Source organism: Plectropomus leopardus, chromosome 19, assembly GCF_026936395.1.
Source record: "Plectropomus leopardus strain MGB_pleo_1.0 chromosome 19, ASM2693639v1, whole genome shotgun sequence".
NCBI lineage: Eukaryota > Metazoa > Chordata > Actinopteri > Perciformes > Serranidae > Plectropomus > Plectropomus leopardus.
Window position 1 is genome coordinate 21,418,624 of NC_142194.1, and position 144,179 is coordinate 21,562,802.

Genomic DNA, 144,179 nt, shown 5'->3' on the forward strand with positions numbered 1-144,179 from the left:
ATCCAATATGCCGATATATAACAACTCATTTAGGCACTAAGCGATATAGAAACCGAAAGATATATACACTCTTTTCCCCCCACCTAATTTTAGTGATCATCAGGTCTGTTGGAATTAATATCGTTTTATGCATATTTTTATTGTCATAGCCCACCACCAGATGGAGACATAAAATACAATGCTTTACAATGTATTACAATTTGTCACTTATTGTGTAACATATCAAAAATCCTTCCACTTAGGGTTGATGTTTTGCACATGCTCACTTAATCAAAAAAATTCTCATTCAGAAATCAGCATGTTGTCTGATTCAGATATTTCACTTTAAAGCAAATATCGTCCGATACTTATGATGCATGTCCCTGCTTGTCGTGCACGCTGGGCAAAAAGAGGGAGGCTAATAATTCTTTAACCCTTAGGGCCCGCTTGAAGTCTACACACACTCATATCGCCCTTCACACAAAATGCGCTTTTCAAAGTCAAGCTTAAAAAAAATTATATTTTATTTTCTGTTTTCATTGACTTTTAGTTTGTTTTTTTTTTAACCAATATCGGTCCTAATAATTGATATCAAATATGCATTTTCAGAATTTAAACCCTTTAACTGCAATTTTTTTGTGGTAATGCCACTCTAATTTTAGATGGGAAAAACACATATATATGTATATATATATTCAATATACTGAATGTTAAGTATAATTTTTATTATTGTCACAGCCTGGGATATGTCTGTGATTAGGAACAATGTTGATTGTGACAGTGCACCAAGTGGAAATAGCATGTATTTTCTCCATATGCCACACATGGTAAAAGGTGGAAAATAATAAATATTACAAAGTCCAGACAAAAGTCCGCAATGACAACCAGAAATAATGCAATGCATGGTCTTTATGCTTTGATGGCTATGGGATCAAAGACTGCAGTTTGAGTGGGTTTCTATGGTGCATTTTTTTGCACTTCGCAGTGTGACATACACTCAAACTATATGTGTATGACTTATTGTGCGAGCTGAGCTGGAAATTCCAATATTAAACAAAAATACACAATCTTGCCAAAATTTAGGCCATATGTATTAACACAGCCAAAATTAGAGGGGGGGGGGTTAAACCTCATATGGCGGGAAAGTGTCACACACCTAATTTCCTGCATGCTGGTGAATTTTTATGCACCAACTCTTGCCTTTTTAAAATTATTTTAGTTTATTTTTTTAACTAAAAAAAAAGTCTACTATGTAACGTGCACATGTATTTTACAGAATTTTTATTTTCTAATATTGCATCCTTTGTATCCTCATCACTTTTTGTTTTTGTTTTTTGCATTTTTCTTTGCTTCTGAGTCTTGAGCTGCTGTAATGTGTGAATTTCCCCAGCGTGGGTTTAATGCAGTCTTATCTTATCTCATCTATCTTAAATGCTTTGAGTCAGCTACTTTTGTGGTTTTATGAGGGGAGGTGCCACTTTTGTTGCTTACATGACCTTGTTATTGTGTGAAAAAATAGTTCAATCAAATTATTTGAATATCGCCGTAAGAGCCCTGTGATCACACACAGAGATAAGGACCTTGGACAGCGCCTCAAGTCTTTCAGCAACATGGACAGCAGCCTGGCCCACAGAATGATCCGCTTTTCACCTGAAGAAACTGATAATCTGGTGGCTCTAATATTTGAATGAGCATTGATTGTTGCTTTTGCTTGCTTTCACTGCATCCAGACAGTTTAAATAACGATGAAGGTCTTTTGAGGTGGCTTTTTAAGCACAAATTAATCAACACAAGCCACTCGTGTTACAGGTCTATACAGTCGAGGTTTTGGATGTTCTGCAGGAAGGAAATTAACTGACAGTTTTATAATTTTCAGCTCAACACAGACAGTCTTCTTTCCTCTCTCGCATTTGACAAAAAAAAACAACTGTGCTTCAAGAACTTCACATATCCACTAAATTATTGCAGTTCGCCTTAGGTATTTGAGAAAGCATCAGTGTTTTTAAATACTATTAATTTTAATTTAGAGACCAAGTCAGTTATAATTTCTGTTGTATAGACCTCTTTTTGATGAGGTCTGGTACTGGGTCACAGATTTTGGTGTTACACTTGGGACTCCTGCACAGTGAAAAGATGCAAAAAAGCAACGTGAATGAGAGTGAGAGTGAATGCTAAATTCTACACACAGAAACTTTAACCAATTGCAGTTCTACTTATTTTATTATTTAATAATTGAACTCCATTCATGTAACTAATTACTCCCGAATACTGTAAACTGTTTAGCTCAGTTTCCCAGGATTTCAGTGTTGCAATCACAACAGTTAATTCAAATTGAGCCAATACCTATGAAATCTGCCTGACCTTGCAATTTTGTCCAATCACCAGAACTTCTCCGCAAATTTGGCGATTCAAAACAGTTAAAATCTTACTCCATTGTAGAGCTGCATGCAGCGTATTGATTCATTCAGCCTCTCTCTCTATGTTTATTATGAGACTGCTGCTGCTGGAGTGTGAGAAACTCTGAATGCTCATAATAACATACTTCAAATCTGGGATAGCATCACAACTATTTGTGCAACTTTCACTTGGCCCCACAGTTTCATTGCAAAAAATCTGTTTTCTTTTCTTGAAAAGCTGCCGTGAAATCAGAGATTTAGGGCAACAACAATCCCCCGAAATAGCCCGCAGAATCCTGAGAGGACTTAGCTGTACTTATGAAAAGTCATACAATATAGTAGGAAACAAGTTTCCAAACTTTGACCCCCAGAAAATTTGGTCCCCCCCCCCAATGTTGACTCCATGGCTACAGTCCTGGTAGAGACATTGTTTTTCAACTGGATATCTTTTGGGGAAAAATTGTCGCTTTTTTGGCCAGTAAAAAAAACAGTTAAACACTATGTCTGTTGTTTCAAGGATTTTCTCTTCTTATCATTAGTTTGTCTTTTGGTTTGCATACTTTTGAACTAAGGAGCAGAGGTCTCAGGAGCATCACTGCATCGCAGAGAGTCCCCAGGGATCAGGTGGGCATTAAATCTCCCGGAGCCACATCTCTGTTAAAAAGAGCTCTTTTTTTCTGAAATGAGTCCCCTGCTTTGTGCCAGCCGGTGCCTATTGTCACACATTAAGCTACTTGTGATTTCTGAAACAATGGCAACCTACTACTGAAAATGAACAAAGTGGAAAAAAGGGGGAGAAAAGGGGCTCCCACGCTTTTCCTCGACGGCAAAACCGAGTGGTGATGTACGTATTCCGGCTTTTATCAGAATATTTCACAACAAAGGCTACCTCCCTCTCTCTCTCTCTCTTTCTCTCTCCCCCTCTCTCTCTCTCCTCAGCCCTCGCAGTCTCACTCCCTCCCCGTATTTTCCTCCTCCTCTCCTTTTGCGCACCAGGCTCTCCCACCCTCGGCTCTTCTACTCGCTCACTGCGCTCTCATCCTCGGTGCGGCTTGTGTCTCTGCCTACTCCCGTGCGTAAGAGCGCACCGATGGATGTGTAATGCGCTCCTGAAAAAAAAACTGCAAATGCCTTTCTGAAAAAGAGATGCGCAGCAAAGAGCGCGCGCTGGAGAGCTTCGATTAAGTCATTTTTTTTTATTATTCCGCGCGTTTTTCTTTCTGGATGATGACATGTTGATAAAGATGCTCGTCGGCGCGGGTGACGGTGCGTCGCTATTTGGATGTGTGCTCCTGGACTTTTCAGTGTATCATGACCGCGCGCCCTTCTCCCTCTCTCCAAGTCTTTTCGTTTGCGCTTGAAGTTGAACGGGGAAGGCACGATGAGAGGGAAATACTTTCTCCTCGGCTTCTTGTTGCTCAAACTTATGGCTCTGGTGTGCAAGGCTGACGGCGAGCCGGGGCTGCTCGGCGGATTCGTTATGATCGCCACCTCCAATGGCTCCAGGGAGGAGGAGAGCGTGTCCGAGGAGACCCCGCACACGGAGGACAAATGCCGGGGCTACTACGACGTGATGGGGCAATGGGACCCGCCGTTCATCTGCAAAACGGGCAATTATCTATACTGCTGCGGCACCTGTGGCTTCCGCTTCTGCTGCTCCTACAAGCACTCGCGGCTGGACCAGAGCACCTGCAAGAACTACGACACTCCAGTGTGGATGAAGACTGGGCAGACGCCGTACAAAAAAATGAACAAGATGCACGACAGCACCAAAGACAAGACGAACTTAATTGTTTACATCATTTGTGGAGTAGTGGCCATTATGGCTCTCGTGGGGATTTTCACCAAATTGGGGCTGGAGAAGGCGCACCGGCCTCAGAGGGAGAACATGTCCAGGTGAGTCTCTCTCTCTCTCTCTCCTCTCAGTGTTTACACGCAGTGATCTGGAGCGCGCAACTTGTTCCATCATCTGTGCACACAATGGGAATCAGCGCTTCTAATGCATTGGGCATATTAGGTTTCCCACACAGAACTGCGGTTCCTTGGCAACTGTGTCATCTTCTGTGTTGTGGAGAGAGCTGCATATGCTCCCTCCACTCCACTCAATCCATCCATTGTGGCATTACATTGGGACTCTGCTCTCATCAGGCGGGGGCGGCTTCTTTCACTCTACTCTGTGTGCGTGTGTGTTCGTGTGTTTGTGTGTGTGCGTGGCTGGAGATAAAATGCTTTTAAACACCTTCATAGTGTCAGCTAACAGGCAGGAGTGTTTGTGCAATCTCTCCCATTCATCAGCACATTTTTGCACTTGGCTGCACCTTCATGAAAAGATTCAGGGTAGCCCAACTGAATAATTAAATTAACCATGTTATGCACATGTCTGCATCCATCACCGCCTCTCTCTCCTCCTCCCCTCTTTCTGTGTATGTCTGACAGGGCCGTCGCCAGCGTGCTGCAGGGCGGGTGTCCAGGTGAGCAGTTTCGCGGGGAGGAGGCCCTCGGGATGCATTCGCAGCACTTTGTTTCCAGGGCCACAAACCTCCGTGAGTGTTGCTTATTAACTGTCTAACTCAGAGCAGTGTATAGAAGTGTGGGTGGGGTGTGTGTCAGCAAAAAATGATGCTTAAATGTGTCCAGCTTGGCCTCATGAAGTCATCTGGAGTGATGTAAGGAGTCACTCATCCCAGCTGGGCTCAACTCATATCAGGCTGATGGTGCGTAGTCAGAAAATCCTCAAAGATACACACACACACACACATCCCTGCAGGCCTGTTCCTGTTTTGTTTCAAATGACAGCATTGGGTTTTGTTTTATCTCGCCACGGCCAGATATCCATCCATTTCATAACACGCTCGAAAGAGAATATCTGCCTGCCTTTTCTCTGCAGCTTTTCAAAACCGTTATTCACTGTTTTATTTTGGTTTGTGCCCACATGATATAATGAGAGAGAGAAAAGGGGAAGTGGGAGTGTGTGTGTGAGGAAGTAAGTGCTGGTGATGGTGTTTGTGTAGGGGGCTGCGAGTTTGAAGGGTGGTGGTGGTGGTGGAATACAGAGCGTATGAATGCCATCTATTTCTGTTGCGTCCCGTGGGCTGCTACAGTACCCAGCTTCTTTGTGTTTTAAGATCAAACAGATGAATCCACACAAAAACACACACTCAAATACGAGACCCGAGCGTACGATGCACACGGCATTATAACTCAAAGTTGCATCACGTTCCTTGTGCCAAAACAAAAAGCAGATCTGAGATGAGTTTGTTTCAACGGCTGAACACGCTGCTCTCGTTAGAGGACCGTTACTATCGAGCTATACATGAATGGCAGCCTGTACGATTCCATCTGACTGCAGCTGAAAGCTCAGTCGAAATGGCACATCAAACAGGCTGCATCTCGCCTTTCTGACTGTGTTTCATTCCTCTGGTGCACAGCAAAGAGAAAAGAAATCCATTTCAGCCAGTGTTTTAATCTGGTGTTTGGTTTGAAAGTCCTAGTTTCAGGAAAAGTGAAAAGAATTGTTGGATGAGGTTATTTTGCAGTTTTCTAGAGATGTTACAATATCAATTTTTCCTTCATGATATTAAATCCCCTTCCTGAATTTGCGCAACAAACTATACAAGTGATCGGATGCCAGCGCATAAAAAAAGTAGAAAAAAAGGTTATGGAAGGAGCGCACTGGAGCACACGTTGGAAAGCTGTAACCATAAAAAAGCAGAGGTGATCTGCAGAAAGTTTATGGCTGTTCGGGACCAACAAAACCAGTTGTGTTTTAGGGAATCATTGCTCCGTTTCCATTCCATTTTCAGACTCAAAATGTATACCTTTTATAGTGATCTGTTGGTGTGTTTCCATCAGCTTTTTAGGCGACAAACAGATGTTTTGTAGTGACCTGCTCTAAATGCAGGTGGTTTGTAGCAACTGATCAGGTTTTTTCCACTGGCTTTTCAGGGTCCAAATGTGGGTGTTTTGCATCGTCCTGTGTTTTTTAAACGTTTTTTTCCATCTGGTTTGAAGCCTTCAAGCACAGGTCTTTTGTAGCGACCTCTTGGTGCATTTCCATCGGCTTTATAGGCTTCATACAGGGTGTTTTGTAACAGCCTGTCTTTGTTCTGGCAGTCGTTTTTGGCTCCAAAAGTCTTTGTCTTGTAACGACCCATCAGGTTTTTTCAGGGAGCTTTTAGGCTCCAAACATGGGTGTTTTCTAGTAACCTGTTGATGTGTTTTTACAAAACACATAGGTGTTTTGTAGCAACCTGTTGGTTTGTTTCAACTGGCTTTTTAGTTTTTAGGTTCCAAACTTGGGTGTTTTGTAGTGGCCTATCAATGTTTTCTTTTGGCAGCTTTCTAGGTTCCAAACAGTGGTGTTTTGTAGCAACTATTTAGGCTCTAAACAAGGGATATGATCATACTGAAGCACCTGTTGGAAACCTACAATGGTAAAAAAGTGGAAAATCATCTTTACAGTTTTCCAATGCAAATAAAGAACAACAATGTCTTGCAAGTTACAGGTATGCTTCCTAATTTGGTGAAAATGTAGCATTTCGTAATTTTTCCCTGCAGGTTAATGTTTGGATGTTTTACACACACAATAAAGCTTAAACCATGACCCATGAGCACGACATTTAGAGATTTCAGGGCGCTCCTTTCCTGAGTGGTATAACAGACAGGAAGACGGGAGGTGTTCATGTATGGTGGTGGTGGGGGAGGGGGTTGAGTAACTATGTCTATTTGCGAGAACGAGATAAATATGTAATCCTACAACAGCTCAGCTGGCTAACGACAAGGTGACATAACCCTACTCAGCATGAAGCACTACGCCCACAGGCACCATCAACATCATGATGAGAGCACATCTCATGGAAAAGGGGAAAGAAAGGTTGCATTCATTAATATGGTTTGGTATCACAGAGAAATGCGGGGGAGGGGGGGGGGATCTGTGCTCCTATGAAAAGAGATGAATAACAGTAGGTGTTTCAGTGGGTGTAGGGGTCCGCTTGAGTCTTTTTTTCCCGTCCCCACTGTGGGAGAGATGAGATAGCGTAGCGGCCTTTCACCTGCAAGCCCAGGAGGACGCTGCTGTGAAATAGCGATTATTATTTGCAATGTGGAACTGGCTCCCCCGAACCTTTTAATCCTCGGGGTTATGGGTAATCATGTGGAATGTTATTAACCTCTGTGATCTGGTGGGATCCTCCCTGACTGCCACCTGATTGGTTTATGGGTCCCTCCGCCGTAAAGGGAGACGATTCATCACGGGGGCCACAGTTGGAGGGGAGAGGAATTAGATATGGATTTGCTGGATGTGGACATGTTATTCTTGTTATAAGTGATTAACGGAAGATAAATTGACTGAAAAGGGCAAGATGATTTTTTATTGAGAGCGCTGCTGTGGTTGTAAAGGACAGATGAGGAAAAGTGAAGAGAGAAGGTGAATGTTAGATGAGTGCTTGGGTTAAAAGGGCCACCGTATGTGTGCACAAAGGGAGTTTGCTGTGCTGGAAAATCTATTTTTAGTACTAACTACATATTGATTATAGCTTATGGCTAGATTGCCCAATTACTGGCATTAATGCATCTGGTCTGGCGGGTTTCTGACTGCTTATATAGGAGGAGAAAATTCCTCTGGGTCTTGTGTGAATGTCAGCTACATATTTGTCTGATGACCACCGCTGCTTTATCATTCATATGGTCTCCCTGGCAAACACTCAATGCATTTGTCAACAGAGGTGGAGAAAAACAAGCAAACTCCTATTCCCAATTCATGCTTTGCTGCACCCTGATCATTTGTAATTATTATCACATGCACCAAAGGAGTGCCAAAGTAGGGCTGGGCAATATATTATTATATCAGTATGGTGATATGAGATGGATATCTGGATATCTTGTGCAATATTGTCCAGACCAACGAAACTGTTGTGCTTTAGGGAGTCCTAGCTACGTTTCCATTAGCTTATTAGGCTCCAAACATAGGTGTTTCTCTCCGTTTTTTGTTCCTATCCACTTTTAGTCTGCAAATGTCTGTAGGTGTTTTGTAGTGAAGCATTTGCATTTTTCCCATTGGCTTTCTAAGCTCCAAACATGGGTGTTTTGTAACGACTTGTTGGTGAGTTTTACACAGACTCAAAACATAGGTGTTTCATCAGCTTTTTAGACTCTAAACATGGGTGTTTGTAATGTCCTGGCAGTACGTTTCCATCGACTTCTTAGGCTCAAAATGTGGGTGTTTTGTAGCAACCTGTTGATTTATCTCCATTGGCTTTTTAGGCTCCAAACGAGGGCGTTTTGTGGCATCTGTTTCTTGTTTCACCAAATGTTTTTTGAATCGACCGGTCAGTTTTTTCCATCCGCTTTCTAAGCACTACACATAGGTGTTTTGCTGCAACCGGTCAGTGTTTTTCTATCCACTTTTTAGGCTCCAAACGTGGGTGTTGTGTAGCGACCGATCAGTTCTTTCCTGTCAACTTTTTAGGCTCCAAATGTGGGTGTTTTGTAGTGACCAGTTGTTTTTCAGTTGTTTTTCTTCCAGTGTTTCCTCTAGAATTTTTTTCAGCAGCGGGGGCAGGCTCTCCGGGGAGCTGTGGCGGCGTAAACATATGACGCTTTTTAAAGGCTGAATGTAAAAATAAAAAATAATAACAAAAATTCAACAATAAAATAATAAAAACAATAAATAATAATTTCTTGATGGGGCTGTAATCAGTAGCAAAGTTTGCACCCAGGCTCAGAACAATGGATTTTTCTTGTTTTTTTGTAGAACAGCTCTAAGGCTCTGTTGTACGGAAATTCCCCAAGAGGTGGCCCGTTGATGCTCAGCAGCATACATGCTGCAAGGTGATCCCCCTGCAGCCTGTTTCTCAAGTCAGTCTTCACCTACAAATAGAAACAATAATTTATTTATTTATTTATTTATTTTTTTCAACCCATTTAGGGTCCCAGCCTGATAGCCTGTGTTTCCCTTTATGTTTTTCTCCTCTCCTCTCATCTCTCTCTCCTGCACCATCACTTTGCTCTCCTGCTCCTTCACTCGGCACTCCCCCTCCTGTACTCTGCTCTCCTTCACTTTGTTCCACTGCTCCTCCCTGTCTGTTACTTGTCTTATACGATCATATAAAACATTAACGTTAGATAATTTACACTCACGTCACATTTGATTACAAGTGTGAACATATTTTTTTACCTAACCATCATAATTTGAGTCAGTAAAAAGGCTAATGATACCTGACTAGCGCCATCCTCATCAGGTGTCTTTCTCTTCTTTGAAAAATATTTGAACAAGCTCATCTGAAAATGCAGTCAGCAGTTACATCATGGCGTGTATATCGCTTAATGCTATCAATTAGTTTACTCACATTAGCGACACTGAGTTGAGTTGGCACCGGGCCCAATTAACTTAAGCTACGTAACCTTAGCTGGCCATCAATATTTTGCGAATGTTTATTTAACTAATAAAATCTATTATAAGTTTTCTTAAGCTAATAAGTCTACCTTTTCTCCGGTAAGTTGCACGCTATTTTCAAGCCGACACTCCTCTGACTCTCCGACCTGATGCCTGGAGTAGCTAATTAACGTCGGCACCAGTTAGTTGTGTTGGGGGGTGGGAGGGGGCGGTGGTATCTACCCCAAAGAGTAGATACGGAGCAAGATAGTTATCTGCCTCAGCACTCGCGACACCCAACGCAGTGCAGGACTGTGCTGTGATGTGGTGGTGGTGTATTTGCAATTTAAAAAAAAAAAAAAAAAACGACATTTGAAGGAGCGACGGGTAGGATTTAGCGGCGGGTGTCGGGCCGCCACTCCTAAATGAGTGTAGAGGAAACACTGTTCTTCTATCTGCTTTTACAAGATCCAACAGTGCTTTTAGCGATAAGTCATTTTTTTCTCCATCGGCTTTATAAGCTCCAACTCTGTCTCCAACTCTCTCCAGCTTTGTCACAACCTTACTGTGTTTTACCATAAACTTTTTAGGCTCGCATCGTGGGTGTCTGCAGCGATCCATCGGCAGGGATTGTGCCATAAAATGGGGTATTTTAAACCAAAACATGATATTTTCCGTATCATTACCTTTAACCATGTAGTCACTGTATCCAAATTATTGATGAATATTTATCTTTAGCGTTATTTTTATCGTTGCAATATTGATATCAAGGAAGCTTAAATCATTAAAACAAAAGCCCAAGGTTGTATTTGTTATGTTTATAGGCCCCTGTGCATACCCACGAGGCCCCCTCCTGCAACCTACTGCATACTAAGAACAAACACTTTGGTTGCTTTGTGAACCAGAACCAGCCAGAACCACCGGTCCCCGGGTGGTCCGGCCTGCTGGCAGCCTTTCATGTCATCTCCAAACCAAGAGACTTTGTTTGCATCCTTAAAAGGCTGAAAAATCCCACTTCTCCTCACTTCCAGCATCAAAGAACTGAAGAGACAAAGAAGGGAGGGACAAAGAAAGCCAGATCAGTTGGATGGAGAAGGAATGGCACAACGTTTAAAGATCTTAGTATAAGGATACTCAGCTTGCTTTGCTTGAGGGCCACTTTTGCAGATTGACAGGAGACTAGGGGCCAGTTGCAGTTGCCCTATACGTTTCTAGGATTATAGGACATTTCAAAGACATCAAGACATTTCTGGGATTTCACAATGTTTCAACGACTTATGGACGGGTCTGGGATTTCAGGACATTTCTAGGTTTTTAGGACATTTCTCAGATTTTCGAACATTTTTTTAGGATTTTAGGACATTTCTCAGACTTGAGGAAATTTCTGTGATTTTGTGACAGTTCTGGGATTTTAGGACCTTTCTAGGATTTTAGGACAGTTCTGGGGTTTTTGGATATTTCTGGGATTTTAGGACATTTGTTGGATTTTATGACCTTTGTGGGATTTTAGGACATTGTTAGGATTCTAGGGCATTTCTGATTTTAGAAGATTTCTAAGATTTTAGGACTTTGTAGGATTTTAGGACATTAGGGGCTTAGCTAGGGCCTCTGTTGGGGTCCTCCACTGGCCCATTTTGTTTTGATAAACAAGCTCCATTTCTTTTTGCTGTTTTATGCACTTTGGCATCTTAGGTATACTAAAAGTAGCGCCTACAAAAACAATTTCCAGTGTGAATCACTTTATTTTTTATTGTGAATTAGAAAATGGTTGGGAAGCCACCTGGTATTCTATCAGGGGCCAGATTTGGCCATGGGCCATAAGCTAAGTATAACCGTCTTAGTGGCAACATCCAGACTGATGGAAGCAACCATCTCTGAAAATATCTGAAATGCCGTGACATCTTTGAGCCATTACTGCTGAATTCAGGGCAACTTTCGCTCCAGTTTTTGAGCACCAGAAGTCCCGAGAGTCTCTTAAGTGTAACTGACAAGCAGCAGCAGCAGCTAATCTCTTTGTTGCCACACTCGCTTGTATAATCAAATGAAGAAGTTAGTGGCAGAATTTTATTGGAAAACAGTATCTATCCCTGTGAATTATTACACTGAACAATTCCTCCAGACCAATACTGTATTTCTCAGTCCTGTAACTGTCTTTTTTGGTATCACACTAAAGAGCTTGAGGTGGGCTGCTCTATTAGTTTTATTAAGACAAAACCACACACAGCCACACACACATTACTCTGTATTCACAACTCAATTCACCGTTTGCAGGCTTAATTACCTCTGCAGCAGTTATAATCTTTCCCTAAACATTCAGAGATGGGAAGGATGAAAATTTAATAGGTAATTGCTTCAGAGATTGCACAGGCACGAGGAAAGGCCCTGTCTGCAAAATACTCCTGCTCTGCCTGGTGACTGTGCAAGTGTGTGTGTGAAGGTGTGTGTGTTGGCCTGTCAAAAGGAGCTGTGCATATCCTTCGTTAAAAGTAGGTGACTGTGTGACCTTGTCTTCCCAGCTGTCATCTGAGGCTTCAGTGTGTCACATCTGATTGCAGAGTGTCAGAGCGGAAAGAGGAGCTCCAGCTCATGAACCCACACACACACACACACACACACACACACACACACACACACACACACACACAGTGTAGAAACAGGCAAAGAGAGAGGCTGCCAGTGAGAAAATGACAGAGCTGGAGGTAGTTATCTGGGAGGCGTCACTCCGGCAGCCGCTCCGTTTGAAGCTCAGCTTCTGTCCTCGTGTTCAAACGACGAGAGAAAGCAGGTGAAGTCGAAGTTCCATCCTTGAGTTTGTCTTTCAGAGCACGTCGGAGCGACAGCAACGCTTGTGCTATATCTACAGCTAGTTTTCTTTCATCCAGATTGTTGAGCAAAAATGTTTGTTTTGTTCCATTTGTTTATTGATTTCATGCAGTACTAAAATGAATTCAATGTCCATTTTCATACACACACTTGAAGAATTTCACTGCTGGAAAGATGATCTTTTCATTTACCTGGGATGTCTATGCAGCGGAAATACTTTTGAAATTGGTGCTACGTGACCAAAGAAAACAGAGAAAAGGGTTGAAAACCTACAACTACCAGAATGCTCAGCGCTGCACCAGACCAATAAATACTGCCCACTGGCAGGTAACGTAATGGAAGTTGCATGCAACAAAGAGAGATGTCTCTCTCCACACAACCACCACAACTGAGTTATTTTCTGAGACACCTGTCAATCAAGACAAACATGCCACTAAAAGATCCTTTGCTCATAATGAACATTAACTTTCTTAATTGCCACCGAACACACTGGAACACATTTAAGAAGCTGCCGAAGATAGATTTCAGACTCAAAAAGTCAGAGGAACCTGACCAACCCAGATCCCAAAATCCAAGATGACTGCTCTAAGCATCAGAAGTGAAAGCTGTAGTCAGTACATCTAGGATTTTAATGATGTTGCGATTGCAACAATTAATGCAATATCAGCCTATCCTCGTGAATTTTTCCTGGCCTTAAAATTTTGCCCAATAACTGCAACTTTGCCACAAAGTTGACTTTTTAAAACTGGTGAAATCTCATGTCATTGTAGAGCTAGATGCAGCGTATTGATTCATTCAGCCTCTCATTTATCATGAGACTACTGCTGTAGGACAGAGGCATACAGTGACAGGACTAACTGTTAGTATCACATGGCTAATGGTACCTAACGGTGTTTAACAGAGTTGAGACGTTTTGTTTGGTGTGAGATTAATGGCTTGCCGTTAGATGGCAACCACTGCTGCTGGGACTCTGCCCAAGTTGAAGAAATGATGAGAAGCGATGACAGTATTCCTACAGCTTAAAGAAATTTAGATTTAAGACTTTTTTTGACAGCAACTTTAAATGAAATTTAAGAGGAATTTAATAATAACTCAATCGGGATATATATTTACTTCAACATAATACATGTTATGTATGACAATTCTGGTCAAGTTAAAAGGTTTAAAGATTTACCTAAAATGTTGAAACATTGTAATACTTTCTAGTATTACATTATTAATAGTAGTATTTCTAGTGGAATACGTGGAAAACAATGGACATAGTATCCATTCTAGTATCCAAGCATCCATTCCTTGAAAGAAGCTTGTTAATTGTTCATTTTTCATTTGATTAGATGTTGTAAATGTATAAGAGTGTATTGTATCCTGATCTGCGTGATGTTAAATTCACGACGTTCTTTTTTTTTTTTTTTGTAGCACTTTTATTCATGGTAATTTCCTGTTTGTTTTTTCCGATTTGAGGTAACTTTTTTTGGAAGTTTTAACGAATATATTGCAAATTTTTCGGTGATTTGTTGTTGTGTTGCTCATTGCTTTATTTCCATCTTTCTGAAAAAAATTGCACCATTTTGTTCGGGTTTCAAAGGGTTAAGAGACTAAAATAAATACACTTGTCTGCACTATTTGACATTATTCACTTTTTCCTTCATCAACATCTGTCTGCTCATAACACTGTACATTAAAGGTTTTTTAGTTCGTCTCAATAGCCTCTGACAAATACATTAAATGTTATTTATCTTCTTTGAATTAAAATAAAAAACGGATCATGACCTTATTTATATGTTCCATCCTAACAAACAACATGTTTATTTTCAAGTGACAAAACCCTTTACAGTCCATCAGAAATGTGACCCTTCAGAAAAGTGTCACCCATTATAAAATTAGTCTCTTGAAGATCTTTGACACACTCTATTGACTACATCCCTTTCCTTGCCTACATTTCCCACAATGCAACTCACTTCACTGTTGCCGAGGCAACAGCTGCCTACTGTTTACATGTACTGCAGCTTTATGATGTAATTGTGTTCTAGAACACGACGTGTCATAAAGTGGTTCTGTGCTTTGGTTTTGAAAAGCATTCTAAGGGAAGATTTTTGGTTAAAGCTCACTGTTGCAGGTTGATAGCACATTTCATCAGGATTTGTGTTCACTGCAGCATTGGTGTCCATCTCTCCAACACAACACTACAGTTTTTTTACTGTATTTATCTGGTAAACAGGGACATTTTTCCCCATCAGTATTTAAGTTGGTTATCCCTTGAACACTGACAATACAGCTTGTTGCTGTATTTCTCTGTCCCAGGGACTTTTTTTTTTAACACCAACATCATTCAAAAGAGCAAAATTTTTCTGTAAGATATGGAGTGCAACCTGGAGCAGGTTATGAACCAGGCCTTCAACCATGATGAGCCATGTGAGAGCCTACAGGCACTCACCCAACTGCTTAGGGCCATGCACCTCCGTATTAGTAATATAAAGAGGCAGGTCAGGTGCACAGGTTGGGGAGACAGATTCCAGGCACTGAAGGCAGAGGAAAAAGCTGCCTATGACAATTGTGTTTCCCTCCAGAGAGAAGTTAGGACACTAACTGATAAGGTGAAAAACCAGGAAACACTTGATGCTTTATACAAAGAAACAAAAGCATCAAATGATGAAATGATCCATCGCTGTCAGAGTCTGAAACGGGAACTTCAGGACCTCAGGGAAAGGCAAGACAACTTAAATGTGACGGACGAAGACTATACATTTGCAAGAGACGAAAATGAAAAACTCATGAGCGAAATGCGGAAACTGCAAGAAGAACTGCAAGAAGAACTGCAAAATGAGTCACTTTTAGAACACAAGTCAACTGCGATGAAACAAGAGGTAGAGGAAGAAAAGAAGCGCCACGATCACCTGAAAAATGAAATCCATCAGCTCCAGGAGAGACATCGGCATTTGCAAGGTCTGAGTCACTGCTACTATGTTGCTAAAGCTGAAAAAGAAGCTGTTTGCCGGAAAAACGAAGCTTTGCAACTGGAAATTCTGAAGCGCCGCGAAGCGCTCCAGAATGAAACAGTCACTCAGACAATGTACGAGGAAATGAAAGTATCAACAGATGAAGTGCATCTGCAAAATGCCAACCTGCAAAGAGAAGTCCTCCAACTCAAGGAGAGACACGAACATGTCCGACCTCTGGTTGAATCTTCCAATGTCGCAAAGGCCGAGAAAGAGGAGGCTTGCCGGCGAAATGAGGCTTTGCGACAGGAGATTCAGAATTTGAAGACAGAGGTCGAGAATAAAGAATCTTTGCAGGGAGACATTGATGCAATCAGTGCTTCAGCAGATGAGATAAGCCATCAAAATGACACCTTGCAGCAGGAACTCCAAGATCTCAACAAAAAATCTGATGATTTAAAGATCTGGGAGACTGCGCACAGGCAAACATTGGTGCGCTTAGAAAACCTGAGGACACAAAACAGAGATCTGACACAACAAATTAACACCGCGAATGACCAGCTCCAGACCAGTAGACAATTCAAGCTAAATTTTCTTCTACTGGAGGCTGAAGAGAAAGCCCTGCGAGCACAAAACAGGCACTTGAGTGAAACCTGTTTTGAGGTCCACAGGAAGCTTCTCAGTGAGGAAGACTGGAGGCAAAAGTGCAACCTGCTGAGGGAACAGATTGATACCTTGAACCTCCTAAACAACGAAGCTACTCAGGAAATCCAGTCTTTGAATGACAACCTCAGAACTCAGGTTACTCTCAAGGACTGGTACAAATCCCTGATGGCAGAGAAAAACGTTCTTACCAACCAGAACAACGCTCTGCAGAGACAATGCCAGGAACTGAAGAAGAAGTTCTTTAAAGAACAGGCTCTTAAAGAACAAATCAACAAGGTCACTCACGAAAATGAAGCCCTGAGCCAGGATATTGGCACTCTTCATCTCCAGGTTCAGGAGCTTCACAACACCCTCCAAGGTGAAAGAGTGTTGGCCGACACGTATAATTCCCTGAAAGCGGTGAAAAAGACTATGACCAGGCAGAATAACGCCCTTCAAAAAGAACTCCAGGAACTTAACAAACAATTGGAGAGAGAACAAACTCTAGAGGGCAAGTGTGCGGTGAGAAGGGCAAAGATTGATGGCATCAGACATCAACAGACTGCCCTACAAGACCAAATCACGTCCCTCAGAGTTTTGGACACAGAGTGACACCTCTAACTAGGGTTTTCTCCGGGTGCTCGGGTTTCATCCCACACCAAAAACCTTAATTTGACTATTCTTTTTAAAACATTAGTAGTTATTTGTTAATTTATATTTTGGGTTTTCTCCGGGTGCTCCGGTTTCATCCCACACCAAAAACCTTAATTTGGCTGTTTCTTTCTAAAACGTTATTAATTAATTATTAATTTTTATTTTGGGTTTTCTCCGGGTGCTCCGGTTTCATCCCACACCAAAAACCTTTATTTGGCTATTTCTTTCTAAAACGTTATTAATTAATTATTAATTTTTATTTTGGGTTTTCTCCGGGTGATCCGGTTTCCACCCATCTTAATAAAAACAAATAAATAAATAAATAAATAATTATAATTGGAATACATAAATGTGCAATATATTGAGTCTAGTTCATTTCATCTCTGGTTTGGTTGAAATGAGGGTAGGAACATCTTGCCACAGTTATTTGGCGCCACACGAGCTCTTTCATCATTCCTACCATATAAAAAATAAACTGAAATCAGGCTACAGTGAGCAACAAGGCAAAAAGTCTCAGAAAGTGTCTCCTCCTGCTCTCCAGGGCCTAATTCCTGCACCCTCTCTCTACCTAATTATCTTAATGTGAGGCCCCTCAGCAGCCCAGGGACGCCATTAGATTCCTGTTTATTAGGCTCTGGGGCCACACAGCCGGCAGGCATCGACCAACGGCAGACATCCACTCAGTTTAGACACAGAGGGAGGCCGGCCAGAGAGGTGTCAGCACAGCCTGGGAGACAGAAAAAAAGCAAAACGAGAAGAGAGAAATAGGAAAACGTGAGAAGAAAGTTGATTTTTCCTTCTGTAATTCCGCAAAAGTCGACCCCGAGCTGCTGCCGTTACTGAGCATTAGCTTCTTTGTGGAAATAAATTGGAACAAGCACTCATTTTGTGGAAATTTAAAGAAATCAAAGTGTTTTTGACGTGCAGAGAGAGCAGCCACACGTCCTTTTCTGTCCACAGTGTTTTGCATCACCCAGCGTGTAATTTCCCATCTTGTCATTGTGGTGCTATAATAAGAGAAGCAATAGGGACAGTGAATATCTTAACATCTAATCAGCCGAACCCCACCTCCTCCCCCACCGAATATTAATCACTTCATTTACTCCCAGGAAGTCTTGCATTTGACAGGTAATTACGTCTGTGACTGTGTGTGTTTGTGCACGTTAGCCCGAGTCTGTTACATCATACATGCACATAACCTGTGGTGTGTTTCAGAGAAATCCAGAGTGTGATGAGCAACATAACATCCATGTGTCTTCATCTATTTTAGAGTCATTGAGGGACTGTTTTTTATGCATCAGAGAGGGGTGAAGCTCAAAATCTTTCTCCTTAAGCCTCCCCGAGTGACTTGAGGAAAGTGCATGCTGGATGCATTATTTTTGGCCAATTTTAAATAAGACACAAGAGGAAGTGATTTCAGTGTTTGGGTTTTTTTTTTTTTTTTGTTTTTAAGGAAGCATTCATCCCACATAATGTGTTCAAGGACAATAATAATAATTTCTTTTTTCACTGTTTCTGGCTATGATAAATAGTGTCATTTAAGAAAAATAAATGTGTACATGTATATATATATATATATATATATATATATATATATATATATATATGCCCTCCTAACCCGCGGCATGTGTTCTTTAAAATTCCGCCAAAATATTTGGTGAAAAAAAATCACCAAACATTTTTAAAGAAAACATTTCATTTAAAATAACATTAAATCTGCAAAATGATTTGAGAAAAAAAAAATTCTGTTGTTTTCTTTAAAAAATAAAACCAGTATGTTTTTTTGTTGCTTTTTTTTTTTTTTTAATAAATTGGTAAAATTAATACAAATGACAACCATATAAAGTTTATGTTCCTCCCTTGAGCCACAATTTAAAAAATCCCTCACCAGTGCTTAAAAAATATTTGACATTTCTCCCCCTTTTTGCACCACAACAGCCCTTCTCATAAATAATAAAGAGGCCCTTAAATTTGACTATCTGTTGTGATACAGCAGTCACAGGCAGTCATGGGATAAGCAGACAGACTTCCCATCTGTATGTTTGAACAGGTGGTTATCACCGCTGGTTTCTAATTAACTGCTACACTGACTCTCCTTAATCGACTATTCAAATTAATGAGTCAAGGCTTTTGCAAATATTGGGATTATTTTCTGTATGAATATGAATTCACACAAAAAGTTAATTATTAACAAAGATATCTCTAAACACAGCTCTCAAGTTGAGGGGTTTTGTTTGTAATTCTGGATGCGTTACAGTTTTGAGAGGCACTCGATGCATGCATGCTTATATGCGCCATCGCAGGAAAAACAGCTACGTTCTTTTTAACAATAACAAGCTCACTGTCTATACATCGAAGCAGGCTGAATCTCAGCATTGTGAAGCTATTGAGGCCCCGTAGCATGTAGCCGTGTTACGATGTGTGAAATCCTCTGTAATCTGCAGCTATTGTCACGCAGTTTTCCTTTTATTCTGTTTCTAATGGCAAAATGGAGCTCTAATCTCCCGTGTCGCTGACAGTAATAGTGTATACATTCCTGCCACTTCCCAACAGTGTTCCAGCGGGGCTCTAATAGTATTCACAGCTCTCCTCTCATGGGGTATGACAGTGATTCCCAACGAGGAGTACTTGTACCCAACGGGGCAGTATGTGGAAAGATTGTGGAGTAGTTCAACAACTGTGAGTTTAAAGTTATGTTTTGATTTTGAAATGTACATCCACGTGCTCACAGAGCTTTCTGTAACACCTGAACACAACAGGCTGTGATTAAGGGTAAAACTAGATAGCAAGCAAGCAGATAAGTCTAAATAGATGTAAATAGAAGTAGTAAATTAAGGCTAAAAGTAGCCTAATGGATAAAACTTACTCGTATTGCAAACACATGCATATGGACAGCGACACATGTCCATATATATTCTCTGAGGTCTGCGGTTCACGCGGCCCGGAGGCAGGCAGCAGATTTGCTTGGCAAGCCGTCTGATGCCACCAGCAATGTAAAGTCACAGGCAGGGAGAGCTCATGGTGGGGGCGCATTTGTGAACCTCCCCGCCTCCCCCCGTCCCCGTGTGCACCATCCGTGCCACCCCTCCACACACCCATCACCACCTCTTCCTTGCTCTCTCGCCTGCGGGCCTCAGTATGGCCTGGCTCGCTTGCCACCCTGCCCCGAGGAGGTAGGGACACATTGGCAGCCTTCCCGCCGCTCACCCTCATACATATGGACACACACAAACACCGAGCACACACACACTGGTGGACAGGCTCACAGCCCCCGTCCCTACCAACCCCCCATCCTGCTGGGCGCTGGCCCATGGATAGGGGACATGTGGCTGGGCAAAATGCGTCACGATGCTGGGCTCTCGCTCCGACAGATCCTGTGCCTGTCTGCGAATTACCAGCCTGGAACGACTCACAAATACAGAGAAGGAGTTTTGTTTTCCACCCTTCTGATTGCAGCAATCGCCCTTCTCTCAGCTCCGCTCGGCTTCTGGCCACAGTTGCCTTTTTTCTTGGCATTTCTTGTCTCTTATGGCGATAGTTTGTTCTTCCTTCTACTCCTGGTTTTGGTTTTGCGTGGTTTCTAGACAACATTCTCACAATTTTTCTCCAGAGAGAAGCAGGAGTGTGTTTCTATTTACAATCATTTACAGTGGATGTATGCAACAGCCTTAGGGACTGTTTGTTATTTATGACAGGGGAGGGGAGGGGATGGTGCGAAAAGGAGGAAGCATATCAAATAATTCTAAGCACTGGGGAGGTACTTTTTTTTTATGCTTAGAGGATGGGCATACAAATTTAATGTTTATGTTCCTATTTGTTTCATAGCTGATTTTTAAAGAAAACATGCCTGATTTTAATTTTTTAACAAAATATGTCTTCCAAAACCAGCGGGCCTGTGGGTTTGGAGTGCATGGTTTTTTATTTCATTCAATGTTTTGGCAGTTTTTTTTTCTTTATATCTTTTTAGCCATTTTTTCTGGCAAGTTCTCTTTTGTTGCTTATTTTTTTTCAGAAGGCATGTTTCATTTCTTTAATTCAATTTTTAATTTGATTTCTTTAATTCAATTTTCAATTTGATTTCTTTAATTCAATTTTCAATTTATTGTGTTATTTGTATTATGTTTCTAATTTTTGGCGATTTAAAAAAAGGGGTTTTTTTCCCCTCTTAAAATGTTTGCCAGTTTTTAATGAAAACCTTTTTATTTTTTTGCAGATTAAAATTTTTTTTTCGAAGGCATATTTTCTTCAAAAATTGCCCAAAATACACCGTTTAGCACAGCCAGATATTGTAAAAACCATTTGGTTGTTGGAGTCGGTCCTTGAACACATCATGTGGAATGACTAGTTCTGTCAAAAGAAAACATAACTAGATCTGAGCTTACAAATGTGATATTTCATCAAATTAACTTTATTCTAAATCTTATGTAAGATTTGGCCAAAAATTAAGTGTTTGCATGAACTAACCAGCATGCACAACAATAGTGAAAAACTGCAGATTTTTTTCAACTCCAGGACTTCGTCTTCAACTTTTAACTTTTTAACATTAAAAGGTCAGTGTTTAAACTCTAACAATTATTTTTTTTCTGGTGGAGGAAGGGTCATGCCTTTTCCCCAATGAAAAATATACAGAGTTTCAGCTTCCTCCTCTGATAAATAAAGAACAGTCCCTGTTAGGGCAGCAATAAATATGCATATATTTTGTGCTGTGAGATTGGGAATGAGTCAACAACTGAACAACAAATCTCCTTCCTTGGAGAATTTAAACCAGGAGATAAACTGTTTTTTTGGTTGTTTTCTTCAGGATGCTGTTTTTATTTATTTTTCACACATAAAAGCTGACCCTGTCAGTAGAAGCTTTTCACAGTCAGAACCACCTCAGTGTCAAAGGAGAGGGTCAAGGAGAACACACCAATTGAATACATAGTATTATCACTTTTCAACTACTCACTTCAAAAAAGACAGCTCCACTGAAAAACCGAACGTGGCTTTGAAAAGTTTGTAGTTGGTTCTGAAAGCAGGAAGACAGCTGCCCTTAATGTGAATTAACAACAGTTACAGTGGATTGCAATAGTGACCCAGTTTCATACAGTGCCGTTTAAAGAATCTCTTGTGACAAAATTTGCTTATTTGCTTCCTTGTTGAGAGTTGAATACAAAACATCCTCTGATGTTAAATATGAAACGATGGCTGGCAGACGGTTTGCTTTACACAACACAAGACTGGGTAAAGGGGGGAATAGCTGCTCGACAAACCAAAATCAAAAATGACCTGCCTCTCACCCGGTAAGAAACGTTAACGTCCCACAAGAAAATTTTCTGCTATTATTTTTTTAATTTTTTTTAATTTTTGATATTTCCTCCGAAACCATTACTCCACTTTATACCAAACTTTCTGTGGATCATAATTGGACTTATTAAAAGTAATCAAAAGCTTGGTAATACGTCATTGTGTTTTGAATATATTGACCCATGAACTTTAGGGGGGCGTGGCTCCGCACATAAATAGACCTAACTTTATAGCTGTATTACCAATCAGCAAAGCTAAAAACTCAAATCCACCACTAGGGGGCACCACAAATGAAAGAAATGTGCGAAGCATGACACAAATCAGATGTTTTCAAATGTTAAACTGTTTGTCCAATCATTACATAACTATCAGGATATGTTTAAAAATAATGCTGTACGACGTCTGTTTAATGATTTTGATATTGCTCGATAGGAAGCGCAATTAGTTGCAATCAAATAAGTTGGCCTTTTGCAAAATTTGGCCAGAAGTCATTGACCGTTTATGCATAATCACCAAACTCGGTGGATAATTCTAACTAAGCCATTGAAGTATGTCCTCAAAATGTTTCTGCAATCGACCGGCAGGAAGTGACAGTGGTGCCAAAGAAGAATGTGACCTTAAACCGATTTGGGCATAAATGAATGAGCCTCTGTCAAGGTTTTGATCCAACCTAATTTTCACATAGGGATGCACAATAATATCGGCACGTCATTGGTATCGCCTGATATAGGCTTTAAAATTAAATATTGGAATCAGCTAACATGCTGATGTTTGCCAATATCACAAACTGATTTTACTGATAAAATGAACATGTACAATACATAAATCTTAGTTGAAGTATTTTTCTTATTTCTCACAATGAATGGGTATTAAACTGAAAAGTATTGTATTTCATGTCTTCATCTGCTAGCGGGCCATTATGATAAGAGTGTGCATAGTATGATGTTAATTCCACTACAGAAGAGTCTGATATATCTGTATCGGTATAGCCCAAATGAAGCACAAAATCTGCAAAAAAAAAAATCAATACTGTGAAGCCCTACTTTCATGTTTTAAACATCCATGTGAGCCTGAACCCCAGAATCAGTGCTTGTGGCTATATCTTACATTTAAATTTTTAAAGCCAAACAACTGAACTCCTTCCTTGCGAAATAGGCACTCTTTTTGGTTTGCTGAACCTGTTGACTCAGTATGGAAATCTGAAATTGCTTTCCTGCCCTTTCATTGGCCGCTGTGTTTGGTTTCATGCATATATGCAAATGCACCATTTCAGTATCATCTCATCAGATCCCAGCAGCAGCAGCAGCACGTCACTGTGTCTGTGCACAAAGCAACTTAATGAGCTCCACAATCCCAACGGGCCGCACCTTATTGGAAAATCAGAGAGCACATTAATTTAGGTGGCTGTCCAGTAATGTATAATACACTCCGCCTGTGATGACGCATTCAGCTTTTAGTCAGCTCTATTATTGTATATGCACATTTAATACTTCCCTTGAGTGTTTCCTCGCAGCCCATAATCATACAACTCTCTGCACATATGATAAACATCTCCAATCACACAAGAAAGACACTTTTCGCCATTGCATCGAGGGCTGCAGCGAGCAGAGGAATAATTCTAGAGAAGCAGAAGAGACAGGCATCCAGAGGGAGAGGTACCTTTAGATGTCACTGTCAACCTCAGCAGCAGGCAGCGATTGAATCAGTCCCCCTCAGGAATCCTGGGAAATGGAAGCGGAGGGGATGTGAAAGTGTCTTTTTTTCCCTCCTCCCATTCTGAGGCTGACGGAGAGTAGTCGTACACACTGAAAGATAGAGAAAGTGACGGGACAAAAAATGAGACAGATAGAGAGTGGAGGAGCAGAGATGAGAGGAGAGAGATTGTGGAGAAGGAAATCCACAGAGGGGAGAGTGTCTGGCGAAAGACGAAGATCTATACGGAAACCATCGATCTTTCAGGCCTCTCCTGATATGAGAGAGCAGATAGCGTTCACACGCCGCTCCCTGCTGCGAGCACACAATGGTAAAATTCTGTTGTGTTGACTTTGAGAGCTTTCACATTCATTTAATCCCAAACTGGTCAAAAGCTCCAGCGTCTCAATTTTCTGTAGCATCTGTGAGACAGTTACATGTCAAGTGTGAACAAACAGTATTGATGTGAATGTGGCAGGTGCATCAGTCTCGCATAGTTTACCAGTCGAAGATGAGAGGGATTGATTTCTTGTTTCTGTGGGGAGACAATGAGGAGGCAGCTGATGGAAAACTGAAAAGGGACAGAGACAATGGAGGTCTGGAGTGTGTCTATTGTACGTTTGTATGAATGTATGAATTATTTGTATGAACAAGTAACTGGTGCAAACAGCTTAGTTGTAAGAAATTCCTAATTAATTTTTCCTCAAATTTGTTTTTAGGGTGAATCTGGTTTGTTACTCCCTAGATCTCATTTGTTAAGCTCCAGCTTGCATTCTTGATATTAATAACACTATATTAACCAAGCTTTTGCTCATACATTGTAGGGGTAGACGTTAACAATAAATTTATCTTAATGTAATACAGAGCCATAATTAGCAATATCAGTACTGATACCACTATTTTTATGCCTTCTTGCCAACGATAGCTGAAGCCGGAGTCATTCTGTTTTTGGGTTGTCCTCTGTCCATGCCATTCTTATGATCTCAAAAACATCTATTCCTTTAAATTTGGCACAAAAATTAACTTGGATTCAATGGTGATCTAATTAGATTTTGGTGGTCAAAGGTCAGGAGTCAAAGTCACCATGACCTTGTCTGTCTCATTCTTGTTAAGACAATATCTCAAAAACATCTTGGAATTTTTTCAAATTTGGCAAAAACATTCACTTGGACTCCACAATAACTTGATTGGATTTTGGTGGTCGAAGGTCAAGATCACTGTGACCTCACAATATGCTCATTATGACAAAAAAGCACAGCGGAGCTCTTCATGAGTTCCTTTTTATTCCCTTAAAAGCAGTGTTAGCTGTTAGTGGATAATTGATTTGTTGATCTGATCAGGGCTGATCAGATTGGTGGATGAGAGGAGCAGCTGCTGCATAAGCGAGTGAAATCAAACTTTTAGACCCAGCAAATAACTATTAAGTTTTGCTTTTTCAATGCACCTGGCATTCTGCTGCTCTATCTGTGCCCAGAGTACGCCCTGTGTTCAAACAGCGCTCCGAACAAACGGTCCCACTCCATAAATATAAAATTAATACGTTGTTGCAAATGTTTTAATCATGGCGGGCCGCCACAAATAAATAAATTAGTGTTGTTAAGGCGCACTAATTTGTTAGATATATGAACCGTTGTATGAGGATATGTTGCGTACGTCTATGCCTTACTTTTGGTTTTAACTTCCAAGTAAGGTATAGGTCATCTACCGAAACTGGTAATTTATAGGACGGGCAATACTTTTGACAGACACCAGACATATTGTGATGTTTTAAACACGTCTGATGTCACTAAATTTTACTGCCCAACAGACTCTGTGGTAGTGTTGGGGTCTCAGCATTACTTTTGGGAGTATGATGTCATCAAAAACATTAGAAAAGTAGCCAAGTCAAGTCTCAAATCTATATTAAATATATCACATTTTAGATCTCTAAATGGTGACTATTAAAATAACATGACATCTGAGTCCTTGAACGCCCAGACAGTTGCAGATGCAGATGCAGTTTTATTAATTTTTTATACCTCTGGGACTTTGAGTGTTAAAAATTGATTGAAGTATTTAGGCGTTAAACTCTCAAGTCCTTACTTGCGTGAATGTTTGTATGCTAAATGTGTGTTTATGCATATGCGTGCTGTACAAAAATGTGAAATTTTGCATGCAAGGCCCTGAGTGCAAACATTTCACTCGGCAGCCCTTCATGTTCTTTCAGTATCATATTGAATTCTATCTTGTTGTATCCGACTCGTTTAGTCCAGCCGTATGTTTGTATTGATTTTAATCTGCAGCCGTAATACAGCCCGACTGTCAGCCTCCTCTCCGCCTATCCCATACGTCTCCTCCTCTCTGATTGTGTACATTGTTCCACTGAGCTCTGCCCTGAGATCAACAGTTAAAAGCCATAAAAGATGTATAATTCATTCCACGCAGCACTGCCTGTGCAACAGATGAGATTTATGTATGACTGCCTCCCCCTGACCCACCATATCCATCTCCAGGTAACTCGCTAAATTATAATGCATCCCACACGTTACGGGTCCTTTAGTGAATGTGAAAACAAGCTATTTTATTCTCTGTGAAAATGTTCAGTTCAAATGAAGCCTATGTGCAGCCTGGTTTAGTTCAGGAATTCAAAGTTAATAAAATGCAAAGTTTAATTAGCTACATGTGACATTTAGCATTTCAAAATTTAATATCTTCCTTGGAATAAATATGACAAGTATTTTACCTGAGATGGATCTACGTTTAACCAAACACATCAATAAGTCCTCATTCTCAAAGTATTTTCTCTTCTTACATTTAAAGTATTAAGATAATTTGTGATAATATGAACAAGTACGTACACCAAGCAGCCAAACAGGGTTATGTGAAACAAAAAATAAACACTTTTCTTAGCCCACTTACGCCACAGACTACATCACTGCAATACCAGAACAACACTTCTTTTTCATTCTTTAAGTCCTACAAGTGCACTTCCATTAGCTTCAGCTTAAAGCTTTTGGCATGATGTTATATATGTTGCCATTTATATCTAAGACTTTTTTACAAGATTGTCATTTTAAAATGATTTAGCCAGAAACATCAAAAAGTAAACTGGAGGCGGCCTTTGTAAACCACTCATTGAGCTGCATTGTCCTGAAAACACAACATTTCAATGCCCCTTAAGTTAGAAAAATGTCCCATTGGAAGGCCAACCCCTGTCTCGGACAGACCGTTATCCCCAAAACATACGCCCATTGCTCTAAAGTCTCTCAGAAAACACACACTCCCTGTAGTAAATTTGCCTTTCCCAGCAGCATTTGAGCCACTGATCTCGGATGTTTTCACCAACATTTTGTGATGTTTCCCAGTAGTGTTTGAGCTACCAGTCTCATGTGTTTTTACCAACCTTTGGCAACGTTCCCCAGCAGTATCTGAGTTACCTCTTGCATGTTTTCATCAATCCTTCGCAATGTTTTTTAGCTCCATGATCCACAGATCCGAGGTATTCATACCGACACTTAGCAGCGTTTCCTAGCAGCATTTGAGCTGCTGAACTTGGGTGTTTTCACTGACTCTTTGTAATGTTTCCAAGTGGTCTTTTAGCCAAAAATCCTGTCCTGGATGTTTTTACCGACCGTTTGCAAAGTTTCCCAGTTGCGTTCGAGCCATCTATCTCAGATGTTAAACGACCCTTCATGGCATTTCACAGCAGCATCTGAGTCACTTATCTTGGATGTTTTTACCACCATTTGAGGCACCAATCTTGGATGTTTTGACTGACCCTTTGCAGGGCTTCCCAGCAACATTTGGCAAACATTTGGCAAACATTATGTCAACCTATGTCTAAATATCTGTTGCAGCATGTCTTGTCAATTTCCACAATTACTATCATGTTTCCAATCAACTCTACTGCTTTCTAAAATATTTTTTTTCCCTTTTTAAAAACTGAATTTTCTGTGAGACTCTCACTCCTACGTCTTCGCAGTGCTATAAAAGCTTTTATGTTGTAAAGCAATCTCAGAGTGCAATCTACGGCCTGACTGAAGCTGCCAATCTCCTGAGTGCCTATCTGCTTGCTTATGTCTTGTTTGCGTTAATGGTTTATTGCTGCTAAAATGTGACACTTTTAATCTATCTGCCAATAGCTCAGTTTACAGCTTTCATTCAAGCCAGTGTTTAGAAAGAAGATTATCATCATTATCTTCACAGACACATGTTTACATCTGCAACCTGCCAGACACGTATCAATTTCAACCCTGAGCAGAAAACCAAACACATGCTGAAGTATCCTTAACCGGCTCCGACGCCACAGCTGCAGAAACCCTTGAGTGAAGGTTTTAATATCAAGTGGTGTACATCTGATTAAATTTGCAACACATCTTAACATTTCATGGAATACTATTGGTTTGAATATCAAAATACTGTCATGAAGCTGCAGCACAAGCTTGCTTTGCCAAACCACCCTTCTCTAAGCATTAGCCCAAATTTATTATTGTTTTCTGGTTTCTAACTGACATCTCAGGTTTATCCATCACCATGTCCACACTCCTACACTGTCTGCCCATCTGTGGTTGATGGAATTCCAAGACTTCTTCATCCGCAAGCATGGCCACGGTTGCAACATTTGTTTACTGCAGTGCTTATTTATTTTCTGGGAAGATTTGCGAACAGCAGGCGCAGGGCACACAGGTTGTCAGAGGGTAATAAGCAGGGGAGAGAGAAAGGAAGGAGGAAACAAGAGAGCGATGCTAGCTAAACCGTGTTTTTATGGAGGATAATTTTCCTCCCCAGAAGGCAGTGATTGGCATTAATTACCGAACAGGTGCTAACAGCGATGAATCTCATAATTAACCGGTTTGGATTTAGTTCATTTGGGAAGACGTGACTATAAGGCGGCGGCTGCAGGAGTGTGTGTGAGCATGTGTTTGGTGTGTGTGTTTGTGCAAAAGAGAAAACAGAAGTGAGAGATAATGTCAGAGAGACTGTATACAGTATGTACAGTAAGTATGTGTGTGTTTCTGTTTGTGTTGAATCTGCAGGGTGAGATCATTTTCCGTCACAGCTATTGTGGTCTCTATCTCACAGCTTGGACAAAGTTATCAGCTATCACAGACTTTAGTAGTTTGTACTTGACTAAAATGTGTGTGAAGTGCCCAGCAAAGATTGGTCAGACTGTAATGTTGTGCCTCTGCAAATGGTCCTGATCAGAAGCCAAAAACTGTAACGCAATCATGAGGCAGATGGCCAGTGACGTTTTCATGCACAATGATGGTGATTGTATTATGATACAGTGTTTTATCATATGTGTCTGTCTTTTTTAAAACTTTTTTAAAAAAACATTCTGTGTCCCCTTTCTAATTTTGAACGTTTTTGCGCGTTCATGTATGCAGAGCAGGTGGAGCTTTCCATTAGGTTATTTTTCCTCTGTGGTTTGAGGAGTTTTAGTCCCAGAGTGGAAAATAAATCTGTTGATCATTAAGAGCTGATCAGATCAGATTGATGGATGAGAGGAGCAGCTGCTACAGAGGGAGTGCAAGTAAACTTTTAGACCCAGCAAAATGCTAGGTATAGTAAACTTAACCATTAAGTTTCACTTAAGTTTCACTTTCACTATACCTAGCATTCCTCTACTCCATCTGTGCCCAGAGTGTGGTGCAATGCATAACTGAATGGTACATACTGCATATTCCAACAGCCTTCCCATGGAAATTTACAAGTTATAATCTTTGAACCCTGACCTAAGAGCTAGAAGTATTTATCTAAACTGTCCTTGTGGAAGAAGTTTTCTTTGAGGGCTTTTTATGTAGCATAAAGAGAAAAAAAAGTCCATAGTGTGGAAGTTGTGATGCATAAATGTTTGAGTGCAGGATTGTGTATTTCAAGATGCTTGGACCCACAGGAAAGATGTCCAGGTCACAGAAGTTGGCACAACTTTAACTTTGGAATTATTTCTGAACCATAGCAGGATGTCTCAATTGGACGTTCTTACCCCACATGCAAAATCTTCTTTGTAATGATCCAGTTAAATCAGAATAATTTGGTTTACTTAAGTTGTTAACACTTAGAAAGAACAAGTTGATATCACTAAATAGTTTCAGAGTTGCAACAACTTCACAAAATTAAGTGCACGCAGGTAAATTTTAATCAAACTTCACAGTATGATATAAAGTCAACATAACATTTAGTGTACAACGTTCATTCAGCATTTAAATGTTTGCTCGGTAGGGTTAGAAAATTGTTAGTAAAAGTTAGTAAAATTTGCTGTTAGATGCGATCATTTAAAAGCAATCTTTGCTCTAATGTGTAGTTTCCGAGACTTATTTCTGAGTGGAATGGAATCATAAAATCATCTCGGCATGGGTTATTAAAGATGTTGGATATGCAAATATTATACTGTGGAAATGGATCTTTCCACATCATCCCAAACATGCTAGAATGAGTTGATATCTGTGCAGGCCAGTGAAGCTACAGCAGGAGATCTGTGACACTCCAGGTGTTGTTTAGTTTGTGTGTTATCAAGCTGGAGGGGTCCGTCCAAGTGTAAATCAGCTATAGCGAAGAAGGAGTGAACCTGGTCAGTGACAATAGTCAGACACGGCTGCATGATAACATTTGAGTCAAATTCTGAATCGCGATCCAGATTCTGATTCAGGCTCTTTCATCCGCCAGCACTTTGGATTTTATTTAATGATGCAACATTTTTTACACTCATCAGCAGTCCGAATGTAATGTGGCTTTGTCCAAAATTGACTGATCCGATTATACAACAAGTTTACAGGCTGTTAATTTCCTTTTTTCTGCAACTACGAATAATGGCTACGCATGTACAAGCTTGCATTTCTCCAGCAGAGTTTTTGACCGAATGCTGTTGAAATTAAGTGTCGGCAAAAACTCGTTCAAACTTTAAAACTTGTAAAATTTATGGAAAACAAAGTGTCAAATACTCGTATTGAACAGACAAATCTGATTCACCTGACATGATTCTGAGTCGGGTACAGCCTTAGTTTTTGTAATCATAGTTTTTGCTTAATGAAATAAACACTGGCTCCAAGCATTTGTCTTGATTGAGCTACAACAGCATCATTTCACATTAATCAGTGCTCTCTGAGACGACCTCCTTTACACAAAATTTGTGCCTGGACGTGATTCGTCTGTCTACATATCATTTTGGATGATGGCAGAAACAAAATTCAGTAAGTGATGCAAGAAATGCTGGTCTTTTCATGCATCAACGTAATACTTAAATGACTTGTTAGAGTGCACGGTCTGTATCGAGGCAGAGATTGTTCCTTATAAACTGACACCTCGCTGTATGTGTAGCCAAGCATTTGTCCCCTCGGTGCATCTCGCTCTGGGCTCTGGGTTAGTTTTTGTAGTTTTGCAATGCTCCTGGCAGTGCAGGCAGCGCCCAGCGGGGTAGGGTGTGAGGCTGGGGGGGGGGGTCGTCCATATGGGGATTTCCTTGTGACCCACTTCTTCCCCCCCATGCTGTCGCACAGAAACCATCTTCTGCCTCCCCACTCTGCAGCATTTGTCAGGCAGAAGGAGTCGTCTTTGTCTGCTCGCACTATTTCCCTCACACTCCTCCTGTTGCCAAGACACGGAGCAGTGCAGGAGAGCCGACAGTTACCACCGACACTCTGCAAGACCATTGCCTCTGCACGGACCCTCACATGAACGCAACCACACAACATTCAGTTCACGTAAAAAAGGCAGTCACACGGAGAGCAGCTGGAAACTGTTGCGCAAATAGACAGCGGCTGCAAAGACCCGTGTGAGAATGTGTATCCACATGCATAACGTTTCTGTTGTTCTTTGCACAATTCTTCTCACAGCAACACATTTACACACACAATGGCGCACACAAACTGTACACTTTGCACCCTGCCAGCGCCTGTGTTCTCCTGCTTACAAAATTGAGCGAGGCAGCCGGTCCTTCTTCACTAACCTACTTTTTCCTCTCCCCTCGCCTCCTTTTCTGCCCCCCATCTCTCCTCCAATAGAGTATGGATGTCGATTCCTGTGGCATGGGCCATCAATAAGTGACGCGTTTAGTTTATATCGCTAATAACAGAGCGTCACTCATCTTTTGTGGATGACTAGACAGGTCCTGCAGATTCACTCACGGAGCTAATCTGTCCCTCTTAGCACCGAGCTCCCTCAGGGGACATTCAGAGGTTCTTGGAAGAATATTCCTCTCAAATTTTACATCTTTCATGAGCTGGGGAAGAGCAGGGGGACGGTATAAGATGCCCTTCTTAATATGTTGAGCCCAATGCAGTAGGGCTGCACAATTAATCGAATAGTAATCACGATTTTGGTTTCCCGCAATAAAAAGAGCATGATCTGCGGCAATATTGCCCTTAATATGCTCTGCTCGTAGAATACTATGCAGCACATCAAATCAAACCCTATCTCCACTAAAAAACTTTCCTTAGTGTTGCAACGGCAGATTGTCAGTCTGCAGATTGCAGGCTGAAACAAAAACCATCCATGATCATATGTTCTTTGGAAGTACTCCATATTTAGGAAAAAACTAATCATACGCAAAGAGTGCATTAGAATTGTGTGTGTGCCACAAAGAAACACAACTATTGTGTTACTGTCCTGAAAAAAAACACAAACTGTCGGACAATGAATGCGTGAAAGTTAAGAACAGGGTTCATACACATTTTAATAATGAATTTCCATGACTTTGGAAGATTTTAGGACCATACATTCTCTGAAATGATCACGGATAGTCCTTATCTCTTCTTCTCATTACTAAAATAGCTTTTTTAAATTTATATGTTGTTTATATGTTTATATTTTAAAAAATAATTAATTCAGAAAAACATCTTAATATGACTAAGGGACTACTTGTTAGTTATGAGAGGGGAGGGGTGTTGTAAAAAGGCAGAGGCATGTCAAATGACTTTTTAAAGGAGATTTTTATATATATAATATAATACATATAATACATGCATTCTGCAGGTTTGTAAGGTGAAAACGTTTTTTGTAATAAAAAAAAAAACATTTCTTCATGTTTTCTTAAAAGTGGCCAAAATGATGCTACTTATCTTTATTTAGACAGAAACCGTAAAAAATGACGGATTTTCACATTTCTGATACTGCATGCGTTTTTCCCCAAGTCACTTAGGGAGGCTCAAAGAAAAATATCAGTAACTTTGTGGAAGGCCATAAAAAACAAAAACCTTGCCATCCCCCTCCTTTGACAAATCAAATACAGTCCATTGGGCCTATTCTTATTTTTGGGCTTATTCTCAACATTCTGGGCTGAGACTTTGGATGCCAGACCTAATCACCCTATGTTAGCAGGAATGTAGCACACCATGAACGTGAAATCAGTGCTCTACTGGTTTAAATGTAAAATGTGCAATAAAAATATTTCATCCCTAAAAACAATAAATAATCCTCATCTCAGTATCGATCAAAATAATCGTGATTACCATTTTGACCATAATCGTGCAGCCCTACAATGCAGTGACCTGCTCCTCCTGCAGAGATAAATACTCAGGGTGCCTCTGACAGCAGATGGACAGAGGGAGAGGAGGAGGCAAAGAGAGGGGGAGACAGGTACACAAATAACACATGGGTAAGAATGTGTGCTGATATCAGACGGGCATATGGCACAGCGACACTGAGACACCGAGCCTCTCGATCTGGCCCCACGGACGCCTTTCTCCCTATTAGCAAATCCATGTCATATCTCCAATAAAGCACGCAATTACGTTCAATTAAAGCAAATTATACTTTCACAGCTGAGGCAGGAGCAAAAAACACACCACAGCAAAGCAACACACGCTGATACTGAAGATTCCCCCCAGCGAGCCAACAGAAGGCAGAATTTTTTAGAGGAGACAGATTACGCAGCTCGCAGATGGATTCAAGGCCTCACTTTGACTCACTGATGTGTTGTGGCTCTCAGGAAGGAGCGAGAGCATGAGAGAAAAGAGGAACGCATTGTGGTTGTGGAAACTTCTAAATGTCATGAAGTTATGAGTCTGCGAGCAAAAACAAATTACGTGATGATAAAGCGTCGTGTTATCGAGCTGTTGTGCTTCGAGACAAATGTAACGAGGGGTTATTTGTACAGCGTGCACCTCAAAGCCCTTTCTTTGTTCCCCCCAAACAAAAAGAAGCTGGTTAATTGCAGTCTGGAACTGATTAGATTGTTCTGATGCTATGTGAAGTGCACGCAGATTTTTACCGCTCACATTTTACTCGCAATTATTGTCATGCATTTCTCCTCCCGCCCCTGAGGGATGGGCGAGGAGGAATCTGCACACTGCCCCTGTCGTGTCTTTGCAGGCCAAGAAAAGCTCCTCACAGCTGTGCTCCCGATGCTTAAACCTGTCAGGGATTGAGCCCCAGGGCCAGGTGCAGCAGACTAAAGCTTTTAAACATAAAGCTCCTCTTCAGCGGAGCCAGAGGCCGCGGGTCAAAGACTGCAGGGGAATAAACTCGGAGGTTACATTTAATTAAACACTATCAGCAGTCAGAATCCTACCTTCAGCACGTCCGCTTTGTTAATAAAGATGCGGCTGGATTAAGGTGAGGCTCATTTCAGTTAACCTTCAATTAAAAAGCAGATATTGCCATCACTAATTGCTGGTGTTATTAAAATGCTCATTGGAACACAGAAAAAAAAAAACTGATTTAAATGCTATATATATATATATATATATATATATATATATATATATATATATATATATATATATATATATATATATATATATATATATATATATACATATATATATATATAGCATTTAAATCAGTTATTCTGTGTTTCCCACAGAATTATAATCTATCTGTGGCAGTTTCATTCTGTGTCTGCTCTAAATTTGGACATTTTTGCAGGTCCTTGAATGCAACGCCGGAAAAACTTATGATTTTTTTCCTCAGAGGAGTTTGAGTAGCTGGGTGGGTAATTGATCGGTCGATCGGATCAGAGCAGATCAGATCAGGTCAATGAATGCGAGGAGCAGCTGCTGCATAATGTTAAGTTTCGCTTTAACTGTGCCAGATATTCTGCTGCTCCGTCTATGCCCAGAGTATGCTCTGTGCTCCGACAGTGTGTAGCAATGAATAACTGAATGGTATATGTATTCCAACAGCGCTTCCAATGAATGGTCTATCCCCAAAAATGTAGAATCTATACACAGCAGCAGGTATTTTAATTGTGGCAGGCCGCCGCAAATACATGAATGTGTAGGAAATCCTTTTATTGTTGTAAATTTTTTCTTAATTTGACCGAACTTTGTGCTAAATGTTAACATGAAGATGTTAACAAGCTCATATCCACCTGTTTTTGTGCACATTAACAAAAAGGGGATTGACAAAAATTCTAAAAAATCTTGAAATATCGCAGAAAAGGGGTGAAAAAGTTGGTGTATCAATTGCCCTTTTTACACAGTGAAAAAGCAAAAAGCAAAGCAAAAGAGCAGTTACAAACTTCCGTCTTTACGTCTCCTTTGCACTTTCACATAGAATCAAACAACGGTGACATCATGTCGCTGCAGTGTGTGATTTTGAACAGCATGTCAAAATGGTGTAAATACAAGAGGGATGATGTTTAACAAAACAGTATTGGCCTTTAGTGTGACTTACGACATTCGCTCCAGCAGCACTTTATTAACAATAACAATGAGATAACATGTCAATAACAATCGTTTAGCATCCCTGTTATATGGCAGCTGATCTTGTCCTCTGCTCAGAGAGTAAGGAGCTCCTGGACTTTAGTGTTACAGCTGCTGTTCATCTTCTAAGAGTTAGCTGCTAACTGCTGCCAGATGCTTTTTAAATCTCCCATGATGGGTCACACACATCTGTCCCGCCCATGATACCTTCCTCCTGGGCGTCTCTTTTACACAAAGGTACTTGTGGTGCTGTTACTACCTGTGCTGCCAGCTTACAGGTGAGACAGTTCTGTCCCACCAGTCTGTGATGGTATGTTTAATACAGAACAGCCAGGAGGGGCCAGAAAATGTATTAGTTCTGGCCATGGGCCAACTTAGGAACGCTGTTGTCTGGGAACGACAGATCTTTATGAAATCTGACCAATAATTCATGAGATTTAGTGTGGACCAGCCGACTGAACACGTGGCTCAAATTCGAGTACTGTATGATGGCCTTTTACAAAACCAAAGTTCATATGTTTAGCTAACATGTCAATGTACATGCCATAACTACCTGACAGGCAGCTTTTGGAAAGCGGCGTCCTGCCCGCCTCTCTTTGGTGGTATCTGGGTCGGCCCTGCTGACATGTTGTCAGCTGTGTCAACCCCCCACGGAGACACACATCATCATCATCACCATCTCCCACTGCCTCCCTCCCTATGTGTCTGTTTTGCTTTGTCTGTAGCAGCATGTCGCCCTCCGTTGATGGAGCGGCGGTCCCACTGCTGACTCATAACGCCGGAAAGAGTGCAGCCCAGTAAGTCAAGGTGGAGCTGCAGTGGTAGCATCCTGCCAATCAGGAAGCTCAGAGACACTCAGACAGAATGAAAAAGTTTGACAAACACACAAAGGACACAGTTACTTGGAGAACTGGCCTCTTTTTCTGGCAAACATTCATAAACAATCAGGCCATGACTTAAAAATGGAACATTTCTCTGTGAGAGCGACAGAAGATCATTGAGGAGAACAATAGGCCCAGATGTCATTGCGGATGCTCTATTTCCTTGAGTGGTGCTTCATCATCATGATGAATAGGGGCTCCTCTTTGTCAATCATGTGCTTTAGTGGAGCAGGTATTTATTTCTGTTTTCTGCCTGTCCTTCTCTCGGTGGCACAGTGACTGATGAGCCCTGTCACGGGGAGGAACACCCAGTCTGTAGCCACCGGAGATGACTGCTCCAGGCACTTAGCAGATAAAATCATGTGACAGAAAACTGGATTCGGATATTGAAATGCCAAGAACTTCTTTGATGTCTTGTAGGGAAGAAAAACATGACGTCTTTTACTTTAGCTGAAATTAAAATATAGACAGGAGGGATTCAATTTTTGTTAAGTCTGACCTTAAAGTATTCTTTGCAGGGATGCATCAGTCCTACTTTTATGTACTTTTTTTCCTGCAGATACAAAGCACTGATCTTTAATATTTTCCCCAAAACCTCAAAATCTGTATACATCACTACATGGAACTCATGTTAAGTAACACAAGAACACTAAACAGTCCACCAGTCCACCTTTTCTTCCAAATCAGCTCTAGGGAGTCTTAAAATGTTGGTATTATCTGGCAAACCAGCCCAAATTTCAAACAGCTATTGAGCATAACCGTTGCAATCATGCATGTGATATCAATGGAGGACTTTGCAAAATGCCCGACAGAGGAAACAAATGGGAAAATGGGAGATCGCACTGATAACCTGCAGACTTTTGTTCTGTTATTAGAAATATTTGTTTTCAATCAAAAAACAAGCATGGCCCAACTATTAATGAGACCAACACATGTTTTTTCTCCGGCCATTCTTGCCAATCTTCAGTATTTGACACGCCCACTGTTGTTCTTACAGTTTGCACTTCAGGTTTAAAAAAACTGTAAATTCTTGTTTTTAAAAAAAAAATTTTTTTTAGACATTTTAGACATTCTCAAATTTCAGACATTTCTTGAATTTTAGGACTTTTTAAGGATTTTTGGATATTTTTCTGTTTCATGGACGTTCCTAGGATTTTTGGACATTTCTAAGATTTTAGGACATTTCTCAGATCTAAGGACACTTCTAAGATTTTAAGACTTTTTTTAGGATTTTTCAGACATTTACAGGATTTGAGAAATTGTCTTGGATTTTAGGACATTAGGGGCTTAGCTAGAACCTCTGTCTGGGGTGCGGGGGATCCTCCACTGGCACTTTTTTGATGAACAAACTCTGTTTTGATGCTGTTTGATCCACTCTGGCACTTCACATAAACTAAAAGTACAAAAACCAATTCCCCGTGTAAATCACTTTATTTTCATTGTGAATTAGAAAAGGGTTGGTGGGACACTCAGCACTCCATCGGGGGCAGAGTTTGGTCTGCTGGCCATAAGCCGTATATCACTGTCTTAGTTCAAGGGTGTTTTAAATGTAAGAAAAATATCAGTGTCAAAACAATTCTGATAACAACCATCAGCGTCCCGCAAGCTGCCTGCCTTGAACATATTCCATTACTATCCTTTCCCACTGCTTCTAACACATAAGTAAAATAGGACAGTTGCATTAGATTTTTTTTTCCAACTCCTAAACCGTAGCAGATGGGGGCAACCATTTGTAACAGCATCATAATGTGTCATTGCAGCTGACTTCACACTTAAACGGAAAAAAGAATCTACCTTGTGGCATCCACTCTGCACGAGTGGATGGAAACAACTCACACGTGAAGAGCGTTCGAGCAAACCAAATGCCAAAAAACACCTCCGGATAACAAGACCAGTTTATCAGATGCTTAAAGCCATAAACCCTCAGCGCTGCAGGATGCTGACAGATGTGTGGGAGAACACCAGGTAGAAAACAAAAAGTGCAAAAAGTTGTTTGGAAAAAAAAACAGATTCTGAATACTTCCTAATGACTGCAGTTTCATATCAACAAGAAAACATGTCAACATACTGGCTTCATCTCTCTTTGTGCGGAGTGCAACTGTTGAATAAGCTTTGATTAATAGAGTATTATGACAGACAACCAATGATAATATAAAAAATAACTTTACCGATGCTATACAGACCACTGCAGAGCAAAACGCTCAGGCTATTTGCAGACACTAATTTCTGATTAAATACTTGTGCTCTCTTTTTCCTAAACTTAAAATCTGTGTACCACAATCAGTGGAACTTTTTGGGATCATTTTACTTCAGGTCATATGAGGTTGTGGTGCAGTTATACTCAGCTTACAGCCCATTGGCCAAATCTGGACCTTGACAGGGTGCCAGGTTGCCAACCGCATACTACTTTCTAATTCACAATAAAGTAAAGTGACTCACACTGGGAATTGTTATATTGTATACAAAAGGTACCAGCGTAAATAAAACTGCATCAGAGTAGAACAAAATGTAATAAAATCTTAGAAATGCCCTAAGTTCCTGGAAATGTCCCAATATCTGAAAAATGTCCTTAAATCCTGGACACATCCTAAAAACCTAAAAAATGTCAAAAAATCCTAGATCTGTCCTAAAATCTTAGAAACGTCCTAAAACCCAAGAAATGTCCTAACATCCTGGAAATGTCATAAAATGTCATAAAATCCTGGAAATGTCCCAAAATCCAAGAAATGTCTGAAAAGCCTGGAAATGTCATTAAATCTCAGAAATGTCCTAAAATCTTAGAAATGTTCTAAAATCCTGGAAACGTCCTAAAATCATAGAAACTTCCTAAAATATGTAAAATGTCCAATCATCCTAGAAATGTCATAAAATCCTAGAAAAGTCCTAAAATCCCGAAAAACATCCTGGAAACCTCTTAATATCCAATAAACATCTTAAAATCCTAGAAACATCCTGAAGTCCTAAAAGTGGCCCCCAACGCAAGTAAGGTTGAGTATCCCTGAACTGAGATATTTCTAGTTTAAACTGGTCTTTATAAATATCAGAGTCTAAGCTTTAACAATGTCCTGAGAGACTCGAGTCGATGCATTGTCCTGTGACAAGACAACGCAGCGGGGAAATGGTTGTTGAATCCTGTTACAAAGGTTCCTCTGTGAATAGGTGAAAGACAGCGAGGAACAATAGGAATCAATGGCGCTTCAAAACGAGGAAGGTATGACGGAAGGCTCTAATCATAGAAGGGTGCAGCGGAAGTCATTGTGCTTTCAAAGGCTCAGAGAGGAACAATTAAGTGTAGATAAGCTTTTCTCTCTGCTATCATCCCCCGACGCCATTTTCCATGACAGACTTTTCAATAACACGGTTCCTCTGCATCGCGCTCCTATCTGTTTCATGGTCAGCCCTCGTGAGAGTCACTCGGAGATATGCGATCGCTCTTGGAATAGCTGCACACATTTCTTTCACGGCGCGCTCTCCGCCATGCCCCCCCTCCGAGCGCACTCTCACTATCTCCTCCTAAACGGGAGACGCGCTAATGAGCGAAGACAAAGCTAGCAGCATATGGTGATGATAATGAGATGAACAATGTTTGGAAAACAAGGCCATCTATAAGGCTGAGGATCTGACACGTTGCATTTGAGACGACAGACAGTGTTGTGCAGCCTAAAGGCTAAAGCTACATGAGATATATAATTCATAGCCGTGCACACCCAAGTCCTGAAGGCAATGATTCTGGGCAAATAAAGGGCTGCTGGTGCCAGTGACATGGCTTTAATATAGTAAGATCCTTTAATCATAGCGCAGTTGCTTCGATTTTGCCCCCGAGTGAATGCAAGCTGTGTTTTCGTGGCTCTAAAACTGCACGTGTTGCTAAAGTCCTGCGACCACCAGCATCGCTGCCAAACCTTATTCTTAGATGTTCCCCCAAAAATGTCTGACTTCATCTTCAATTACACCATCCATCATGTTAAAAATGTGTTTTAAGATCAGTTATTTCACATCATTAATTATACAAAAATGGATATTGTTAGATTTTGGTTTTAAAAAACTTTTAAAAAGCTTTTTTAGTGTCACCACAAAAAAGATGCATCCACCATTTAAACATTTTAGCAATTTCAGCTTCTTAGCTATTTTACAATTCATCCCAAAACTATATTTTTGCTTTTTTTTTTTATTGCTTTTGGTTACCCAGCTAGCAGGGAACATTTCCAGGACATTGGCTAACGTTACCTACAAGTTGCAATAATTACTTAAATACAGCATTTTTAATCCAATGTTCAAAGAACGCTTTAAGGATGTTTATCGTTTAAAATAATGTTCCTTTCAGGTTAAATGACTAAGACGTAACGTTATTACATTCTGAAGATGTTTTGGTGATGTTGAGAGGTGACAGATCATGGAATGATCTTTTATAAAACATTCCCTAAATGCTACATGAGAACAAAGGACCAACATTTTCAAAGAAACATTCAGAACATTTTTTTGAGGACTGAGATTACAGACCATTATTAAACAATGAAAATGTAGTGTTATGTGATATGCTAACCACAAAAAAAATCAACATTTTTAATGTTTATAGAGAATGTTACATTAACTTTAAGAAGAATGTTCTGGGAACTAAAAGAAAAACATGCTGAATTGGGAGATTTTTTTTTTCTTAAAAATATTTGGTAAAAAACACATTTATTTTCCTTTACAATCTTTTATTATATATATTTTTTAAGTTTTAGGTTATTTTTAAAGAAGGCATGTTTTCTCTAAAAATCACCGAAAAGTACACAATTTCTCACAGCCAAAAACTGTAAAAATTATTGTTGGATTTTAACAGTTCTGAAGGTGCTTGAACACATCATGTTTTATCACACAGCTTTGTGAAACAAATTCCATGACTTTTCCAGAATTTTCATGCATAACCGTACAAACCCCAACACTCATAACTGCAAGTAAGAATACCCAAATAATTACATCATAATTTATGATTTTAATGATAAGACTTCCTGTGATTTTGAGCCTTTCTCCACATGAACATGGACATTTCCGTGCACCATGTTGAGACACCAATAAAACACGAACAAAGGTCTGCACACTGTAGTTCCCTTGAGTGCAATCTATAAGCACTTCAAGTGACATTTCAAGCGAATAAATTGCACTTAAGGGAGCTACAATGTGCGGACCTTTCCTCATGTTTTATTGCTATCTTTTAAGGGTCTAGTTAACGGTTTTTAAATATGTGTGACTACTCTGCTTTTTGCACCACGATGAGTTAAAACCATCATCAAGTGGTGTGACACGAACCAACTCACTCTAAATGTCACCAAAGCACAGGAGATGATCTTTGACCCGAGACATGTGGCTGACCGTGAGTCTGAGGTCGTCAAAAACTAGACACTCATTCAGGTGTCCACACAGAAAACCTTCCTCTTGGTAACCTGAGCAATAAACTGCGGCAGAACTTTTCAGGGCGATTGAGGCTGCATGAAGCGAGCAGCCAGATCATGCTGATGTTCTACGGGCAGTCTGAGAGAGCATCATTAGATACTGAATCACAGCATGGTTTGGAAACCTAACAGTGCAACTGAAAAGCAAGCTTGCCAAAACAAAACAACAACAAAACAGCCATGAAGGTAATAGGGAAGAAACAATACAAGCTCACACAGAGCCAGTGCAAGTCACGAAACAAGCAACAAAAATCACTCTCAACATCCCATTCCTCTCTGAATATGAACCTCTGCCATCGAGAGGAAAACTCCATGTGCCAAAATGAAAAATCAAACCACTTGAAGCAATCGTTTGTTCCAGCCTCCATCAAGCTGCTGAACTCTGATGCTGAAATCGTAGAGCAATAGAGTAACGTGCAACAAATACACAAGCACTTCAACTCTCGCAGGCGGTAATGTACAAAGATCAGCAGTAGAACAAATACAAGATGCAACCATTTAAATTTGGACACCCTCCCATAAGCCAAAATAAAAAAAGGCGCTTTAAGAATTATTTGACATTCCTGTTTGCATAGTTTCAAAAATAACAGTAGGACTAAGGGACTGTTCTTTATATTTCAGAGGGCGAAGTATTTTTCCTTGAACCTTCCTGAGTGACTAAGGGAAAATGCATGAAGCCTTCAACCCAAATGATGTGTTCAAAGACCGTCAGAAATCTGAAAGTATAGTTTTGATTTCTGGATTTGATAAATGGTGTAATTTTGTCTCTCTTTTTTTATTTTTACTTAAAAAAAATGTTGGCTGGCTGGCAAGTTTGGAAGGTATGTTTTGTGTTTGAAAATCACCAAAAATTTTGAAGAAAAAAAAAAGTTGCCAAAAAACCCGACCAAAATTTGAAAAAAGAGACTGCCAAAAATTTCAAAAGAAAACAAATCACCAAAAATGTTTTGACAAAAACAATTGCCTTTTTTTTTCCACAATCACCTGAACCTTTAATAGAAAAAAATGGCAAAAAATGTTTCAAGAAAAAAAATAAATAAATACAAATACAAATACAAAACCGTTCGAAGTCTTATGCCACAAGCCAAAATAAATTTTAAAAAAGTCCCTCCTGAGTGCCTATAGGCTTATTTGAAATGTCTTCCCCTGTTTGCAGTAGCCCCTCCCTTCTCATAAATAATGAACAGTCCCTAATGATAAAAGGCCCTGGATCTAATAATCTGTCCATACATGTACGTAACTAATAAACTCTAGTGAATACATTTTTAATGACAGCAGTTGTGAAGTATCCTGTTTCTACTCAGTACTAATTACTAGCAACTACTCATATTTCTAAAATCACAATGTATAACTTAAGTTTTTTAGAAAAGTTTTTCAAGGTAAATAAGAGTGCATAAAAATGCATCAAAATAGAGCTTGTTCATCAAAAAGCAGTACCCCATTGACCCCCCTGCAGCGGTCTGGGCCGAGGCCCCAATCTCCTAAAATTCTAGAAACGCCCCAGAGTGTGGGGAAAGATCTGGAATCCAGGAAAAAACTCCCCCTGATTGGGAATCACTGCTCTGAAGTCAGTGACTTTTGAAGCACCTCTAAAAGCTGTTTGCAGTTTGCTTGGCTCTCATAAAGCTGGCTTCCCTTCAGGCAGCCGGCATCGGTGTCAAATAGTTTCTGTCTGTGAGCTCTTTGGCCCTTACACTTCAAACTCGCCCCCCACTGCCGACAGCACCAGCAGGTAGCAGGACCCACGAAGCCTTGGACATCTGCTCTGTTCTCGCTGTCTGCCTGCTTCTGATTCTGGCAAACTTTCTTGTTTATATATCTATAAATAAAAGGGTTGGATGAATCTTCTCCCACCAATCACGTAGGTGTGACCCTTAGAGCCCAAACACGCCCTCCATGCTCAAGCCTCCACACGAACTCCCTCACCTCACCGCCCACCGCACAAAGGGGATTTTACACCCGGCTCCAGGCCAAATTCCCGTGAGCTCAGCGGTGGCATATCGAGGCCTCTGCTCGCTCTGTGATCCTCCCCGTCCTCTGTGCTGCAGGAGATAGATACGGGCCAAAGGGATGAGGTCAAGACAGATGCAGGCGCTTCTTGTGCACTGTAAACAGACGGGACGGCAAATAAAGAGGAAGCTCCTGACTCCCGCCTCACACAGGCTCACACATAACCTGCTTACCATTTTCAGTGTGACTAAATATGCATATGCAGAGAGACAGAGAGGACCCCACACACTCCTACACACACACGCTGTCACATGAGGGTGAGTGACTTGGACATAATAAAAACAGAAAGCTTCACACATTCGAGTAGTCTCAGGATGCGAGAATTTTCATATTACTGCTCTGAGCTAATATAACAAAGATGTTTACTGTCGCTCCTAGTTTCACAAAACAATACTGCACACATCTCAGCTTTCATTTCCAGGCTCTGTTTACACAGGTTTTCATCGTCGATGCAGACTTTTGTGTCAACATCTTTTCAAAAGTGCTTTGCTCGGTTATACCCGAAGATGACTCATAACCAGGGGTGTCATTAGACCTGGGTGTCCAAGGCTTCAAAGCCAAATGTTTAAATAAGAGTAGGCCTAAGGGACTGTTCTTTATTTATCAGGAGGGGGGTGGCTGTTTTTTTTCCCCCTTATACTTAATGCATGAAGCATTCGTCCCACATATTATGTTCAAGGACTGTTGGAGGTCCAACAATAATTTCTGTTTTTACCGTTTCTGGATATGTTAAATGGTGTAATTTTGCCAAATTTAATTTGGACATCCCCCAGGTTTGGAAGGTACACCTTCTTTAAAAATCACGAAAAATTTTGAACTAAAAAAAAAGATTGCCAACAGAAAAAGAATGGCCTATTAAAAAATAAAATTAAAAAAAATCAACAATAAAGGTAAAAGAAAAGAAATCAACAAAAAAGTTTAAAAGAAATAAACATTGTTTTTTTTCATAAGTCACCAAGAATTTAAAACAAAAAAAAAATCGGTCCCTAATAATGATAAAAGCCGTGGATCTAATAATCTGTCCATACCTGTATTTAACTAAATGTACATAGTTTGATTCTGCCACTTTTAATACAAATACATACTATTTCTCCAGCTTTAGTCTATATAATTATTGATGAAAGCAGTTGTAAAATATGCTGTCTCTCCTCAGTGCTTATTAGTAACAACTACTAGTATTATTTTAACATGACAATTCATGTCTAAATTTAAAAAAAAAACAAAAAAAAAACAGTTTTCAGTGTAAAAAAAAAAAAAAAGGTGCCAGAGAGCATTAAAAAAAACATCAAAGCAGAGCTTGTTCATCACCTACAGAGGTCCAGGCTAAGCCCCCAATGTCCTCAAATCCTAAAAACCCCTCTGTTCAAAAAACTGCCTTTTTTTTTACCAAACTGGTGCGTTCAATAAAGCATGCATGATATTTTGACAAAGCCGTTAGGATGTGACCTAGAACGGGCTCCGAGGAGGCAAGCAGACACGTGAAGAATTAGCGAAGAGAGATGAACAGACAGACCGACGGAGCAGCAGGCAGCATAACATAGGTTGCATAACAATGACTTTTTCAGTACAGTACAGTACAGCCGGCCTGCCTGCCTGTTGATATGTGGGCGCGGGTGACTGCGGGACAATGCGAACTCGCCGTGTGCTGCAGAGCAAATACTACACGAGAGAATACTGTTGCCATGACAAGAGAGAGCGAGATGGAAAGGGTTGAGTAATGACAGAGAGGCAGTTTTGCAGCTGAAGAAAAGAAGAGGGTTTATCCATTTGCAGCGTGAGGAGAAAGAGGGAATAATAGATGAGTCAGCTGCTTACAATTTTCAGCGGCGAATCAAACAAGCGGAGAAATTAAACTGTAAAGCCAGTAACGATGGAGTCGGGCCAAGCATGAGATAGAAGCACTCCCACATACATGTGCTCTCTTGATGTATTCATTTTCTCTAGCACACATCAAGGGTTGAATGTGTTGTCTACCCTCTTTCCACCCCGTCTCTGTGCAGCAGAACAGAGTATATTCCTCTCTGGGACATGAGAAAAGCGCTGATATACCATGGCTGCCCCGGGAGGATTGCCTCGCTGCTCCATGCTGGATGTCTGGCTTTCCACGAGGGAGCAACTTTGAAATCACGCCGTGTTTCGGTGCTGCATGACTCGGCCTCTGCAGTGTTATGTAGCGCATGTTGCTGACTGCATTGTCTGTTACCTGGCGGTCATAAGCTCATCATCCACACGCTGTCTCATCAGTGCCGTCACACTTACTGTAATCCTGACATTCCCGCGCCTTCTCCCTGCAGGGTGAATTCATGTAAATGTCTTTTTCTTTATAGTGGCATGCATTTAAAAAAATATGCGTGAAAAAATCCAGAGCTTTTGCGCTTAAGCGGCACTCTGTGTCAACTTCATATGCTGTACAGTTAGTGATTGAGCTGTGATTCAGCCAATTTACAGCCACCTTCACAATACGCTTTGATACAAGTAGTCAATGTTGTAAGTGGTTTGAGGTGGTATACAGAAAATGATAAATCTCTCATATTGTGCGGAAGTAATCTTGCAAAGCAGGTGTCCATCTTGTCCTTGCAGAGGTCTGAGGAAAATCATAATAACTGACCATTAAAAAGTCTTCCAGCGACCATTCATGGATAGAATAACGGCTGCCGATGGAAACCTGGTGTGTCTGGACAGAATCGATCAGAACCGTGGTTTCCTTACTTCAGTAGAAAAAGATCAGGCAGATTCTCACCGAAAAAACGGCCATAAAGGTCGACTGTTCAAGCAGCATACTTAAGCTACGTTTATTTAAGCAAATTTGCAAATTGTAGGATAACGAAGGAATAAGGCTGGACAATAAATCGATTTTATAAATTGATTTGAATTTATGTTTCAGGGCGAAAATGCAAATTGTTATTTGTTGTTTTCCATGTAGAATATTGCTACACATGGCAAAAAAGGGCCTTGATATCCTATTTCTCTAAAAGTCTAAATTCAAATTTGATCTTTACCTCCGTTGACAGAAGGTGGACTTCTACTGGAACCACATTCCTCAGCCTCATGCATATTACATACAAGGTAGCCACTAAACTGTTCTACTATGTATCTGCGCTTGCTCGTGTTTTTGCCGATGCAGAGCAACAGCCCCCCCCCCGCAGCACCAAGTCAGCCTCATTGAAATGAATGGTTGAGCACGCTTTTTACCACTTCACCATTGTTTGTGTCAAAGCCCTTTTATAGGATTACATCCCCACACAGGATTACATCAGCAGTCAACAATTAATTATCATCAGAAGCACCCAGAGTGGCTACTTCAGAGGACACATTCCCCTGAGACGTTCATGTCCCAGTATTGGAGAGCACATTGGGAAAATTTAGAAGAGTTCAGAAGTTCAGTCAGAGGATCGGACTGCCACTTTTAAGAATCCAAAGCATCTGTCGTTAGTCTTTTATTTTGAAGGCACTGAGAACAGCAGATGATCAAAATTTCATTAGAAAGTTTAAAGGCCTTTTGAATCTTTTATTTGAAAAGTCTTTTTAAAAATGGGACGAATGAATGAAGGAATTCAGCATCAAGGATTTGCACTACCTGTTATGAAATTTGCTGACGACATTCAAGCTCTCAGGTAAAAAAAAAAAAAAGCTTCTTTGTAGCACCATCTTTCAATTTTTGGGATAAATATATCTTCTGGTCTCTGTCATAAACACATTATTCTCTGTACATTTATGCTCCCAACAGGACAAAAGCTATTGATTTTGTTGATCTCATGGCCTTTAAACCCTATACTTTACTTAAATGTCATCTATAAAGTAAAGCTTGGCTGTGAAAGCACCAAATAACTGAGGTTATTAGACTTTGCTGGAGGTTTCTATTGCACTCTATTGTCCAGTATTGTCTCTTAATTTCCTTCAATTTCTTTCTTTCTTGTTTGAAAGCCTTGCCTTTTGAAATGACTTCTAACTTGGTCTTTTCGACCCCTACACAATTACTGTCATGCTGTTTCCTTCACTGTTTGTATGTGTGAGGACTAATTTGAAATGCAGCTCAGCTCTGTGTGTCAAATTTTTCTAGTCATGTATCTATAATAAAAATTGTGTTTGGCTAGACGGCTAATCAAACTTTGAAAGTTTAGAGTTTAAAGGGGTGAAGAGCATTATGATGGAAGTATTTATGGTGGCTATTCCCATGCTCAACTGTGTCTCATCAGTTGTTACAGCGATTTTATGGTTGATACCATTTATGACACAGTTTTGATGCTAAGCATTTTCTGACTGTTATAGAATTGATAAAAATGATCAAAAATGCCTCCGAAATCCCACATCAAGACATAAAAATCTCGAGGAACATCACAAAAGAATTCATGCTGTGATGTGGAATCATAAAAATTGGAGATTTCTGCATGAATTGCATCTTTTCAGCAGTCTGATAGCCAGCACATATGTACTGGAAACTGCTGAAAGACCCCCTTATAGTCATTATACCTGTGAAAATCCAACATTGTCTAAAAGGTTGACAACTCTAGCTTGTGGCTGTAATGTTTCATGAGGCTGTGATTACCATACAGGTCACTATAGGTCACTTTACACTGTGAGATCAAGTTTGAAAAAAAAAGAAAAGGTCTCGCTACAATGAAATGTCTACTACGGGAACTGATATCATCATAACACGAATGAAACTGGACTATCTGAAACCACAAGAGTTTCAGCTTTCCAGTCAGATCCAATTTATGCAATTCCAAGACTGTTTACGGACTCCAGTATGCAGACATACATAGGTGTAAATAACACATTTATACTGCATGTACAAAACTGCACGTTTTTGCCCAATACTGCACAGGACAACCACAAAATGGGCATATCTGTACAGGGGAGACTAATGGATAACCATAGAACCACCAGATATATGGAGGTGAGAGATCAAATAACCTCTATGAAATGACCATGCTGTTTTTTCCCTCGCCAAAATGTAGCATAACTTTGTTATTCCCCTGCTTCCTGAGACGCTATCATGACATGGTTTTTACCACTTTATACCTCTCTAGTTTCATATAATACCAGTATTACCACTCTACCTTTACTACTCAGTCCAATACAGCCTCTTAAAGACACAAATGTCGGATTGCCAGTGGCCCGGCGGGTCTCATAGGGTTAAAGCTGTTGAAATGTTGAGTAAAAAACCAAATAGGATAAAGTATCTGAAAAAGGCATTGTGTAGCTGAAATGTCTTATATTAAAATGACGACATACAGAGGCACCGTTGTGGGATCTAAGTTTTGTCTTTAGTTTCCGTTTTGTTGGAATCAACACCTAAAAGCACGATGGTCTTGTAATTGCCACTGCTTGTCAAACTGATTCCAAACTGCATCCAATTTATTTCCCTTTCTTTGTAGTTGGAGCTCGACTAATCTCAGGGAAAACATTCCAGCAGCAGCAGGAATTAAATCTGGCTGTCGCTGGAGAGAGTTAAAAGACTGCGGTGACCTCAGAGAATCAGCGTGTTTTGGTTCGGCTCGGTGACGAAGCGCTGTGACCACACCAGCAGACTCCCACTGCATCCCTGTCATCATCCTGACGGGCGTCCTGCTGACAGCTGTCAGTCATCACAGTGTGGTGATGTCATCGGGGCGCCGTGTTTGTTTTCACTCTGTGTGTGACCCTTTTCACTGATGCAGGGAGGAGAGGGATTTACAAATACATATCCTCCTGACAGCCGGTAGAATTCTTCTTATTGTAATTTTTTTAAAAACATAATTAAGGTGTAAGAAACAAATCACAAAGATTGTTTTATTCTCAAAAATATTATTTATCATTCATTTATTTTATCTATATTTGTATAGGGACAAGTATATAGCATAAAACTGATGCCACATACCACAGGATTTATAGCCTAAACTTATTTGCAATGCCCGTCCCTAGATGGGTAAAAATGCATAAGACTGAACAACTACATAAAATACTGTAATTATATGCTGTTATTACTGTTTCATAACATGTCCCTTATAGTGGACCTCAGGTCAATTTCTGCTGAAAATAAATGCACTTTTAATAACAACAACCTACAACATATTAACATTATGAAAATAGATTCACCATTAAGAAATATAACATTAAAGTTACCGTGCACGCTACAGTTTGTGTGCGCTTATGCATGTGCACAATTGAAAAATAATTTCAGTGAACCCTTTCTGGAATGTGTTAAATAGCTCAAATTTAAGAATCCTAGTTTCTGTGTACTAGATGTCAATCATGTCTTCCTCAGGCTCCTCTTCAGCTGATATGCCCTTCTGGGAGCATTAAAAGCCCTGCTATACTCCCTGGCTCTCAAGTTTTTCCTTTTTTCTGAAATATGGGAAATGGTTGAAAATGAGAAGACGCAAGTCCCAGTGTCCCGCACAAAGGACGTGGGTTAAAATGTGTATTTTGAAAGGCTTAAAATCATTGTACTGTACACTTCTAAAATCTTACTATGATGTTGTTAAGACACTCTTAAATGACAAAAATCCATATGAGGAACAGAAACAATATATCTTTGTAAATTTGATCTTTTCTCCCAGAGAGGACAAATATCAATTACTGGGTCTTAGAAGGATATCTAGCTGCAGATATCTCTTAGGATTGCACAGGGCATGGTCTTCAATTATATTTTGGCTCAAAATTGCATTCGTCTTTGTTGCCCCGTTCACCACGTTTCTATGAACCTGAAATAATTATAGCACTGTGTAAGCAAAGCCAGGCAGAGGACAAAAGACTGTGGATTGTTTTTCCCTCTGCAGATGAAGTTTATCAGAGTAAATAGTGAAGAAAACTGTGGGCCAGTGTGATTCACAGGGAGCAGCGGCATTAATCCTTGTCGTGGAACTTACGCATGAGCAACAGAGATGAATTGGCAAAGAACGCGTCTTAAAGGACAATTAACAGGGCAACTTTTATAGGCTGAATCACTTGAAATCTTGTGGCATAATTTGATAAACTGCAAACAATGCGTGCAATTAATCCACGAGTGCACCTATTGTAACCACAAGTCACAACCCTAACAGCACTGCTGCCGTTTCTTGCATGAATCACCGTTCTTACTTTACGACTTTGTGAGAATTGCTTTTGAATTTTGGTTCTTTTAAACTTGGTTTATTGTTAAAAAACGGATGACGCAGATTAAGCATTTTTAACAGGTGCTGGATGAAGCAGGTGGTATTAAGGGCAAAATCTGTCATGGAACGCTTGTTTTTATGCTCCTGTAATCTGTAATATTTTTAATTATCTGTGGCTGTAATACTTCACACCATCATGAAGAAGTTGCAGCAACAGATGATTAAAACTCATTATGTGGGCAGTGTACAGATCCAATTTAGCCTTTGAGTGTGGTTTACTTTGCTGTAGGTTTAGTTTGCTGTAGTACTTTTTATTTCCCCCTATTACAGGGGTTCTTTTTCAGGAGTTTTTCCTTAGGTGATGTGAGGGTCTAAGAGCAGAGGGATGCTGTATGCTGTAAAGCCTTCTAAGGCAAACCATGTTTTGTAATAATAATTTTGTAATAATGGGCTTTATAAATAAATGATTTCACTTGGCTTGACTTATATTTAAGGGAAACTATATAAGACAGAAAGGTCATGACGTTTGTGACAGCCTCCGAAGTTTGTTTTGGTGACAGACTTTGGTGCCACTTCAATTGAGGTTAATAGGGCCCGCAAATCATAATATGACCCATCATATCTGTATTGTTTTACCTCTGACTGTGGTGCTGGAATTCCAGTCCATGAATCCAGGCAAGTCGTTCTCCCATTTCCGGTAATTATGCTAACTTAAAAATGAACTATTCAGCTCAATGTCAGGTTTATACCTGTGATTTGGGTCTCCATTTGAACATGTTTATATGCTTTAATGTTCAAAAACACAAATTTCTTCATAAAGTCTGTGCTGCGTGTTACCCCTTTGTTTGAAAAGCACTGTCTTAGCGCCTGTCTCTTTAAGCCCCCCCCCCCGAAAAGCCCAGTCATCTCTTATTGGTCAGTATTTTAGGTTCTTCAAATCTGTGCTCTCAGCATCTTTGCACTAGGCTTGGCTGATATCACGGTGGTACTATGGTATACTGGGGTAATTAGAAATCTCAAGGTAAAAAAACAGAAAGGAGAAAGTAGAAAAAAATGGAAATAAAATTCAGAACATTAGGGCTAAACTGAATGCCATTTGTGATGCTTCAACGCATCAATGATAATTATTAGCAAATATTCAAAGCTTCAACCATACAGGACCACATGAACCCAACCCTACTTCAGTAGTGCCACTGTTTGTGTGATAAAGAGGCAAAGAGAGAAGTTGGAAGGTGGACTATTGCACACATTGTCTCTGTGACTTATTAATAACTTGGAAGGCCATAGGATGGGCTGCATCACTGGATACAAAGCAAGCACTTTACTATGATTGTCAACCGTAGGTAAAAGTCCATATCTCATCTTACCTGATTCCTTTTCCTCATCGGACAGCCCTTTAAATTGCTTGAAGTCAATGACTGCGCTGAAAACAATGGCCGCATCTGTGTCTGACACTTGCTGCCACCTTTTAGTGTCCTCCATTGTTTTACAGCTGAAAGAAAACAACAAAAGACAGAGCATAAGAACACTGATTATCATGGTAACTGCGGGGAAAAAGCGATAAAGTATCGTTTTGCGATTTTTTTGTGGGGCAATATCGAATCAATACATGGACGTCAAGTATCTACTCATTTTTATTATATAAATAATTAATATTAAAACTTTTTGTGACCTACTAGAATAATAAAATACACTCTCTGTTCACTATATGCAATTTGTTGCAATAAAAACGACAGCAGTGAAAGATTTTTTTAAAAATCTTTTTAGATAACACTGATGTTGACAGAGTTTCGCTCTGGGGACATCATTTGGAAATGAAGAAGATTATAAATTGCAATTTAAGTTATTACAATATGCTTGAAAATGCATTAATATTGCATTGTGGCTAATTTATCATGATTATATCGTATTGCGGAGGCTCTGGTGAGACCCATCCCTAATAACAATGTTTGAAGCTTCGAAGCGTGCGGGTCAGCCCTACACAACAGTCTGAAGCCTCAGGTTTTTGCTCACACAGATTGTTTTGAAATCATTATTTGAAATTTTGGCCATGTTTAATATGAACACCCTTTATTGTATTATATGACAGAAAATATAAAAAGCATAACAGGTTCCTTTTAAACTGAGCTGGCTCCAGCTACATATTTACTGTAGTTGAGAGTGATATCAACCCTCTCATCTAACTCTGCGCCAGCGAGCAAGTGAGTGTTTTTCCCAAAATGTCCAACTATCGCTTGAAGCCAAAATGCACCATAGTTGTACCCAGATGTTTATCTGTGGCTCAGCAAGGCTGTAATTTGAATCGCCAGCTTGTCACACCCTCAGCAGCCAGCCAGCTTGGCAGAGCACACATGAGTCCAGTTTAATACACTGTTCATCTGGTACAAAAAAATATCTAAACATTATCTTAACATATTTTGTATTTATTAACAACATAAAGCATTTGCATACAATCACACAAAAGTGCTGCCATTTCCATGATTATTCACTGTGAGTCTGCTGATGGCAGAGTGCCTAAAAACATGGAGGTGCACCTGTGCTTTGATAGGATATTTAATTTTACAATTGTGCTCTGCAACCAGGCAAAACCCATTATGAAATGAGAAAATTGGTGACCTCGTGCCAGCCATTTTGGCCTCCCGCAAAACAATAAAGCAGAGGACGGGCTTTCATCGCCGCTGGAGTGTTTTTTTGAGAGTTTCTATTGACAGAGCGTGGCTTTAGCATCATGGTGAATCAATGCCTTCAGCTGTTTTATTTAAATTCATGTAGCCTTTAGTGAGCCAGATGTCCGTGTGAACTTCCATCATGAATCTTTTCCTTTTCACCGAGCACCATTTCATCACTTTGGGGAATCTCATCTCTCTTTAGGGTTCATACTACTTCTCTTATCAATAATCTTATTGGTTCTGTTTTTTAGCGATAAAAGCCAGAGATGACTCACTAGTTTGCCCTGCAGATTATGATCCATTCATAGCTGATCTGATCAGATCAGATCAGATTAATGGAGGAGAGTGTGGCAGCTGCTGCAAGTGAAAGCAAACTTTTAGACCCAGCACAATGAACGGTGAAGTTTCATTTTCACTGCGCCAGTTGTTCTGCTGCTCCATCTGTGACCAGAGTACGCTCTGCACTTCGAGAGTGTGGTGGAATGCACACACAAATTGTATATATATTTGAATAGCATTCCTAACGAACAGTCCAGCTCCAAACACCGAAAATCTATTTGTGGGAGCAGATGTTTTAATCGTGGCTTGCCCTGGTTTTACAACACAATCTACATTTTGCACTGGGGTCAACAGATTGATGGCCTGGCCGATTATTGGGGCACATATTTGGCATTTTGCCGATTTTCTGTATTGGCATTTTATTTTAATGATCGCCAATAAAATTAATAATGAAAAAGTGCCAGGGAAGGCAGTCTGCAATACATGCAAAGAAAGTGTCAGCATGGGAGGAACTTTTACTTTGTAAAACCTCAGGGAGCAATTAACATTTATTCATTTTTTAATTTAAATTTTCACTTGACTTTAAAAAACTTTCTGTATATGATGATGAACACTTCAGTTTTGATTAAACATTTGCTTGAGGCATTTAAACAAAGGTTTGTGTTGGACCTTCATCTTTTTTGTGAATGCATACTGGTTCCAGTATCCATTCCCAATAATGGTCATCGGTCTCACTAAGTACTAATAATCTGCTCTGAAAAACTAATCAGTCTACCCCGATTTTGCACATCCCAAATCCTGGTCTTCTTCTACTTGTCCATGTAAAGCAGGGCATTATTATTCTGGCATTTCCCCAGAACTGTGGGAACTTAGACTTTGTCAAAGAACAAGGTACAACTTATCTTGGAGTCGGATGTTACTGCCGCGGAGTGATTTTTAAAGTGTTGTTTAACTAATTTTTCTATCAAGCTTAACTGAACAAGACCTGTCTCCCAAAACTTTCTGGGTATATTTTCTTCTCTAAAATTTTTAGTACTTAGGCTGGCTCTCACTCTGATGCATTTTTACGTTGTCTCTACGTATGTCATTATGTGCATATATGTGTGTGGTTTGAGTCTAAGCAATTAATTAATACCCATCTTGCTTTGCTTGACAGTTGGACTGTGCAGATTTAAGGCCTCTGAGCACACCTTGTGGCTCAATAATGCGCCACTGAGATGAAACAAGGAGAAAATGGAGGAGGAAATCAATACTGTGGTGTTGTGGCCACATGACTTCCCCTGTTGTTTGCTGTGGAGCAACAAAAGGCCATCTGTTTGAGCATCTATAAGAGGGTAAAGAGGGAAGAAGAGCTTGTATTTATAGGACTGTGCTGTCCATCTTTACAGTCCGTCTATATTCTTGTGCTTTCTGCCTGGATGATTTTGTATCGCTCCCTCTGAGCTCAACACACCTCCTTTGTTTCTATGGCAGCCATTTCTCTAACTTCATTCTTTATGCACCCTCATCCCTCGCTCCTATTTCACTTTTCTCCATTGCGCTTCTTCTTCCGCGTCTCTTAACTTTTTCTTACTCCACAAATTATCAAGTGGCAGTATTAGGGGCTTTTAACAGAATGTTTTCACTTAGCAAGGATACCTTCACTTTCAATAACAGGAATTTGCAATTATCCGTCAGGCTCAGCGCAGCGAGAGAACAATGCCGAGGAGAGTATCCTCCGAGTTCCCACATATATTTGAACATTCGGCTGTGCTTTGAAGTTGCACTGTTACACTTCCTCACCACTCTTGTACAACTCTGTTGAGCTGCCGGCGCCGCCCGTCATAGTCGTCTGTACATCTCCTGCCATCTGGTTTCTGCGTCTTCCACAGCAGGTGCATTTGTGGTGGAAGGCTTATCCATTCATTAATCAAATATGGCCATGGTTGAGAGGGCTACTTTTAAAAATGTGCTGGGAGGAATGATTGCCTGCTAATCACAATCAGAGACAAGCCTACTGACTTTTTTTAAATCATCAACATATGCTTTCTTCTGTGGTTCAGAGGCACTGGATTATTAAGGGCTGTATGTGCGGAAAGGATGTTGGAGAATATGTTCAACACATTTTTTGAAATGTAATTATTGCTATTATTCCCTATCAAATTATGGGAATATTTTTGCAAGTTTTGTAACTAGAATATGATTATAAATGTAAGACAACTTTTACCTACGAAACCAGAAGAAGGTGGCAAAAGTGGCAAGAGTTTATTTCTTTTAAAGCCGCATTAGGCAACTTTATATACTAATAGAGAGTAATGGTAATAAAAACACATGGAAATGTATTAAGATTGAGGAGTAAAAAAAGTTGAAAAAAGTAACAAATAAACAGTTGAAACCGTTTGCTAAAAGTAGTAGATAAACAGTTGGAATAGTTAGCTGAAAGTACCACATAAACAGCTGAAATAGGAAAAAGTAATACAAAGTGGGGTCGACAGATTATTGTCCTGGCCGATTATTGGGGCTGATATTTGGCTTTCTGCCAGTTATTTTTATCTGTATTTTATTTTTATGATCGCTGATGAAATAAATGAAAAAGTGCAAAGAAAGGTCTCCGCATGGGAGGAACTTGCCTTATATGATGCTGAATGTTTTGATTAAATATTTACTAAAGGCATTAAACTGAATTTTGTGTTGGAGTTTGCTATATTCCAAGTTCTAAATATTGACAGAAAGATTTTACTTTTTATTGTAAATGCATATTGGTTCCAAATATTGGTTATCAGTCTAATTGACTATTAAAATTTGGTATTGGCCCTAAAAAAAACACTATCAGATTACCCCTGAGATAAACCTTTACTGGTAAAATGTCATGTAATAGACAGCATATGCAGCTTATCTGTGTGTGTGTGTGTGTGTGTGTGTGTGTGTGTGTGTGTGTGTGTGTGTGTACACATATACATATATATGTGATGTTATTTCTAAAACTGCAGATCCAACACAACAAAAAAAAAGGCATGTGTTTTTAAACCGTCAATGCTCCTTAAACCTGAATCTTGTCCTGTCATGTGTCCTTACCCACAGAGGGTGGTCAGATCAACAACAATGTGGCCACAGGCTCAAACATGGGACAGCAGCACCCGTACCCTGCCCTCAGCCAGCTGGCTCACGTCTACGAACAGCAGCAGCAACAACAGCAACAGCAACAGCAGCAGCAAAACAAGGATCTCAACAAGTACGCCTCCCTGAAGGCTGTGGGTGAGTGTCAGTCAAGTTCTCTTGTTATCCTCCACTTCTAAGACATACTGAAGAACGCTTTTACAAAGTGAGATAGTACTTCATGTTGTGCTATTGGCTTTAAACTAGAATTACCTCCTTGTGGTTGTATGCTTCAGAGCACCAGTCAAGCTGCAGTTACACTTTACATCCATGTCTGTGAAAACATGGATACTTCACACACAGAGGATCTATGCAACCAGCACAGTTTCAAGATGAGTGTCACCAAATCAGTATCTGGGTTTAACTATTGGTGTGAAATGTTGTCGTAATTATATATGAATTCTTGAGTTATGGCAAAAAAAAACATTTTGTGAGGTCACATTGAGCTTGACCCTTGAACTTCATCCACGATTTCTTATCAGTGCATTCTTAAGCCCAAGTGGATGTTTGCGTCAAATGCATGGAAAATCCTTGAAGGCTAACTTGAGATACTGCATTCACAAGAAAAAGGCAGACAAGGTCACAGTGACTTTGACCTACAATCAAAATCTAATCAGTTCACCATTCACAAGTGGACCTTTTCGAATTTACGGAAAGTCCCTCAAGGTCTTCTTGAGATATTGCGTTCATGAGAATGAAACGCATACAAGGTCAAATTGACCTTTAACCACCAACTTGTAATCAGTTAATTAACATCCACTCTAAGGGCTGCACCTAACGATTATTTTTGATCGATAACTGTCTAATCTATGATTTTTTTATTTTTACTGATGTTATTTTTCTTATTACTCGATTAATATAACAACAAATTTACTGAAAAATAACATTTTAAAACTTGTCATTTATATTTCAATATTCCATCAATTTGCTTCATCTTTGCAATTATTCCATCATCTTCAATCATGACAGAGTATAAACTGCAGGGCATTATTCCCAAACAAAAAATAGCCCATTCTTAAAAGGTAATCTGTGTTTTACAGTCTGATATTAAGTCTCTCCAAAATAAAATTAATGCAAAAGCTTGTTCCACTCAAATAAAAGGAATGTAGTGCAATTTACATTTAGCAATCCAACAGCAAAATAAATAAAACAATGTAAAATACAAGTCACTTTCAGGAGGAGTAACAAAACGGTTACTCTTTGTCATAGTAACAAACCTCAAATCTAGCAGTCCAACAAAACATCTTCAAGTAAAATTAGTGCAGTTTGAATAACACTATAACTTTTCTCAAACATTAAATATTATAACTAGTACATTCTATCTGCATGAAGATAGTCCAGCCTTAACTGGGCCTTGGCTGTTTCACACAGCACGCATCAGGAGCCGAGACATCAGCCTCGCCGAGCAGCAGCGTGTTTCAAGCGTATGGTGTTTACACATGCAGCGTTTATGCTACATTGCTCCTGCGTCACGGCCCGCAGATATTAGTACTGTATTTCCACATTTATAAGCACAAATTCCTCTCATTTATGAAGTTATACAAGCTCCTGCACAGCCACCAGCCTGGTCCTGTAAATGTTCCAAAATTAAATGCACTCAGTAATTAATGAGTGGACATTCGTGCCAAGTTTGAAAAAAATCTAAAGCTGTCCTTGAGATATTGCATTCACAAGAATAGAACAAATGCACAAATGCAAGGTCACAGTGAACGTTGACCACCAATATCAAATCAGTTCATCCTTGAGTCCAAGTAGACATCTGAGCTAAAATTGAAAGGAATCAAAGGAAACTCCCTCAAGGCCTCCTTGAGATATTGTGTTCACAAAAATGAGACAGACACAAAGTTACATTGACCTTAACTAATATAATGTAATCAGTTAATCGCCGATTCCAAGTGGACATCTGTGTCAAAGTCAAAGAAATACCATCAAGGCGCTCTTGGATATTGGGTTCACAAGGATGGAACAGACACGACCATTGCTGGCGTAAAGGCGTAAAAAGTTGTGTTGTGGCGATGTGTTGATTTTCCCAGTCGTTGCTGCTCTGACTCTGTTTGCAGAGGGTGCATCATCATCATCACAATGAATCTTGGGGCTTCCCTCATTCTCAGTCACCATCTGATGCATCTGCATGAGCTGGCAGTGAATCCTGATGCTTTCATTAATTACTCGCTTTTTTTGCATGACTGAGTGTTTTTCTATCCAAACACAAAGGATGATTTTTCCAGAGGTGACTGAACTGCAGCAGTCCTGCAGGCAGATCTGACAGGTGTTATTGATCGCACCACCAAAGTGGACGTCTTGTAAAACACAAACAGCCTGCTTATCAAGCTGTTTGACAGCTTAATGCACGCCACCAAACTCAACGAGCTCAGTTGCCGGTGCAGCTAATTTGAATTCGCCTCACTGTGCCCCGTCTCCTATTGGCAGTGGCGTCACTATTTTATAATTCATCTGAGGTTCACCTGTGAATTTTTCAGCTTGTTTATGCCAGACAGGTATCCTGCCCTCTCTTGAATTCAGTCCACTCACGCCAGATATCATCCACAAACACATCCGTATATCTGTATAAACAGCTGCAAGATGCTATTTATTAGAGAATAATCAGAGCTTGTCTTCGAAAAGCCTTTCTCTGCATGCCAAGCAGCAGAGAGAAGAAATATTTGATTCCAATGACAAATGTACTGTAGGTGTGAACTTTCTCCGTATAGTAAATGTTATTCCCCGTACCACGCGGCATGTGGAGGGCCATGACTCATCCCCAGACATGTTACTGTAATAGATTATCATGCTTGTTTATGATGAGCGCTTTGTGCCCTGGAAGCTAGACGACGTTGTGTAATTATAGTAGCAGTTTATATAACTGCCAACAATATTTAAAACAGATGAATAATAAGTGATAAGTGGACACATCATGTCTGAGCAAGAACATCAATGAAAATTCCTGATTAACACTGTCATCCGTAGTCCTGGACCCTGGCATCTGTTGTCATATTGTTTGATGCCGTACTGTATTTTTGTCACTCCTAGATAACACGCCAAATATAGATATCAGACAGGAGATATTTTCAGCTACAGCTGCGTTTGATTGCAGAAAATTGTTCAGTTATCCGAAATGCCAGCGAAAGACGTCTCGGTGTCCGTCCCCGAGGATCACAGAACAAAGGGATTCTTTCTTGACTCAATATTTTTCGCACCAATATTCAACCAGGAGAGAAGGAATCCATCATAGGAGAGAGGCAGAGATGCCAATTTTCTCCACTGACAGCAGCTTCAGTGCAGCCACAAGACACGCTGCAATTTGAGGAAGAGACGCAACCCCACTGTTTCCCAACTGGAAAACCTTCCTCTCTGATGTTAGGCAGCTTCCCTTTCATCTCAACCGCACATAAAACCAACAGATGGAGGCAGCAAGGCTCTGGGGATTCAGAGTGGCATTTTGGGAAATGTAGAAAATCTTTAACTGGAGGGAAAATAGACGAGGCTGGGTGACGGAAAATAGGTTTAAGAAAGAGTCTAATTATAGCGAAATAACTGGAATTTATCAAGTATTACAAACTGAGAATGTACTCCATACAGTGACAGTATTCAAAGCTGTGTTTTTCCTTTGAAGCAAGAGATTTTGCTGCTTTAAAGGATTCCTTCTAAACATATACGCCCTTATTTATCAATCTAATGTACAAACCAGTGCAGATATAATAATATTAATGTTATTATAATATTCATATAAAAGCTTTTAACTAACCCAGACCGAGGAGTGCGTGGCCACATCTATCAGATCTGCCTTGATAACAAGTGACAGAGTAAACACAGATGCAGCCGCACAGAGCCGGTCCCACAAAGCCAGTCCTACAGAGCCGGTCCCACAAAGCCAGTCCTACAGAGCCAGTCCCACAAAGCCAGTCCTACAGAGCCGGTCCTACAGAGCCAGTCCTACAGAGCCAGTCCTACAGAGCCATTCCTTCAGAGCCAGTCCCACAAAGCCAGTCCTACAGAGCCAGTCTCACAGAATCAGTCCCACAGAGCCAACTCCACAGAGCCAGACCCACAGAGACAGTCCAACAGAACCAGTCTCACGGAACCAGTCCCAAAAGCAAGTCCTACAGAACCTGTCCCACAGAGCCAATCCCACAAAGCTAGTCCCACAGAGCCAATCCCACAAAGCCAGTCCCACAGAGCCAGCCCCACAGAGCCAGGCCCCACAGAGCCAGCCTCACAGAGCCAGCCCCACAGAGCCTGCCCCACAGAGCCAGCCCCACAGAGCCAGCCCCACAGAGCCAACTCCACAGAGCCAGACCCACAGAGACAGTCCAACAGAACCAGTCTCATGGAACCAGTCCCAAAAGCAAGTCCTACAGAACCTGTCCCACAGAGCCAATCCCACAAAGCTAGTCCCACAGAGCCAATCCCACAAAGCTAGTCCCACAGAGCCAGCCCCACAGAGCCAGGCCCCACAGAGCCAGCCCCACAGAGCCTGCCCCACAGAGCCAGGCCCCACAGAGCCTGCCCCACAGAGCCAGCCCCATAGAGCCTGCCCCACAGAGCCAGACCCAGCCAGCTGTGATACAGAGAGTGCAGTGATATAGGCTTTTACAAATATATTTTCTCGCATTTACCATACATTTTTAAGTAATCAATATGCGGCCGCAGATACTTAGACACTAGTCAAAATATGGTCAAATAGTAATTTGCTAACTCTGATTTACTTTGCTGCACCAAAGGGCCACACTGACTCAAACTTGCATACATAAATATATACACTGAAATGTTTAAGATCCCTTTCAGACATTTTGAAGCCATAAAAAGAATAAAACAGAAGTAATTGATGGTAATAAGTCTGTAACAGAAATTGAAACACTTTCCTTAATTGTCTATGGCCGTTAAAATAAAAAGAAATCATTAAATGGCCAAATAACAACGCTAAATAATCAATGATGTAAAGCTAGCAGAGCTGCAGAAGTTTTAAGTGACTACTACTAATAAACACATTCTACTTTTTGATCATTCTAATATATCTTGCCTCGGTGGGGGCAAAAAGTATTCAGGACAGCGTTCTCTGCTGCTGTCTTCACGAAACGCTCCAGGATGCTTTCGCCTCAATTTTCTATGCATAACAAGAATACTCCTGTAGGAAGTCTTTCTAGCTGATTGCTCTGCAGTGGAATCCATGCTTGGACCAGATGCAGATTACTATTTGCAACGCACCAACGCATTTCTGTAATGGATTACGTTGATGAAGAGCCCCAACCCTAGTGACCTGACTTCCTCCTTTGCTCCCATCATAATTACTACAATGACAACTGATGATGGCTGAGAACAGTCTTCTGAACCTACTAGCAAATGTAGCTGGCCCCTTCTAACCATTTCTGTGACCCTCATAGCAGCAATCCATTTGAGTAATGACATTTAAAATGGGTGAAACCTTCCAGCCACCTCTGGACAGCTGAAGAAAATAACTCGACTCAGAGTCCGTTTTGATGCAAAGACTTGCACCAGACTTGCAGCCCTGTGGAAACTGATGAGCTTTACTGTAACAGCAGAATCCGTTCACTCCAGCACACCACACTTTTTACACCAGAACACACAAACCGACTTCTGTTTCACAAAAGACACGTAGTCGGTGATGGTCGCTATATTACAGCTTTGATTGTAAGACTTTGATATTCACCCAAATCAATGCTGTTAGCTTTTTTCCGAACAAAGAAGCTGCACACTCCCACACACTTTCCTCTGCTTTCCCCTGTTTGACAGTAACCTTCATCAAGTCCATTTAACTTAATAACTGCCAGTTATGCATTTCAGCAGAATAAAAAACACAAATGAATGTGTTTGGCACAAAGAGCCTGAAACTAATTCCTCTTGAATTATTTTTTTAATCAAGAATTGCTTCAGAATCATAGACACCAAGAATCAAGATCAAGTATTTCCAAACATTCTCACACCTGCGAGCAATTTTTGAGTGTAGGGGGACTTTTAATGATGGCTGTTTCAAATTCAAAAATCCAGCGTTTTATTGTTTCATGAGCACGGAATTTTTTTGACAAAAAAACAGTACCAGACTAAATGTTCACTGTCATTGATTACTATTCTGAGGCAGAGTTAACTCTCTGCAAGTTGATTTTTATAACATACTGACATGTTCTGGAAGCAGCCTGGAGGGCCTGAAATCAATCTAAAAAACTCAGAGTTGGCTCTGAAAAATGGCTGGAAGCAGAGTTCCAAATGAACTTCTTGACTCACCGGCCAAGAGGACTAAATGGGAAAAAAATACAGATACTAAGCAAATTTTTAAAAATGTAAAAAGGTTTCATGTGATTACCTAATACTGATTTTTTTTCGAGAACTGCCAGTGTGGTTCAAATACGCACATTGTTTTAGACACCATCACTTTGCAAAGACTGAATCAGGTCCAGGCAGCAACGTAGAAACGGTATTCAAACCTTTCAGCACCTCCTGCCCTCTCTTCAGCTTGCTCTCTGCTTCTTTATATCTGAAATGGCCATCATCTTCCTGTCACCACATCTCCTGCTCCATTTCTCCTCCTTTTGCTCTCCTTGCCTTAAATGTCGTGGCTCGTTTTTCTCTCCCTCATCTTCCTCCTGCAGTCCCCTTTACTTCCTCTCACCTTCCCTCCCACCACTCTCCGTTTCCCATCTTCCCCTTTTTCAAATCGCCTTTTTTGTCATCCGCCTCCTGCCCTCCACTCTGCATTTCTCCTCACCTTTTGCTTCTTTTGTCTGCCCCCTCCCACACGCTGTCTCCTCTTCACCCACCCCTCAATCCATCCAGCTCGATCCTTAAAGAATCATCGAGCTGCTAATCTCGCTCCATCCTTATAGTGGCTCATATCTGATTCCATTTCTGTAATTGAAGGGAGCCCCCTCCTCAGGCTCACTTGACTGACAGATTTCCATTCCACAAGTGGTATTCAAAGGCGCCCCTATGAAATGATTGGAAACCTGTGCAGACATATACAGCACAGAAGCCTGGGATTCCAGGAGGCGAGCTGCCAGTCAGATGATGGGAATGTCTCTCATGCAAGCTGTGAGAAATGTGCGAGGGGGAACTACTAAATGATGGCAAACAAAATGCCAGTGGTGGCTCTTTCTGAACTCACCTTGCTAATCCGGAGCAACATAAATAGACTTTCTTCTTCTCTGCTACAGTCTGGCGTTCCCGCTGCCTGTTGACCCCATGAGAAATAAACCAAGTCTAAGATCAACACCATTTCCCCATTGCTCGCTTCAACCGCCTTCTTCTCCTTTTCTTTAATTGCCTCTGCCACTTTCCCAATGGTCTTCTGTCCAGCTGATAAGCCTCACTTCTGTCAATCAATAGCCATCTCCACTGTCCCCCTGTGCATCTATATAAGGTCACTTTATCGGATTCCAACTGCAGCCGTGGCAAAAACTAACTAATAAAGGTCCCTGGATGCAGACCGGTAACTCAGCCCAGAGGAGGACGCAGTCCTCTACAAGTGCAAACCACCAATTATGGCCTCTGTCTAATGCACACACTAAATCTAACAGCTGCCATAAGCCCTGAAGAGATGACAAGTTCCTACATGTTTCTGAATAAGTTCGTTTTTCAAGGGTAAAGTAAAGCTTCAGGATCTCATAGTGGATGCTGCCCAACACAGTCAGTCTACTCATGATGGCGACTGGGCAGGTCCATGCAGAAAGCTTTAGGGGAAGGTGCTCAAAGTTAAAAAGGGACATATGACACAGTATTTATTACTGTAACCAACACTTTACCAGTCGTCCCCAAAGACAGCTCATTTGAGCGCAGTAAGAACCCCTGTCAGAATCACTGTTATGTTGCTTTACTGATGCACAATTTGATGGTGAGATTTCTTTCAAAAACATGGGGAAAATGATATGAGCAGCTTGGCAAGAAGTTTTTTTGAAACTTCAAAAATATTAAGAAAGGGGGATAGGACAAGATCTAAAAATTAGTTTGAGGGGAAAATTAGACCAAAACAAGGGAAAATGTCCAGAAAACGGATTCAAAATTCTCTTAATTATATGATCGTGATTTTTATTTTGGTGGGCCCACAGCTTTGGAAGGCATGTTTAAAAATTTTTTTTTTTAAAAAATCAATAAATTAATTTTAAAAATAAATAAATCAATAAATAAATCGCCAAAAAAAGACAAAAATTGACAGAGTTTTTCAAAGGAAAAAAAATGTCGACATTGTTTTTTATGTAAATAAAAATGTTGACATAAAATGCCAAAAAGTTGTGTGACCTTTCCCTAAGCCAAATTATATTAAACAATCAAAACAAACAATCCTTCCCCAGTGATTCAAGAATTATTTAACATGCCTCCCCTTTTTCACTTGCCCCTCCCCCTCTCATAGTTAACAATAATCTGTCCATACTTGTACTTTACTAAATGTACTTAGTTAGATTCTGCCACTTTTGACAAAAATTCATTCTATCTTTCCAAATGTAGTCAATACATTTTTAATGTTGCAAAGTATTCTGTTACTCAGTAGTAATTACTGACAACTACTCATACATATATATATATATATATATATATATATATATATATAAACATCATAAATCATAATTAAAGTTTTTTTTTTTAAAAATTCAGGGTAAATAAGGTGCGAGGGTGCATGCAAAAGCACTTATTCATCAAAAAGGAGGATCCCCACAGATCCTGGTCTATGCCCCCAACGTCCTCAAATCCTAGAAACACTCCTACTAATAAGAGTCTGATGCTATTGACACTTGAGAGAAGCAGTGCTCGACTGTCTGATGCACGCTGTGTGTCTGTCTCTGTGGGACGCCGGCCTTTCTCAGGCAGAGGCAAGCCGAGCACACACTGCGAAACAGCGGTGCTTTCCCTTTCCACTCACGTACACCGCTAGATGTGCGCACCGTCGAGCTTACCGCCGCCGGATTGATTCACCTGTCGCCTGAGCAAGTTTGATCCCCCAGGGGCGGTCCAGCGGCAACTCGGCCGGTGAGACGCTGCTCTCCCTCCCTGCCCCCTCCCCCCCTTCTCCTCACAAACACCTCTGCCATCCCTCACTTGCTTGTTTCTCTCCCCGTTCACAGAGCGATAAAGTAGATTTATAGTTACAGCAGCGAAGCAAACCCGCCGAGTGTGTTAACTTTATCTTCAAGGACGTGGAGGCAACACGGGCGAAGGAGTAATGACTCGACTGTGAACGTGAGTTTGACGGGAAAAAAAGGTCACATTTGGCAGTGATAAGAGAGACTGTAGCTTGGTGACAGTGAGTGACAGAAGGAGGAATAAATGTGAGGCATTCAACCTGACTGCTCCAAGGCTAAAGAAAGACACACACAGAAGAACACACAGAGCACAGCGAGGCTCGCTACATGGATCTGTGTGGGTGTCTGTTGGCTCTGACTTTGTAAGTGCGTACATGTTTATACTGTATTTCCTCATACTCCTTAACCCTGAGGGAGTAATTTGTCACAATAGCTTTCTGTGCTGTGCATTTCTTACACGTGGCGGTAACATTTCAAAAAGTTGCAAAGCTAACATGCTCATGCAGGGTACATTCTGACATCTAAAGGGCAAATTTCTGCAGCTACTCAAATCATTTATCTACTGACACACTGCAGCCAGGATTCAGTAAACCAGCTACTGAAAATATGGGAAGTGGAATCAAACGCCAAACAAAGCTCATTTCACATTTTCAATAAAGTGGTCTCTTGAAATCTTTATTGTAACCCTTATTCCAAAAGAGGTTGGGACGCTGTGTATGACAACAAAAATAAAGACTAAAATGATTTGAAAATCTTTTTTGACCTATATTCAACTAAATGCAGTCCAAACAAGATATCTAATGTTTAAACTGATAAACTTGTGTTTTGTAAATATACTCTCAATCTGAAGTCAATGGCTGCAACACATTATTATAAAGTTGGTACAAGAGCAAGTTTACCACTGTGTGACATCATCTTTTCTCTTAATATCGTTAGCAAGAGTTTGGTCTCTGAGGACACTAATTGTTGAAGTTTTGAAAGTGAAATTCTTTCCCATTCATGCTTGATATACGACTTCAGCTGCTCAACAGTCCAGGTCTCTGTTGTTGTATTTTGTTTGAGAATGAGTGTATATTTACATGAACGTACTTTGAATGTACAATATCTTGTCTCTGGTGTGTATTTCATTTAATATAAGTCAAAAAGATTTGCCTATTATGCATTTTGTTTTTATTTATGCTTTATCCACTCAAGTAGGTTTTCACAAGATACTTTTATACTCATTCTCAAATTGTTAATGTCCAATAGAGTACTTATACTTTAGTGACATTTTGTGCACTCAACCTTCCACTGTAGAAATGCCGTCATGTTGAAAGAATGACCATTTTTGTGCCTGTTGTAATGTTTTAAAACATCTGCACAGGGACAGCCATGGGCATTGTGTTTTTTGGGTTGTCTGTCCGTCCCATTCAAATGAATGCCATTTCGCAAGAATAATCCTTGAGATTTCTTGATGGAATTTCTTAAAATTTGGCACAAACGTTCACATGGAGTCAACACTGAACTCATTAGATTTTTGTGGTCAAAACTCAAGGTCACTCTGACCTTGCATTTGTCCAACTCTTATTAACGCAATATCTCAAAAGCATTTTTAGTGAATTTCTTTAAATTTGGCACAAACGTACATTTAGATACTGGTGGTCACTGTGAGTCTCAAGAAGACCTTGAGGTAGTTTCCTCAAATCTGGCACAAACATCGATTTCGCCTCAAGAATGAAGTGTCCAAAGGTCAAAGGTCAAGGTCACTGGTATGTCAGAATGTTTTCTGTCCATTACTCAGGGTCATATCTGCAGAACAGAAGGCGAGACATTTGGTCAGATACTGAATTTGTGACACTAATCATGAAACCGTGCTGATAGTAAAGATCTTCTGTGCTGCCAGGGGGAAAGATGTGAAGCATCCATGTTTTCACAGACATGGATGTAAGCTGCAAGTAGTTTAGTTTCTGCAACTATAGTTTGTAAGCAGCAAAAAAAAAAAACAGATCCAAAACTTTGTATCAGAAAACATTCTGCAATTGCACAACCATTCATTTCCTCCCAAGAAAGGGTAGTCAACAAGGTCTTCCTGAAATCTTAAAATGTCAAAAGGGGAAAGAAAACGTGCCATGCTCTTTTTTTATCATAGTGAACACCTTCCTACCACATAGAAATGTTTTCTTGGCTTTATAATGGAGGAAGAGGCGGGGTGGAGGAGACATTCTGGGCTTTCCTTTTGATTTCACTCCCCCGGTGGCATGATGGGCCTCTTCATGCAGGCGTTTACAGTGGCCCTGACACCCTGCATGGCCAGTTACAGTAGAGGCTGACTAACAAAGTTAAAGTACATGGGGTTTGTTTTGTGACCTTTGCAGATTGTGGGAGTAAAAAGGGATGGGATGTTTTCTATGCAAACTTCTCTCAGTGTGTGTGTGTGTGTGTTTGCAGCATATCTGAAAACTGCTACAAGTCTTATTTTATGAGTCACTCTCTATATATGTTCTTTGTGTTCCACAGTAACAAAACGGAAACAGTGAGGATGATGTTTTTATCACAAGAGCAAAACTGGAGGAAAAAAATGAGACAGTTGGACAGTTAATTCAAGATGTGCTCTTGTAGCACAGGGTTCATACATATTTTACCAGTACATTTCCATGATTTTTCATGACTTTGAGGCAAATTTTCAAGACTGTACAATCTCTGAAACAATGATCGATACTCCCTATCAGTTCTTTTTTATTACTTTATACTATTTTTTGAAAAATTACACAATCAGAACAGGATTAGAACTGAATATTTGAATGTATCATAAGAACTGTTAGTCATGTATGAGAAGGGCAGGGGTGGTGCAAAAAGGGGGAGGCATGCCAAATATATATACTATATAAGTACTGGGGAAGAACTTATTGTTGTTATTCTGGCTTTGGAGGAGGGGCATTCAACTTTAAATGACTGTATTTCATATTTATTTCACCGCAGATTTAAATAAAAGTAAGTAAAATAAATTTATTGGCTTTTTGTTTTTTCTTCAAACATTTTGGTGATTTTTAAAGAAGACATGCCATCCAAATCCAGCAGTCACAGCCAGAAACTGTAAACACAAAAATTATTGCTCGATTTTCAAATATCCGATGGACCTTGAACACATCATGTATTATTATAATGTTTGTAAAACAAAATTTAATGACAAAAGTTTCCCAGGCTATTTGACTTTTCCAGGTTTTTCATGACTGTATGGACCCTTTAAGCAGCTCTTTCAAGTCCACTTAACATTGCTGTTTCAATCTCTTTCTCTTCTGTCAGCTGCCAAGTACAACGGTGAAGTCTACAACAAGCGCCGGCTGATGGTGGAGCTGCCAACGAAGGGCGGGCTTCCTCTACAGCCAATGGGCAACTCCAGACCCTCCATGGGCAACATGTCGTCCATGACTCCTCCAATGACCACCAACCCCATGTCTTCAAACCAAATGGCCTCCAATCCCATGAACCCCACCATCACCCAGATGACCTCCATGACCCCAATGACGTCTATGATGCCAATGACCTCCATGACACCCATGACTTCCCTCACCCCGATGACCTCCATGACCCCGATGACCTCCATGACTCCAATGACCTCCATGACACCAATGACCTCCATGACCCCTATGACCTCCATGACCCCTATGACCTCCCTGGGTCCACTGACTCCTGAGCCAGTGGCCACCTATGTCACCGAGTTGCCCAGCATCTCCTCTGTCTCGACCCTCCCGACAGAACGGCATATAGCCGGCGTTGGCGGAGGAGGCGGCGGACTCAAGCCGAACGGCCAGAAACCCAAAGCCAGCCATGGTCACGTGGGCCACAGCTCTCACATCTCTCACACTCACAGCTCTCACACTCACAGTCACGCTCACAGCCACAGTAGCAAGCCACCAGGACTCAGGGCTACCTCCCTGGCACACATGGCAGGGACCATGCCAGGTGGCACGTCCCTGGGCATCTCCAGGGCCGCTGAGACCGCCATTGGCTCCAGCTCAGCTACAATGGGTCGCACAATGGCGTACAGCTCCAACACAATCGCGTCTGGGCATGCGTTGGGGCTGGGCCTGAAGGCGTGGGATGGGACTGAGACGGTGGGCCGCAGGAAGACCTACGGACACAAGAGGCCTCAGTGTACCGTGCTGGAGCCCAACCAGCTCCACAGCACCAGAGGCCACAGCCACAGCCAGCATTTCCTCCCCACACAGCCCTACTTTGTGACCAACAGCAAGACAGAGGTGACTGTGTGAGCAAGGACGAAAGGCAGAGATGGTGGGGAAAGGATGCATGTGGAGTGGTAATCTCTGAGTGGGAACACCGACCTCTGCGTTGGTCAAAGGTGCAGATCTTTGTGTGTGTTTGTGTACCAGTGAATGTGATGGGACACTGTGTCAGACAGTTCACCGATCAAATCACTGAACAGACCTTTGTTGTCAAACGGACGGGGTCAATGGCATCTGTAACCATAACTTCAAACAGAGCAGGGGCGTCTGTGATATTACAGTGTTGCCTCACAGCGAATATCTGTCATGACAACAATATGTGACCGTTACAGCGCAACACGCGCATGATAAAGTGGGAAACTGCTGATAATAAAATGGATTGGCTTTATGAACCAAACCTGAGAAGCAATATAAGGGATTAAGTGTAACACACTGAAGCATTGTGGGAAAGAAGAAATACATGCTCATCTGCTCAACAAAGCGTTGGACGGTTCGGACAACATTTCCTTATGATTCACTCCCCACAAATCTCCTGAGGGCTTTGAACACATGATGAGGGCGCTGGGCTTTGGACTGCACACATGCAGGGCTTTGTACTGTGGCTATTCAGAAGCGCCTTCATACAATCTGCAGCTGAAGGTCGCCCTTTTTTCCATGAGGCTCCCGCACACAGAAAGGAGGCTGTCACACCGGCATTGTTCTGTTCTGATCTCGTCTGTGTGGTGACAGCTGGCCCGGAGGAGGAGGAGGGATAAGGAGGCAGGGAGGCAGCAGCTGGATGATGCTGCAGTGAGCAGAGCGATTCTAGATCACACACATATTCATCCACACAGACACAGATTTTGACACAGAAACATATACTGTAGAAATGCCGCACACCGGGGTTTGACCAAAATTAAGTTCTTTTTAAAGAATGATGACCAATAATTTTAGAATGAAGCTTCAGATATTTTGATTGAATTGCGCATATTTGCATGTTAAGCTCAGTGCTTCCCAAAAATGTAATTCTTACAGTATATTTAGACTGCCGTGGTACTAAAAAACTCCTAAATGAAACTCAAAAAAACTTTCGAAAATGGCAGCTAAGTCAGAATGACCGACCTTATCCATACAAAGACAGGGTACAGTTTGTGGTACATGCTTTTAATTATTATAATAATTGTTATAAGCCTTTAGAAAAGGGTTGCATAATTTATGAAATAGTGTTGGTGTGTTTGCTTTCTTGGCGAGAGTTAGATAAGAACAATAAAACTACTTTTATGTCCACATGTTAAAGGTCGGGTGTGTAGAATTTACTGCCATCTAGTGGTGACGTTGCAGTCTCTCATGTGGCATGCATGTCGGAAAACTGCAGTGGCCGCTGTGATAACGTTAAATGTTGCTTTCTAAAATCAGTGTTTGGTTTCTGGGCTACTGAGAACAACATGGCCATCTCAGTAGACGTGAACCTACTCCCTATGTAGATATAAACAGCTCATTCTAAGATAAAACACAACAATTATTGTTTCCATGAGAAAACGCGCTAAAGTAAACATCGTTATATATATTATGTACCATCTTTGCCGATACATCTCCCTAAATCCTACACATTGGACCTTTAATTATGAGACTATAGCCAGTTGCTGGTTAGCTTAGCTTAGCTCAAAGACTAGACACAGGGGGAAACGGCTTGCCTGGTTCTGTTGAAAAGGATGAAAACAATATCTGCATGCAAGCATCTTAAACGGTTATGGATTTACATATTTGATCTAATTTGTTTAATCCGAACATAAAATTAGTCCCTCCAGGATTTCGCAGGCAGTTTGGAGGATTGTTGTGGCCTGAAATGTCTGATTTCATGGCAGCTTTTCAAAATAGTTGCAATGCAAGTTGCAGTGTTTGTAGGGGCTTTTTTTGCCATTACATTGAAGGAGCAGGTGAAAATTGCAAAAGCAGTTGTGATGCTGCCTTGGATTCAGAGCTTATTATTAAGTCCATTTCGTGTTTCCCACAGAATTATAATCTATTTGTGATGGTTGGAAGGCATCAACAGTTGATTGCCGATCAGCTGATGTTGCTGCTTACTCAGCGCTGAAAGACGGTCACCATGAGTGGCTCTCCTCCTGCGCTCTCTGCTCGGTTAGCACAAGCTAACACAGCTCAGAGCCCTTCCACAGTAATTCACATACAACACCAAGCAGTTATTCTCAAATTGACAACCAAATGGCTCAACTGTCATTAAACCTGTTAACACCCATTGGGCAACATTAGCTGTATGATGCAAACAGTTAGTCCTGTCACTGTGTCTGTGACTCCAGGCACAGAACTCGGGTCATGCAGCAGTAGTATCATCAATAAAGACAGCGGGGCTGGGTGAGTCAATACACTGCACACATCTCTACAATGAAATAAGATTTCATCCATTTTAACTAAACAAATTTGCAGTAAAGTTGCAACAATAATAAAAAATGTCAAGGTTGTGCAGTATTCACAAGTATTAGCTGAATTTGTGTTAATTGTTGGAATAAGAAATTCCTGGAGGGGCTGATACACTGTAAAAAGGATACTTATGTGACAGAATTTTTTTGCTAGACACCAGTTAATTATTAATCTCATATAACAAAATGTCACACCATTTTGCTGAAAAGACTAAATAAAATGGGCAAAAATGACAGCCGTTTTAATGTAGCTGTGGTTAGGAATGATGGATAAAATATTATGTATGTAATAGTTCAGGCGAACACACAAAATATGGGTAAGTTATGCAACTATATATATCACATTTCATTAGATGGACCAAAAGTAAGCTCCCAATCATTGTATTTCTGCATCGACGTTGCATAGGATATTACACTTCTCTACTTTAAGACTTAGACTTCCACTGAAAAGTGGAATAAAAAAAAAATCTTTTTTTTTTTGCTGGTATTAGAAGACACTGCCACCAGAAACTAGGCTTGATTAGATCACTCACTGTACTCGAGCTCTAGCTGGAAAAAAACATCATAACCAGCAGGGAAAAAAAACTATCTGGGTTACATGACTCAAACATAAAAATAAATCCTTAAGTCTGACAAATAGGCCAAATCTTCTTCTCCGAAGCCTGTGTGCTTATTTTGTAGTGATGTGAGATTTATTAGCAGCTGCAGTCACAGCTATCATTTTGACCTTATCTAAAATTATGCTTCCACCTCTAAGACCCTCTTTACACTTGTGATTAAGTTGCATATTTAAGTGATCAAACTTTAATTAGACACATAAAAAATTGAGAAAGAAAAGACAGTGAGAATGGATTATGACCAGATTGCTTATCTGTGTAAGTGTAGGGGCTCATTTATGCTCAACATTAGATACAGAGACAGATGGAGCCTTCTGTCTGTACGTCTGTAATTGTGCACATTTTCAGAAAGCTCATGGACAAAACAGAGCAGTGCCACCAAAAAATCCTGGGGGCAGTACAATGTAGTTCAAGTGAAATACAACTGGGAACAAAGGAGGAAGTCAGTGGACATTAGAGCGAGAAAGTTGTAGTTGTAAGGGTCAAACAATACAGGACATTCACCCAGGACACAGCCGTTTGTGTCCAGCGTAAAACTAAAGTCAATGCTGATTTCTTTTAACTGATATACGTACATTTACGTATTTATTTACTTTATAATTTGTATTGCGTAATCATCACGCATGTGTTTTAAGCCAAACCGTGACTTTGATGTAGTAATGACGTCTTAGGGTTAATTTATGCGCAACGTTAAATACTGACATGGACTGAGCCTTCTGTCTGTACTCTGTGCTCATTTCGTCAGTATTTGAGCACGTATTCCAACAACTTACAGATACAGATAAAACAGAGCAGTGCCAGGAGTGGAGGCAGTGTAACGTAGTTCAAGCGAGATACAGCCGCTCGTGATGATTAAGACATTTAAAAATAGTCAACGGAATGAATCATTAATATAGTAATAAAAATTCTGTTTGTGATGGTCTCAAGAGCTCTGATTCTCCGCACCATGGATTTTTTCTCACTTTTCCCCCGGGTTTTAGTCAGGTCGAAGGTCAGTCAAAGCTGTAATGGCCACCTCGGCACCTACAATGCTGTCTCCATTAGAAGGTCCGTTATTATGACCTCCTCCACCATCTCCTCATTTGTTGTTGTGTAGGACTTTTGACCACGCCATCTATTGGCTGTATCTATGCCAATGTAAAGGATGCATGGAAGTATAAGGGCAGAGACATTTACAATCAACAACGGACAAATCCAGGATTTCCCACACATTTAATTATTTGTGGTGGCCTGCTGCGGCTAAAACATCTCCTGCCACAAATAGATTTTCAATTTTTGGAGCTGGGCTCTTCATTTCGAGGACTGGTGGAATATATTTTATACATATATTTCACAGGGCAGGGCATACTCTGTGCACAGATGGAGCAGTAGAACATCAGGTGCAGTGTAACTTAAATTTAACCCTAAGATTTAAATGCTACAAAGGGACACATCCGAAGTTTGCTCTTATCGTTACACTCCTTATCGTTACACTCCTTATCTATTTCCATACACAAGGGGAGCATGAATGAGCCCTGACAATAAATTAAGTTACGTATTGGAGATATTTGTGCAGATCTAACCAAAGCAAAATCAACAAAAATGTGTAAATTGACATTTTAAAAGGATGTAAATATAAAAAGAGGAAAAGGTGCACTTGACAATCTGTCGAGGGAAAAGGATTTGAGTCTGATACATTTTATGGAAGCTGCAGCAGAGCTGCACTCATTTTGGGCACACTGTGTATCCAAACCACATGTAGATCTGCGCTGCAAAGGGGGGTCGAATACTACAGCGTCTAAATCAGAAGATGAAACAACTGAGCCGGTTGAGAGGAAGATAAGGGGGTCGACAGGAGGGGATGTTTTTGGCCTCATGCCGTGAGACCCCCTGCTGCCTCTGGGGTCAAATTGAAAGGATTTAAGAAGTTATTTGAGTATTAAAATGTGTCACCTATACACTTAACACACACAAACACACAAACACAAACACACACACAAACACACACACACACAGTCACACAAACACATTACAGGGTGGACTCTGCTTTCCTTCAGCTCCCACAGTGCCGAGCGGCAGGCGTCACCGCAGCAGGGAGACAAAAGAGTCTGTACTGTTACTGCGCCTGTTGTACATGAAAGACTGTGAAACTCCAGAACATGGCCCTTTGTAGCGACAACTGATATTATGCTTTTTATATATATAAATATACATAGCCTTTTCTCTCTCTCTCTCTCTCTCTCTTTCTTTTTCATCTTTTCACGCCCCTTTTTCTCCTTCTTTCCTCCATCCATGTCTGAATGGAGAAACAAAAATCTTTTGTGATGGTGGAGTACAGTCATGATGAGACATAATGAATAATAATAATTCACCCACCACACCTTGAAATGATTGGTTTCCCTTGTGTGCATCGTTCCAGCAGACAGTAATTGATTCTCTGTGCCAAAAATTTGACATTTTTTGTGTCCTCTTGAGCACTGCGCACATTTCATTCTTGATAACTTTTTCTGTCTGTGTGTGTGAATCCAACATATGATTATCGTCTCTGAAGAAGTCAAACAAACAAGCCAAACAAGTGAAATCGTATATAAATGGAGTTCACAATCCCATAAACCTGCTTGCTTCCGATAGGGATCCTTTGCAGATTTTGTTGTTTTTTTTTCCCTCCCCCCACCTTGCGTTTCTTGACAGCTGGTGGTTTTGTTTCCAACAGAGTTGAGAAGCAGGTCAATGTTTGCTGAGGATGTGCATTATCGGACCCAATTGACTTAATCCAGCAAGGCGGAAATGTGGAAATATGAACCCTCTATGCCTGCGTGTACTACTCCATCCTTAAAGCCCACTCAGCTCTGCAGAGGCAGCCACTGGAACAATAGGTAAGCAGGCAGGGCAGTGGAAACAGTTGGTAAACAAAACAAAACAAAAAACCCTCACGGTAACAGCCAAAATAAACCTGATAGAAAGCGGAGAATTGGTGGCGCTGGTTGGGTCATGGCTGATAGGGTCAGGGCCACAGATGAGTGGGTCGGGGAGGCAGTCATGTCTGACATTTTTCATCAGAAGAGTCAGTGAGACAAAAAATGCCACAGCAGAGACTAAAGGACACAGTCAGCTCGGTAACAGAGCCCAGAGACACTCTGTGTCATTTATTGTGAGATTTTTGTTTGACCAAACAATATGGTGATACAGAGCCCAGACACCAGAATAAAATGTTGGTATTGTGCAGTTCTGCAAAACATTTATACCTCTCATACATGTCATATCAATGTTCATCATCATCAATGTTTCTAAAGTGACATTGTTCAGATCACATACAGGGTTTCCTACAAATTGCCACCACGTATTGATTTTATATTTTTGGAGCTGAACCACTCATTAGGAGTGCCGTTGGAGTACCTTTCCATTATGCACTGCACCACACTGCAGCATGTACTCTGGGAGCAGATGGAGCAGCAGAAGAGCAGGGGCATTGAAAGTGAAACTTAATTTTATTGGGACTAAAAGTTTGCTTTAGTTCACCTCTACAGCAGCTGCTCCTCAAATCCATCAATCTGACCTGATCAGCTCTGAATGAATTGACAAATCAATTATCCAAGACGTAGTCTTGTTTTCATTATCAGTACAGGCTAAACATGCTGTAACAACAAGTACATTCAGTGGCTAATAAACAACTGTTAAGCCTATTAGATCCAAAGAAAATAAGGTTAATTAACTTTCTTTTTTTTTCTCATCTTGGAGTGCTTTTCACATTTGAAGGACATCTTTATAGAGCTGGTTTCTATTGACGAAGCTTGAGTTTCTGTGGATTCTTTCTGATTTTAATGGTTGTAGCCCACTACCACCACCTGTGTCACTTATGTCGCAAACAGACAAACTTTAACGACAAACATTATAAACTGTTATGAAAAGAGTTTAGAATAAATCACTTCTGTTTACCATTATCTACATTATCTATAAGATATTCGCAATGGCCCTGTTACACCAGCATATTAAACCAACTCATTTCAATGGCAAGAAGCAAAGTAAATCCACACCAATTTATCACATTGGGTGTGATAAATTTTGAAATGAGAATTTGTGCTATTTACCAATAGCTAACCTTCAAAGTGGTATGAATTGCTCTACAAAAGAGATATGGTTTGCAGACAGGAGTTGCTGGTACAAATCAGTCTTTATTATCCCTTAAGCGACCGTACTAACAATATTTTATTTTCAAAAACTCTTGGTATTAAGGCATTCTAGGGTATTTATAAATCAAGATGATATGATTTTCAACACAGTCAAAAACACAGGTGTCTGTCCCTTTATTAAACTCACTGTATCTAGGGCACATCTTGCACCGCCATCAGTCAGTTTCTAGTCTCTACTGGGGGTTGTTACGCCCCACACTAACACTGTCATATACCATATATACATCCTGGCGACTTTTCAGGAAGGTATGAAAAAATAGATACTGCCCAAGCCTACTAGCATGTTCCTGGCCAGCTAGCTATGGTAGTTCACCAGCTAGCACCGCCTGGAGTCATGACCTCACCAAATCTCTAAAACCACATATTTTGCCAAGATGTGGTTGACTTCCAGGGTGCCCCCTTTTGGTACCATTCCCTCACCCACCTTACCACTCCTTGCAGTAAAGTGTCAGTGATCACCTTCACCTCTAAGTGTCTTATTTCCTACCGTGACACTGCCAAATAAGTTCCAAAACTAGCGATGACCATTACGTGTGAACTCCAAACCCTTCAGGTCCTGATTGCCTCTGTGGGTGCACTGCCTACCACAACTCAACATGTTTTTTTCTGTATTATTCCTTTTTGTCTCCTGCTTGAATGGAGGTCAAATGAAGAGTGGAGATGCAATTGGCCTAATAATAGGAATCAGATCCAAGTTAGAGGGTACAGCATTTCAGCGGCACATTGATCAGCAACAGATGCAGGAGCAGAATCAAGCCAGTTGAGCATACAGCCCAGAGTTATGTGGTGTTAAATGCTTCTTCTGGGTACGCTTTAGAATTTACAACTAATATTATATTGTGATTTTATGGATGCAATATTTTGACTGAATTTAAAACCATCTTTTCAATATTAACCAGACAAGATGAGCGAGACCTTTTTCTCTCGTCGCTTTAATCAAAGTAAATCTTGATATCTGGCGAGCACGTTCCAAAATAAGTGATAAATTGAAAGACAAAATGCAGTGAACGTTGTGTTCAGCCTTGGATGTTTTCATTTACTTTTCTATGAAGCATCACAGACCAGCTACCTTGGAAACACAAGCTAGTCTGCTGATACACAGGCACTTCACAGTGTGCCATGCCATGATTCCAACGGCCAAGAATTCTGAAGCCGAAAAACATCCTATTGGACCAAAAGCCCATTCCTCCAACAGCCCTAATCCCAAAAAATAACACCCATTGCTCCTAAATCACGTTTTCTAGGAAATATCCTGGTGGCTTTCGAGCTCATGTTTTCACATACCCTTTGCGGTCCTTCCTAGGGTCATTTGAGCCAACAATTCCTGCCATATTTACCAACTCTCTGTGACATTTCGCAGCAACATTTAAGCCATGGATCCTGGGTGTTTTTAGCCAAACCTTTGCAGTGTTTCCTAGCAGCATTTGAGCCACTGATTCCAGGTGTTTTTACGACCTTTAGCAACATTTCCCAACGCCATTTGAGCCAACAATTCCAAGCATTCCTGTCGTTTCCCAGCAGCATTTGAGCCACCATTTGAGCCACCAATTGAGTGTGTTTTTCACAACCAAGAACCATCAACCAAGTGGTTTTTGTGCCTAAACCTAACCACATGGTCTCCTCTGTGCTGTTGACAAATGAAAATTATCTGTGGTTTACAGAAATGTGCAATGCAAACATTTCTTCTGGTAATTGGGTTTATTGTCTAACTGCAGGGAATGTGTGCTTTCAGAGAAACAGGCTTTCAGGCCTTCCCCGTTTGGCCTCCTTATAATAAGTTTTACCATAAATACTCTGGTTGATGTCCAAATTGCTAGTGCAATGATACTGATCCCTAATTGGTTTAAAAAACGAAAAACACTGCCAATTGCACCTTGCCAGGTTTGAACCCAGGTCTCTGCAACAAAACTTAGTCCTGCATCATCTGAGCCACCACGGTAACATGACTCACTTCTGGTAGCCATGAACAACCCAGTCTGATTCCCAGCTCGAAAAATACAGATGCTTGGTCAGTGGCCCAACACATAAGGCACCCTTTAAGCGGTGGTTTGAAACAAATCGGGTGGCATCAATTCCTAATTATTATTTTTTTAATCACTATTGAAAATAGCAAAAGTTCAAACAAGAAGTGCAAAGATAAAAAGATAATTTAAAATGATTTAACATCCTGTTTAAAAATAAGTTTAACTCTGAGTACTTATAGTGCCATATTTTGACATGTAGGGCCACTGACAAGCATCAATATTTGAGGAGTTGGGAGTGAGAATGTAATGCCATGTAGCTACCACTGTGCTCATTTACTGTGGTATTTGAAGTATCTCTTTGTCTGAATTCGCCTACAAAAGCAAACATGACTTAAACAAATTTTCTCACAAGAGAGGAAAAGCTGGAAACTCATCTACTTATGTACAAAATTAAGGCTGCACGATATCCCCCAAAATTCCTATTGTGATTTGGACCCGGGTTATGCCACAGACTTTTTCAGCCCTGCATGATCTGAGCCACCACACTAACATGACTCACCTCTCATGGTGATGTAGCATCCTCATTTGCTTATTTTTAGTGTGCTCTTAATGTAGTGTTGGTCCTGGTCAGCCTCTGTCTGAATTCATGTCCAAAGGTGACTTAAATTAAATGTCTCGAAACAAGACGGAAGAAAAGCTGGTGTAAACAAACTACCCACAAAATTAGGGCTGTCAAATTTCCCCAAAACATCAAATTATGATTATTTTGACAGTATTGTGATTGCACTGAGTCATGATCCTTATAAAAATGATGATTTTGCATTTCATTTCCACTAAAAAAACACAAAAATGCATGCTGCATGGTACCAAACAAGCATGCTCTCTTATGTCTGGAATATGATTCACAGGCCATGTGTCTCTGTAGCAACACAGTACTTCATTTATAATGACTCGTCAGGGCACAATTTCGATAATATTTCGATTAATTGTGCAGCCCTATACAAAATACACACAAACAAGTACTAACAATGACAAAACCCAGAGTTACAAAGCCTATACTCTCATCAGCCCACACGAGCTTCACTGAGAGGCAGAAATCGCAGGTGAGATGTGAATGGGATTTGATAATTGGGATTATGGTCTTTTCTCTTGCTTTAACAGACAGAGAGGCCTATTAATACACAAAAGCAACCCCCATTAGACAGGTTGTGCCGAAATCAAGCCTCTCTTGTTCAGCGGAGCAGCCAGCCGCCGGGAGGAAACTACACAGTGGAATATCTACAAGGAATATTCAATAAGAGACAGAGAAGGAGCTGTAGTGGGACCAGTGGCGGGGGGGGGGGGGGCGGCTTACCAGTTCTTGCTAAGGTCTTTAATCACCGAAACCCGGAGAAACGTTGCTGCGACGGGGACTCAGTCCACAGCGGTTCACAAAGACAGAAAAGGGACTTAGTGTCAACACTTGATAGGGAGGAAGCTTTGAATTACTGATGTCGCAAAAAATGTTGGTTGGCACGTGAACGCTAATGGCTCCATTTGGGAAGAGACGACTGTTGGCTCACACACACACACACACACACACACACACACACACACACACACACACACACACACACACACACAAATTTTGTGTTGTTACAGTACTTGTTTTTGTTTTGATCATTAATGCAGTAGCTCCAAGATTCCTAAATCAATGCTTCAGACAGAGACCAACGCGCACTGGAACATGCATTTGTCAGGTCCTGCTGGGTGTTTCTTTACACTGTGTTAAGGTAAAGATGTGCAGCGTGGATTGTTCTTGATGTCAGACTGAATCAGGACAATGCAGCTGTCTGTAAATACTCATTTCTTGGTGGGGATGTCGTGAAGAATGTCTGTTTTCTCCTCGCTCAAATGCAGAATGCTCTTTAGTTTCCTCTCTTCATTAAAGAAAAGAAAGAGGAGCGTTTTCGTGGTCAGACAGATCTGTACAGTACATCTAAAGGGCTCAAACACACATTTTCACCAGGTTTTCTTCTTTTTTCTTTCCTCTTCTTTACTGCTGTTTGCGGGACTTGAAAGCGCTCTAAAACATTACAGCAGTGATACTCAACTAATGGCCTGCAGGCCAAATCTGGTCCCTAAAAGGGTGCTGGGTGGCCCCCTGAACCATTTTCTTATCCACATAAAAATAATGTGAATGTGAGAATTGTACTTTTAGTAAACATTAGGTGCCAGAGTGCATGAAACAGCCTTAAATTTGAGTTTGTTTATCAAAAAAAGTGCCAGTACTAAAATCAAAACATCCTGAAATCAAATTGTCGACACATCCTGAAGTCCTAGAAATGTCCCAAAGTTTCTAGAAACATCCTGAAATCCTAAAAAGATCCTAAAATCCTAGAAATGTCATAAAATCCTAAAAATGTCCTAAAATCATAGAAATGTCCTTAAATTCTAGAGACATGTATCAGACTACTGCAACTGGCCCCTGGCCTCCTGTCTATTTGCAAAAGTGGCCCCCAAGCAAACCAAGTTGAGTATCCCTGCATTGCAGCGTACAAGGAACAGCATCTCTATGTTAAAAAAATATCAATATATTTAATATGAAAGGGGTTCTTGTCAGCTATGTTTACGACTTTGTATAGCATCAGTCTTTATGCGCAATCACCGATGCGGAGACGGAGGAGACGCAGTGTTTGTTGTCCAGTAATCTGTTTTAAAAAGCTCCTATGGTGTGCTTTCTATGTATGATTTTTTTTTATCATGAAACCTATAATAAATATACTCGCTGTTAGAATTAACGGAATCAAAAATACTCTGACCTCTGCTATGATCCAGAGCCCGGGGGTTTTCCATTATCTTTGCAGAATCAATAAGCTATTTGCGATACTATCCATTATAGCGAGCATATCCTTTTATAGAGTAACTCATTGATTAACTCATTTTGGTGTTAATCACGCATTACATACAAACTTATATGAGATTCAATTTTCTATTTTTGATGTCCAGACCAGTTTGTGGTATTTATGCATATGTGTATATGGATACATATGGCCCCCACACTGCATTTATGCGTGACTAGTAAAAGCATATTTTCTATGGTAGAGCCCATTTCCCACTATTGTTTGCACAGTAGCTTATAATATGCACCGTGATGCCCCATCGTCCTTTTACTGTTTACTGACTTTATGATTTGTGACATTAAGTTATGAAAAAGCTGTATTTTGGTACTCTTCAGATATTGTTAGAAAAAGAGATATAGCAGACGTTTTGTCCCAGAAATATATTACCATAGTGTTTCTATGAATTTGTCTGTTTTCCTTATTTTGGGGAGGGGTGACAGGGATATTTTTGTTCTTCTTCTGTTGATGATTTGCCATCTGACAGTATATCACCATTGTTCTATATACGACTTTCTTACGTGGCAATAAAAGATGACTTCTGTAAAAAAAAAAAAAAGCTTCTCTCCTTGCTGTCTCTTTGTCCTTTTGTCCTCAGGAAGCGATAGTGTACAGTTTATTCCCCCCTCCCTCCTCCCCTCCGCTCTGTTTCCCTTGGCTCTTTGCTTCCCAGCAAACATTTGATGTTAAACAGATCTTGTTAGAACAGATTGGAATAACTTCCGAAACACATTTATATATAGCAGCAAAGCAAAAGTTGAAGCGACAGCTGTTTCCTGCTTTGTGTTTTTTGATGCTGACACTTAACACTTTCCCACAGATGTCAATTCAAACAAATTCCAAATCAGTTTTTTCCTCCCTCTGTCTGTTAAAAGCTCTTGAAATAGCACCTCTTTCCCAATTTTTTCACAGTCAACAGTTAACAGGAGGAAATGTGCATACTCCATCACTATAATCCTTATGACTTTAATAGAAATAAAACCCCTTTTTGATGCTAATCATGGTTTGAATTTTTCAGTCCATCCAAAGTTTTTGCTGGCTGTTTTGGGGAATACTGAAATACCTGTTTTTTATACTCACAGTCAACAATGGCAAAGGGGTTTTACAGTCAGTTCAAGTCAAGTCCATTTTATTTATAAAGCCAATTATCACACATCACAATTTGCCTCAGAGGCCTTAACCGCATACGATATCCCTCTGTCCTTGGACCCTCACATCAACTAAAGAAAAACTCTGAACGACTGAGGAAGGATCCTTCTTCCAGGACAGACAGATATGCAATAGATGTCGTAATAGATGTCACTCAGAACTGAGCCACGTACTCGCTGGGATGAGCTGGAAGAATGAGGTGGTCCCAATATTTCCATAGCAATGCTGTTGGGTCAGGATGGCATTACTGGAGGTAATTGGCAAATGCGCAGCTTCGCTAGCTATCTAGCTGCTACCAGACTCAGACGGGGTGTGCAGCCATAAACGAAAGAGCAGCAAAATTAACCAACAAACAGACTTTTGTGACCCATCAAAAATGTTCTCGGCCTTTAGTTGATTAATGGTTGACCACTGACGTTCCTATACACAATCATTTGGGGCAATTTATGGTTTATCTTGACCAAAGATTTGTTGACATGCAGACTGAAAGAGTCTGGGATCAAACTAACAACCTTCTTCTAATTCGATTGTTATTTACGACATCTGTTGCACATCTGTCAGTCCTGGAAGAGGGATTCCTCACTCTTCCTGAGATTTCTTCCTTTTTTTTCCCCCCTTCACAGGGTTTTTTTGGGGGGGAAATTTTCCTGAGGTGATGTGAGGGTTCAAGGGCAGAGGGATTTCATATGCTGTAAAGCCCTCTGAGGCAAACCGTGTTTTGTGATAATGTGCTTTACATATAAAATTGACTTGACTTGACTTCTGATTAGTGGATGACCTGCTCAGCCTCCTCCGAGGAAACGCCATGTACTTATCACAATGAAAATAACTGTTCGTTCAAATTGGATCTACAAAGAAAGATCTGGATATTTCCTGCATTTTTCTGACAGCATGAAGTAATGAAACACGAAGCAGCAGCCACAGTGAGCTGTGATGATGGAAAAAAGCCAGCTTCTTCTTTATGAAAACAATGCAAATTTGTTTGCCTGTAAACACCATTTGCTGTATTTCTGTCAAAGTAGCTGCTTGAGGAGCACAGAATGCTGGGACTGACAGTATTAAAACACATTATTTTAGGATTTAATTAACGCTTGCCTTTATACTTTTTTTGCATGTTGTATCAACAGCACCTCTTGAGATTATTTTTGGCAATATGCCTTTCATTAAAAATAACACCAGAGATAAGAGGTCCCAGGGAAGATGAAATGTGCCTCATTCTACAAAGTCACAATATTCAAATCGACATCTATTCAGTAGTAAAACATTTCCTGGGTACTCTCCTCTCCTACCTCTTCCCTCTGCTGCTTCTCCTCATGCATGCAGAGCTGAAGCCAGAGAGTTAATGTGTCCTTGGGCTTCAAACAGAAGATCACTGCCAAACAAAATCAAACCTACTGTTTCGGTTGTAAATATTGTTTTTTATTTAATTTTTTTTGCCTTCAGATGAACTGTGAATGCGAGGCAAGGTTAAAAAAAAAAAAAAAAGCACCTTTTAACTGCACACCAATGTTGCCTTCACACCCATCCAAATACACACCATAACACACATTCACACAATGTGGGTTTACACTAATTACTGCCAGTGCTATTGGCAGCGAGGAAACAGTCCAGGGAATTTAACTCAAAACAAAGCAAACCTGCTTTTCCTCCTGCTCCCCTGCCAATCCCTCTCTACCTTCCCCAATCCTGCTCAACAGAGCGGAGCTGCACAACAACAGCTCTCTGTGTGTTTTTTAGCCATCTGGCACTGATCTCTGCTTCTACTGTCAGGGGTATCGTCACCATCACCATCAGCATCATCATCTTTTGGTAGTTGTTTGGGTCGTCACTAGTCTTTTTCATCGCCAACAATATTGTCGTCATCATCAAGATATTATGATCACCATCATCTGTGAGTCACCTTCCCAATCTTTAGTTTATTTGTATAACTAAAGTTACACAGAACTAGAGACCACCTTGCAATTGGATCACAGCAGCCATGAAAGTCGTTATAACCTTGGCTGAACAACAGGAAAAACATTTCGTGACGAAATGTTCCTTTTGAGTGTGTGTGTATGGGACGATGTAGGTGTGTCACAAACTTGTGTGGAAGCCAGTGTTTTTCTTCTTCTGGCGTATCAGCTCAGTTGAAGCAAGCCAGTCCAGTGTATCCTTGTCCAGGTCAATAAGGCCACAACTCCATTCGGTGGCCGGTGTTTGGGGCAGCTGTATATTATATGGTCTGCAGTTTGTAATGGCTCTCCGCATTCACAGTGGGCGCTCTATGCCAGACCCCACTTCTGTACTGCTGCCCTGAAGCGTCCTATGTCTGTCCTTAGGTGGTTAAGGGTTATTCATTGTTTGCGGGGCAGGTGCTGGCCGTAAGCAACGGTGGAGTCTTTGATATAATGGTGACGCCTAGATGTTTCTGCTGATCGTCCCTCCATCTCTTCCTGACCCAGGAGGCCTTGGAGGTGTCAGCTGGATGTTGTGCGGAGCAGTTCTGGGGCGTGTGGGAAAGGAGCACCGGGACTTGAGGCGCATGTGCTGTTGTGTTTCTGTGATTATCTTGTGGAGTAGATGGGATTTTTAATAATAATTTATTATAAATATTATTATAATTTATTATTATAATTTGTCTGTGCCTTTTGAACAAGAGCCAGCGTGGTTGCTTCACATCTGATCTCTGCTGGAGCGATGCTGGAATGGACAGGCAGGCGGTTTGTTGGCGTAGCTCTCAGGCATCCGGAGACAGTCCGTAGGGCGCAGTTGAGTCAGAACAGTACTCGGCAGTGGAGAACACCAGGGCCTTGGTGGAAATGCGCAGAGTATTCTTGGTGGTTCCCCATGTGGTGCCAATGTTCGATCGACTTGGGATTCTGGGGCCGCCAGAGCACTGACTTTTTTGGGTTGGAGCATTTCATTTATGTTTACAGTGGATCTGTTGTCTATTATCTACAGTTTATCGAATACTATAAAACTGCCTGATATCAGGCAACCAGATGTATTCAGTATGCCCTAAACTGGATCAGTGGACAGGAAAGATTGATTATAATTGAGAAATGGCTATCTGTGAGTGATGCTGCAAGACTCTGAATGAAATCCAGTTAGACAAAGAATCTCACCTGCATTTTAGTTATTTTCAAAACAGAGACTTTTTACGCATACTTGCATTTTAAATAATAGTTCCAGTTAAAGTTGTGAAGTGTTTGTTCGACCCAAAATCCTTTTAATAATAATAATTGTGTAAAACTGTTGTCATACCATCCTAACATTGCCATACCATGAAACTGTGAGACTTTCTGAGATGGTTATTACACCATGAAAATCTCACACCATTAAATTCCTTATTTTCCACTCACATGCTGGAAGGTAGGACAACTAGAAAAACAGAATGAATCTTGGATATATTCTCTAACTGTAAAAAAAAACAAAAAACAAGATGTCATCTGCATATAAATAAATTCTATGGTTAACTGTTGTGTATTGATATTAACCTGTTAGTTGTGGTATTGCCATATCCTGAATGCAGTTCCTGATTGTTTCATTATTAAATATTTTGATATCTTTGTAAAAAGTGATAGTTTTGAAATGTTAAATTGTAATCGCGTGTAAAGAAATTTTTGTGAATCAATAGCGATACACTTTTTGTATTGAATAATAAGGAACAGAGAAAATCTGACTTAATTCTAGCAACTTTTGATGGTCGTAACAGGTGTACGTCTGAATTTAATCTATTTACATGATCACATATTTAATTCTCTTCAACTTGTGAGAAAATACCACATATATTCTAGCTCAGGAATTCAAATGGAAAAATAATTTGATTGTGTTTTTTGGGCTTGTAAGTGACGGTAAGGAATAAATCTTATATTTTAACACTTTGGTACTTTTTAATAAGTCTGCCAGAGCATTACATTTCACCGCACAGTGCATCAATTATGGAGTGAAAACAGCACTCAGCTTCTCAGAAATTGCATATGTTGTACTCATGGCCCAAGGCAGCAAAAATCAGTGTCTGTGAAAATGAGCCATTCTCTTCCAAAGCGTCAGACCAGGAGGAGTCAGACTCTAATCTGTGAAGAGAAAGCGATGTACAGCCTGGAGGGAAACCACTGACAGCGACACTGAGACTCACTTTGTCATCTCTTACACTGTTTGTTTGAACTTTGAGATCCAACGGAGCTCTGCTTCATAACATCGTAATGTTGTCTGTTTGAAATTGGAAACGTGCCCTGTGATATCATGCTCGATTCTGTTGAGCTTTCAAGTTATCTCATTTTTTTCTACATTTTTCCATTAAGCTTATTTCTTTCCTCTTTTCTAGCTGTTCACCTTTCATCCTGCATTGCGAATGAGTAAGCCTCTAAAAAAACTTTAAATGAAAGAAAAAGAAAAAATCCAATGACCAAAAAGAGAGTTTAAAGAGCCGGACGCTTCAGGTTCTGCAAGCAGAAGAGGTAAACAGACATCAGAAAATGTGACAAAGACTCAGACAAAGAGGCCTCTTAGACAGAGTCCTTTTTTTAACTGAGCGATCCCGCATTGCAGATGAAGAAGCCTCAAAGGCAACTTGTGGGGAAAAAAAAGAAAAAGAATTATAAAGAAAGACTATTTGACCAAAGGGAGCGTTTAAAGAATTCAATGCCAGGCATTCATTTTAAAAAATGATTGAGATGATCTGCTTTAAGCCTTTAAAAACATTGTTGCATGATTCTGTTAAAAGAAAAAAAAATCTAAAATAAGAAAAGTGATACCTAGACATCTCACTCCTTTTGCTGCAGGAAGCTAAAACGTCTGTCGTCTACATAATGTCATCAGACCTATGTTACCTTTTGTGCAGTGAAAACGTGGTATTTTGCCATAATTACGCAGGTTACCCCATAATGGCCACAAGAGGTCGCTGTTTGCATATTGCTTTAAGGACACTGATATAAAAATAAAAATAATTTTAACTAGAACATTCTTTTCGCAGCAGAAAGTTAAGGGTTCTGTCGTCCGTTTTAGCATGTTGTATGCTCACGATAATGTCATTGTGCTGTGTAACCTGCAGTGCCAAAACACGCACAGAAATGAAAAATGAGCATATCTTACAAACTAAATAATGCTCATGATTCAAATAACTTAGTGTTAAGAAATGTTTTGTTTGTTTTTTACATTTAGAGATCTTGTTAAATTTCTTTTGTTAATTTTTGTGTTTAAATTTTGTAAAATCAGATTATAGAACACGATTTTTGTATTTTTTTTATTGCACCATTTCATTAATTATTAAAGTTTTCTGACTTCCATGACCGTTCAGCATATCTCACAAACTACATGTACATGGCTCAAATACGTTATGGAGATATTTTGTTTGTTTTTTACATTTAGAAATCTCATAGTTTTTTGTATATTTTTTTTTAAATAACACTATTTCAATATTCTAATCCATTATTAAGGTTTATTGACTTTCGTGACTGTTTAGCTAAGGTTGCAATGATTTTAGAGACATGAAGCTTTTGAAGATAGTCCAATAAATGGCATCACAATAAGCAAAACTACCAATATAGGCACTGGAGCGCTATCTCTACTGCAGTGTTCGGAGGGTTAATAGGAAAGAGACAATAAATAGAGTAATAAATGCAGAAAAAAAAGTTCAAATACAGAGGACGGATACATGAAAGTTCAAACCTACAAGGTAAAGTTCATACTTCGGACATCTGATGCATATTTCTAAGCAAATCACATTCTTTAGCAGATGTGAATCATCACCCAATCCACTGCAGCTCTGACCTTACACCTTTTACTGTTAATACAGAGACATCAACGTCAGACTGTACACTTCAGCATGACTGTAAAGCTGAATTTGAGCGGCGATTCTAAACTCAGAGCCAGCTGTGTCATGGTGCACGAGCTGCACATCAAAGTGTTTCCCTCACAGGACTCTGCTACAGCAAATTATCGTATGCAGAAGGCATTGTATTCTGGGACTGCCCTCCGCAGAAAGTTCAATGAGTCATCTCGTCAAAGGGAATGACCGGCCAATCACCCAGGAGACTGTTTCTCCTCTTCAGTCTCTCTCTCTGCTGAGATAATACACTACTCACACACACAGAGGGATAAACTGCACTGTGCTAAGCTGGGCTTCTCTCCATGCTCTTATGAAGGCTACATAATGTGTACTTGAAAATCATTTCTTCTTTTTATACCTTTCTTTGTCAAGACTGCATTTGTTCAGCCAAACGTCTTGTTTGTGCAAATGAGAGGAGGTGTGTATTGAGTCTTTTTCTAGTGGAGTGTATTCATCTTGTGAGAGCCATTTTAAGAGTTGTTTTTTTTTTCTTTTTTAATGGTGCAATGTTGCATATGACACCGCGTCAAGACTGTCGATGCAGAGGAGGGGATGAGGAAAAGTTAGTGTTAGAATAATTGTGTTAGTATGTGTGGATGTGTCTTTGTATGTACAGGTTAAGTGTTCACACCCACTCATTCAAACACTTTCAACATTTGAGATCGCATAGAAATCTAGGTCTTGAGCAGGATTTATACTACTGTGTTCAATTGGCGTTGTAGCCTACGCTGTAGCCTAACGAACACCAACCTCCCTAGAAATGAAACTACACGGCGCAGTGACGTAGACTTCATGTTTATTTCTGTGAACTGAAAACCATTTCCCTTCAGTGGAAACAAAGCTTCTATTTCCCTTTTAGTTCAAGGAAGAGAAACAATAAATTGTGGAGACAATTAAGCCCCCATGGAATAGTGTTTTAAGCCTCGTGTGATTTATCCTGACTTCATATGTGTTAAAAAAACTCTGCTAGCCACGGGCGGTATCACGGTGTGGTGCATTGAATAACCAAAACAGTATATATATTCCTACATTGCTCCCAATGAAAGGCTTTCCAGTGACCACACCATCAAATAAAAAGTTGTCTGAGAAGCACATTTGTGTGCAGGTTGCATGTGTTAGTAAAATGCTCATGGAACCCAACGCATAAATAGGATTAACTCAACTCAGTCAGTTATTTGACTTTGAAATACAGCGGCTCTAAGGTCTCATGGTGAACCCACTGCATGTATCAGGAAATAACTCCTAGCAGACTCTGTTCATGGTATATGGACTAACCGTGTAGAATTGATTTTCTGTGGAAATGTTGCTGCTGAGCACAACATCACTCAGACGCTCTACAGTGCATACAAAGTGCAACAGCATGTTACCCCGAGAAGCATCGACATCCACAGGTGGACACAGGAATGTCCTCGTCATGGTACATCCACCAGCAACGCCACACTGACTCTACAGAAACAAAACAAGTACATCCACCTGTCTGTTACCACATTAGTCTGCAAGCTTGCACATTCTGCTAATTCCCAATACTCTGTGGGGACGGAGAGGAATGGGGCTGTCTGGGACAAAATGGACGGCAACAACAAGCGCGCTTTAATCATTTCTGCTGATGAGATCGATTTCATGAAGGAGACGAGAGCGAGCTGCCGCCGCCGGGGGTCAAGCAGCTTCCCGCTCTCACTAAGAGGGAGCGGGACGGAGAGCAAGGAGGAGAGGGAGAGCTTTTGATGCACCTGGACAACAGATGGTTCATCAGCAGGTCTCTCTTTGTCCTCACTGACAGGAAATGGATCGCTGAGGGCCAGAATGTTACCTAATTACGACAAAACCACACACACACATACACACAAGGACTGCTGCACCTGAGTCACACCATGCATACACACCGCAGAAACACATGCATGCTTGCTGTACACACACACACACACAGACACAGACAGACACACACACACACACACACACAGTGGCTGTCAAATAGGCTACTCTCTCACTTTACTCTTTACTTTTTACTTTTCCCAGAGTGCATTTCAGCACAGAGCTGTCAGATGGCTCTTTATTTCCAACTGTCCCAGCATGCCCTGCCAGGACTCCTCAAACACACACACACACACACACACACACACACACACACACACACACACACACACACACACACACACACACACACACACACGGGTGCACCTGAGGTTTCATGCACAAACAGAAAAATTCAGATATATTTTTAATAACAATACACAATATGCACAGATATCACTGACACACTTCACTAGTCATGTTGTCGGACATCTCCATTATCTGCTGAATATAACCAGACAATCAGCGACCTGCCGCTGGGACAAAAAGATTAATTACAGAACAGAGATCAGCTGAGTGGATCCAGCAATTATGTCCAAAAGGTGTAAATTTTAATGCATACCTGGAGACCTTTTATCTCCAGAGTTATTACTAATGAAAGAAAATTGCCATAAATATTGCTGATACAAACGACCTGCAAGAAAAGTAAACAAAACAAGAAAAAAAGTGGAAAAACTTTGAGACATTATTTGTGGGGGAGACTGGGGTCAGTGTGCCATCAGCCCTGCTGTGTCGACACAACTTCGGGATGAAACCATGTCAGTCAGCCACCATCACTCATCACAGTCTTTTACATCACATATCAAAATGCATCTGATTCCTTTGTCTTTTAACCAGAAATGACACATTTTTTAATCACTGTCGCAGACAGATGTATCATACAGTTAGTTTACAGACCATTTTTTTGCTGTTCATGTTATAAAACTGAAATGTTACTTTTACCAAAAAATTAGTGACTTTTTTTAATGATTTAACGGAGTAGATGAGTGCAGGTCAAGAAAGCAAATGTTTTGATATTACATTTTTTGTTTCTGTCACCTTAAAAAGAAAAACAGTTGAGTGCCAACCAACCCTGGTCTCCCCTACTTGCAACATGGTTTGGACATGTGGACCTTTTGATGCAATAGAAGTTTGAAAATGAGCTTTTTTTCGGAGCAATAAAATGATTTTGTGCTCCTCTGGGTTCATATCACAGTTCGTGTAACTGTCAGCTGCTCACAGGGAATAAAAGAGCAGCTAATTTAGCAACTTATGACGTGCAGACAGAGAAGAGCGGCTTCTGAATTTATTTTTTAATTGACATCTGTAGACATTTAGGTCTCAGTCTCACGAAACAAAGCAGCTCCTTGTATGAACCTTTATTTGGCAGCTATATAAAAATGTGTTTCCAAAGTTCATTGGGGGGGGATTAACCCTATGAAACATAAGCTACCTGGTTTGATTTCTTTCAGCAGCACAAGAAAAGTGATCCTGTTCCAGGTTTCAAGGATTAAAGAAGATGAGACAATGCTCAACAAGCTCTAATGGCATCAAGCTGTTTTACTACTGAACAAATACTATCACTAAAAACTACATAGTGGAAAACATAATAACACAGATTCTATTATTTTAGATTTAGTGTCTGTTTGACCTCACAGGGAACAGAAGACATAACAAAGCAGAACAGATTAAAAATGAAAAGAAAATAACTGATGTCCAGAGTTTAACAGTTGGAGTTTTTAGCTGGTTATGAATCAGTCTCAGTTTATGCCTCTATATATGACCTAAGAAGATTAAGAAAGATGAGAAGATTTTGAATTTTGAACAGTTATTCTTAAAGCCTGTCCCTGAGTCAGATTCGCAAAAAAAAGATGGAATGATTCACGGCCCACAGACCAGAAGAGTCTATTTTTAAATTTTCCCAGACAAAGTTTGGCAGTGAGTCCTAAATTAGCCAGTTAAAAGCAAGTACGAAAGGATATTTACTTAGAGAATTTTCTTTCTGGCATTATATTTTGTGGTTACAGCTGATACTGGGGCATCTAGCTGATACCCGAACCCCAACCCCACCCCTTAAAAAGGGACTGCAAAAATCAGAAATAACAATATAACGGTGGCTACCAAGATATCAGCATGTTATTATTATTATTATTTAAGCTTGTTCTAAAGAAAAGGATCATAACACATGAAACAACATTAAACTAAAATGATGGTCATCGTACATTTTAACTCTTTAATCTCTGCGACAGATGTGGTCCACCAGTGCCTACTTTTAAAGTGTCCTTTAAATTGTGAAAATGTTTTACATTAAATTTTACAAAACAGAAACACAAAACATTAATTCAAAAGATTCTTAAATGTAGAAACACAAAACTTAATATTTTGTATCATTTCATAAGTTATTCAAACTATGTACATTATTTGTTTTTTGAGACATTCTCATGTTTATAAGCTATTTTCAAAAGGTGATGGATTTATCATTCATTCCCCTGGTGCCACTGTGTGTTTTTGCACCGCAGGTAATGCGGCACAGTGACATTATTGTAAGTGTACAACCTGGTGAAACGAAAGACAGAAGCCTTAGCTTTCTGCTGCAAAAAGAATTAATGTTCAGCTACTATGATTCTTATTGTAGATCAATATATAAACACAGGGTTATGCAAACAACAAGCTATCCTGGCTGTCTGCTGAATGTCTATTCTTTAAGTGTTAAAACTGGTCTTATAATAAAATGTATATATTTCCGTTGCACAAAAAAGGGAAAAAAAAGAATGTAAAAAAGCCATGGTATCAGTATAAGCCAGAACTTCATAATCCCCCACAGAAAACATCACAGTAAACATCCAACAACTAGCTGAGTAACTGCTTCTTGCGATGAGTAAATTGAACTTAATTTGTAAATTGTGTACACTGGCCCTTTATTCCTGTATAACAGCTTGGATACATAACTTCTTTTTTGTTTTTTTTCTCCATGGCTGAATTGAAGTGATTTTGTTGTCATCGTGTCCTGCCAGTCACCATGACAATGAGGGGAGGGAGGAGACTAATCTGTCAAGATAAGATACCCCGAGAAATCCCTTCAACAGGCCGCAATGTAAGGCAGAGACAAAGACAACAAAAAACAGTCATTGACACTCAGACAAAAGACTCGACAACAACAAAACACTGACACTCTTACACAAGTGGAATCAGCGCTGATGCCAGGTTCTGGTCTGGTAAATGTAGAAATCTCAAACTCCTGCCAGAACCAGCCTGCCAAAACACAATCCCATTAGCATGACATCTCTAAAGTGCGTTTTACTCATTGGCACAATGCATGTGAAATGTCACGTCTCCTGGTGCTGTTGTAATAAGCCTTCAGCTGCCAACTGGCTGCTGCAGCTCGCGAGCGGCGCACAGTTTCAGCACCAGCTGTGCCGCATTAGCAGCAATATCCGTGTTCCACCAGCAGGGGAGCAGCAAGGAATTATGGGTCTGCACAGAGGGAAAGTGACTCTTAAGACACTTGACTCTCCTCAGAAATATCATCATGCAACTTTCTCCAAAACGCAAACACAAGTTCAGGCATCAGACCTGATACTGTAGGACAAACTACTAGTCCTAACAACTGGTGGCCCCCAAAATCAGTTAATGACGGAACGTTTTGTCTTCACAGGAAAACCTACATATTTAAAAATTTTAAAATGTACCAAGCAGAGTGTCAGTATCCAAGGAATATAACAACCATGTTAGTAGAATACTGGGCGTTGGAAGTGTTGGAATATTATTGCTTTTTTCAGCTTATCGCTTTTTGTTTTTCTTATTGTTAATTTGGAGAAAATCATGTTCTAAAATAAGAATGACAGTTCCAATAATGTTTTGGGGGAATGCAAGATGGAAGTATAAAGTAGTAAAGTTGGGAGTAACTGCTAGTTCCAGAAGTGTACTTCCCAAGTAGCAATGTCCAGAGCTGAAAAACGAAGCCAAAACTGAAGTGCCAAAAACTGCAGTTCCTCTAATGGCCACTTGAGGCTAGCTCCAAGAGGGAGTCAGCTCCCTCAGGCCCCCGTGCTAGAATAGCCAAAACTATGTCTACAGGCTGACCGTGACCGTGGGAACCTTGTTCATTTGAGGTGAATTGGAAAAATGACCAACGCTGTAGAAGTGTATACAAATCTATCTGTAGGAGAAATATGGGACTTTAATTATTGGAACTGGGGGAAAAGCTCTAGTTTGCCGTTATGGAGTCAGTCCGTTTATTTCCATTCATTTCTAGACAAGTGTTCACATTTTGCCAAATTTACACCTGTAAAAGTATGCCTTATTGCATACTTGCTGCTCCTATTTGTACTTGAACTATGAATGCACAGGGCAACAATCACCCAAATATTTTTAATACTGAAGAAAACTTAAAAAGGAGCATCTTTTTATGGTCACATTTATGGCCGTTTATCCACTGACTATAAGAGAAGGGAGTATGACTTCAGATGCATAAACCAGAACCAGATTGAAACTAAACCAGAGAAAGCCAGTAAATCCATTCCAGTCCAAAAAATAATCACCAGAGCCGCAATCACAACCCTGAATCTGCAGCAGCTTCACCTCCACAGACCTCCATCTCGGAGTATCTGCTTTCCTCCAGAGCCCAGAGGCATCAGAGCCGTTTCCAGCCAATGAAGAGCCTCAATCTGACGGTGGTCAGTGCAAGCCGGCTGCAGCCTGGACCGGAGGGCGGCGCGCTTCCAACAACGGCCTGGAGGAAAGCCAAGCGTTGCCACGGTGACAGAGCTGCGAAGAAAATCTCTTTGTATTGTTACCAAGGCAACAACTGTGGCTAGGTGGAGAGGGAGGGGAGGATGAAGAGAAAGAGGGGGAGAGAGAAAGAAAGAAGGGGAGAGTAAAAATAACAGGGTGAGGCGAGAGGAAGGAGAGGGGATGGTGAGCTTGGGTTTTATTATTCCCTTCGTCTCGGCCTCTCTGTTTATGATGATTCTGGACTGTGTGGGTGAATTTGCAGTTTGCTGTAACCTCATCCCAAACAAAGTTACTCAGCAGATTCTTTTGAGTCGGATGGATGCAGCAGCTCAAACAGGACACAATAAGTCAATGGACTCCTTTACCAGCTGCATGTCTCCAGGCTGGGGGGTGAAGTGAGCTCTGTTACGATCCCACTTTTTTTATTCTGCCTGTGCCTCCTATTTCTCTGTATTGCATCCTTCAACCCTCCCTTTGTTTCTTGTGGAGCTCAGAACTGAGTACAACATCATATAAAGAAATATTTTACTGCTGGAAAGACGGTGTTTTAATAATACTAGTCCGTCAGTACAGCAGAAAGATGCAAATATTATTAAAATTGGTGCTACATGACAGAAAGAACCAAAAAGTTCTTATTCCAAAGTCATGAAATACCAACGCTGGTAAGAGAAAAAAGCCATCCATCCATGGTGACATTATTCACCCATGATTGGCATCAGCTGATAATACCAAGAGATAACATCAGTTTAAAGGCCGCTGCGCAAAAACGTCACTCAAGGACCCTAAAGTTCCTATATAGAAGGTTAGAGGGAAGGTGGATGGGTCCAACAAACACCGGACTTTCACCTGTAAGCCCAGTGTTCGCTTCCCCTATAAATGTTGAGCCAAACCATGTTTTTTTTCTAAACCTAACCACTTACTTTTGTTGCACAAGGAAATAAAAGTAAATTCAAGGTGTTTCATCAATATTGTACATTTATTTTGAAAAGGAGGGTCTGCATCTAACATGCAGAAACTGTACATTTCCTGTAAAAACCAAAATGTATTTTGAAAGGATTAAATGCATGTAACAGGTGTAAATTGAAATTCCATCCCTGAACATCAACAGACTATAGTTGTCACGATACAACAATTTTTTTCAGTACTGATACTGAACTCGATACTTGATACCAAAAAACTACTCGATACTCATTACCATTTTCAATACCACGGCCCCTGTTTGTCATTATATTACAAGCCGTTTGCTGCTAGCTTAACGCTTCATTCACAGCTAATATGGCTGTTAGCTAATGCCTAATAAATGGTAAACAAAACATGTTATAACACCCTGTTTAGCTGTAATGGAGAGAGTTTGTGGACTGGAAGTGGGTGCCATACTGCTTCCTGCATAGTGAAAACAGAGGCTGAAAAAGCAGTAAAACTAAGCAGTGCTGATCAAATACAAACCAAGATTATGATACTGAGATGCATATTTCTCACCTAAAATGTTTTAAAAAAAACATGTTGTAAGTTACTGTTGAACTGTAATATGAGATCTGAACAGCCACCATTGTTTCACAAAGACCAATTCCACATTATATCACCAACCAGCAGGAGCATTATTAACCTGACCAGTTCGTAGCCTTCAGATAGTTGTAGGTTTTTTGCCAGTCCTCTTTCTCCGCTTTCTCTGGTCATGGAGAACCCATTTTAAAAGTATTTGTGTCCTCCACAGCATAGACAGCCTAGTTTTATGTGAAGGTCCCCATTATAATAATGAAATACATTTTTAAATGCCTGTGTATCCCTTATTAACATTCTGTCTCCTCTTTCTGAAATCTGATTTTGCGGGTCTGAAAGCGCACAGCAGGCAGAGTTTTTAATGAATTATTTTTTTCCACTGCAGCAGTTTGTCACTTGTGTGGTGGATAATTCATCTGTCAACTTGTTCACGGTTAATCAGATAAAATCATAGGAGCTGTTTCTAAGCGAAAGCAAACTTCAAGACCCAGCAAAATAAACATTTTATGTACACTTTCAATGCCCCTGACGTTCTTATGCTCTGTGTCTGCCCAAAGTGCATATATTCCAATAACGCTCCTAAGTAACAGTCCAGCTCCAAAAACGAATGCCTGAGAAACCCTGCAATATGAAAACTCGTAACTACAGCCTGTAGTTTAAAGAGCAAGACTCCATCAGATGCCACGTTTTGCATCAATATGCGTCTTCCAGTAGCGTTTCATCAGAGGGAAACGAGGATATCTAGGCCCTGGTTAGATGGAGGAAGTTTACCACAATTTCATTTACACCCACTACCCGCATTATTTTGATACAAAGCTGGTTAAAAATCTTGAAGTATCCCTTTAATAGCTGTGCCTTCAGTACGTTTATTGGAGTCATTTTGATAACTTTGCTTTGCTGCGGGCCCTCACTAATTCCCACTGTGTTTGAATTGATCGCATAAATCTAGCTGGAAAGAACAACGCTGCAGAAGTGTTTCTGGATTCAGCATATGCGAGTGTGAATGTGTGCGAGACGGAAAAAAAAACCTCTAAGTGGCTCCATCGCAGCTCTATCGGCACTATAATAAATATAATGAATAATGTAGTAATTTTACTTTCTTGCGAGGCCAAAGAAGTGTGAGTTGACAGAAGGACTTGACGGAGAGAGGATGAATGACTTTATTTCAATCTGCTCTTGGTTACATGTGGGTTATGTATGCAGATTTATGCAACCCTCCGTTTTTCAGGGCTGCTCGTTACTCAAAGCAACTGGAAATTTCTCATCAGTCCCCCCAATTCTACACTTCACATGCAGCTCAACACATCATAATGCGAACGAAGCAGCAAGATTAGAGGGAAATTGAATCAAATCAAATCTCCCAAAATTGCACGAAGCTCCGTGGAAACAAGATAGATCCAAAAGGGAAAGGTATCTGTTATCTAACGCCAGCATCACGGCTCATCTCTCATGATTGCCTGGAGACAATCAGAGCTCAGCAAAAACTCCACGAAGCCTCCCGCCGTGGCGTAAACCTGGTCACCGTGTCCACATGAAGGGTTTTGTGTGTTTTTCTCAACACAATCGAGGCCACTGGAGTGACGGGAGAAAACGAGCGCAGCAGGAGAGAAAGAGAAAGCTTGCAGCACGGCCGCGGTCTTAATTGATATTCCAGCCGAGGAGTCGGAATATTCAAATGTCAGTAAACTCTGTTATCTCACTTGGGAGTCAGCAGAGATTAGGGGATAGGTGAACGAGGGCTGCCGCGAGGTACCACACTGCTTAAACTCCTCACGCGTACACATTTGCACATGTGCACGCATGCATTCTTCATCACAAAAATGCAAATATACACACTCTCCCGACAGGCAGTCCACCTCCCTTCTCTCTCACTGACACCTTCCTGCATACACACACTCATTTTCACACACTTCACCTCCGTGTTTTCGATGCGCGTTCTTTGCGTGCAGGGCAGTCGCTGAGTGAAGGCTATTAGCTCAGCGGAGTCTCTCCTGCTGTCTGCTCGGGCTCAACTACAAAGACGGATCACTGTTTCCAATCAATATCACTGTGGCTGTTACACACAGAATAGTGTGTATTAACCCTCAGCTAATGCCAAATCCTATCAGCTGCTTCCTGTTCCCTCTCATGCGTAACGGTTCTATCTGACTCTCCATCTACAGGATCACTCTCAGACACCAGGAACTTGGTCACATTACTCCCACACCTCGAGAAGAAAGAATTTCTTTTTATTTTTTTATTTTCTACTCATTATTTTTCCCAGAATGACTTTGCTCTGGAGACCAAATGTTGAAACTGGCTCTCAGTAACACACTTTCTCAAAGACACACACACATTTACAAAATTGGGATGATCGATTAATCGGTCATTAAGAATTTAACTGAACATGTGAAATTGAACTGATTAATTAATAGGCTATCAAATGCTGTCAAAATATATGCAATATGTTGCTATGAACTTTGAGCATAAAACAAATTTGGTATTGTTTGAAATAAGCAAAGTTTTTATGTTTTTTGTTTTTTTTTCAATAACGATTAATCAGTTGCTAATTTTACTTATTAATCTATTAAGGAAAGTGCTTACAATTGGCAGCCCTAGCACATAGCGGCATAGAGGCCTAGTAAAATTAATTAATTTTTGGCGGCTCACCACGATGAAAACACCTGTCGCCAAGCAGTGATTTTATATTTTTGGAGCAGGACCATTAACTAGGAGCGCTGTTGACGTATATATACTGTTCAGTTATTCATTGCACCATGCTCTCAGAGCACAGAGCGTACAGCAGAACATCAGGCGCAGTGAAAGTGAAACTTAACCGTTCTTTCTGCTGAGTGTAAAAGTTTGCTTTTACTCACCTCTGCAGCAGCTGCTGCTCCTCTCATCCATTAACCCAATCAGCTCTAACTGGATCAACAGATCCATTATCCACCCTGCGACTTGAACTGCTGCTAAGGAAATCTCACGCTCCATTTCACACTCACTAGTGAAAACAACCTCAAGATACTTCAACTCCTTTGCTTAAGGTAGTAACTCTAACCCTAACCAACACAGCTAAAATGCTAACTCCAACCTTTAGCGTTACCCTGATCTAGACCTGATTCTAACCCTAAAACAGACCTTTGGAGAACTATTTGAAGGTTAAGACCGACCAAAAACATTCTCGCTCTCAAGGTCTAAAACTCAAATTTGCTCTCACAGACAGATGTACAATTGTACACACACACACACACACACACACACACACACACACACACACACACACACACACACAGTGGACACTTTGAATCTCTTACTTCTAAAGTATTGCAAGAATCAGAGGTTTATCTCTTAGCTGACTTTGTTTCCCAACAATCCAGCTCAACTTCAGGCAAAACAACACACACACAAACACCACAGAGACTGTATGTATTTATAGATGCATGTAAGGAATGTATTGAGGGCTCATTTTATGAAAGCATGCACGTTTGCATTCTGCCACTAGTTATTAAAAGCCTCCAGGAGCTACAACAGTATGGTGCAATTACATGTGTGTGTAGTACTGCAGGTGGTTTCCTGATTCTCTTTCTGCATATTTTTACATGTTAAAACAGGCACATTTATCAGCCCCACAGGAGAATGGTACAAAATAAAGTTACGGAGGGTTTGTGAAGTCATTTCAGATTCAGTGGTGCTTGATTTGAGGCCAAATCAATGAAACACAGATTTAAAGCATCTAAATAATCCAGCTGGATACAGCACAGGCTCCTCTGCACAGGAGGTCATGATGACAGATGCATTTTATTTAAATCTTTATATATTTATGGTATAGCTATTTTACTCTGTATTTCTCACCCTCTACTACAGTCTACTGCTATAAATTCCCCTCTGCCAGTATTCTCAGCCTTGTAATAGTTCACTGTGAATTCCCTTGTGTCCCTAACAGGGAGGAAAGCTGTGATAGAGCTACACTGCCCACAAAGTATGGCTGTTTGTTTGTAAGCTGATGCAGATTGCATATACGATGCACCTAGTGTGGCACCCACCAGCCACAGAGCTTTATTCAGTGTCAGCAAGTTTAAAGGTAGAGTGAGTATCTTCTGTTTCCTCCCTCTGGCAGTGAGAGTAATTACAAAAACACTGTCCATGTATTTTTATGACGTATGCCTGGAGCTGAGCTCGCCACATCTCCCCCACCCCCAGTAGGTCTTCTAAATACTCTGAATACAGTTTCTTTTTATCTGGAGCATCCACTAAAGAAACTTGTCCTGGACACTTCTTAGGGTTTCACCACATCACTTCCAACATGCTCCTAGCTACTGCTCCATCACAATGGTCTCTGCCGTTCCTGTCCCCTTTTACTCAAGCTGGTTGTTATAAATGCTTGCGTTGTTGTGCGTGAAAAAGTCACAACAGATGCATGACATCACAATACTGAAAAATACAGAGAGCTTGCCCTGGCAAGGATGGGCTTAACTAGCACTGAGTGAACTGATTTGTAAGGGCTTGAATGTAATCCAGGTGGCCCATCCATAGACCTTAATATTTGGCTGAATTTCGGTTGTGACGTCAGGTAACCAAAATTTAATGTCTAATTCCAATGTCGATTTGATAAAGAATAATGACAACAGATGACTTTAATATTTTGTTGGTTTTAAGTTGTATGTTAAGTTAACAAAATCCAACGTCTTCCAAACACCTCATACAGATGTCATCTTGATATAGAATAACAACATTTGGCCATGAGATATTGAGAACAAAACCAATCTCTGCAAAACATTATAATGCTGACATCTACACAAAGTGAAATTCAAATCACATTACACATTTAAAATGTCGTCAACCGGACTTTCATTCCAACCAAAATGTAATGTCCATTGCTTATTAAGGGTCCAAAGGCTTTCTGATGTCATTTTGATGTCTGGTGCCAGCAGGGAATGGACATTCATTCAACTGTAAAAGTCCTGCCCTCCTGCTTAAACTTTTACTTTAAGCTCTTTAAGCTTAGTTTCAAATAAAGTTATACAGTATGAAATTTATTGCAAAAATGTGTCAATTTTGTCTTCTCTCACCTAACCGATGATGTCCAAGCCATGAAATACACACTATTATTTGTTTCTTTGACAATGTCCTACAATTATTGACAGTGTGAGAGATGCAGAGACTACTCTATTCTCTTCTTCCTCCTGTTCCTTCCTGTACATCTAAAAACATCAAAAAACAGGAATGGATGCACCTTTGGCAGAAAAAATCTAAATGTTTATACTTAAATTGGAAACGTTATCTGGTTTAATATATAATTATAAAGGAAAAGTTGATTGCACAGTGTGATGACTACTGAATAATGACATCAATGGTGGTTATATTGGTTCCCTATGAGCCTCACATTAATCATACAACTCTCTCTACCATTGGGTAGGATATTCTGTAAAAATAAAGACTGCATTTACGGCACAAAGGAAATTCGTCAACAATTGCACAATCAAAAAAAGGAAAATGATAGCTCTTTTGTTTTCCCTGCTAACTATCAGCAGCTATCCTCAGTTTCCAAAGAGTATTTTGCAGTTACTATTCCCAGAGGGTGGAACAACCAACTGTGGAAACTCTACATGGCAAAAAAAGAGCATGTTCTTAGGTTTAGAGGAATTTCAAATATTGTCCTTTTTCCATTTTAAAATAGACGTTTTGGTTGTTTTCTAGAGGATTCTTCTGATTTATTAGGGAAGAGACAGAATGATAATGGTTACAGGCTCTTTGTTAATGAAGTTAACACGTGTTAGTTTCCATGTGCTGATATTGTAGTGCAGAGTGGGTACTGCAGGAAAACAAATGAAATACTTAGTCACTAAACATTTAGCAGATATATTCATTAAAATGTCTGCTCAGAACTATCTGCACAGATAGAAACCAAAATGGATCAGAGGGAAAATTTGTTTTTGTATATCTATGTTTTGGGTGAAGTAACCCTTTAGCTTGAATGCTTTTCTGCACTTGAACATTGAACATTTGCAACCAATGGTCAGTTTATGGTAGAGGTCAAATTAAAGTGCTGACTTTAAACATAACACAGTGTGTGGTTTCTCATTTAGACAGAATCAAGATATTTTTGGTGCCCAGACACACAACCAAGGTTCAATCATTTCTGAGTAACAGAAAATAAAGCTGGAGACAAGTAAAAGAGTGCTATTCAGGGGCACCCGGTGGATCAGCGGATAGAGCGGGTGCCCTATGTATGGAGGCTAAGTCCTTGCTGCAGTGGCCACGGGTTCGATTCCAGCCTCTGCCCTTTGCTGCATGTCATCCCCTCTCTCTCCCTCTCACGCTTCACCTGCAATAACAGCATAAAAAGCCAAAAATTTTTTTTAAAAAAAAAGTGCTATTCAAAGAGAGATGCTGTGGTCGCCAGCATGTCATCAAGTATTTGACCTTATTTCATAGGGGATGCAAAATGGCACCAAAAAAGGACAAGTTAGAGTGGATGATCAGTGGGGAGTTGTGTTTCTTGTTAAAAAGGTGTGAAGACTGGAGCACCCAGGGGGTTACCAAGTGGCAGCTCCAAATTACCTCCTGCCATGACAGCTGCGACGACTTCTACAAGCATCTGAAAGAAAAAAATATGTGCCTGCAACATTCCATGGCGAGTATGACAGAGAAATCTCCGAGTTCAGGATATGACTCCATTGTTGGCCTGTTTTAATGAGCTTTGCCAGTAGCCCGGGGTAAAAGTGCACTTGGATCCAGTGATAATGAGAAGCATAATGCTGCTCCCGCTGCCTCTTCATGCCCTCTGTTAAAATAGGACCTGAGAGTCAGCTTCACTTGAAATTACACTTAAAAGAAAGTCCTGTGCCTCGCAACAGTTTGGTGAGGGGGAAGGAATTAAGGCGAGAGTCACAACAACCGGGTAAGATTCTCGCCATGCAACAACTCGTTTTCATAGCTTTGCTTCAAAGATTCGTTCTCAGCAGCCTTCCCCAGGCACAGCCGTTCTGCACAATCTTTATCTTTTTCATCAGCGCCATCATCACATATGATTTTATTCTTTGAGCAAAAGATTCAAACTCCTGATCTTCTTTAGTTTGAACGCAGGCCTTTTGTCGCTTCTATTCAGCCACACGGCGCTCACTCATGTATTTTCTCACTAATTTTATAATAAACCATCTGATGAATGAGGTTTTCCTCCATGTTGTGAGTCTGCTGTTTTCTCTTAAGCATAATTATATTTAAGCCATTGTGTTTGATGTTCGCCATTTCTGTCCCACACTGTATGCTGTGAATTTCCGGTGTCCCACACATTAATTGTGGTGGCCTGCCACAATTAAACCCTCTTTTGCTGGACTGTCATTTGGGCTGCTATATTAACATTTAGTTACTCATTGCACCACACTCTTGGAGTGCAGAGCGTACTCTGGGCACAGATGGAGCAATAGAACATCAGGCACAGTAAACTTTACTGTTGATTGCAGTGAGGCCACAGAGCAGATGGCTTCATGAGCTGAGCGTTGGTGTGTCTGAGCCTTTGCAAGAATGAGACTGATGAAAGGTCAGAGTGACCTTGACCTTTGTCCACCTAAATGCAATCAGTTTATCATTAAGTCAAAGTTAACAATTGTGCCAAATTTGAAAAAACTCACTCATGGTGTTTTTGAGATATCGGGTTTACAAGAATGAGACAGACAAAGTCACAGTGATTTGGCACAGTTTGAAGTTTGAAGAAGAAGAATTGAAGAATTCTCTCAAAGTGATTTTGAGTTATTGCATTCACGAGAATACGAAGGACAGGGTGACAGTGACCTTGACCTCTGATTACCAATTATAAAAAGTTCATCTGTGACTCAAAGTGGACGTTTGTGCTAAATTTAAAGAAATCCCCTCTATGTGTTTTTAAGATATTGCGTTGAGAATTCAAAGCATATAGTAGCCATGACCTTTGACTAAGAAAATTATAATAAATTCATCTCTGTCTCGAAGACGACATCTGTGCCAAATTTGAATAAATTCCCTCAAGGTATTCTTGAGATATTGTGTTGCAACCAGCTGAGTGTCCACCAGACATTTGTGCCAAATTAAAAGAAAAACCCTGAGGGCGTACTTGAGATATTGCATCTGCGAAATTGAGACAACCCCAGAACATAATGCCGCAGGTATTGCCAGCATGAATGCATAAAAGAGTGAAATATCATACATCAGGTAAAGATCTTCTGAACCAGAGCAGGCTGAAAAAAAGAGACTGTAATACCCAAAAATTAGACTTTCTGAAGGTCACTGAGTTCCAACAGTTCAGGACATGAACTGAGACTAATTAGTAATGGAGAGCAGCTGGTAGGCAGGTAACAAGATGAGATGAGAGGCAGGTGTGGGAAGATGACTCAGTGGTGAGTGGTTCACAGGTAAGTAATGACAAACATTTAATCTGCTCCATCCTTCCCTCCTTCACATGCATCCATCTCCACCATGCATGAGGTCCAGACTGCAGTTTATTTTGCTCCACTCAGCTCTCCAATTATGAGGGAAGTGCCAGCCAACAAATGTCAACATCTCTCCCCTCAGCAGTAAACTCGTGCATTTTGCAGTTATTTCCTGTAGATGGTTTTGGAAACATTCTCTGCTCCCAAATAAACAGTTAATATGGAAGAGCTGTTATTTGGTGCCACCTGAGCTCAAAAAAGCAAAATAATGTCATATATGAACATGCCCTCATTAACTCAACTCACTAACCTGCTTACTAATTTTATCAGCCATCCGTTCACTCTTCATCACAAGCACACTGAGGACCCCTCGCCGCTGGTCCATCCCGCTCCGGGCAGCATGCCAGAGCTCACAGATGGTGTTAGTGGAAGATGAAGTGCGGCCAGTCAAACGTGAATGCCAGTTAGTGCCCTAACTGCTATCTGAGGAGTTTTGCTGAACGTCAGAGACTTGTTGACTTGAAGAGCTACAGGTGCACACTGTGCTACTTAGGAAGAGTGTGTCCTATTTGTTTTCTCACAATATTTTACATTTTACTGCCAAATCCCTTAATAACATGCCAACCTGTAACTATACAGACAAATTGTAATAGCACAATCTTAAACTGCTTACAACTAGACAAACAGTACAAGTCATGAAATTGATTTTGTGTGTTTGTTTACACCAGGGATGTGTAGGGCAAGGCTATGTCCTCGCCTCAGCAACCACAGGTTTGATTCCGGCCTCAGCCCTTTACTGCATGTCATCCCCTCTCTCTCTTCCTCTCTCAAGCTTAAGCTGTCCTGTCAATAAAAGCAAGAAAAGCCTAAAAAATAATCTTTAAAAAAAAGTTTTTAGTTTATTTTTCTGCATTATAAAATTGTTTGGATCAGTATAATTTGTGTTATTTTGTAAAATCGGATGAAAAACACCTAATGAACCTATTTAAAGACAATTATTATGGTATATTGACTTGCATATCATTCAAGCTTGTACAGATTTTAAGGATATGAAGCATTTAAAGATACTCCAATAACTGACATCACAAAAAGCAAAAATACCAAAACAAAACATTCCTATCAAATACAGCAACAGAAACATGCCACACATGAAAAAACATGCTGCAGAAAGCCAAAGCAAATGCATTAACAGCCAATACGCAGTATCCATTTATGATTATTAGAATTATACATTATCATAATTATATACAGAATTAAATATTTGGCAGAATATTCATTGTTTTCTATTTTTAGTGCCTTTTTTCCCTAAGTATTTCTTGTTTTTTTGCTTTTACTTTTCGTTTTTTTGCTCATTTTTAGGCAATAGTCCTGTAACTCTTTGCTAATTTGTTGCTAAGTTTAGGTTAATTTCTTGTTATCTTGCTCAGCACCCTCTTACCATGTTTTTGAAAGAAATCAGTCTGATTTGCTCGGATTTCAAAGGGTTGAACTAATATCTGATATTGCTTCTTATTCTGTTTGACTGTGCAACAAAAATAAAAGAATGCATGCTTTAACTCTTCATTTTTTTGTGCTACATGATTTGAGAGCATAGCATTTTTCAGATTTTTGCACACTGTTGTGAAAAGTGAGTCAAGGCAACTGGAGATGACTGCGACTGCCAGGCACAACCGCTAATCAGTGCGAGGCGGTCCTTCTTGCAGATGAGAAGTGGGCTGTTTGTGGCTCCGCTGCTCCGTGATTGGCTACTTCTCTTTTATTCCTTCCATCTCTGCCTTGTTTATGCCCGATTATGCGTGACTGCGTGGGTGAATTTACAGTTTGCTGTAACCTCATCCAAAACAAAGTTACTCAGCAGAACACTGAATCAGAGAGATGCAGCAGAAGCTCTAACAAAAACAGACTCTCTCTTTCAGCGTATGTTTCCAGGCAGAAAATGATAGGAGATGTTTGTTGTTGTGTGTTATTTGTTGTGGCTGAATTATTAGTTTGTTTCTCTGAGGAGGATGTGTGTTTTTAGATACATAAATGATACTCGTCCACACTGTTGTATAAGCTTATCGACTGCCGATATCAGAGGTCTGATACAGGAAGTCTCCGCCTCAAATTACAGCAGAGTGCCAATCCTTTCTGCTCCGACACACACATCTGTAGCTATGGCAACACACATACACCTGAATACTTGGTGCTTGATAAAAAGCCCCCCAGTTCGAAATGACGTTAGAAAGTGTAGCAGGTGGGCCACAGAGCCAATCAGGATGACCACCACACACACATCCCGAGTGCAGGCACCGGAAAAGTGAACTTCAAATTAGATTACTTATTACTAATCATAGCCTGTTTCTTACTGCACCCTCTTGAGACGATTAGATTTAAGAGAAAATCTGATATTAAAGGGATAGTTTGGATTTGTGAATTGGGGTCATTTCAGGTGATTATTCAAAGTCAGTGTCATACAGTGGATAGCGGTCAGCGCACCCCAAGTTTGAAGAAGCAGGCTGGAAGCAAAACAGTGTGCTGTTGAGGACAAAGGAAGCAACAAAATCAATATCAGTTGAATGAATGCTATATTTGGAATATTTTCACAGCTTTAGCTTGCTGTAAGACAACCTTTCTGATGGGAACTGAAGCCGATATTTTTGCTCCATTCAAAGCCACCAGACGCCTTAGACAAAAACAGTAATTTTACCTCGCAGAACACTGGAGCTGCTGGTCTACTGCCATCAGTTTGTTTGTTACTGTGTAACTTTGGTGTTTTTAACAATTAGTTCAAATTCACCAACACAATAGGACAAAGAAGCAAACCTTTAAAAGCACTAGTAGACAAGCAGCTTTGTGTTCTGCAAGGTTCAGAATAAATGAATATTACATACATATAAAAGCATTGCATTCCATGTCTCAATCTGCTGGTGGGCCAACATAATAAGAGTATGCATAATATGATGTTAATTCTGCTACAGAAAAGACTTGATGATCACTAAAATTGGGTGGGGATAAAATGGATATATTGATTTTGGTATTGTTTATCGGCCAAATTAGTTGTTTTTATATCAGCATATCAGATACCGGCAAAAAATCCGCTGACTTTGAATAATTACCTGAAACAACCCTACTTCACAACATCTGAACTATCTCTTTAACCTTGTTGAAAAAGTCCTAAAAAGCATTTCTCTTATTTTCCTGCTCTGTGTTGGACCCTTTATTGATCCCTCACAGCACTGTTAGGGTTTGGAGGTGATGGGTCGTCTAACAGTGGGGGAGATAAGTTGGCTTTTCTTTTTCGGAGGAAATGGAGCTGAAATTACTCTTTTGAACTTTGGTCCGACTGCAGTTCTTCTGCTGCTCGGATCTCCTGCCGGCTCAGCACAGCCTCGCTCTCGGCACTGATTGAAAACAGAGGTCACACCAGCAGATTCGTCTGTCGGACTGAATATTGTCTCATGTGCTACAGAAACATCACCAGTACAACCCTACATACAATCTAAGTCGATCTGAACGCATATTAAGCATCAGGTTAATGTTTTGTTGTGGCAGAGCTTTCGATCAGTGTTTCAGTGTGATGAGCAAACACTTGAAACTCCTCCCCACCTTATTAACAAACATCACCACATCATAATCCTTGAAAGTATTCAAAACTGTTATGCTCTTTTTCTGCTATTCATGTTATTCAGAACAATTTATTGAGCTGCCTGGCTGCTATATCAAAGAGAGATAATTTTGCTCTTTTCAAACAGCAACACATGAGATATCACATTCACGAACATGGAACAGACAGACAAACAGACAACCTGAAAACATAATGCATTTTGGCCATGGCTACCATCAGCAAAGAAGCATAAAAAGACTATTTGACCTCCATAGTCTAGCTAGCATTCACAGTGGAAATTTTTGTGGGAGCAGTGCGGGTTATCTCGTATTTACACATAGATTCATAAAGGAACAGCAGGAATCCCCCATCAAGCTTTTGCTCAGGTATTAGAAACTGTTTCATATGCATGTTCGATTCATCACATGCACCTTTATTTGTCAGTATTACAACACAACAAAGCTGACTGTGTGCATTTGCATCATTCTCTCCATCTGCACAACTCCAAACCAATCTACATTTAACACAGAACGTCAGCTGCAGCAGATTAACATGCATCTTGTCACACGTTTTCAGTCAAATGCCCTAATAAGGGCTGGATTTATTCGGAGTAATTAGTGGCAATATTCCAGCCACACACACACACGCTGTGCCCTAGAAATGGGTGTAAGTCTTGAAAAGCATTACATCTGTTCTACAGTGACAGATTATCTCTCCTTTTACAGATTTGTGAATTACGGCCAATAATGCTTTGATCGATGAGGGAAAAAAAATAACAGCCCGTTTTCCAGGCGGTGAAAAACAGCCGCATATGTCAGTGTCATGGTGCGTGTTGTAATTCCCTGGTGCTGAAATCAGGGAGGAGAAAAACATTTGTTTGGCGTTGTGTGATGGGTCTGTTAAATCACCTACAGAGAGGTTTGTTTATGGAGGAGGGCTCAGATACAGAAGGCCATGCCAAATGTGCAGATACGCTAATACAGAGTGGCAGAAAGACATGTGCACAACTTAACGCACGCACCAACATACAAGTCAGAAATTATAGATGATTATTCGCATGATTCTATAGTTGTGCAGTGACTCTTAATCCAGCTGAGGCATCTTCTTCTGTACTGGGAGCTGCTCTTACAGTTTTATGGTTTTATGTGGTTTATGTTACATTAAGAAATATCACCTCACCCAGCGTGTCCTCATGCAATGATTCGTTATATCTAACCAATTAGCGTCCCACAAATGATGTTATGTACTTTCCATAAAGATACGTACCCAGCGTAAAAGTTAAGGATGTGAGGTTTAGGCAAGAAACAACGTACAAACTACCATAAAATTACTCAAAATTCACTTTGTTCACATGGTCCAGGTGGGACGGGTCAGCGCCCTACCAATCCTGAAATACAGGTAATATTTGGCATCCGAATACAGGGTTATATCAATATCACCAAGAGGTCACTTCTTCAAAACCTGTTCACAAAATATCATCAAGGTGCAACATCGTCACAGACAGAGGTTCAAATATTTTTTACAGTTTGTTCAACAGAGCAATGCTGGTAAGCACAAACAATTTGCAAGCCCAACTGGTTTGGAGGGATGCCACCTTGTACCTTCTGCCTGATGGTAAACAGCTCGAACACACTAATTAGGGGATGTGAAACCTCTGTGTCCTCCCCTCATCACATGGGACCAGATACTGTACATGAAGATGGAAAAAGAAATGACAGCTCCCCAAACCTGAGGCCAAAACATCTAGATCGGACATGAGCCAAACTGAAAACTTTTTCCCAAAGATGGTCTCTGTTATTTTAGGTAGTTCTCAACACCCTGATGTTTGTTCAAGTGTTTCTGACACAACATCAACAAACACTATTCCAACACAAGGTCCTAGCTAAGCCCCTATTGTCCCAAAATACAGGAAATGTCCTAAAATCGAAGAAACATGCTAAAATCTGAGAAATATCCAAAAATCCTAGAAACATCCTCAAGTTTTTGAAATGTCCTAAAATCCTGGATATGTCCTAAAGTTCTTGAATATCTTGAAATTCCAGAAATATACTAAAAACCTAGAAGTGTCCTACAATCTTAAGAACATTCATGGGAGTGCTGCGACTGGCCCCTGGCCTCCTGTTATTTCACAAAAGTGGCCCCCAGGCAAGGCAAGTTGAGTATCCCTGATTTACAGTCTATGCTCGGACTCACAGGTCATTGGGATGCTGTTTTGCTGCTGTCCAGCAATCTTACTGGATATTAACTAGCATATTAAGTTTAAAAGTATATATATATATATATATATATATATATATATATATATATATATATATATATATATACATATATATATATATATATGTATATATATATATCTCGTTGATCTACAATAAAACATAGCGGGCAATAGAATAGAAAAACTGTCTCACTTTATGCATGAAATATAAATACCGCAAACCTTTCTTTTAAATACGTACTGACAGTGCATAAGCCTGCGTCTCTTGATTACAGCTTGCTATTACTGTCACGGTATTTGTTTAATTCTGTAACAGGCACCTGCCCCACAGTTAGACTAGAACTTCTCCTGTCAATTACAGCTTAGATTTCTCTTAAAACAGATGTTTTTGAGCTCATATAAATAGTTATGAGCAACAGCAGTTGAACACAGGTGACTGAGGGCAAAGAGATTGACAGTGAGGTTTAAAAAGGGTTTCCTTGTCACCGCATCCATGGTGATTCCAACAAGTGGATATCCTTCGCTGTCACAGACTATCAAAACTGCTCCTGATCAGTCCTCCAGACGAAACTCTTTGATTCGATAGATGTGACAAGACAAAGTTGGTTTTCATGAGCCTGTGCGGGTCAAACACATGGCTGAATGATGATGAGTCGTGATGTGATGAGAATGACACGACTGACTTCAAAGGCTCCAGCAGAAATCACATTAACTTTCTGGCAACGTTTTCACACACCGCTGGGATGTGCCACGTGCTGGGACAGCACACACAGACACAGACACGCATACTGACACACACACACACACACACACACACACACACACACACACACACACACACACACACACACACAGGAAGCCAAAACAAAAAACAGACACATGAGCATCCTCATCAATCTCTCTCAGCGCTGCATTCTCTCTTGCCATCTTGCCTTTTCTTTCCCTCTCCTGCTTTCACATACAAACACACAGCCACTCAGGTGGGGTAATTGAATGTGACAGCAGATCCTGAGAGGGTTGTTGGCGGGTTATCAGGTTAACCTGTGAAATGTAACCCACCTGACACCAGCAGGTTGGCTCTGACACCTACAGCAGACACGGTTGAATCACTCCGGCAAAGACTGGAGGCTAAATACAGGAGCTTCGTCTTCCTCAGCAGAGGTGTTTTGCTTTTTTATGAGCGGTTCAGGTTGAGGGTAGACCAACAACATCAATGTAATCACTTTTTAACGGAGCCGGCAGACTGTACATAACGCCATCTTTGTCTGGAAAATGCCCAACATAGAATCAGTCTTATTTTCTTCCATCTTGCAGAAACACAGATTTCCACATCTTTATTTTAAATTACAAAGCTGGTATCGGTGTTATATATCGTATCGAAGTATCGAATCAGAGAAATACACCCTGTCCATGTTTAGAAACCTAGTCCTCAAAGAAGCTGTCAAGACTTCTGTGAAGTTGTGATGTCACACGTAAACTATATAAAGGTTGAGAATGCTCCTAAAATCATTCCCAGCTGCAATGAAACACACTACCCGCTTGCAAGCTGCCGTGCATGCTTTTGGGCCTACTCCACAGAAGATCCATCCAAGGAAAACGCATATCTGCACAGCATGGTTTGATGCGATGTAGCCAAATAAAAGGCCCATATGTACGGGTTAAACAGTATAAAGATAGACAGTGCAGCTACGGTGCCGTTACAGGTTGCAACTACATCACACATGTGGAAGACTCAGACACACTGACCAGTCAGAGTAGACTGGGCATGTTGAAGACGGGGACTTAAAGGGAGTGGCAGCACTTGCCATAGGCGATATGCGGCTGCCTTTATCGGCGCGAAGGTGCAAAAATTGCGCCCAGCTCAAGTGAGTCATCAGTCTGAACAATGTGTAATGCACGAGTCAAGTGGGTGTCAGAGGACCTTTTTCTGGCCTTTCACAGTACACCCAGCTATCAGCCAAAAAGCCATCAGAGTATAGAGAAGAGTACACCTACTTCCTCCTCTGCAACACCCCCATCTACCTACTTAATACATCCACCTCATCGACTACCACCACAACACTGAGAGGACTGTGTGTGGAGAAAAAGACAATGAAAAAAAAGAACAAATTTAAAACCCACAGGAGGCGAGCGAGCTAGCATTATGCTTCCTCTGAGCAGTCTGCGGGGCTCACGTCTAACAGAGGTTACACTAAGTTACATTATGATGCATTCAAGATCTATTCAGTAAAAACGAGAATTGAACAAAGGTAATATCTGTCATGTCATGATGTGTTAAATGTAATCTTGTAAAATGTGGCTTTTGGAAAGAAACTTAAGTAAATACAACAGTTTGAAGGAGAAATGTGTTCAACAGATACTAAAGAGGGCATTTAATATCTACAGCAAAAGGCTTCGGGCTTATTTTTCTTTTAAACAAATATGTTTTTCATAAGTGTGTATCATTAAATTTGTGCCCTAGGGTGAGCCCCGGCAGGGGATGGCTCACCTAAGACACCAAATATGCTAAAACCACCACTTCTAAAACATACTGTTTCAGACAGAGGGGGAATACAGATGCAGACAGACAGACAATATGAGGAAAATGAAGTGTGTTTAAACATTTAAGCATGTAAACATGTTCTAGTAGAAACGTAGAATAAAAATATTTACCTTAAAATCAGTAAAATGTGTAACCGTTAAACCTGTGCTTAACAACTCGTGTTCTGACTAAATAACAGAAAAAAAAATGCTCATCACAAGCCTGAACAAAAAGAAATTCAGTCTGCATTACAACGCAGCATAAACTTTTTTCATGTGCAAACCAACAAAATGCCACAACACAACTCAGGTTTTCACCACCGGCGCCAGCTCTTTTTATCTTTACATACAGCCAAAACACAACTCTGCGTTCAAAGGTACAGCAGCTTGAGGACTCACCGTGAGAAGAGCTGCAGGTCAGGAAGTCTTGGTGACCTCCTCTCGTGCATTCAGGCGTTTCTGTGCTGCTTCCTGGCTCGAGCTGCGGCTCGTGCGCATGGCGCATGCACCGTTGGTCCGTGGAGCCGCTTCTGAAGCTGTGATCCACTGAACCGTGAGCGAAAGCTGCGGGGCTCCAGACGCGGTGCTAATGTCGTAATTTCGTTCCTCTTCTTCTCACAACTTGTCTGGACCCCAGGCTGGACTTGTCTTTGTTCTGGCGATGTCATTTCATCGAGTTACTTTCTTGTGCCCACGCCCACAGACCATATATTAACATCGCTAATGCTAAAGTGGCTCCCAGTGTTCCCAGTTTTTCACGCTTCACCTTTGACCTCACGTGTCACTGTAATCTCGCAGTTATTCACGAGATCTGATGGTTGACCGCTTCCTTTCGAAATTAAGAAATTAAACTGCTAAACACACAATATGAGTATGCTCCAATTTTTAAAAAATCTATATATCAAATTAAAAACATAAAAAACACAAATACTATATATTTTTCCCCTTTCATTTAATATTTTATAAAGAAAATTATATTTTTATTCAATGACCTAAATAGATATGAGATTTTTTCTAATAGAAAATTTTGTTGGATGGAGGAGTGCCACATGCAGTGGTGGATAAAGTAGCTGAAAGCCATACTTGAGTAAAAGTACAGATATCTTACCAGAAAATCACTTTGGTAGAAGTTAAAGTCACCTACCAGAAAATTACTTGAGTAAAAGTCTTCTGATATTTACTGTATTTTAGGGCCTATCAAGAATAGCTTCATTATATCAAATGTATGTTTTGAAAGTAGAAGGTAAAGGAAATGCTGGTTATAAAAAGTTTATTTCTTGTTAACATAAACACCACCTTAAAACAGAGCATACATCACACTTGAAGAAAAACACGGTCTTCTTTATAACTTATGACTCTGGCCTTAGAAAAAATTACATATGCTATAAGGGGTAACCAATCACTCCGTCACAACATCTGGGGTGCCTTCATGTGTTATTTAGAAAGGACAGATTTAGCCCACATGATGGAAGCACTGGGGGATACAGCATAATTTAGCCTCATAAAATGTACACAAAATGTACTTAAACTGAAATGTTTCAAGCACGCTCCCCAACCTACAATTTCTGTATTTAATTGATTTAACCCCCCTCCTTTTTTTAAAAAAATATTTTTTTAAATTATATTTTTTTAAATAATAATAATAACAATACTATTTAATTTGTTTTTATTTTTTTTTTTAATTTTGACTGTTTATTCACTCATTAAGGGGTGGGGGTAGATTACACCTATGAAATCTTCAGTCGTCATACTGAGATTTTATTCAAATGCCTAGTTTTTTGTTTTTCTTTGTCGGTTTGTATATTTGTGCATATACACACGTGGACAAAATTGTTGGTACCCTTTGGTTAATGAAAGAAAAACTCACAATGGTCACAGAAATAACTTGAATCTGACAAAAGTAATAATAAATAAAAATTCTATGAATTTTAACCAATCAAAGTCAGACATTGCTTTTCAACCATGCTTCAACAGAATTATTTAAAAAAATAAACTCGTGAAACAGGCCTGGACAAAAATGATGGTACTCCTAGAAAAGACTGAAAATAATGTGACCAAAGGGACATGTTAATCCAAGGTGTGTCCACTAATTAGCATCACAGGTGTCTACAATCTTGTAATCAGTCAGTGGGCCTATATATAGGGCTACAGGTAGTCACTGTGCTGTTTGGTGACATGGTGTGTACCACACTCAACATGGACCAGAGGAAGCAAAGGAAAGAGTTGTCTCAGGAGATTAGAAAGAAAATTATAGACAAGCATGTTAAAGGTAAAGGCTATAAGACCATCTCCAAGCAGCTTGATGTTCCTGTGACTACAGTTGCACATATTATTCAGAAATTTAAGATCCATGGGACTGTAGCCAACCTCCTGGACGTGGCACTTGGGAGGAAAATTGATGACAAATCAAAGAGACGGATAATAAGAATGGTAACAAAAGAGCCCAGAAAAACTTCTAAGGAGATTAAAGGTGAACTTCAAGCTCAAGGAACATCAGTGTCAGATCGCACCATCCGTTGTTGTTTGAGCCAAAGTGGACTTAATGGGAGACGACCAAGGAGGACACCATTGTTGAAAACAAATCATAAAAAGCCAGACTGGAATTTGCCAAACTACATGTTGACAAGCCACAAAGCTTCTGGGAGAATGTCCTATGGACAGATGAGACAAAAATGGAACTTTTTGCCAAGGCACATCAGCTCTATGTTCACAGACGCAAAAATGAAGCATATCAAGAAAAGAACACTGTCCCTACTGTGAAACATGGAGGAGGCTCTGTTATGTTCTGGGGCTGCTTTGCTGCATCTGGCACAGGGTGTCTTGAATCTGTGCAGGGTACAATGAAATCTCAAGACTATCAAGGGATTCTAGAGAGAAATGTGCTGGCCAGTGTCAGAAAGCTCGGTCTCAGTCGCAGGTCATGGGTCTTGCAACAGGACAATGACCCAAAACACACAGCTAAAAACACCCAAGAATGGCTAAGAGGAAAACATTGGACTATTCTAAAGTGGCCTTCTATGAGCCCTGACCTAAATCCTATTGAGCATCTTTGGAAAGAGCTGAAACATGCCGTCTGGAAAAGGCACCCTTCAAACCTGAGACAACTGGAGCAGTTTGCTCATGAGGAGTGGACCAAAATACCTGCTGAGAGGTGCAGAAGTCTCATTGACAGTTACAGGAATCGTTTGATTGCAGTGATTGCCTCAAAAGGTTGTGCAACAAAATATTAAGTTAAGGGTACCATCATTTTTGTCCAGGCCTGTTTCATGATTTTATTTTTTTAAACAATTCTGTTGAAGCATGGTTGAAAAGCAATGTCTGACTTTAATTGGTTAAATTTCATAGAATTTTTATTTATTATAACTTTTGTCAGATTGAAGTTATTTCTGTGACCATTGTGAGTTTTTCTTTCATTAACCGAAGGGTACCAACAATTTTGTCCACGTGTGTATAAATGTGCTGGTATTTGTGTGTGTGTGTGTGTGTCCTTGTTTATAGTTGCTAAAATCAATAAAGACATTGTTGGAAAAAAGAGTGAAGGTTGTCAGAAATATAAATACTCAAATAAAGTGCAGATTATTCCAAAAAATATTTACGTATTGGAACAAAGTATTTTGTCTCTGTTACATCACACCACTGTGATTTTTTTAATAGAAAATACTGTCAGATGGATGGGTGCTGAATAGCATTGGTGGGTGCGTATGGGTGGGGGGCATCTAGAGCAATAGGCCCATCTAAATATGCTCCTTTAGTCTCACAAATATAAAATATCTTTTTATTATTTTCAGTACACGCAGAGAAAAAAAGACAAGTTAGACACAACTGTAAAGAAGATCTACTGAAGGATATTAAGTTACAGCCGTCCCCTCACAGTCTGAGCTGTGTAGTAAAATGCCTCTCATATTTGCGGCACATCTCCTCTTTGAGTGAGAACCAGAAGGGATGAGGGTTTTTATACCTGGGTTTACAACGTCAGAAACATAAAGACGAATTTTGTGAAAGCTTCGTGCAAGAGCACAATTACGCTTCACTTGTCTGGCAGCAGAATATAGTAACAGTGAAACTGGGGTTGCAGTTGCCATCAATTAACGGAGTGCGATGAGGATCTCCAGCTCGAGTCGAAGACGCCCGCCACGCTCCGTTTATTGACAGCTCTAGAATCAACAACGCGCCCAAAACCAATCAGTCCACAGCTCTCATTTTAACTGCTAAAATCCATCTGCAAGTCAGTGGCAGTTCAACTGACACCAACAAAGCTCATGCATGATGAAATGGAGTGCAATCGTGATGTGTTGTTTCTGTCAGCCACTTCTTCTCCTTCCACACAATGACGGAGTTTGACTCACAGTGAGGGCCACAAACATCAGTCACTGGTCTTCAGTCACTGATGGCAGCTTTGATCTGCAGGATAAAGGTGACTTTGAGGCGGCATCTGCATGATGGCCCGATGATGACATAAAACTGTAATGATGGAGATGAAGATCAGGACAAGGAAGAGGTGGAGGATCAGAAGTTTGCTGCTGATAAAATCGATACTGATGGCGATAATGAGGAGGATAAAGAGACAGAGAGGGATTATGATCATGATGATGGAGCTGATTGAAATGACAGTGAACCCTTTAGATCTCAGGGGCCATATTCACAAAGATTCTCAGGGCAAAAAGTGACAGAATTTTAGGAAGATTTGTAGAATGATGACGTTTTCAAAGAATTTCCCCTTAAAGTTAAGACTTAGTCCTCGTAAATATTTAAGATATAGACAAATCTTCGTAGCATGTAAGACAAAAAAATGTTTGTGTGTGGATTTTAAAGGTACTCGAGAGTTCCTTAAGCAAAGGAGAAAATGGTGGAATTTACAAAAAGGTCAGAGAAATATTCTCCAAATGCTCAATGACGGTAAATTAATGAAATGCTACAGATTAGATTGTGCAGGAATAAGGTTTCCGGTCGATCTCATTAGAGATGCACTCATAATTATATAACTGAAGAAATAAATAATAAATAAATAAATAACACTGAGATATTGGCGGTGGTGGAATGTTAGTATATTTATAAATTTGAGGTGCTTCTGCTTTCAGCATTTTATTTTCATGTTACTTAATTCTTTTACTAGACTACATTTTTTACGGAAATATCGTACTTTTTACATTACTGCTTTTATCTGACAGCTTTAGTTACTTTCCTAATTAAGATTTTTTCATAAATTTTGTAATAAATTAAATTAATGAACAGTTTATACAAGTACTGCTGCAACAAATAGCTGATTATTCAGTCAGTTGATTGAAAGAAAAAAAATTGCCAACCATTTTGATAAAAATTTAGTCTTCTATTACATTTTTGTTTTTAAGTTTTGGAGGTGTTTCTTCCTGTTTATTTTTTTCCTTTGGTAAATAGTTTGAGTGTTTAGGATGTTTGTTTGTTTTTTCTTAAAAATTTTTAAATATAATTAGGATTTTTTTTGGTTTATTTGTTCTGGTTTATCTTTTGGGGATGTTTTGTTTGTTACTTTTACTTAAGCAACATTTTCAATGCAGAACTTTTACTTGTATTTTTACTGTGTGGTATTAGTATTTCTACTTAAGCAAAGGATCTGTATACTTCATCTACCACTGGATATTGGACAACAGGTAAAATGTAACAATGCAGCATTGTGATCGCACAAACAGCACTTTCACAGTCTCACATTGTGACGTGGTTCATTGAATTTCCACTGGGTGTCCACTCCTGCAGTCTCACACAAGGGCATGTCTGTGACAACCAATCACATCTGTTAAAAGTATGCATCATATATAGCAACACGGTCAACCACACGTCCTCACCAAAATAAAGCGTGTCAATCTCATGCCACCCAGCCGCATATCAAGAGGATGCATCAGGTTCTCAAGTGACACTGCCCGTCTGTGTATCATGTTGCCACAGCAGGTGCTGTTCAGCCATCCAGCAGTGGATGATAACACCAAGAATGGTTCTGTCAGGCCGCGTTCACAGCTCACACAGTCCAGCAGGGTATCATGTGGACAGGAAGCAGAAAGCACTACCAAAGCAGCAATATTTGATGACTTCTGTTCTGAATGAGAGCAGGTGGATATTGCTTAGCATCTGTGTTGGACTCCAGTCTGCTTCACCAAAATGCAGGCATGCCAACTGACATCTATTGTATGTAATATACTAACAATGGACAAGTACCCCGTGCAACCCCACTTCAAAAATCTAAACTATGCCTTTGAAGAAATATCACTTTAATGAAAGGTAACAAAAACACAGAGATTCTTATTTTCAAGTGATTTTACACTTAAGAAAACATATTTAACATATTTACAATTTCAGACAATATTTTCCCCTAAATCCTATCATACTGCACCTTTATTTTTTTTCATTAACAGGTTAAAAGATTGAATTGTTAACTACAAAGGCGCTGCTCTTTGAACCAATATCTACAATTATAAACCCTTGTTTTCTCATATTCAGTGCTGCCTTTCATTTTTGTACGTTTCTCTCTGCTTTTTAACCACTGCATTGGGTTGAACTTATCAGCTGCTGGAGTGCTTCAATCCAAAGTGAAACAATTAGCTTTTAAGGAAGTTCAAACCTTGAGGGGAAATAAATACATCCTGACATTGTGTTTATTGGGTTAGTTAAAATTCAGAGTGAGAAATTGGATCCCCAACATTTAAGGGTAACTTCTTCCTCTGATCTGTGGGGCTCCTTTGTTAATCAACTTCATGCTCATTCTTCAAGTGTGCTCTTGAAAAGACTCGTCCTCCTGCAGTTAGTATTCTGGCTCTGTAACAGTCATGAGAAACCCTCGGTGATCATGTCTCTCTGCATGTCAGGTGAATAATGGCGCTATATTCAAGAGCTTACCTGGCTTCGATTAACCTACACAATCCATCTTCACAGATCAATATGTGACTTGTGGCGCTGTGAAATTCTCACACATGCATCACATAACTTCTGAGCTGCTCTCAAACTTTTGTGCTGGAATTTTCCTTCTGACTTTATTTCCAGCTCCCTCTGTGTGCAGAAAGGCAGCGGGGGGTATTAGAGAGTGGATCACAGGTGTTTGAGAGACAGATATGGGTCTTTTATGCACTTCACACACTTGCACATGCACGCACATATTAATCTTTAGCCGAGGGCAACAGCTGGATCCGTTCACATTTCAGGAAAGCGGTGGAGAGCTTTGTGAGCCATGTGGCATTTGCATATGCATATGTAAACATGCAGTTGCGGTGGAATGCTGCTAAATTGTACACGCTCTATGCGTCAACAGTCGAGTGTGAGGCTCCATGTAAATATGCTCACGCCTTCCTCCCTCAGTCTGTTTGATAGTATTTGTTTTTGATAATGCAATTTGCAAACAAAGATATCCGAACAGTTATTGTGTGTGTTTTGTGTTTATTTGTGGCCTTTTCTGCAGATATTGGTGCAGATATTTGCTCTCTGTTGGCATGACAGATCATGCCTAAAAGTATGGGAGCGGTTGCACAAAATACCTTGAGATTTCATCTTAAGTATGACACTTTAGGGTAATTTCCTTGTAACTGAGGGACTACCATGAAGGTGTTGTAGAGAATTCCTTGAGAGGTTTCCGTAGTTAAGGGAAAATGTTACGGCATTTATTGCATTGAAAGAGATTTTACAGTGGTAAAGTTACTTACACTTGCGCTTGTCTTATTGTCACACCTGTTATCGTCTCACAAATTCAGTCTGTAGTTTAAAAAAAAAATGTGAGAGGAAAAGGAGACGAGAAAACCGAACTGAACCACAGAGGAAAAGATTAAAGTTCTGCAGGAATACAAATAAAGAAAGCACAAACTAAAAGGTAAATTTGTTCTGCAAACTATAATGAACATACAATGTGGGAGAAATTGCAATGAAGTCAAATCTAAAGTGTTTTACTTCCCTATGTTATGTCTGTTTTTTGTATGCTAATTTCTAGGTAATTTTTTTGTAATTTTGACTAATTTCTTGCTAATTTCTGGGTCACTGATTCTTAAGCTGCTCGTTGCCTTCTTCCCATGCTTTTAAATGAAATCAAGTCAATCTGACCAGGTTTGAAAGGGTTAACTCAGACTTTACAGAAAATCTTAACTTAAGGTGTTCTGCGCAGCCGGCACATGAATTCCAAAAGACATCAGTTAAAAGCTACACAAACAACATCTTCCATCTCCTTCCCCCTGTGCATTTTTGTAGGTAAATAACATGATCAGCTTTTTAACCATTAAAAGGAGCATTCATGTTTGCCTCATGCTCTGTAGCCACACAATCCTGATCAAAGTGCATCATGCGTCTTGTTCCTTGATCCTCCAGAAAAACAAGAAGCCCCTAATGATGCAGGATTCATCTGATTATTGCAGAGTTAGGTTTGTGCCCCGCGGGACACTCACACGGGAGCATCTGGTTCCACATTACTGTATGTAATAGACATATATAGACAAACAGAGCCGCCCGCCTGGATGCCAATCTCTCTATCATGGCTTTGATGTGTGTGTGAGGCAGCGCTCCCGCAGGACGCCACGCTCTCACTCTGGTGTGTATTGGCATTACTGGCATTAATACACACAGAATTATTATTTAGATTTCCTCAGAGGCAAAGGGAGGAAGCTGGTGTGTGCGTGTATATTTGTGATTGTTTGTGCACATATAAAGTGTGTTTTGGTGTGCAGTGCATGTGTGTGAATGTGTTCAGAAACACAAAGAAAGATGGAGAAGAGATCCTCTGCAGGCTACGGCATCACAAGACACGCCCCCATACACATAATGCAAATGACTGCAGGGAGCGTATGTAAGGAGAATCGCTCCGGACCCCTGGGATCGATGCACGGATGCCGAGTAGCTGTGAAAGACAAACACAAAGATGCACAGTCCAACATGCGACATGTTGTGGAAAGGGCTCTGTGCAATGTGCAGTATGAGGGGGAAGAAGATTCAAAAGACAATTCTCAAAGCCTTGTGAAGAGCAATACAAACCATCAGTGAGTTTGTTAATCAGCCAAGAAAAACTCTGGAGAGGTCACGCACTGATCACACAGCAGCTCGTGATCTGGGCTGATGAGACATTTCTCGACTAACTTTAAATGATATACACAAAAAGAAGCACCTGCAGGTCCAAATACACTAATAAAATGGTACTCTAGCTTTTTATCATGACACTTCCACACAGTTGGAGGACTCATACCCTAGTTTCCTCTATATTACAGGTGAACTTGCCTTTTATATCCCCAGAGAGCGTAAACAAAGAATATAATGGATTATAATGGATGCAGCAGAGGCTCAGAGATACTTTTGTCCCTGTGGGCTCAAGCCCCAACAACACTGGATCCTACAGTTTCCATAATGCAACCGAAGGCAGTTAGAAATTCCCAACTTCTCATAAGAGGTATGACTGCTTTGTAACATGGAATTTGCATGTTCTACTTGTGTCTGCGTGGGTTTCCTCTCTCCCTTTTCCAAGGTGTATGCAACATGCACTAATTAGTTGTCACTTTGTAGTTGACTTCTCTATCTACATATTGTGCTGTGGGTATCCACAAGCATCTGCTGTTGATGTTCCCGGGTGGCGCTACAGTGACATAAACACATTGTGGGATTTTGCTGCATGTGGTTATATTTAGGCAACAAAAGCACATGGCAACCAATCAACAAAAGCACGTGCTTAGGATAAGGCAACGAAGGCACCTGGCTAGGTTTAGGGAAAAACATACATACAAATGGGAAGCGAACACTGGAATCTCATATGAAAGTCCGGGGTTTGTTGGATCCATCCACCACCCCTCTCGCTCACCCTATAGAGACCTTTATGCTCCTTATATTACATCGTTACTTACAGTATTTCAACCTGACACCGTCTAGCAGAGTATCATGCGGATAGTTCCGTCCGGCTGCATTCTCAACTGACGCCAACCATCAGTTGTCTACAGTCCGGCTGTCCAGCAGCTTGTAATAACACCGTGAACATTATTGTACAGCTGCGATTGCAAGTGACTCTGTCCAGCAGCTTATCAATCAGACTGAAAAGGTAGCTTTTGGCATTGGAATCTTATGCCGTAAACACTGCAAAAGCGGCGGGTTTTGACGACCTCGGAATGACAACGGGCTGGTCCACCTCGCCCAATGTTGTCAAGGATAGTTACAAAACCAAAAGAAAATCCCACAATTCTAGTCAGAAGGAGAAACACCAACTTTTAAACTTCATGAAAGACTTGGATATCAACAGGTTTTTGGATATATGTAAATATCGCAGCACCGATCTTTTCAAGAAAGTGAAAGAAGGAAAGAGAGTCCAACAAGTCTACCACCAGCGGGGAACTTTGATAATAATCCTATTTTGATGCAAAAAAGCAAAATGTCAAGCAGCTGCTCTACTTTTCAATACTTTGACGTGATAAATGACATGTCAGGGCACATTAGTCGCAGCATGTAATGCATAAAACGTATTCAATGCATATAACATGACATGAATTGACACACTGTCTTGGAACAGATGAGAACGTGTTGGTTAACCTTTCTCAGTTACTTTAGCTACGTTGCACAGTAGCAACTTATTGATGTCACAGCTGAATCTAAACAGTAAAGTCATTACTAAAGTTCACACATCCATCATTTATCTCACGTTCATCACATGCAGCAGAATTATCTGGCGCAGAACCTGCTGTTATAGTGTGGATGCCGGAGCGCAGCAGTTCACACACAGCGGCAGGCAGTTATCTAGTTTGGTCGAAACAAAGGAAGCACTCGCCCCGTCCCTGTTCAGTGATGAGATCTGTCACAGTGATGTATTGCTCTATAAAGAAGAGGACTTGTGACGCTGGAGAAGATATGTTTGGTGACGGCATCGAGGATTCTGGGAACTAAAGCAGAGAAAAGGTTTTCTGGAATCACGTTTGAGTCGTTCATAAACACCAAGTGGGTTTATTTTCAGCAGTGGGTGGTTGTTGGTGAACATGTTGGATATTTACACATGCAAAAGACAGGAAGTCCATTTGGAGACAGTTCAACTCACAGTACAACATTGGCAGTTTGAGTTCATGAAATGTAATGTCACACGGGATCTTCCTGTTAGTTTCACTTAATGTGCGGCTCAGTATCTTTGTTCAGTTCAGCTCTGAGAATCTCAGGAAAAACTACAGTCCTGCAGGAAAGCATTGTTTCAGATCTGCTTGCTCTGATGGTTTTTTTTTTTATCCTTGCCTCTGCGATGGTGTCACAATTGTGCAAGATGCAGTCACAAAATTTAACATTTGGCATCAAATTGTGGGAATGAAATCAATTTCAAACATGGTTGTGGTACAAGCAAGAGTGCCGGAAAAAGGAGGGAAGTAACTAAGGCTGCAACTATCAGTTATTTTCTTCTTGATTAATCTGACAGTTCCTTTTTTGATTAGTCAACTAATTTAAAAACTACTAATTTATCATTTTAAATTTTTTTATTAATTGATTAATAAAACTATGAATTTATGACAATAAAAATAGCACAAATTCGTGTGATTAATATTAAAATCATTTCATTTAACAAAATATCCTGAAAAACAATGATAATAGCTCTAAATCTTGAAATGAGTCTAATTTCCACATCACTGCTGTGTTATGATTATGATAATAACAACAACAATAAACCCTATTTGTACGATGCTGATTAGAGAAAAAATGCACCTCAAACTCATAAGGATTGCTGTGACACATTAATCACTGTATATCACAGCAACCCTTTCCCTCTGTTTGCATCAGTGTGTGTGTGGGGGGGCGGAATATAACTAAAACAATTTACAGACTATAAAAACAGACTGTAACGTTGTTTCATGCCGTTTTCTCACTCGTGCATGACTGCTAAAAAAAACGGAAATTTAAAAAACAAAAAAAAGCCAAGCTTAACAAAGCGTTCAGAAAAGCTTCCTTTTGTGTTTGTGCAGAGCAGTTTTACTTCTCTAAAAAAACATTTTTGCCAAAGACATGGGCTGCAGCTCTGGTGGAATCTGTGGTCCAACTGGGTGCAGCTTATTAAATTGCAACACACGTTTTGTAAATCGACATATTTCTGTAATCAATGACGTCGATTAGGTATTTTGGGGGGGTTGGGCTGCATTCACATGAGCAGCTAGGATTAAAGAAGGAAATGTTATGCCTACGGAGGAAGGTTGAAGTGGACGATTGGTCACAAATCCCAGGCCTTTCCTCCCGGAGATCCGTGCTCCAACTTGTGTGAAACTAAGTTATTTCAAGGTGAGTCGTCATTATGCTTCTCTTCCTAAACATAACGTATGCGGGCCAAATTCCTTAGATATCATTTGCACCATAGTATGAGGATACCTTGCACAGTTACTCAGATTAACCTCTACCTCATTAAATTCCAGAAAACATAATATTCTTACTTGCATTTCCCTTATTCAACTGAAAATACACCCATCCACCTCAACTCTTCAGTAAAACACACTTAATTCCAGTTTGGTCACAATAAAGCTTTAATCCTGAGTCAGATGTGAAAATATTTTGGCTCATTTACAATTCAGCAGGTCCATCCTGCTGCTGTCAGACTGTACAATCAGCTCTGCTTCCAGTAGACCACACACACACACACACACACACACACACACACACACACACACACCAACTGGACTTACACTAATAGTGCAATTTTCCCATTTGAGTTGGCACCTTGTAATTTTATTTTATATTATGTGTTTTTGCGCCATGTTTTTTTAATCATTCTTGGCAACTTGTTTTTTTATTATCTAACATTTTAATATTTTAGAACTTTTATATTTGTAATTATTTTTTTTACTATTGTATTTTTCTTTCACTGCTTATAGTGTACCTCATAGCTGCTGTAACATTGTGAATTTCCCCACTGTGGGACTAATCAAAGGTTATCTTATCTTATCTTAATTGGTTTACCAGAATTTTTTTTAAGCTGAAAACAGATGGCTGCTTCAGCTGGAAAATGATGGAAAACCAAACAGGAAAACTGCAAACTGTAGAGTCAACACAATGAGCTGAAAGAAGCTAAAACACTGCATAAAATGGAGAGGAAGTGCAGATTTAGGCACTACTTCTCTGTGCATTCACTGCTATGGGGCTACGAAACAACACACTGATGATTGTGTTGTCTTCATTTCATGTTCAAAGACCAAACAGGAAAACATCCTTTGTTGAAGAAGTGAAGCCTCAATAGACCAGAATGCAATGCAATCACAAGAGTTGCTTCCTCTGCATAATCTTCACAGAAACATTCAACACTCATTGTCTGAAAGGTTGTGAGAGAAATTCTGGGAGATGTAGTTAAATGAAGCAGGCTGAGGCAACAAAAGATTTCATTATAACGCCTCATCAGACGGATAATAAATAACAGAGTACAGTCGGAGTGCATTCATATTGTACATGCAGTACACACACACGCACACAGAACTTAACACATTTTAGAAGTGCAGTATCTGCAAATTGAATTAGCTCGGACAGAGGCTCTCAACCTTTAATTAACCCTCGGTTAATTACATACACAGATGTAAAAGCACAAATTATTTCCTTAGGCCTGATCAGCTTAGAAAACAATAAAAGCTTCCAAATGATAAAACTCCTGCCAGAAATCCAACATACTGAATACAGCTTAAGAAATAACTCAGTTAGCAGTCATCGCTAATGGATATACTGTAAATAGACATAGATGGAAAAACATGGATTTGTTTGGAGGGAAAGAACACCTCGTCTCCACTTGACCTTGATTTTATACATCTGAAAGAATAAATTCACCTGTTGTATTTGACCCTCTGTGCACAGAGACAGAGAAAAAAGGCAGTGGTGGAAAGTAACTGAGTACATTTACTCAAGTATTGTACCTGAGTACAAATTTGAGGTACTTACTTGGGTATTTTTTTCATGTTACTTTATAGTTTTACTCCACTACATTTCAGAGGGAAATATTGTTCTATTAAACTTCACTACATTTATCTGACAGCTTTAGTTATTTTACAAAATAAGATTTTTGCATAGAAAACACAAGAGGAGTTTATGAAATATGATGTTTCTTAGAAATAATAAATCAGTTCATGCAAGTACAAGTCAAACAATTAGGTGATTCATCAGTTCACTGACTGAAAGTAATTATATTTCTAACTTTAATTTCAAACTACTTTTGATAATGATTTAATAGGGAGGATTTCTTCTTATTTTCAAATAACTATGAGTTATGGGTGGTATTCATTTATTTATTTATTTATTTTCCTTAATGGTAATATTGAGTGTTGGGGGTGTTTTTTTCTCACTAAAAATAATATTGAGTTGTGGGGGTGTTTGTTATTTACTTTTTTAATAATATTGAGTTAAGGTGGGTGTTTTATTTCATTAAAAAATAATATAGAGTTTTGGGGCGATCTCTTGAGTTATTGTTTTGTTTAAATAATTATGAGTTTTGGTGGGCGTTTTTCTCTTTTTTTGGGGGGGGGTTTCTAATTTTAAGTTTTTAGTGTGTGCGTGTGTGTGTGTTTTTCTTTCTTTCTTTTTTCTGCATTGGGTACTTTTAATTTTAATACTTTAAGTGCATTTTCCAGATTATACTTACTTTTACTTAAGTAACTGTTTTATTATGCAGGACTTTGACTTGTAAGAATATTTTCACAGGGGGGTATTGGTACTTTTATGTCAGTAAATGAACTAAATACTTCCTCAACCACTTAAAAAAGGTATAATTCAATTTGTATTAACATATTTGTGTATTGGCAAAGATCTCCATGTGTGCAGAGCGGATTGAAGCAGAGTTAATTTATTGCCATCAGTGATTATGCCTGCATGGTCAAAAACTACTAACTCGCTATCGTGAGCTCATCTCCAAACATTGGACACCCTCTGGATCCAGATTCTCATTCTGGTCAGGAGATCCCCAGAGCTGTGGTCTGAAAGGCCACGAGTTATTTCCATATTTATTGTGCAGCTTCAATCCCCGCTGAATAAATCAAAGGCGTAGCTAATGGCCTCGTACAGATTCCTTAATAAATCTCTGCTTTAATGCGCATCATTAAGTGCTCGCTTGTGTGTGAGGTGGCTCAAAATGCCACTTTGTTTTCATTTACTAAACAGTCATTTCTAACTCTGGCGGTGCGCTAAGTCGCCTTTCTTTCACTCTGCTTCCTCGCTGTGTCTGAGCTGCGTGCAGGCAGTGTTGGGGTCTTAATCGTGGTACTCTCCCTGATTAAAACTGGTGTACTAAGCCAATTAGGAAGCCCACAGGTGGGCAATTAGGAGAATGAATGTGCAGCGCGGAGCTGAAGTGGGTCAGACGAGGCTACAGGTCGGGGACACATTCTCCTTTGATTGGGAGACACTGCTCCGACATCAGCTCACACTTTGCTGCAGCAGTCATTAACACGACTCCAAGAGTTTGTTTCCTCTCCATGGAACAAAAACAACTAAATAAGAAGTTTCAAACTTTGTGTCATTGTACCCTCAGGTACAGGAAGAGAACAGCCTCTCTGATGTCATCTATCATGGTATTCCAACACGTTCTCATCCCAACTCCTCATATATAGCGGCTTTGTCAGTGGATTTCCACATCTACATGTTTTGCTTAAGGTATCATTCTGCATCTGTTGTTGATGTTCCAGTATGTCCACAAAGGCACATGGTAAGATTACACTGCAAGTGTTTATGTGTAGGCAACAAAGTCACATAGCAACCAACACCGGGACGTAAACAAACGCAAATTAGCACGAATGGCTAGGTTTACACAAGATGATCACATGGTAAGGTTTAGAAAGAAAAAAAATCAGATTTAGATGGGAGGCAAACAGTGGACTCCTGCATGAAGGGCTAGTTTGATCCAACCGTCACCTCTCACACCAGTCCGCCCTACAGGGACCTTTGAGCTCCTTACATTATGTGTACACTAGCAGCATTTTAACCTGACATCGTCGATCGAGATCGAGAGGTGTATCACGTGGATGCTACAGGTTCCATCCGACTGTGTTCTCAACTGACGCCGCCTGTCCTTGTATTATGCTGCTGCTGTAGAAGCTATCCAGCGGTGTATCACAACCCTGTGCATGATATAAAGACAAATTTAAACAGAAAAAGGATATAAAACCGCTTGCATGTGCAAGTGAGACAGAAACCCACAATGAGATTTTCTAGGGACCTCACCCAAAGAAAATAATAAAATATTTTAAAAAAGCAAACAATGCAACACGATGCAAAGTTAAATCAATATATCAATATAATAAATACATGAAATATGTAAATAAATTTCTTCCACCCAATCATTACCACTGAGGAAATAAGAAAGTAACACATCCAATATATCAGTACTTTGCAGAAATACAACTCTATACTGGACCAAATCTTTCTGACATTAAACCACACTGAATTCATCAGCACCTTTCTAAAAAGTTCAGAGATTTGCAACTGGAAGCGCTCAGAGCAACTGCACAAAAAAGATGGGGCGCAAGACACCAGATGCAGTTTTTTGTTTTTTTTCTGGGCGGCCACACCCTATCATCATAGGGAACAACTGAAAAATGACACTGGCAGTGGAAAAAAACTATGTGGACACAGGCCATTAACTGTGTTTTGTGCTGTCAGTTCAATTTGAAAGAAACCTAAACTCTGATTAAGGAAAATCTTAACTTACGGTGTTTTGTGCAGCCAGTTCCTAAGTATTTTTTTTCACCTGTGGAATTATGTTTGTGTTTCTGCTTTCTGAAAGAAAAACCCTGAAGCTGAGGGATAAATGATCATGTGACAACAGAAATATAGTACTTTTAAAATAGGAAGTGTGACTGTGTTTTGTTCACACGGGAGAGGATACTGTGGGTCTATGACAGTCGGCGGTCCTGGACTCACAAAACCGTCACTCTCACTCTGCGTACTTGCTCTCCACATGAACCTCTCCTCCTCCTCTACCCTTTTCCTCATCTTCTTCTCCTCCCAGAAGCTTTATCAATTTCAAACAGACAGACAGACACACACACACACACACCCTCAGCGCCTCCATCATCACGCCTGTGTGTGGGAGGTCCATTATGGAACATCTGCATGAATAGGACATTTTCAGAATGAGCTGGGGAGAGGAGAGCGCAGGGCTAAATGGGAGCTCTACTTTGTGAGGCCGAATTAATCATTTTAATATCTGCAACCCTAATTTTAATGCTAAATTCTGGGTGCCGATCCTCAGTTTGTGGCACTGCTGAGAGGAAATAACACACGGCAGACACCCGAAACAGCCTCCTCCTCCTCCAGCAGCAGCAGAGAAAAAGTTTGAATGCAGGAGAGTCTCAACTTCCCTTTTAAATAATTCAAGAACTGGTCAAAAAAAAGTTTTTGGAGATAGAAACTCCTGGCAAGATTTTCTGTTGAGAGTCTCCTGCAGGGAGCCAGCGTGCAGGCCCAGGTATGAGCAGAGATGACTCTCTGGAGAGTGCTCTGACGGAGGAATTGGTTGGAGAAGGGAGGTATTACTACAGCCGACGAGAGAGCAGCCGCTGACGTGTGATCTATTCAAAGAATCCGCTCTTCACATGATGGTAATGTAAACTTCCATCCAGATCAGCATATTCCACTCCGCTCGTCACTTTTCTGGCTGCGTGTGCCCACTCCCTGCATCTCAGGAGTATTTCCTCTGATGTGCTCAACGTGATTTAATTAAGCAGAATGCTATTCCCATCAAGCTGAAAACTGCTGCTGTGATTCCTCTGCCAAAAAAAGTTGGAACAAAGTTGTTGTTGTTGGGTTTTTTTAATAACAGTATGTTTGTTCGAAATTTGGCTACAGTTTGGTGTGCAGCTCAACCCTCTGGCAGGTTGATATGCTGTTAATTTTATAAAATAAACTAAATAAATCTTATTAAAAAATATGGATGACTTTCATTTTTCCAGCAGACGTTCAAGCTTAAAACTGCAGCGAAGCCCTTACATTAAAAGAGCTGTGTGTCAATTTAGGAGGATTTAGTGGCATTGGCAACCAGCTGAAACTTCTCCTGGTTAGAATTTTCGTCAGAGTTTATTCTTAGGAGGTTTTTACCGGGAGCTGAATAATCCATAGAGGACTTCCTCTCCAAAACAAACAGACCAGGTGATTACAACTGGTTAAATCACTGAATAAACCCATTTCACATTACAAATGAGTGTTTTTCCAATGGTATTCTGCTTGTCTGAGACGGGTTACTAGCCTAGCACCTGCTAATCTGTGCTCGCCTTTTAGATCCAGGGACTGGTTGCACAAAATACCTTAAGTTAAGATTTTCCTTAAAGTCAGTTGAAGTTAAAGTTTAAATACTCTTAAATCAACATTATGTTGCAATTCGGTTGTGAGCACTTTGGCACCCAAAGGTTTCTGAGTGCAACACCACTATCATAATCACACATAGCGGTGACACCTCCCTGTCGACAGGGAGGGAACCACATTGAATAACAAAGGTACGGTAATATTACGAGACTTGTCTTGCCGTGCAACAGTCAAAGTCTGCTCAACCACTGCACTAAACTCCAACAAGTAGCATGCGTAGTTAACTCACAAGTGTACCTGCTAAACCTCTGTCAAGATAGGCTAAATGAGTTACTGATAAACAAAATAACACCTCGATAACTATGATAACAGATCAAACAACAACAGATTGCAACAAAAAAGGCAAAGCCTGCAAACAAGTACATTCCTCACCTGTCCAAAACATAGCCAGCTCAGCGTCAGACTTTTTTTTTGGTTTGGTATTTGGTCTGCCGTTCTGGGAGACAGTACAAACATGGTGGTGCAACATGGATGGTGATCTCTGTAGACAAGGACCTGCTCCCTATGTAGATAAAACAGCTAATTCTAGGCTTGGACGGTATCACAGTATTAGGTATACCAGGGTATTTAGAAATCCCAAAGGCATGATTTTAAATACCATCATAAATAAAGATGCTTTTCTTTCTATTAAACTCATGTATGTAGTGCACAGCACGCACCACCTGAGCTCCACCTCAGTCTCTACCGCTGGAACAGGCAGCTGAGGTGAAAGACACTACAACACGCAGTGGTGGATATGTTACAGGACTGTAAACAGCCGGCAGGCAGCAACAGCAGTGAGAGACTGGGAGAATAATGGCATGGTTTTTTTTTACATTTAACTTGGTGAATTCAAGATTTATTTCGACCAAACGGGAGCTGGTGATTGTTAGAACAGTGGACTTACTTACTAGATAACTAGCATGTGTAACCAAGATGATTTCGGTTGGGTTTAATTCTTCTTCTGTCAAGTTTGAATAAAGTGAGTTAACAAAGCATTTAAGCCTCATCAGTCCCCCATGACCAATAATACAATTGTATTTCTCTTTAACAAGGAATATATGTGTGAGAACATTAGTTTTCTTAACATTTTGTGGATTTCTTTTGTGTATTTATTAGCCTCAAAAGCTGAAATTAAGTAGCACTTTTAAAAAAAGTCAAATGACATTGGTTTTAGTCTTTAACCACAGTGTTTGCAGGAGTCATGTCACTCTGAACAGCAAAGCTGACAGTGTTCATTTGGCCTTACAAAAGTCAACAGTGGCGGTGTTTATATTAAGTCCTCAGCCATCAGAGTTAATTTGAACAGCTGCCTCGGAGCCCTATCAGCTCTATGAGTGGACAAACAGCCCACTCTGTGGAAAATAATTGTCACCAGGATGACACGAGAAAATTGGTTGTGTGATTGTGTGTCCTGGAACGAACCTCATAAAGTCAGCACACCAATGTAGCCTTGGTCACTGCGGTCTGTCAGGGCTCAGGTGACTGACAAATGCTCGTTAAAAACAAAGTAGACTCTTCAAGTGTAGCCTCACCCAACAGAGTGTGACTCTCAGGTTCTGCTTTCGGGTCCCAACGACCGGCTCAAGCAACGCATCGACCTTGAAATTAGCTTTGCCCGTCTGTGGTGTGTTTTGATGCCCAGCATTGAGCAGACAGGTGGAGACCAAGGCGTGGGAGGTTCATTCAAATGAGGTAGAGTAAAGCAAGTTGTTTGTATTTTGTAAGAAATAAGACTTTTCCCCAGAGAAAAGATGTGGCAGAACTGTATCTGTTGCTGGTGCAAACTTTTTTATCTACAAGAACTAACCAGGTTCCGGCTGTACAAACACCTCAAGTTTTCCCCATGACATCTTGGGGTTAAGTTCTCCTTTGCTGAGGGTCTTACATAAGGATCTTGCAGAAAATCCCTTAAAAGGCACTCATGGGCATTTCCACTAGCAGGTTAGTTCAGTTCAGTTCAGTAAGCCTTTTTTTGCATTTCCATTGTGAAAAGTTGTGGATTATACCTTTAACACCTTTGGAACTATCCCCATTTTTTTGTCCCTCCTCTGCTTGGGGTACCTAGCACACATATCTGGTACTAAAAGGTGGAGCTAGAAATGCTGCAGTCCATTCATTGGTCAGTAGAGAATCAACACTGTCCTTAGGGCTGAGTTGTGAATCATTTTAAACTCTGTTTATATCATGACAAGTTTTCCATACATTTGTGAACCCTAACTATAAAAAGAAAGGGTGTTTTGCACAGCTGTAGAGTGAGAAAAATTATTTCATTCACTGTGCCGACTGCCAGCAACTTTTAAGGTGGAATGCTTACTTGTAATGCTAGTCAATGCAGAGATGACAACGTGAATCTATCAACACACCTTATATTTTAAGATTACAATGTTGACCATCTGTTTTTCTTGACTCTCTTGGATGACATACACTTTAAGTAATGAGTGGATCTTTGTTTAAAAAAATTATATTTAATGTGATCAGGTACGACACTGCATATATTCTAATCCTCACTTAAAAAATATGGCAGTGCTTTGCTCAGTGTGCTCAGGCAGCACTAAATCCCTGATTTTACCTGACAAGGAGTTAATGCACAAATCCGCTATATATAAACATCCCATTGAGAGAGACTCTCTCTCCAGCCTGCTCTTTTTTGTTCTGAAAATGTTGCAGTGCAGCTCTGTTCTGTGGACAAGGAAAGAGTACTGTCTGTGGTGGAAACACTAAACAAATGTAGGTTCTAGGTTCCTCTTTGCAGGTGATACTTTTGGTTTTAAAAGTGATATATTGGAAGCCTTTGGAAGCATATTAGGGTTTTTCTCCCCTGTTTACAGGGCTAATCTTTAACATTTGCCTAGGTAAGTGACCTGAAAATGAACTGCACTCTGTAACACAGCCAGACAGAACCATTCGTGCAATTATTATACGCTGGCAGACCGCCATAAAACACAGCATTTTTTTTGTTTTTATAACAAACCACACATCACAGTCTAGCTTCCTACTGCTCGGCTCAATACTCAATGCTTCTTTTCCAGACAAACATCTCAGAGTTAAAACTGGCTTTGGGGGCTCTCATCCTAAGTTTTTGACATTTGTAAGAGGAGGCCTGGGAAAATCCATCTGCAGCCGCCTTAAATGGGATGATCTTCAATCTAATCAAGAATACCCAGCAGAGGATTTCCTCTCTGTGTCCAGTCAGTGTATCATGGATAATTCAATTCTATCGATCCTCAGGCATCACAGGCTCGTATGTTTCTGCACACGCACAACACGGGAAGGATGACGGAGTCTGACCTCCAACTCTCAGCAGGATGATTTCATTGTTTCAGCAACAGAATTCTCACAACTGTGGAATCACTACCAAATGTAATCCCTTCAAAATATTAAAAGAAATATGTAGAATGAAGTGATTTTTATTAAATGACGCTATTTTAAGTGCAGATTTGGTTTCTTGACAAAAGCATTTGGGGTTCATATAGTGTTTCAAATAAATACAAAATATAACTTTGTTAAGTGAATGTCGCTCCCCTAATCCAAAATTAAATAAATATAAGTCTCTGTTCATTGTTTAAAAAATGATTTGACATGCCTCCATTGTTCTGCGCCACCCCCTCCTCCCTTTATAAATAATGAACAGTCCCTTACTACCCACTTATCTTATTTCCCTCCTCGTCTTCTCCTCTCCATCGTTGCATCTTCCTTTTTAAATTCTCATCACTCCTCCACTCCCCCTGCTGCTTCTAATTCCTCCTGCCTCTGTCTTCTCCATTTCTGATCCCTCTCTTGTTTGCCTCCGTCCCTCATGTAACACCCTCCAATCCGTCGATGTGATCATCCCTTGTTTTCCTCCCCTGCGTCTCCCCAAACTCACTGTTAGAAGTGGCAGCAGGTCACATCCACCCCGAGCCAAGCCATGCCGTTCCAGGCTCGACCGCGCCCAGCCAACTGCTCCACTCTGTTTGGCTTACCTGACTGGGCCGCCGCCGTCTTTGCAACAAGCCCGCCATCAAACCCCCGCCACTGCCATCCTCCTCCTCAATCCCACAACAATCAAACTCCAACGCCAGTCACTGAGCCCGTTCTCAACTGTCATTAGCCTAATTGTCTCACTGCCTGGCTCCTTTCTCACTGCCAAGTGTGGAACTTGTCCACCTGAATGCCAAATAATGGGCCCATCCAAAAGAGCTTCATCCTCCTGCGCCCAGCCAATATATCCCAATTATCCTAACAACCCTGATTTCCCATCAGGGCTTCAGTCCAAAACACATGCCATCTCTTTTCCCATTAACTGATAACAATCAACTGAACTGGACCACAAAGATTTAACGGGAGCACCCGTTAATCTTACTGGGACTCCTACCGCGTTTTAACACACGGCCGACTGTTCTCCCACAACAAAATGGGAGTCATGGGAAATGAGACATGCTCATGTAGTCAGCCAGATAAGGCAAAAATGTGAGAATCAACAGGTAGCAAGACTGAAGATCTGCTGAACTCATTAGAAAACTGTTGGCAAACATTTTCGACGGACAGGCAGACAGTTATAGTTGCTGTGAGCTTGTTTTGGAGACTTTTTCCTCGTTTCCTCATTTAGTCAAACTGAAAACAATCTCTTGTGGTTAGGAAACTAAACTGAGTAAAAACTTAAATGCTACACTTTTCTTTTTGCTGCCATTTTTCACACATTTAAGTAACTTTTAATGCATTCAATAGATATAAAACTTCTAAAATCTGTGTTAGTGAGCACTTCTCTTTTTCCATGATAATCCACCAAACACTGTTCTCCAAGCCAGAGAGCTCGGCTGTTGTTACTTTGTAACTTTTAACTTTTAAGGTTCAATTGCATACATTGTAAATTCTAACGTTTTATATGCATTCAATAATCCTGCATATGCATTTCTCTGTCATTGTTTTCATTTTTTGCTGTTGACCATCTCTGTGATTGTTTTCTTTGCTTAAATGATTAATATTCCCATAATTACTTTTGTCATCAGTCACTTCACTTACTCTGTCATGTCATTACAGCTTCTGTCAGCTGTCAATCAGCTGTCAAGACATGACATTTAAGTTGCAGAGCAAAGGATTGTGGGAAAGAACATCCAGAAAAGCAGCCTGGCTTACATACAGCGAAATCCGACCGGCTGTAGCAGAACAGCCTTTTTTTTTTTTGGTATACTGCATTTGACATACTACGGACTGGGACAAACTATATCTTTTTCTGGCTATAAATATAGTGTGGTAGTACGGGTAATGGAACGCACAGCTGATCACATGACACAAAGCCACAGATGGAGCGTGTCATTGGCTGCTGACTGCAGGAACGTCCACCAGAGCGGTTGGACTGAATGTTGATGTAATTTCTGTAAGATGTTGCTAATGAGAGTATTCTCAGTTTGTGTTTGCCTTTGAATGACCAGTATTCTACTGAGTGTTTGTCTTTGTCATCTGTACATCTACTGTGCGCATTAATATTTTACTCTTCCTGACATTTTCTTTGTGGGGAATGGATACAATTTAAAACCAAAAACTGTATTACTTCAGTTGAAAACATAACTTAAACTAAATAAAATGGTTATTACATTAATACCTAAATTGGACTTATGTGCCATGTTTGTGATTCTTTTTATTTTAATATAAGTGCAGTCTATTATATTATTATCCATTAAATTTTAGATCACTTATGACATTATAATAGCTGATATTCAACACCGTGGTGATATCATCCAACTCCATTAACACATTTGACATTCGGAGTCCATTTCGAGACACACTTTATTGCATTTTGATGAGGTTACCAGCACAGGGGCTACACTGTATTTATGTACTGTATTTGCATTTTGCTGTTTTTGTTTCTCTCTCTGACTTTGGTGTGAGCAGCCAAGGGCAGACGGAGAGAGGGGAGGAGTGGGGGGAGGAGAAGGTGGGAAGGCCAGCTCTGACAGGTGGACGGATGACAATGATAGCTACCTGTATCTGAGAGCTTTTCTGCACTTTGATCTGCCGCAGATGACTGATTTATCAACGGGCAGACAGATGTTATCATCAACGGGAAATCCAGGTGACGGATGACGGTCTGGGAGACGGGATGTGGGTGGGGGCAGAGGCTGCACGTGGAAGATATAGGCAGGGAGGGAGGGAAAGTGTGGGGAGAAAGTAGGGGAAGTTTCAATAGATAAATGGGTGAAAAAATGGCCTGCAAGGAGGAATACATGTATGCAGTCAGACTGATATCTAGATTTAAGAGAGGAATAGACAGAGAGAAGAAGAGAGAAGAAGAGAGACAGCGAGAGACGCTGTGCTCAGTAAGCTGTGAAAACTGACAGGATGAGAGAGATGTTGTTCTGCCTCCAAATTACTAACTGCAGCGTGTAAACATGATACTGGGCAGAACGGAGCTGCTGCTGCATTGATCAACCAGGAAAGAAACGAGGTGAAGCCACGAGAATAACCATCAGCAGAGTTTCCTTTTGCAGCGATGAAAGGCGTTTTATGTGTCTGCACGTGTAAATCAGAGGGTTGCACCATGAAGGGAGAGTGTGTTGAGTCTAAAGCTGGAGTTTCCCGTCCTTCGAAGGTGGATCTCTTTTTAACAGGCTAGATCGCCATGGTAACTCATGTTGCACAGCTAACCTGGTTGGGAGCAGGTTATGTTCTCCTTTTACCCCTTTTTTGAGTAGTGTCACCAGTTACTGTCAATATGTGAGCGACAGGGATTTTCAGCTGAGGAAAAACGCTATAAATATATTTTTTCAACTTGTTGAGCCGTAACGTTACAGAAATGCCACCAAACGAAGCCGTGCAGTTACAGTAGTGCTTACTGTATGCATCGCATCACTGTTTTCTCCTTTAACACTGGAAACTACAGTTTAACAAAAAACGTTCAGTGATGAAGATTGGGGGAATTATGTGTCCAAAACATAAACCAGTTCAAAATAATGTATAAAAAATGATTGTGGCGAGGCACAGGGATGAGGAGGCGGTTTGACAATCACAAGGTGTTTACAGGGGTTACTGTTTATGTATTTGGTTACTTAATATTTCTTTTAATAATGAAAACTTTTAGATATTTGATTTTGGGTATGAGGATGTTTGCATGTTTGATTCATTCAAGTATAGGTTTAAATTAATTGAAAGGAAGCTGATGATTAAAATTCAATGATTTATAGAGAATGTGTGAGAATAAATAAATTAATACTTCTTCTCACTTCCCATTTTGTTTGCTTTATGTTTTTCATTGACTGTAAAAAAAATGTTTTGTTTGTCTGCTTTTGTATAACAGTTTCTCTGTTTTCTTTTTTACATATTACAAATCAAATCAAATCAGTCATTCAGAAAATCACATATGAAATGCAGCATTCCTTCAAATCATACCATAGCACTGTGGATTATGTTTATATGCCTGCTTCTGATTTACTGAATCTGTTTCACACTGCTGCTATATTACAGCTGACTGATTAGCATATTGATTTTAATAATATAATAATTATAATTTATTATAATTTTATAATAATATTTTGATTTTTTCCAAAAAAACTAGTCACTCCTTGATTACGAGACAGTGTCAGACCTAAATGTAGTTCTTGATTCTAATGTTTGAATCTGCTGTATTAAGTTTAAAGCTGCAGAGCTGCAGAATGAGCAGCTGTCATGTCAGAAATAACAGAGATAAAACAAATATGTTAACTTGTGCATTCACACAATTAGTCATTTTTGGCCATCATTCCTCTCAGAATAGAGCTGCTGCTTGTGTTTTTTGTGTTTTTGATTTTTTGTGTTTGTCTTTCCTCTTTTCTAGTCACTTTTTGTCTCTTTAAGGTAATTTTTGAATTTTTTGTTGTTGTTTCTTGTCTCTTTGTAATCATTTTGTGTATCCTTTTGATTGTTTTGCCACTTTTTGTTGTTGTTTTGTGTTTATTTTAGGTACTTTTGTGTATTTTTTGGTTATTTAGTGTCTTGTAGTCATTTTGTGTCTCTCAATGGTTGTTTTGTCCCTTAGTGTAGTTAGTAGTCTCTTTGGGGTAATTTTAGTCTTTTTTAAGGTAATTTTGTTTCTATCCTTGTCATTGCTTCTTTCTTTGTAATAATGTTGTGTCTCTGCATTTGTTCTGTCCCTTTTCTAGTTATTTTGTGTCTCTTTGTAACCCTCCTGCATTTCTTTGTTGTCTTTTTGTGTCTCTTTCTGGTTGGTATGTGTTTATTTGAGTGACATTTTGCAGGTGAGGGCCAGGGGGGGCCCTGGGTCTGTGCCTAGTAGGCCCGTCAATAATCCATTGATACTGAGACACTGAAGACACATTTGCATGCACACTCTATATTCATGCAACCTTGGATAAAACTAATCTACTCCACCCTTGTCCCCGCTTGTTACCGATGAGCATCAGTGGTGTGTGTTAATTACAAAGTGGCATATCGCTGACATGCGTGGACAGTGCTCGTGCAGTTGCTTCTCGAGTCTCGGATTCCAGTTTCCCCCGCGATGCCCTCTCTTTGAACAGGGGTCAAGTATCTCTCGCTAATTTGTTTGCCTGCCGGAGCAAGAGGGAATCCAGCTGGCACGGCACCAAGAGGCGGCCCTGGCAAGTGTCAAACAGCGGAGCATGACGGGTGGCTATAGAGGAGCTGAGGATCTACGAGTGTGCAAGATTTTCCCCGATCATTGGATGCTTTTGTGGATCACTGTTCCTTAAAAAGCTGCAGAAAAAATTCCATTAGTCTGTGAAGAGTTTCATGTCTGAACGCCGTTCTGGAGGCTTTCCCACCCTGTCAGGAGTCCAATTTTTGGAGGATACATTCATATGTGTGTGTATACGTGTGTGTGTGTGTGTGTGTGGGTAGGACAGTGGGCAGCAGTGTGGGAGGGGGATGATTGGTGTGTGTGTGTGTGTGTGTGTGGGTGGTTTGGCCAGTGGTGGGGGCTCTCTAAATAACAATAGTACGTCTGAAAGCCTGGAATGAGATAGTCTCCTCTGTGTGTGCGTGTGAACATGCTTCTCTATGTGCGTACGATGTGACAGGACACGAACAAAAGGATTTGGTTAGAATTAGTCAAGGATTAGACATCTATTTTAATGTCTTTTGTCGAGTCAAATGTGTTATATGCCGCTCGAATGTGAACAAAGTGGGCCAAGCCGCCACGCTGCATACTGAGCGGGCATCAGCGTGCTCAAAGAGCAGATCTTGCAAAGCGAACACCTATAGATGAATCAAATAAACGTATTCATGACTTGTTGATGGCATCAAAAAAGAGAAGTGCTTGCGTTTTTCTTTTCTAACGCAGATATTTTTCTGAGAGACTGAACCTTTCACAGCACATTTTTTCTGCATCCTTCAAAACTCTTTGAGCCTTTTGAGGGCCCTGTTTCCATAGCAACAAGGGTTGGGTGTGTGTGTGTGTGTGTGTGTGTGTGTGTGTGTGTGTGTGTGTGTGTGTGTGTGCGCATGTGTCCAGCTCAACTTGTTGCATTTTGTGATGCTCACAAGCAGCAAGCTGTGCCTCAGGCTGCAGAAGACAGCAACACAGGCAGATTTCTTTTCTGCGTAACTGCTCTGTTAGTTTGTACAAAAATCACACACAACTTGCAAGGAAGGGAGATATACGTGATCACAGTGCTGGATCCACTGACTGACCATGAAAACAGACAACATAACAGCTCCCAAAAAGTGAAGCAGAAACACCTGGATCATCCGCTGATGGCTGGCTGCAGTATAAGTCATAAACCCCGCCCCCTTCAGGAGCACAACTGAAAAGTCGAAGAAATTATTCCCAGAGATGGTTTCTGTCATTTTAGGGCTAGTTTGTATCTCCCTGATGTTTGTTCAAGTGTTCGTTTTGCTTATTATTTTGTTTTAATCAGTTATCTGATGCTATGAGAACAGGATTTGAGGACATGATTGACAGTTGTGTGGGCCAATCGGTATGCTTGCAATCAATGGCGCAAAAAATAACTACAGGGAACACAAATCAACCAAAACAGAACTACAGGATTACAGAATTACCTTAAAAAATACAAAATTATTACAAAAAAGTGGCAAAATAACCATAAAAGGACACTAATTTACCTGAGAAAGACACAAAACGACTACTTAACCATAACCATAAAAAGACACAAAGTTACCTTTAAAGAGACACAAAATGACCAGAAAGAGACACAAACAAGACAAAAAGTGACAAAACAACCGCAGAGAAACAAAATGGCTACAAAGAGACACAACTCAACCCAAAAAAAAGACACAAAGGCACATTACCTTGGCTAGACACAAAACAACAAAAAAAAGACACAAAATTGCCTCAGGGAGTCACAAAATAGCTATAATGTTACACAATTCTACACAAAACAAAATAATAACCTCCGCTTCTTATTGTGTTTTCAGTCCTCTGTAGACAAGGTGATGGGGCCTTTGAAATGTCTGTGCCCGGGGGCCCATTTTCTCACAATCCGCCCCTGTGTCTGAGCTGTTAATTACAAAGGAAGCTGAGTCTCAGAGTCCCCTTGATGTTTGAGCACAAAGATATTTATAAAGTTGTGCTCAGCCATGTTGGAAGCTAAAGCAACAAAATCCCCTCGTTATTTGACTCGAAGAATTATCCTCGACACCCAAACAATGCTCATCGATTTGAAAACTTTTTTTGAGAACTTTCCATAATGGTTTTGTCGATATCCCTATTAACAGCATCTTGACACTGAGCCTGTTTACATTTTGTTTCAGTCATTATGCCCCATTTTGTCAATCTGTTGTCTGTTTCATCCACTTTCTCATCTATTTTCTCTCGGAGTACATAAATGGCGAGTGGGGAGTGAAGGGGGTGCAGGGAGCAGGGGTGTTTCTAAACCCAAACAGACAGATAGATTTGGGCTGCTTATTGAATCCATTTGTCTTTGGATTGGCACTAATGAAAGAGCTATTAGGCTGAGGACACATTAGGCTCTATGTGTGTGTGTGTGTGTGTGCACACTGTGTGCCTGTGTGTGTGTGTGTGTGTGTGTGTGTGTGTGTGATGTAAAAAGAGATCAATGATGGGTTACCTTTGCATTGGCCACTAAAGGTCTTTAAAAGACAATATTAGTCCCTTCTACTGTCTCTTTAGCAATCCTCTGGGTGCATCACTTAAACGCGTCCTTACACACTCAGCCTGACTCATCGCAGTCGCAGATGGGCGAGTGATGTGAGGAAGGGTCAGCTCTGTTTGTGGACCTGCGCTAATTACAGTATTTAGATGTTGTAGTATAAGCTCTTTACTCCGAGCCCAGCTGCCGTCCTGTTGGCTAAGATGAAGCTGCTGCGTTGACATTTAAGCACAGATGAACTGAGCTTCCCTCCTTAAAAAATCTCCTCCATTACCTATTACCACCTGACACTGCAAGACTCCCTCTCTCCATCTCCGTCTGCTCCTCCCACCTCCAAAGCAGCTAATTCAATAAACAAACCATTTGTTTCGCCTGTAATCAGTATCTATCTTCCTGATGGAACACAGTCTGACTCCCGTGATTGTTTCCTGCTGTTTCGGGGGCTTTCTGTTCCCCAGGTTTACGCTTGGTAATATGCTCGGCAAATTGGAATTTGAATTAGGAATGAAAAGAGTGCCGGCTCAAGGAAACCCCATCACTTCCTACTGATTGCAAAGTAACGCGGATTATGTTGTTTATCACAGCTTTTAAGTTAAAAAGGGGAGATTAGGTCTGGGCGACCTGAAAACTTTGGTTCACGTTTGAGGTTAAGTCTTGATACAGGAGAAAAGGGGTAGTGGCTGCTTTTTACAAGATTATGGGAGAGATTAATGCTCAAATTTAAAGCTGACGTTAGCGGCGGGTTAGCTTAGCATAAAGATTGGAAAAGACGGAGACCTCTAGTGCTCTCGTGTTAACACTAGGGCCGCAAGTTAACAGCATTAACGACTGAAGTCAAATGTGCAACAACATTTTTGCCAACACTAGATATCAAACAAAAAGCAGAGACTGCAGTGTATTAACTTGCTGTGAGCTGTCAATTCACCACTTTTAAGTTTAGAACAGCCTCTTTCCCT

The 144,179-nt window shown here is 40.4% G+C and overlaps 1 protein-coding gene and 1 long non-coding RNA gene across 2 annotated transcripts; one reads left to right on the forward strand and one right to left on the reverse strand.

Annotated features, from left to right (window-relative positions):
• The first annotated feature begins 3,348 nt into the window (after positions 1-3,348).
• On the forward strand, positions 3,349-74,632 carry shisa9a (shisa family member 9a). Its single transcript, XM_042507379.2, has 4 exons — positions 3,349-4,271; positions 4,812-4,918; positions 56,815-56,988; positions 69,198-74,632. Exons 1-4 carry the CDS (start codon positions 3,757-3,759, stop codon positions 70,163-70,165), a joined length of 1,764 nt encoding a protein of 587 aa, XP_042363313.1. The 5' UTR covers positions 3,349-3,756; the 3' UTR covers positions 70,166-74,632.
• LOC148186357 (uncharacterized) lies at positions 10,371-114,667 on the reverse strand. The gene is made up of 4 exons (XR_015774969.1): positions 114,314-114,667; positions 52,174-52,298; positions 23,751-23,896; positions 10,371-10,788 (listed from the first exon to the last, which is right to left on the reverse strand). It is a non-coding gene; the product is annotated as an uncharacterized LOC148186357 (long non-coding RNA).
• Between the last annotated feature and the right edge of the window lie 29,512 nt (positions 114,668-144,179).

Coding starts and splice junctions, on each gene's coding strand:
- shisa9a (XM_042507379.2), top strand. CDS start 3,757: ATGAGAGGGAAATACTTTCTCCTCGGCTTCTTGTTGCTCAAACTTATG. Junction 4,919..56,814: donor TTCCAGGGCCACAAACCTCC/GTGAGTGTTGCT, acceptor CCTTACCCACAG/AGGGTGGTCAGATCAACAAC. Junction 56,989..69,197: donor CGCCTCCCTGAAGGCTGTGG/GTGAGTGTCAGT, acceptor CTCTTCTGTCAG/CTGCCAAGTACAACGGTGAA.